Consider the following 120,202-nt stretch of genomic DNA (forward strand, 5'->3'; position numbering starts at 1 on the left):
CCAGGTCAGATTCTGTTGCCCTGTGTTTTTGCATCAGCGTGTTCAGCTAGATTCCCCCAATCATATTTCTTCACTCTTTACCCTCCTGAGTTCCTCGGCACATCCCAAAGCAACTGCATTGCTGGGTTTTCTGCTTGCTTCTTAGTGGCACTTGGCCTCTGTGCAGTCTTGGTCACATGGTCAAAGTAGCCAGACAGAGAGCCAGTCTGACTTACTGGAAAGATTTGAAAAGAACTAAGTACGTGTGGCTCGGCCAAGCAATGAGTAAGAGAGGATATGAGCCCAGTCGACAGGTATTTTAAAGGTGTAAATGTCAGGGAGGGAGGGAAATCAATTAGGGTGAACCATGGGACTGTAATTAGGGGTAATGGAAGGATAGTAAGCACAGAAAAATGCAGACTGAAGAACAAGAAATCTATTCATTTGTGGTCCTGCAAATAGAACTGGGGTACAGCCTTGGGGAGTCTCTGGTAACACAGCCCCAATGAGAGCTGGGTTTGGCGGTCACAGGTCTTCCTGCAGATCCCCGAGGTGTGGGGTGAGCCCATGGGCAGAACAAAGCCCATCCTCTGAGGGGATGAGGTGAGCTGATCTCAGCATGGGGATCCTTGTAACGTCTCTCTGCTCACCTTGTGTGTGGTTGGAGCAGAGCCCTCTTCTGTGTGAGGAGATTTTGGCTAGGCACAGCAACTGCAATATACATAGAGGAGACCAAGGGTCCTGCTGCTTTGGGAAGAGCCCACAGGGGGCATTTTAAAGCGAGGATGCTATGCACACCTTTGTGTCTCTGTGTCCATGAAGCCTTCCTGGTGAAGAGGCAATTTTACGATGCTCTGTTTATTGAGAGAGCTACGTTACATTAGAGTTAAAGGTGGGGCTAGCAATGCTCACAGCTGGGTGGAACCTGTACCCACTGTATAGGTGCAGCCAGGGGAGATTTTGGGAAGACGTATGATCCTCAGGAATCCTGATTTCTACTCCTGGTTCTGCTGGGTGACCTTGGGGCAAGTCACTGCCCTTCTTTGTGCCTCAGTTTCCCCATTCCATAAAATGGGGATAACGCTACTGACCTCCTTTTGTACAGAGCTCTAAGCCTATGGAGGAAAACACTATACAGGAGGTAGGTATTGTTACGTCCCTTTTATATTCCCAACCTTTTACTGTCCTGCTCGTTTAAACATTCACTTGCAGCCATCCTGTGATCACCACTGTCCAGAACCAAGCAGCTCAGTGGGAAAGACCTGAGATTGTTCTCTTCAACTTGATCATCACCAGCCACTAACTCCACTTCTTTTTTTCTGGAGGGATGGACGAAGTGGATGGGGCGTGGGGTCAGACGGAACTGGGACTTTCTAGTTTTATAGACAGTCTGTGTAAGGCTTGTGTACATCTCCCGATACAGTGCCCACGATGCCCTGGATACATCCACATCCTTGCTCACACTAAAAGGGAAACAAAGTAACTTGTGATGGAATTTCCAAATCAGTGAGAAACTATAAAGACCAATGATTAAAAAAATAGTTATTAAAAAAATTAGAAAGGAAAAAGCCCTGCAGTCGGCATGTCTTCCAGGATCTGTTGTAACAGATTCGTCCGAGCCAGTTAACGGTATTTGCGGTTTGCAAGCTCCTGCATGTCTGAGTAAAATGACAGACACGTTATTATCACCTCTCCACTGTGAGCTGTCCAAACCTGTCCTGGGGTGCAGCTCCACAGCTGCTTGCTAGAGAATACAAGGAAATTAGCAGCCCAAGGCAGCACTTTTCTTCTCTCTCTCCCTCTTGCCAGCCTAGGGGCTTTATTGGGATCCATTGACTGCAGTCCTGGACACGTCTTGAGTGGGACTAATGAGGAGACTGGAATGTAAGGAGGAGGAGGTGGTTGCAGGGGGAGATGGTGGGAAAAAAGTAATTGTTGGGCAAATCATTTCCTTCAAGAAAGAAAGCAGCAGCATTCGGATCCAATCCTCCCAAAGCAGGCAAGTCTAGACGCTTCTGTGTCAACAGCTGAAGATAAATAAGATTTTTATCAGTTCAGAATCTGTTGGGACACATCCGCCTAGCGGTTCTGCAGAATGGGGAGAACTGGGGGGGAAGGGATGTTTCCATTAGGCCTTTTCACACAGAATATTTAGGTTAGATTTTGGTTTTAGGATCTCAAAGCACTATGGGAAAATGCTTCTCTTTTCTCCTGTCCCCATCACAGGAAGCGGCGCCAGTAGCTATAAGCAGTGAAGTAGCTTCTTTCTTCGTGGAGTTTGGGATTCTGTTCCCCTGCTCAGGGTGCAGGGCATAAATGGTAGCACTCAGTGCAGTTTGATACTGCAGACAAGCTCAGACTTCAGTGGGTTTGCGTGGAGTATTGGAATGGGATTTTGACCACTGTCTCTGTAAAACCCTTCCTTGGACCTAAGCTATAGATGATGAACATCGGCCTCGGGATGGGTTATTAAAGAGTTATCAAAAGAGCAGATTACATCCCCAGGAGAGTTTTTATTTTCTGTCACAGGTGCGCAATGGCTGCTCTGTCTCACCCCAGAAATGGCTGTATTTCAGAAGATAGGAGAAGTGACCTCTATCCCATTACACTCTGGGTTTCTTGGGTGTGAAAGGCACTGGAAGAATGCATTGAATTTGCTCAGAGATGTGCTTGAATAGTGAAAGGCTGTCAGTGTTTCACTATTTTGGCTCCTCCAATAAGTCCTACTACTCTGGAATTTACTTAGACTTCAAGAAAGGAGGTTGCAGTAGCAGAGAAGAACCATCTAAGCAGGTTGAGGTCTGATTTTGATTGCAACAAATGAAAAAACTTTGGCATTAGAAATTGCATCAATGGGGCAAAAATTGGATAAAAAGATATTTCAGATAGAACAGACTCAATTTACATCAGATTGGTGCTACTACCATTGTTTGCTATTAATTATCACAGCAGCTCCTAGAAGCCCCAGCTAGCTGAGGCCCTGTTGTGCTCATTTCTATACAAACACAGCGTAAGACAGTCTCTGCCTTTGTTCAGTGCAGGGAATGACATTAGTAATAAAGCTAGTGGGAAGGAAGATGCTAAAGGTCTATAAATACCCAGACGGTACAATAGGAACCAAGAACATAGGGACGGAATGATACAGAGGTGACAGAACAGGGAATACATTCAAGCTCATCTGTATTAGAAACGGAACCCTAAGAGCGAGGTCTCTCTGGTGATAGACTAATCCACCTTGGGGAAGTGAGAAAAGGAGTAGAACCTAGGTGTCCTGGGAGCTAGTCCCCTGATGAAGCCACTAGATATACATGCTGAGTAAAGACAAACATCTACATGTAATTTGACTATGTTCCACCTAGACCAGGGACAGCTCCTTTGGAAGAGGTCCAAGACTTTTTTCAAAATGCTTGTTCAACAGCTCCTTTCAGGAAGCCATTGTTGTCTTTCTCTCTTTCCAGTTCTCACCTATATGGGATCAGCAAATTTTTACAAGAAAAAGCAGAGTCAGAATGTCTCCAAACAGAGACAAGAACCTTGAAAATAGGAGGTCAGACAAGATGATCACAATGGTCCCTTCTGGCTTTGGAATCAACAAATCTCTGAAAACATAGTAAAATCACTTGGACTGAAGATGTAACTGAGGGTTATTGATATATATATGGAGTTCAAGCAATGCAACCAGGAGCAAATGTCACTTTGCACTATGGGACCTTAGGTATTATATGAAGGTTGGGTTTTGTCCTCTTACCTGTGAGTGAGCTACACAATAATTCATATAACAATACAATGCAAAAAAAAATCTACATTAAGAGGCCACGTATTTCAAAATATGTAGAATATGAGGGAATACAAATGAATAACCAGAGTCTTTAATGGCAGTTGTCAAAAGTGTGCTCTTGGAAAAAGGCAAGGTGGTGGCTTTGGGCTAGTGACTAGTGTAAAGCATTGGGACTTGGGAGTCCTGGGTTCTAGCTCCAACTTTGGAATTGACTTGCTCTGAGTGAGAGCAAGTAACTTCACTAGTGTATGCCTTTGTAAACTAGGGCACACATATCCTAACGAATGCTTGTAAAGTGCTTTGATATCTTAAAGGTGCGAATTACCATGGGTCCATTTTTTTCAAAAGGCCAGAAGCCCAGGACTATGGACAGAAATGCAAGTGCAATAGATTATTAGCTCATGCAGATCACCACTTAGATGTCTAACTTTGGCATCTGAACTAGATATGAAATTTCACATGCATTATGGTGAGTGCAAAAGATTTTGGGCTTCTTCCTTTTGAAAATCAGGCTGTGTATGTGCAAAGTAGTATTTATTTTTTAAAATAGAGGGTTCTGTTGCATAGTGGCAGTGAACAGGCTCATTCAGAAAGAAATATCTACTCTTTTCAAAGGAATAACTCTAAGAGGCAAGGAACCAATCACTCCCAGCAGAATCCCACTGAAGGCAAAGGGCATGCAAATGGGAGATGCGTGAACTGAGTGGACATTGACTGGTAGGTGATAGGTCATCTGTGCTAAAAAAAAAGAGCCGTGTATTGTATGCAGTATTGAAATGGGATATAAAACAGGCTACTGCTCTCTCTGAGTTATCAGCACACAGTTCCTTAAAAGAATAGCTTGTTATTGTTGAAGGATCTTTGAAGACAATCCTGGAGCTGTTAAGACATGATAAGGTTATCAGTGGAGGCATGCCTGTGTTCGGCTGCAGCTCTTTTGCCTGCAGGGCAATCAGTTTTGCTATTTAACAGAGATTTATCCATGTCATAACATGGTATAATGAGAGCGCGTGTTACCGAAGAACTTACCATAATGCACCTCTACTCTTCCAGAAAAATGTTATTTCCCAGGCATGTTGGGGACTGCCTGGGGAATGTCAACATGAAAGGATCCTTTGACAGGAGTTGTCAGTATGTTAACACCTGGCCAGGAAGAACCCCCCAAATAACCCTTGTTCTGCCATGCTGCCTGCTGAAAATGAATGTATCAGATCACAATCACACAGAGTATGTAGGTTACGTAGGCAAAAGCAAAGGGGTCAAGCTTCTCTGTTCTGTGCTCACAAATTGCAGCTATGTACACGTTTCAGGAGAGACTATTTAAATCTAATCGAAAGTAAGTGCAAAGCTTGGTTTATATTCTAAATGGTAACATCTGAGAAACTGACTTTAGTATGTCATCAAAATGTAGTCTGAACCTGCACCCTTCATTAGCCTAAGATCTGGGTATGTCACAAAGAGGCGTGTTCATAGTGTCACACAGTTCTACTGCTTTTATAACAGGACGCTGACCTGTCCTAGCTGTAATCAGATAGGGACACATCTGAGAGACTCAGGCAGGCCAGGAGAATCCTTACTGCCAAATTCACCCTCATGTCATATATACAAATTACCACCACCCACCCCATCCCTTCTTCAAACACCTCTTCTATTTCAGGAACTAGATCAAAACTGCCCCTCTTTGTATTTAAAACAGTCCATAGATCTGATCGCAGCCAACTCCCTGGCTCTGTCTCTCTTCCCTGATACCTTCTATTACTCCCTGGCCCTTTGCACAATCTCACCCCTGCGGGTCAGAGAGCCATCTCCTCTGCAGCTCCTGCCATCTGGGACAGTGTTAAGTGCTCTCTGCATTGCTTCATGGCTCTCAGCTGAAAAGATATCTTTCATTCCTTGTTTCTCTCTCCTAACTTCTCTCCCCTTTTGCTAGTATTTCACTTGATAGCTGCTTTATCTAACTCTGTAACGCTTCTGAGATACAGTTGGCAGGAGAGAAACCAAAGTGAAGTTGCACTGGCCTGTCAGTGGAGAATAGATATTCATGGAATTTCCTCAGGCCTGGGTTCCACAGCAGAATTTCCTATCAGAATGCATCTGTACATACATGCCCCCACCACACAAAGACCCACCTAAAAGGGAGATTTTGAATGTAGCTGCTAATATTTATTGGAAGTCATATGTCGTACAAATCCATCCGTCCACCCTTCATCTGGGCTGACCAGCAATCTTGATAGGAACTGATAAGTGGAGAGCTGTAGGGCAGCAGAGACCTTGAGACAGCTGCATTCTGTGTGCAGGCACGATAAAGATAACATGCCTTGAGACAGAAACAAAAATCACGTCCAATTCACGCTGCCTTTTTATTGTACAAAACTCAAACCAAAGGGGGTGGGTTTGAGCCAGGTGTATTTGCCAGAAAGGTCAGCTGCCAGGAACTCAGCTTTAGATTCCAGGGGTTAGACTGATTTTTGTTGGATGTGTCTGTGTGATGGTGGATTGTGTTCAATCATAGCCTACACTAACACAGCATGAAAGAGCATCAAAATACTTGAAAAACTGCCATAGAATGCTGCAACCCCAGTGATATCCAGCCTGGCAGAGCAGCCCACAGCACATCACACAACAATCAGAGAAAGTGTATAATTTACACTATAAACACTGAACAAATCCTTACTCTGGGACAGTAAATGTCCATACAGGGCAGACAGGATCTCAGAATGTCAGCTGTCCTCCAAAAGCCCTACCCCATGCACAGTGAAATGCATGGAACTCAGCTAGCTGCACTGGAAGGATGAAGGGCTGAGTCAGCCCTGCCACAATTCACACCTGTGGTTCCAGGGAGGCTAGCGATTGCAACCTGGTGCTCAGGCCACTCAGCTATCCTCTGTCTCCATATGTTTTGATGTGTGCGACTGCAAATGCTTCACCACACTTTATATCACCACATACATATAGAGAGCAGCTGTGTCAGTTAGCATGCATGTGCACATGATTAACTCAGATCACGGAATAAGGAAAGCCAGTGAGCTCTGATCCGGATTCATCCAGATTGCTAAATTCTCTACAATAGTAGCATTTCTTGGGTGGTTAGCACCAGTTGCCCTTTGGCCCTCTGCCTTGGAAAGACAGGCTATAACCACCTAGAAATGCACTGGCCACGGGGTGCTGTTGTTCAGCTGACTGGAACCACAAAAGCAGAATCGCCATCTTTAAAACCCAAAGGTACTCGCAGCAATCCTCTATGGATGTAGCAGCACCTGCCTGCACACCCTGCAGCCACGTCTATTATAGGCATGAAACTGGCCTGGGAGTAAAATCCTGGGTGCACCAAGTGACTAAGGATAAAACTGACTCCAGCTATCAGGAAAATGTAAAGGCTGGCTGGAGGCATGCTGGAGTTACATGGCCAGTGCAATGGAACAAGAGCACCAGTGCTGCTAAAGCATTTCATTGCAGCCAAGGCAGCTTGTCTCCAGTCAGAACCCTCTGCTCTCATGTCCACTCATTGCCCAGGAAGCTGCAGGACTCCTGCGGTCTCACAATTTGGCTTTTCTCTATGTTTTGATGGCGCAGGACAAACTTTACCAACCCTGCAGATGGCCTGTGGGGTGGTATATTTTGGCACAAGGTGTGTGTTGTTGGGGATAAGATACCATGCTCTGAACAGGAGCATGCCCTGCCATGCAGAAACTAGGGCACCGCCCGCCCTCGGCCTGCTCTGTAGGTGTGTGCAGGAGAGGAGAGGAGGTCTCAACAAACAAACAAACAAACTCACTCTTTCTTGGCTGCAAAGCAGCTTGGATGGAGATGACATGGAAAGGGGACTCATAGATTTGCCCATCAGCACAAAAGGCGTTGATTTCCGGACAGAGCGAGGGGAGCCACATGCTTATTTGAAATGGAAGAAAAGGATGTTGCACCAGGGAAGCTCCCTCCTCCTCACTTCTCTCTCTTCCCTGGCTTTAAATGTTCCATAACATCCCATAGACTCACGCTTCTCCTGTGTATTTTGCTGTAGCTGTATGAAAACTTGTGACATGCCACCAGCTATGGGACCTCAGTATGGCTTTTTCCTACAAAGTGGCAAAACAGTGGACTGTTTCACAAGCACGCTTCCATGCCCCACCAAGGCAGGACATGTGACACTGAGACCCCATACTTTGTGCTCCACCCCAAGTGGGAAAATCCCCTTAGCCAAGCCATGCAGGGGGCTAATGTACGCCCGCATACACTATCAGGTCCAGGGGTGACCTCAGAGGCATGTCACGCAGTCACATTGTTTAGCAGTCTACAGAAAGCTGGGACGTGACTGCAACAGTATGAGAAGCCCAAATCACTTGACAGATCTTAATGAACCAAGGCTTGTAACTATAACCCTTGTGAGCTGGGTAACAATATTATCCCCACTGTTAAGAGGTGGAAACTGAGTCACAGAGAGGAGAGGTGACTTGCCCAAGGTCACACAGCAAGTCAGTGGCAGAGATGATGATGTTGCCCAGCTTTCCCAAAACCCAGTCTCATTCTGTAGAAACTAGACCTCTCTACAGCTTTCCTTAGTGCAAATCAGTCATTGGCTGGAGCATTCCCCTGGCAGCTCAGCATCTGGGCATCACTTGGGGTGAAGAATACATAACGGGATTTGCTGACCACCCTGCCCAGGTGCCACTGGGGACCCTCCATCTAGATGTATTTCCAGTGCCCCAGTCACCAGAGTAACAAAGCTCCTAGTTCTGTGCCCTACCTGTGGCACTCCCTGCCCTTGGAAAGCTCCCTCCTGGCTTTTCAGAGGAGGTTGACATCCTTTTCACCGTTTCCTTCTGCTGCCTCATTTACAGCTCTTTGCACTGTGCCCTATGCTGTCCCCACACATACCCTGCCAGTCATTGTCCCTATCTGGCTGAACCAACATACATTCCCAGGGCAGGAAAGAAAACAGCCACCTACTGATCTGGGCTGCAACTAGGCAAAGAGCTTCTCTCCCTACAGCAAGGCCTAACTACTGCATCAACTCAGCCCCTGACCATAGAGGGAAAGCTCTAGCTAGCAGATCACTCCTTTTATAAGCTCTGCTCCTGGAGCAATTCAGCCCAGCTGAGCCCACCCTGGGAATTACTGTACTGAGAGCAAGCACCTGTGGATGGTGTTAACCCCATCCCTGCCAGAGTCCATGCTCAGTTTTTCACCCACTGGGGGATGTGGTACTTTATTTGGCAGTGATTACCATATAAGTGCTTTTGAACTTGCACAGTAACTGCACAGGTCTGACTTGGTGGTGTACAATCTGTGGTAATTACATGCTTGGGCAGATTAGCTGGTAGGTCCTACACTAATTGCTGTATAACCTGCATTCTGATTTAAGCCTGGTATATACCTGACGATGAAATTGGATTTACATGAGAACGTGTGGTTAGTCCAAGGAAACTAGATATATTGTTATGATGTCTGGGGCAAATCTCTGTGACTCGGTTTCCCCTCTATAAAACATGGCTAATAGTACTTGCTCAGGCTGGTCAATGGCTTTGCAATCCTCCTATGAAAAGCACCATCTAAATGCAAAGTAGCATTACAATATTAATTAGTGATTCTCTAATGGAAGCCAATAGCACGCCCATGAAACCAGCGCATGGGAAACACCAGGGTTTGCCTGTTCACCTTTCTTATGATCAAGCACATCCTGTAAGAGCCTTGTGGAGAATATTTCAATGGTAAAAATAAAATTGTTTTCTAGATACAACCAACCACTCTGAGCACATCTCAGACGGCCTGCGGAGCTATATGACCTCTCTTTGTCTGACTGTCTCTCTCACAATTGACATTTTTTAGTACAGTGTCTTCAGTCTCTGCTACAGTAATATTGAGGTTAGACTGGCTGATCAGACTGGACCCTTCTGGCTATTCTCTGCTCTGGAGTCTGGTAGAAGGCCATACAAAACTGAACACCAGCAGCATAACAAGGCACTACACAGTTCTAAGAGAGGCTCTAGTTACATGAGACACTACAGGGGAACTGGGGCACTAAGCTGTTTGGAAAATCACTCCCACAGTGCCCCAAAGTGGGCCCAAGCATTCACGTGTGTGTGACTTACATGGGTACTGATATTCTGGTAGTGTTGTGTAATGCACATGTATTAGGTTCTATACAGATACTTCCAACTCCGGCCAGATATTGTGGCAGGACAATGCCTAATTACTTCAAAGAACAATATGTGGAAATGCATTCACCACTGATGATGTACTACAGAAACCCCATGATGTGCACACAACAGCAGCTTGTCATGTAGCCTGACATGTGAGAAAGGCAATGTAGGGAAGAAGTGATATATTAAATAACTTCAAAGGAATACCTGCATTTCTCAAGTGATGCCTTTTGCCAGCAGACAAAGAATCTTTACATTGGCACAATATCCTCAAAGTGGTTAGGACAAAAAAGGGAATAATTGGCTCTTTAACAAGTAATTATTTCAATTTTCTGCTCTCCTGTTGTGTTGGCACTTGGGTTGAAATACACAGACAGCAGAGAGTGGGAGGATCATAAAAGCCAGAGGAAAATAAATGTCCATTTTCTTCACACACTGCAGGGTGCAGGAGTGCTAAGCTTGAGCACTTTTAAACTTCTACTTGACAACAAGAGTCTTTAGCGCTCAAAGTGTCCAGAAAAGTAATTACCTTTTGGGTCCCGAACTGATGGAGAATGTCAGGCCGTGGCAACTCCTCCTGAGAATATGCCAGCAAAAAAAAAAACATTTCTTATTTCCATGTGTACATTCAATGGGCAGTGGACATGCGGCAATACTTGGCTAATAGTCAGAGTTACAAATGGAAAAGGCCAGGCCTATTAGAACAGAAGCCACAACACACATCAGCACAAGGCTGGTCCCTATTGCATTGCTTTGTGCAGTGCAGCTTTAAGTACCAAAGCAATGGGGCTTCCACAACAGCTCCTGGGGCTCTCTTCCTACATGGCTCTTGGCTACAAAGTATTTAGTGAAACTTGCTCTTAAACTTCCCTTTCTTCACTTTCGGAGAAAGGACGGCCTTGTGGGCTGGGTTCAGTTCCTAGCTCGTGGTGCCTCTCCTTTCGTGTGCAAGAGAGAGAAGGTGATCTTCCTTGGTTATTTAGATTATAACCTCTTCCAGGCAGCGCTCTGTGTGTCTGTGTGTTCATCACAGTATACTTTCGTAGCCAAGATATACAAATATGGCTCTGTTAATCAGTCCTCACCTGTCAGTCCCTGATCATCTTTGTTGCTTTCCTCTGCACTCTCTCCAAAGTGGCAATATCATTCTGGTGCCACGCTGCCCGGCGCTAAACGCTCTGTGTTAGGTGCAGGTACAGTTGGGCACTTGCCACCCTGATCCATTCTGCCATGAGCTGGGTCAGTTTAGTTCCAGCTCCCTTTTATTACAGGGAGGTCGGCTGCTCCTTGATGCCATTTAAGCGCTGAATAGTAATCCTGGTTTTTCAGAAATGCCCCTCATATACTCCACTCTTGGTCATTTTCACATTGGAATAGCAAAAGGACGTGGGTGCAGGTATTTCCTGGGGAATGGGTCGGTCACTCGGCTTCCCTCACACCCTCCATCCAAAGGATGTTAACATGCTGCATAGACACTGCTTACCACTGTGACTTGGCCAGGCTCATGCAGTGAGAATCTAGGAGACCCTGCTCCAAAGCCAACCGTAACCATGTTGTGGGGTTGTGCCTGTGATCCCTGGACCTCTCCCTTCCCTGCTGGTACAGCTGCAGGCTATAGACAAGCTACCAGAAATACACTGCAGAGTAAGCACTTATGTGTGGAGGTGCCTTCCTCTCTGGAGTTGGATTCAGAGTGCACCCCAAGGGCAGCACCCCCATACCTGTGCTAGTTTGGGCAATGCTCTATCTCAGGGCGGGTGAGGGAATATGTGAAGTGCTCGGTATGGCCTACACTAACAGTTCAACTCATCCAAGGCCATCAGGGGTTCAGAAGCTGATTTGTAGCTACCACCCTCCAATAAGAACTCTTGGCCTCTGAGGCAAGGGGTATATGCAGAATTAGCCCCAATTTCAGCCAGCTGGGTGGCAGCGCTGATGTAGCAAAGGAAAGCTAGGACCTGTACCAGTAATACTCAGCCTGGCTGCAAAAAGGGCAACCACTGGCTTCACCATCTACACCAAGGGTCTGTACTGGGGCAGATACACCCAGAAGTGAAATCGGGATGATTCCAAGAGTAGAGACAGCATTTTAAGGGGAGTTGATCAGACACTGTAAAGGGGGCTTTTTCTTCCATTCCTATCCTCTGTATCCAGTTCATCCCGGCTTGTTGCAGCACATCTGTGCAGGGAGCCAACTGGTGCAGAACAGCTCCTCAAGCTCCTGGTGAATTTTTGGGATCCCTGAGCAAACCCGCCTGTTCTAGCATGTTGGAATAAGCCTCCCTCCCCTCCTCCACCAAAAAAAAAGTCCCCAAATCTTCGCTGAGGAAAGGAGAGTCTCAGCCCAGGCTGATGAGGGTACGGCTCAGCTAGCTGATCAGGTATCCCTGCTGAGCTATGTGCGTAGGGGAGGGTCATACGGGCGTCTAGCAGATGCCAGGGATGGGAGGCAGGTGATTTTTTGTCTCCTAACTCCCTAATCCATTGTGAATGCAAGCCATGGGTTTATCGTCTAGGAATGGCACATAAAGCTCCTGTCCCACATGCAGGCACAGACCCCTGTGCAGCCAGGCTGCATTTAGTCAGGTTGGGGGGAACAGAGGATTATTAGAAAAGGACATTTTGTTGCTTTTCCCTCCGTGGAGGGGGCAGGGAGACATCAGCCAGCGGGCAGCTGTCTCTGCAGTCTCAGAAGAAAGTTCTGCCCTTGGCCTTATACCTGTGCAGCCCCAGTGTCTTGCTGGACCCAGCCCTGATGGCTGTCAGGTTGCAGGCATATAAGTTATGAAGTCAGAATATGGCTTTTGGCAGTTGCTCTCCCCAGGGTGAGTGTAGGGGGGGCTGTTACCCTTGCTCCTTTACATGCTTATCGTTTTCATTCAGTTGCCCCAAACATTTTCCCCTAGCAAACCCTGCCTCGTGTTCTGCATGAAAACCAGGTGTGCTGGCCAGAGGTACATGCCTGGCTCTCTGGCACAGCCAAGGTGCAAAAAGGCAAATGAAGATGGGGCAGTGGAGGAAGAGGGCTGCAGACCAGGTGATCTCAGCCAAGACATTTCTAAAAAGTGGACATACAGGTTACAATCTCCCTTGGTGTGGGGCAGGGAGGCACTTAGCCTGAGGGTCCCAATGCACCCCCATCCCCCTGACCTGGATAAATTACATTGCTAGCGCTTTGGGGCAGGGAGCATGTCTCACTGTATGCATACACCACCTCATTCTGAATGGGGCCTTTTGGTGCGACTGTAATATAAATAAATAAAGGAGCCAATCCTAGGTGTGGGTTTTCTAGAGCTCTAAGAGTGAGCTGGTCTGAGCAGCAGTGTGGACCCCACAGTGAGGGACACACTGGAATAGAGACATGGTGCCTGCACTGCAAAGCCCCATGAGCTCAGTCTCTCCAGCTGCTGTGACACGTCTGATACCGCTATCGATTCCGTCCCCGACCACCCTTTGCCCTGGCCACAGGATGTGCCCTTACGCCCAGCTCTCCCTCCTCTTTTCCAGTACTCACCGCTGCTGAAGAAGCTCTACTGTCAGATCGCCAAGACATGCCCCATCCAGATCAAAGTGTCCACGCCGCCCCCGCCAGGCACCATCATCCGGGCCATGCCTGTCTACAAGAAGGCAGAGCACGTGACAGAGGTGGTGAAGCGCTGCCCCAACCATGAGCTGGGACGTGACTTTAATGATGGTGAGAGCTGGTCTCCTGCCCCTCAAATAGCGGGTCAGTGTCTCCGTCATCTGCCCAGCAGGTGGGGACAATGATTCTGTTTGAACCTGTCTCATGCTGGTAACCTGCATCCCAGAGCTTCCCCATAACCAAGACTAGCACTGGACAATGAGCAGGGCCACGCGACACCTGACAGGTGGGGTTCAAGACCCTCCATTTTCACTCCTGTATACAAGAGTCTTCCCCTCCCCACCCCAGCCTGTTCCACTCTGAGAACCAAAAAGCTTCCTGTGAAGCTCAGATGAAACCAGCACGTTTTGCCTGGCATGTGCTGGGAACCATCGCTCCTGGCAGCCCCAGGACTGAACTGATGGCGAGTGAGACAGATGAGGTCTGAGCAGAGGCAGCGTTAACAAGCCCTGGAAGCACTCCTCGAGCCAAGTGCTCCATCCACTCTGTGCTAGGACAGCATCACCCTTTACCTTACCTCTCCCTGTGCTGTCTGTCCTCTTGGACCCCTCTGCCTGTGGAGACAGGACACATGCCTGCTGCAAATTATTTCAAGGACAGATCTGCTTGCCTGTTAGATATTTTTCACCTACTAGCTAAGCTACAAGTTCCTCAAGTTGCTGCTTGTGACACTCAAATAGAATTTTCAAAAGTGCCCAAGTTCCAAATCCACAAAGGTATTTAGGCACCTAATGTCCATTGATTTCTGGAAATAAGGAGCCTAAATACTTTTGAGCATCTGTACCTAAGTGACTTGGGAGCCTAAGTCCCCTGGACATCAATGGAGCAAAGCTACTTAAGTGCTTTTGAAAATGTTACCCACTGATCTCCTCTCCCTTAAAAGGCAGGGAACCTGGACTCAGTTTGGCTCCAGCTGGCTCCCTGAGCTCCTCACTAAACTCCATCTAGAGAAGACAAAAGGACAGAGCCTGAAGTGTTGCTTGTGAGATTCATGCTGTTACACATAACGTTCTGCTCCCAGCAGAACCCTTTGCCTGCTAAAAATGCAGCCCAGCCGCATCAAATGCAGAAGGAAAGAATGGGGGTAGGTGTTTTGAAAGGTGTTAGGTAGTTAGGGGGCCTCCGCCTCTCATTGCAAGGCTTGCCTGACGTGCCTCTGTTCAAGTGGGGCCCTGCTCTCCGGTCAGCAGGAATGAGCAGGTGTGAAGCAGAGACAAAGGATTCTTCAGGCAGGGCAATTGTCCGCACCTTCACCGGCACTGTCAGAACCAGACATTCAAGTCTCCCTGACTGGGGCCTGCCTAATACCCCGTTTCCACAGAGCCACGTCCAGGCAGCCCAGCCTAGAGAAGGGAAGGGAAGGGAAGGGAGTGATGCACGCAGCCACAAAATCATCCTTGAAAATGCTTCGATTAAGAAAGCATCGAAACGCCCAGACAAACATTGGCTGTGAAAGTGAACCTCCCTGTGCCCTGTGGAAGCCTGAAGCAATCTTTGCACAGGTCATTGGTGGCACTGCACCACCGAAGCGGAGCAGCAGCAGCGCCTCTGGAAATAGGCTGGCAATAGGTTGCCATTGGGAATGTTTGGAGCCCACTGGGCTGCTTCAGGATTCTCCTGTCTTGCAGTTTCCCAGGGTTTCTCAGTCTCAGAGGATGAGGGACAGCGGCCTGGTGTCTTGCTAGGTGTTTGTACTTGCCTAATGTGATGGGGCCCAGTCCTGATTTGGTTCAGGCCCACCTGGAACACCCAGTAAATTCAAAGGCAGATGAAAGTAAAAGTCAGTTGAACAAATTCTTTGGCTCCTCAGAAGAGTTTCAGGTTTAGGTTGAATGCCACGTTGGGTGGAATTTTCAGGTCAGGTTTTATGTGGCCTGACCCAAAACAGCCCCCTTTGGCCCCTTGAGAGCAGGTGGGGCTGAGGGGAAGCTGAAGAGAACAATGTCTACATGTGGAAGTTGAACTGGTTTAACTTCCATAGTTTTTTTTAAACCAATTTACCAGAACCATCCCGTACAACACTCTTTCTAGTTTAACTCATTTATTTTGGTTGCGTTTAACCCAATTCCTAATCAACTTAAGCTAAACTAAAATGCATGTGGTGTAAACCAAAGTGTGAGCATCCACACTGCCTTTTGCCCTGGCTTAAGTAAACGGATTTTATAATCACCCCGTGCAACGTTCTTGGGTCAGCAAGCCCACCGAGAAGGGTCTTGCCTCTAACTCTCCCCTCTGCAGGCCAGTCTGCTCCAGCCAGCCACTTGATCCGGGTGGAAGGCAACAATCTCTCTCAGTACGTGGATGACCCTGTCACCGGAAGGCAGAGTGTAATGGTGCCATATGAGCCACCACAGGTATCTCTTTGCTTCAAGAGGAATAGGGGTGCTGGGGCAGGGGGGAGGAAGAGGCCAGGAGGGAGAGTGAAAATAGGGTTCGTAGTTTTCTTAAATAAAGTTATAGCTCCCTCACTAGCTCTGATCCTGCAGTGACTCCACTGGCATTGAGGTGGCTAAAAGCAGCATCCGCCCTGTGGAATTTAGGAGATGAATTTCAATCCCTGACAAGGCTCCTGATGGCACTGCAGTGTCTGAAAAGTAATATCCCTCGTGCTACAGCCCTGATAGCAAATATATTGTGCCTGTACTCCTTCCCTTTCAGGATTTGCCAAAGCATCTCACTTTAAAGGGGAATCTTGCTTCAAACCCACTGGGATCACAGAGCATTGTGCAGGTTAACAGAAACTTCAGTCCAGCTAGTAACTGCTCAGGGACACATTTGGCCAATAACGAAATTAAATAAAACGGTGAGTGGAAAGCTTAGTGCGCCCCCTAGGGCACTGTTAAATTAGTGCCTTTGTGATGTTGATTTCCAGCTGCAATGTCACATGCCCAGGGTAATGAATGAAGTATCTAGCAGTAAGGTCCCACAAAACTGGCATGATATGAAAGTAACACAGGCACTCTGCAGTTATAGTGGCAACATAATCCCCATTCAAGGGGATATCTCTTTAGAGCAGTGGTTCCCAAACTTGTTCTGCTGCTTGTGCAGGGAAAGCCCCTGGTGGGCTGGGCCGGTTTGTTTACCTGCCGCGTCCACAGGTTCGGCCAACTTTGGCTCCCACTGGTGACAGGTCGCTGCTCCAGGCCGATGGGAGCTGCCGGTTCGCTGCTCCAGGCCAATGGGAGTTGCTGGAAGAGGCGCGGGCCGAGGGACATACTGGCCACCGCTTCCAGCAGCTCCCATTGGCTTGGAGCAGCGAACCGCGGCTGCTGGGAGCCGCGATTGGCCAAACCTGCGGCCACGGCAGGTAAACAAACGGGCCCAGCCCGGCCCGCCAGGGACTTTCCCTGCACAAGTGGCAGAACAAATTTGGGAACCACTGCTTTAGAGCAAGGGTCAGAAATTCATCTTCCTTGTCTTCCTCCATGAATATTCCCCCAAACACACACACACACAAACCCCCCACTGATTTGTGAGCTGAGACACGCTCTTTGCACCTGTCTGGCTGCAGCCCATTGCTGCAGTGACTGAGGTCTGCCACCATCTCCTCTGGGCTTTTAACACCCCCCTCCTACTAACCCACCCCCCCACATGATGTCATTTCCTCTCTTTTGGGCAGGTTGGGACTGAGTTCACCACCATTCTGTACAATTTCATGTGCAACAGCAGCTGTGTGGGAGGGATGAACAGGCGACCCATCCTCATCATTATAACCCTGGAGACAAGAGAGTGAGTCATTCTTATGGTACCTGTGCTGCATAGGACAGACATCTGCTCCCCTCTGCACTCCTGAGCCTGGCTCTCCTGGGGCCTCCTGGACAGATTATGAGCTGAACGGCAGCTGCGTAAATAGCTAGAGAAAGGCTCATCCAGTTCACATCTGGGGATGAACCACGCATGGCCTGGGGAGAACCTCAGCAGTGAAACAGAGGAGTTAGCAAAACCCCAGAAACTGATTTGCAAGACCCCTGGAGGAGAAGGCAGCCCATAAAGTTCTGGAAGCTGCAGCCCAAGGCAAACTCCTGGCCAAGCATCTTTGGTATGGAGAGTCCAAAGCACAGTGAAGAGGTGGGAAAGTGGCATTCCCTGACTGGGAAGTTAGTAACTATGAAGAGCCTTAGAGGGTAGGTGTGGGGGAAGATGGGAATGCACAAGGGCATGGGCTTCTCCCCTGCACACCTTTCACAGCCTGGAAAAAACCCTTCCTCCCTCCTGTCTCCCAAGGTGTAACTGTATTAGTCTTTTGCCAATCAGAGATGAAAGGTCACCAGGGGAAATTCACCCCTAGCCAAAGGGACCTGCACAAGAGCCCGTGCATCACTGTGAGACTGTACGTGGAACACAGCACCTTGTGTACTGCATCAGGCTTGGTGTATATGTACAGCAGCCATGGGCTTCTAAGATCAGCAAATTCCTGCAGAGAGCCCTTGTTAGGTGCTCACAGGAGGAGAATTCCTTTTCCTGAACTCTTCTTTATAGTATTTTCTGGAGTGTTTAAAAGCTTTTTGAATAATTGATCAACACAAAGTCAACAGACAGAAACCCAACCCCATAGGGAATGAGGTTTAGTCTGATTAGTTCCCTAAAAAAATAAATGCTTTTTGGTTTTTACTCTGCTCCCCAGTGGCCAAGTATTGGGGAGGAGATCGTTCGAAGGGCGGATCTGCGCCTGTCCCGGCCGAGATCGGAAAGCCGACGAAGATCATTACCGAGAGCAACAAGCCCTGAACGAAAATGCAGCTAAAAATGGCAACGTCAACAAGCGCAGTGAGTCCTCCTCTCAGGAAAGGGTGAATCTCGACTCCGAGTGAGACCACCGGCTTTGCACTGCCTAGCACTGCTGAGCGGGTGCCGTCCAGGGCATGGCCCATGCTTCCAGGGCAGCAGCAACGAACTTGGATGGTGACGTTTAGATGAAGAGGAATACTCTGATCCAAACGTCATCGCTCAAATCCAGCTGTCGTCAGATATAAACCTTGCAGTCAGAAAAACAGAGGGCATTATTAGTGGAGGTGCTTCATTGTCCAGATCTATTTGTTCATCATTAATTATTAATTATTATTATTATTATTATTAAAGGCAAGTGTTTGTTAGTGCTAAGATAGTTAAAAAACTAACATGCTCCATAAGCTTTAAGCTTATTTCCTGCAGGCATCAGAAAGGAATTCTTTGCCCCCTCTCTTCCCATCCAGCCATGGCCAGTTACGTACTGGAGTTTTTGCTGTATTCTGAAGCATTGCCCCTCCCAGAGATAAGTTAGCAGCAGGCAAAGCCTCTGTTGAGTGTAGGGCTGGGGGCTGAAGTGGGAGGCAGAGGGAAAGAACTTTCTGTGTAAGTTTATTATATTTCATCACTAATTCCACCGCCCCCCCCCAAATAAATTGCGCACATACTGAGCTAAGCCTTCTCAGGGCAAGTATTTAACTGTTCGCAGTAAAACCTTACAGAAGGATCCTGGCAATTTATCAGCTCGTGCACAAGAGCTTCTCACTCGCCCTCTATCACAATGGTGATAACTCATCTTTTAGGCACCTGTCAAATATTTACGCTTCTAGCAAGTGGGTAAATTTAATGATCTGTATTGATCTTCCTCAACTTTAACAAAGCAAATCACTACGAAGGGCCTAGGGACATGCAGCAATGCCCTCTTTCTCCCCTTGTGAGCTGGAGTCATAGTTAGGTTTGTGCAGTAAGGTTTGCATTGTCCAGCAATGGGCTTGGAGTTCCTCTTGTTGGTAGTCAGGGAAGCTCTGGGTTCTGGCTTTCAGTCAGTGGGGCCCTTTAGCAGCTGCCTGCCCTGCTAGGAGCTACTGCATTTACTCTGGTTTCAAAGTAGCAGCCGTGTTAGTCTGTATTCGCAAAAAAGAAAAGGAGGACTTGTGGCACTTTAGAGACTAACAAATTTATTTGAGCATAAGCTTTCGTGAGCTACAGCTCACTTCATCAGTTGCATCTGATGAAGCGAGCTGTAGCTCATGAAAGCTTATGCTCAAATAAATTTGTTAGTCTCTAAGGTGCCACAAGTACTCCTTTTCTTTTTTGCATTTACTCTAACACAGTTCCCAGTCTAACATTATAGAAGAACTAGGGAGTGGCCGCTTAGATGATCACATTTAACTTGATTTTCCCGTAATACTATTTCCCATCTCCTTCCTCAGCTTTCAAGCAGAGCCCCCAGGGGATTCCAGCACTAGGGGCTGGCATTAAGAAAAGGCGGCATGGGGAAGAGGAAATGTATTATGTCCCAGTAAGTATCAAATCTTCTGCTGCACGTAGTGTCTGAGCCCTGCTCTGGGAGTGCAGTGGCGCTGGCCCCTGGATAGGATATGGGGGAGTGGCTCCCAGAATTCAAAGGGCAATGAAGTGATATTTTACCTAGCTGAATGGATGAGGCATCCCCAGACTGGCATTCCCAGCAGTACATAGCACTGAAGCGTTTTGCTGTGGGTGGCTGGCGCTTACAGTCCTGATGAGTCCTTACAGAGGGCAGACAGGGTGCAAGGAGCAAGACCGATGAGGCTAAGAATGGGCACAGTGAAGAACAGGCTGGGAGCAAGTCTGCAACGAACACTGAGCACCAAGCAGCCGGAGCGGAGATCCAGAATCATACACTGGAATTGCTTTGTATTCCCAGGGCAAAATAGCCTGCTCCAAAACAAGGCTGCAAGTCACTTCCTCCCTGATCCCACTGTGGCAAGAGGGAATTTGGCTTTGTGTGCCTTCCACCAGGGACTCGGCTACCCCATCTTCCTGCTGCTAGGGGAGAAGACACGTTGTCGGACCCCCCCGCTCAGGAAGCGGACTAGAGGAGACCATGCGCTGCAACTGGATTTCTTGAGGATGGCTCCCTAGAAGCATAGAACCCCAGGCAGCTGCTTGCCTTGCTTGTGCTTAAGGCTATCCTCACATTGTCCCTTGAGTGGGCTGGGTAAAGGAGGGGGAAGGTGGGACTGGCTGTGAAAGAGGGTCCTCAGCAAACTGGACAAGGCAAGTCAGACTGAAGTACAGGCTTGCCTTGGTCCCTGATGCAGGTTCGTGGCCGGGAGAACTTTGAGATCCTCATGAAGATAAAGGAAAGTCTGGAGCTAGTGGAGTTAGTTCCACAGCAGCTAGTCGACTCCTATCGGCAACAGCAGCAGCAGCTCCTGCAGAGACAGTAAGTACCATGACCGTATTGTCCACTGTCGCCACAAGGGGTCTCCAGAGATGCGTCAAATTAACCGCAAGACATAACAGGGATCCCGGAAGCTGGCCTGACCCACCCTCAGGGTTCTTATGCTTTGTATAACTATGGGGTGTGGAGAGGCCTCTACCACCTTCCAGAGAGCCCCTCCCTTTGATTCCTCCTTGGTAGTCACCAATATTGGGTGGGGGTGGGGTCAGACCTTCATTCTTCCTCTTTGTTTATTAATTGTTTCCCTGACTGGACACTGATGAGCACCTTGGGAACGTATATTATGATAAAAAAAGCCAGAAACCAGATACATCTTACACTGCTACTTAACTCTTACCCAGAGCTCTTCAGCCATAGCTCCCACAATAGTTTAATGGTGGGTAGACTACAGAATAGATTCCAAGCCAGAAGGAATCACTGTGATCATCTAGTCTGACCTCCTGCATACCACGGGCCATAGCACTTCCTAAAAATAATTCCTAGAGCAGATCTTTTAGAAAAGTATCCAACCTTGATTTAAAATGGTCAGTGATGGAGACTCCACTATGACCATTGGTAAATTGATCCAATGTTAATTACTCCCACCATTAAAAATTTATGCCTTATCTCCAGTCTGAATTTGTCTAGCTTCAAATTCCAGCTATTGGATTGTTATATCTTTCTCTGCTAGATTGAAGAGCCCATTATTAAATATCTATTTCCCCATATAGATAGACTGTAATCAAGTTACTCCCTAGACTTCTCTTTTTTAAGCTATGAAATCTGATTAAGCAACAGCAGTGAAAAACGGAATGCAAAGAAAGGAAGTGACTTGTCCAAGGATGCAGAGACAGTGACTGGCAGAGTTGGGAATAGAACCCAGCTCTCCTGACTCCCAGTTGGGGACCTCTCCATGGGACCATACTGTGTGCACCTTACTTCTTCAGCGACAGGTGATAATTGCCCATCAGAAGCTTTAGCTCTGCACTGCTGGTTTAATGGGTAGGAGGTGGAGAGCGGCATCAGAGCAAAGAGTGTTGGAAAAAGACCGACACAGAAGTGAAATCGGCAAGCGGGGCTGTAGGGTATATTGCAAGTGAAGCCTCTGACAATATATCTCCATAAAGCAATGTGATCAGTGAGTTAGAATGGATGAGCAGGGACCAGGAGCTCCTGAGTTCTCATTCCATCTCTCCAACTGACCCACTGTGAGAACTTGGGGCCGTCATTTCACCTCTCTGCCTCCACTTCCCCATCTGTAAAATAGGGATAATTCTGCTCCCTTACCTTATAACGAGGTTGGGAGGGACTCAGCTAACGTTCACACAGGACAGTGGAGATGGAAGCTGTGTAAATGCTATGTATTAGGATGCCTATAAGGACCCTGCTAGGGTACCTGTACTGAGGTGAAGCCAGCTGCTCCGCATCCCATGCACATTCCAGACAGACCAGTACAGAAGTTGATTTCCCCAATAGGGGTGCAGCACGATTTGCACCAGTGCAATGTACCCAACCTTAAACCAGTGTCAGTCGCGTCTAGAGCAGGGTTTTGCACTGGTGCAGCTATGCTGCTGGCTAAAATCTCAGTATGGACAAGGCTGAGGTTGGAGTCCCTAGAGAAGTTTGATTTGCTCAGTCTCCACTAGGGTCTCACTGACCGTGCCACTCTTCCCGAGCAGGAGTCACCTGCAGTCCCCTTCTTCCTACGGGCCTGTCCTTTCGCCAATGAACAAAGTACATGGAGGAGGGATCAACAAACTGCCGTCTGTCAACCAGTTGGTGGGGCAGCCACCGCAACACAACTCCAGCTCTGGGCCCAATCTGGGCCCCATGGGTAAGGCACTCGCACTGCCACGTGACACGGGCTCTGCAATCACAAAGGCCTGACAGACAGGCAGCAGCCTCGGCTAAACAATACATAAAGCAGTGCAAAGCTCCCTACACCGAGCTCCAAATTCTTCCTCTTCCCACTCTCCCAGGCCAAGCAGAGCAGGTTACCATGGGCTTGGTCATTAGTCGCTTATGCAGCTACATTGCTCGGAACAACTCACCATGCCAAGAGATGGGAGAGCCCTGCCCAAGCCAGGCTGCCTGGATCCACGGTGTAGTCGCTGTCTGCAAAAGTTGCCCCTGAATCTGTGAATTGTGGGGGTGGAACCTGCAGCTTCTTCACCCCTCCTCCACCCAATGGGTGAATTCCCAGGGAATCCTGCCAGTTAACACTCAGGGTCTTGGGTCCCTGAGGTGGGTTATTCCTGCAGAGTGGAGAATTGGGCTCTGTGCTTAGGAAAGGACAGTTGTAGCTTCTTTGAATTAAGTTAAATCAAAAACTTTTCAGTGGTTCTCCCCTGTACGCTCTGGGCACAGTCCAGGAGATGGAAACCCTTTTGCTTTTTCTTGTGCTCAGGACCTGGAATGCTGAACAGCCACCCCATGCAATCCAATGGAGACATGAATGGAGGCCACTCCTCCCAGTCCATGGTCTCAGGTTCACACTGCACTCCTCCTCCACCTTACAACCCTGACCCCAGCCTTGTCAGGTAGGGACATCACCGGATCTGTGGTGTGTTGTCCATTGTTGTTTCATGCTCTTTTCCTTTACTCTAACCTCTAAGATATGTTTAGCAACTGGTCAACTGGTCACTAGTTCCAACTGAGAAATCACTGCTCACGAAACCAGAGAGCGTTCTCCTCACCCCTCTTCACTTCAAAAATTGTCCTCACCAGCCAATTGCTGGTGAGAAACACACATCACCTGCAAAGATTTTTGTCTTATTCATTCTCACTAAGTTCATTCAAAACTTGATCCCTTTAGTGGACTGATATGAAAAGGCACCTTGCCCTGCATGTCAAACACTGGCATATAACTTTGCAGATCTTCCTTCTTCCCCCTTTCGGACCAATGGTGACTGGAAATGGCAGTAGAGGATTTATATCCATACATTAACAGGTCTGTAGTCTGTGATTTGATGTCCTTCTTAAAGAACCGATACCTCAGATGTTTTCCCAGATGGTCTACCAGAATCCCGGAGTAGCACAATCCATGCTAGCATTGTGTAGCTACAGCCAAGCCCTGTACATAAAATATTTCAGCACCAAATGTTATAGTGCAAAGATTAATTGTTGTTGACCAAATCACTTAAGGCCAAATTCCACAACCCTTCCTCAGTCAAGTTGCTCAAAGGGGAAAATTAATCCCTAGAGTAATTCCATATAGGTCATTTAACTGAGACCATTGAAGACTGCTGAAGCCAGTGGAATTATGTTAGGATGAATTTGGTCCCATGGGCTTTACCTCTCCAACATTAATGCCAAATTAGTTCACGCTTTTCAGCCCCAAGAAAACTCTGACCAGGAGTTTTGAGGATCCCTGAAATGGGTTCTTGCTACGCTTCCAATTTCTTGCAACCCACAATACCATAGTAGCATGAGAAGAGTTGCCAAGCCTTCAGATGAAATAAATGAGTCCAGTAAAATGTCCCCATACCCTCACATGAATTCAAAAGTGCTTTGCCACAATGGTGACACTTGAGAACACAGAATATATACCTGACAAGTTAATGCCACTTTATTTTCAAATTCTTTCTGCAGTTTTTTAACAGGCTTGGGGTGTCCAAACTGCATCGACTATTTCACCTCACAAGGGTTACAGAATATTTACCACCTGCAGAATCTAACCATAGAGGTAAATGCTTTGGGAAGATCTCTTCTTATCACTTGTTTCTACCAGCTGTTGATCTTAAAACAAGGACAACCAAATAAAGGAAATAAATGTGCACCTACCTATCATACAGACTTTATAGTCCCCATGTTTTATGTTTCCCAATTATGCATTCCTTCTAGTCCTATAGATTTAGAATACTGCAATCCTTAAAAGAAACTGTAATATTCTCTACTGTTGATTTTTCCAGGCTGTAGAATGCAAGGCCTAGCAGAGATCTGAATTAAGAAAGAAATGCAAACAAAAACAAAAATGAAAAAATTCAGGTGCAATCATTCTCCTCATGTGCACATCTAAAATAAAACCAAAGATACAGAAATCAGACTTTGAATTGATTTTCACTACATATGTCTACTGAAACAAATCACAGCACTCAGGGACTGACCCTAAGCCCACTGAGCAATAGAAAGATCGCCATTTGACTCTGATGAGCTTTAGCTCAGATCCGCAGGGCCCAGCTGCTTCCCTTGCAAATCAGGAGTAACTGCACTGGCCAAATGGAGTGACATTAGCAATAAACCAGAACAAACAAGGTCAGAATCAAGCTTTTTGTATTTAGCAATTTTTTGTTTCAACCCCAGGACCTGATATTGGCTGGCTGGTCAAGAGCTGTAATTTTTTTTTTTGATACATTACACAGGAAATGCTCTAATTTGTGTTTAAACACCTTGCCTCTGGGTGTGGTGAGTTTTATTGTAACTATTTCTTGGTTGAAGAACAATCTCTTGGGAGAGGAGGAGCCAACTTTGCATGAAATTCACCTGCCTTTGGTGCTGATGAAAATTGTAAGGTCATCCAGCCAGTCTTGACATCAGTGAGGCAAGGGGCTCCCTTAGTACAGTAATGTAACCAGCATACACATAATGCATTAACACTTTCCATCTGACAAACCCAAATAAATCCCAGACTCAGTATTTTGACCAGGACAAAGCTCTTATCCTAATCCCATCTCATTCTTAAAATATTTGCTGTATGCCCTCCTAGTCTGGCAGCTAGGAACCAATCAAGAGCACAGACGGTATCATTATTAAAGACACAATGATTTTTCATTGGTAGCTGGGGCCAGTTGCATAGACTTAGATTAGTTTTGAAACATTTTAATAACTAACCCTGTAAGTGATTTTTTCTTTAATCTGCCAAAAAGCACATGTATGGCATGGTCAAAATAGATTGCTGGGTTGTGTGTCTGAGTTGACATTTTTAACCCCCTAATTACATACTTACTTCCTATGGAATTAATGCTCACGAGTGAGTCTGTGTGTTTGGAGTTAATGTGGACCTCTAGCAGCAATTCAATATGTCTGAAATACAAACCACTTGTAGTTGTTCTGATGCAGCCTCTGGCACGTATGATACAATCCTGAAGTTTTCATACTTCTGTTTAACGTTATGACCACAGCACTTAATGTCTGTGAGGAATAACATCAATTAGTGCACATGCTGGCATAGGTTAATGCACCAGAATCCTGTGACACTTCACACTGGTAGAGCACAGCAACAGCAGCCATTCAGAGCCGATCATGTCCTGCCAGCATTTGTGACCTGGGATTTTAGTTCAAGGCTTAATCCAGGTTATGAGGGGAGAGAGAAATGATTGCAGGCAAAATGGGATGATGGTTTCCTCCTTATTTCAGTAAATTGAATGACCTGACACCTCACATGGTGCTCTGCAACCTGCACAGTGAAGGCATTCAGCCTCACACCGTCCATTTTGTTAATTAGATTCATTTAAAGCAAAAGAATTCTCTTTTCCTTACAAAAGGATATGGTATACAACCCAAAGCCATGATCATCTCATGTTTTGACTATGTGGCTATACCCACACACTGATCTAGACATTTAATGGTCCATGGGTTTGCCCCTATCTTGACTGTGCTATTTAGCAAATACATTTTTGAAGAGGCCAACCTTAGTGATGTTGTTGTTCTAGGATCTCGGAGCACTGAAGATCCCAGAGCAGTACAGGATGATTATCTGGAGAGGCCTTCAGGAACTCAAACAGAGCCATGACTATGGTGCCCAGCAGCTTATCCGCTCCAGCAGTAACGCCGCCACCATTTCCATTGGCAGTTCTGGGGAGCTGCAACGGCAGCGTGTCATGGAGGCGGTGCATTTCCGAGTGCGTCACACCATCACTATCCCTAACCGCAGCGGGGCTGATGAGTGGGCGGACTTTGGCTTTGACCTCCCAGACTGCAAATCCCGCAAACAGTCCATAAAAGAAGAGTTCACAGAGGGCGAGATCAACTGAAGGTCTCCAGTAGTGCGGCAGCAAGAGACCAGACACAGAGATTTAAAGGAACAGGGAAAAATATAGAATCCCAGCATGAAAAATGGAAAAACATTTCCAGCTTTGAGTGTCTGAAGAAATATTTTTTAACGTGGCTTTACTCAAGAGATGGGAACTCAAAGCTGTGTGAGAACATGGGTCTGGGACCATCCCCTGGAGGAAAATTCCAATGGTTTTATGACAGGGGAGGAAAAAGGGCAGCTGACACAAATCTCTCAATAGGTTGTAGAGTTTTTTTAGCCTTGTGTGGCAGGGGAATATTCATTTGCCAATGTACAGTGCAACTTTACAATTTGCTGGACCATTTTTGCATCAAACTCTATTGCAATGTAAAGGCAAAATACACACATTTTTCTTTGGTTAACTCTAGCCTGCCCCACATTCCACCCTATCCTCGCTGTCTGCTAAGGGACAGCTGAATAATAAAAGACCTTTGTCTTGTGAAAAAGTGGTTTAACCCTCAACTGTTCCACTTGCTTAGGGACATCTGCCATTGACTGATACCCAAGAACAAAAGGACTAGCTTTCCTGATGGACTGCCAAAAAGTATTTCTTTTCTTTTTTGTAGAGCAGAAAAGCAACTTATTTGCCGATTCCAGGCTGCATGCATGTATCTAAATGATATTTGTGTATATAGACACATGCTGTATATACAGTATATTCACCGTGCTGTAAGGATAGAGAGATTTATTTTCATGAACCTGTATGCTATAAAAATATTGATAATTTCCCCTAAATAAGACACTACTGTGTCATAATTAAATTAACTTCATGCTCTAGCATGTAAACATGCAAAAACCTGATATATTTCAAGCCTTACTTGTAAAAAAATTAATTTTTTCCCATGTGGATTTTTAATACAATTCTGGAGAGACAAATCCATGGACCCCACTGCTACGAATTAGAGGATTCTGTATAATTAATTACAGTTATTCACCCAAAAGTTCAAAGTTCCTGATATTGCCAGAACTCAGATTTTTTGTAGCACACCATTAATTTTACCTTAACCATTAACCCGTATGTGTAAAAAAAAAATAAAATTTGGATTTCCCAGACTGTTGATAATCATCCCCATCTGGTAAAATGATTATATTTTCCACATCAATGAGTGGAAATGGTTTCTTCCTTCCCTACAGTCCCTGTGGATAGGTGTTTTGTTGATTTTCTTCAAGCCTTTTGTTTGTCTGCTGGTTGAACTTAAAAACTCAGCAGGAAACAGGCAAGCATGCAGCTGTATTCATCTCCAGGTCCTGTGCAAGTCAGCTGGAAACTCTCTGGGTGAGATTCTGAGAGACACCTCTAAGAGGCACAGCACAGTCAGAAGAGGGGCTATGGTGGCTTTAAGCCAACTTCGTACCCTCCCAGGCCTGGGCTACTATCCAGCCCCATAGTTTAGACAGCCCTGGAGATCTAAATTATGGCAGCTTGGGGCTTTCATGCTGTCTGGAATCTCCACAACACTGCAGTCCTGCCTTTGGCATACTCCCTACGCTGGGGCTTGCAAGGGGATTCCTCCCTGGCCTGGTAAGGTTTTTAAGAGTTCCTTTATGCTGCTCAGGGCCTTTTACCGGGCATAAAGGGGGTGGGGGGGAGGGCGCAGAGGTAGGATTTCACCTATGAGCAAGTACAGCGTTCACCTCTTAAGAGCTGCTTCTCCTCTCAAGCAGGATGGTCACTGTCCTCAGTCTTAGCAGAGGGAGGGCCACAGAGAAACTGAGCTGTACCTCTGCAAGTGCCAGCACAGTAGCACAAGTGTACTTGTCCCTTCCCCATTTCTACGCAGATTCCCCCTTCGCCGCTGGCAGCTCAGGAGCTTCGGAAGGCAGGAAACCACTGCTCTGCTCCTTGTGAATTACCAGCTCCATTTCCACTGGCTTTTATCCCAGCCCACCAACCCACCATATTTGAAAGCTGTACACTTGTGCACACTGTACTTTTTAGGGATTAGCACTTCAGGGTGTTGCTGAGCTGTGAACATGCGCTGTTTAAGTAGTAGTGAATTAAAGCACTTTAATGCTTTAAGATTTTTTAAATAATCATTCATGTTTTCAATGTTAACTAATGCTTTTTCCAGCAGTATTACTGGATATATTCCAACTCTATTAATTGTATTTTTTGTAATGTTATCTTTTGGAAAATGTGTTATTTTTATAGCTGTGGTTTGTTTGTTTTTTGTAACACAATAAAACACACGTCTGAAATACAGTGGCTCTGATAGAAAAGCAACTCCTGACTAGATGGCCCAGGAGATGATCTGATAGTACTAATGATCTACAACTTGGAGAGTTACCTTCTGCCTTTCAGAATTGGCCCGAAGTTTGAGCAGGAAATGGGAAGCTCGCTGTTGCAACTCAGTGAGTAGTGTGAAGATACAAACGAGCAAAAGCACAAAAGTACTTACCCAAGCCAAAGTAAAATTAAGATAGGCTTTGAGTGCACTGAGAAAATTGCTTGCAGGATCCTATCATTCAAAACAAGACATGGCCTTCATCTGTGACTGGGGAGCAGCTGTGCATGAATCTTGGTCAGTGCATACAAAAAGTCTACCTCATTTCTACAAGCTTTCAGGACACTGGTGCTACTTTCTGCAACATATGAGCAGAGACAATCTGAGGTCATACTTAAGGAAGTTACATTTAGGAAAGTGTAAGTTTTAGAAGAACTATGGCTGGATCAAATATTCACGTCAAAAAGAAAAAACCCCAACAAAAGAAAAACATTCGCTTTCATTTAATAAGTGGCTATCTTGATTTAATGGAATTTTGGGGAAGAGGGTTATATATAAACTATCTTTCAATAAATGGCCAGAAAATATACCACAAATCTGACAGTATGTCATTAAAACACAGCTTTCTTCGGGTTTCAAAAAAAAAAAAAGTGACTGTTAAAAAACCATATCCACAAGAGAACTGAGCTTAGTTATAAATATCACAGCTATTCCTAGTTTTAGTAATATATACTGTATATATATATAAGAATTGGAAATTGACAGAGTTAAGAAATATTTTCAGGAAGAGAAAATGTAACGTATAGTTGCTCACACATTCAATGCAAGAATGTTATTTTAATACAATTAAAAAAACCCTTTTTTTAAATCTTGAAAACCAGGGTATGAGAAATACAAACAAGAATACAAAAGTCAAATATATAAATTTCAATATGCTCAACATAAGAATAAAAAGTTACAAATAACCTGGTTTAAAGCAGACTTGCCTGTTAGGGAAGGCACTATCTTTTTCTGTGATGTGTAATCCAAATCTGGCAGACTGTAAAAAGCATGTATTTCATATTGCCTTCCCCCACTCAGGGAAAACAGGTATTATTTAATTTCCCTATTGAAGAAACACAAACATGAATTTGGATTCAAGCAAGGAAAACAAAACTGCTGACAGATCATACTCTCTTTGTTGCATCTAAGTGACGTTTCTTCGTAACGGATGTTGTATGGTGCTACTGTATAGAGATTCACAATTTTATTCTAAAATAAACCTTTATTTTTTAACAGTGATGCAGTGTTCATAGAGAAATGCCCAAGTGTATGGTTTGCTCTGTGAAACAGTCCAATTCATAGCATGCCTTCCAAGTTTCTTTCATTACACTCTAGAGCCAGGTTGGTAAGAAGTCTCCCTGCCTGTTCATTTTCAAAAAGTTAGATGCTCACAACTTCCCAGCAATGTTATTTCAAAACCACAGCAATGAATTAAGAACAACGTGGACAGTTCTATAGATGGGGGATTCAGAATAGGGGTATTTAGTACACAAATCACATTCCTGCATATACTAATGAGATGTACCGTATGGACCAAATGGATGCTCTCATTTTGAACACCATGGTTGCACCTCATTTTCAAGCTGCCATTAAAGATGTTCATTGCACAGTCTTCACTACAACAGCTGGTTGTCAGTACATCGTTGTCATATCATGATTAGTGTCTGGGAAATCCACTATCAGGAAACCAGTATTCCAGAACCTGAAACTAACTCCTTGAAAAAGGAAATGCCACTGCAGACAGAGCCTCCCATAATCTCCTCTCAGAATCTTGAACCATTGGTAACACCAGTACTGAACACTTTTGTAGCTCTAAAAGGCATCCGAGTTACAGGCGTTGCCAGTGAAAATGTAAAAAAAAAAATAAAAAAGGTTGTTTAGTTTTGTAGTAAGACAACAGTGGAAACCTCCCTAGATGAAGAGACCTCACTCCCGTTAGCAGAACTCGGGGAATACCCTTTACTTCAAACAGCAGCGTATGTCACATTATTTCAGTCTTGATTAGAGACACATCTATTGCTTCATTGCGTAAGTCAACAGCAGATCCGTTCCTCCAAGACTGCTCGGCAGCTGCAGCTACCTGTATCGTCCAGAGAAACTGCTCTTTGGTGATAACAGGGGGTTCTTTGCCTGAAAAGAAAGACTGTGTTACTACAGGCAATGAAGCATAGAGGCATAAGGCTTTGGACTCTCAATCAGGAGTCCTGGGTTCTATTCCTAGCTCTGCCACTGAAGTACCATGTGATCATGAGCAAGCCACTTCACCTATGTTTCCCTTTCCACCCTTTGTCTGTTTAGACTATAAATTCTCCAGGACAGGGACTACCTCTTCCTATTTGCAAGTATGGTGTCTATGCACAACGGGGTCCCAATCTCACTTGGATCCTACAAGAGCTACTGTAATACAAATAATAATGATCTTTATAAAAATATGGTTCATCAGTGTCTCTCATTATCTGGTAATAACCAAATGTTTGAAGGGCTAACAGCTCAAACAAGCAGGCCCAAGTTAAGACAAGACAAGCCTGAACAAGTAATTGCTGAAACAACTAACTATTTTGAATATGTTTATGGTAAGTAAGGGAGAAAGAAAACTAAACTAATTACTGTGGGTACTTTCATAGTAAACAAAGTAGGCAAGAACACCCTGAAGCTTGCTTTATGCAATCTGCAAAGTGATTGGTCCTTTACATGCTAGAAGTAGGCTTGTCAAGTGATTAAAAAAATTAATCGTGATTAATCGCGCTGTTAAACAATAATAGAATACCATTATTTACATATTTTTGGATGTTTTCTACATTTTCAAATATATTGATTTCAAGTACAACACAGAATACAAAGTATACAGTGCTCACTTTATATTTATTTCTGATTACAAATATTTGCGCTGTAAAAAACAAAATAAATAGTATTTTTCAATTCACCTAAAATATGTACTGTAGTACAATCTGTCATGAAAGTTGAACTTACACATGTAGAATTATGTATAAGAAATAACTGCATTCAAAAATAAAAATGTAAAATTTTAGAGCCTACAAGTCCACTCAATCCTATTTCTTGTTCAGCCAATCGCTCAGACAAACAAGTTTGTTTACATTTGCAGGAGATAATGTTGCCTGCTTCTTCTTCACGTCACCTGAAATTGAGAACAGGCATTTGCATGGCACTATTGTAGCCGGCATCCCAAGATATTTACATGCCAGATGCGCTAACAATTCATATGTCCCTTCATGCTTCAACCACCATTCCAGAGGACATGCGTCCATACTGATGACAGTTTCTGCTTGATAACAATCCAAATTAGTGTGGATTGATGCATGTTCATTTTCATCCTCTGAGTCAGAGGCCACCAGCAGAAGGCTGATTTTCTCTTTTGGTGGTTTGGGTTCTGTAGTTTCTGCATAGGAGCGTTGCTCTTTTAAGATTTCTGAAAGCATGCGCCACACCTCATCCCTCTCAAATTTTGGAAGGCATTTCAGATTCTTAAACCGTGGGTCAAGTGCTCTAGCTATCTTTAGAAATCTCACATTGGTACCTTCTTTGCGTTTTGTCAAATCTGCAGCAAAACTGTTCTTAAAACAAACAACATCTGCTGAGTCATCATCCGAGACTGCTATAACATGAAATATATGGCAGAATGCGGGTAAAACAGAGATGGAGACATAGATTCATAGATACTAAGGTCAGAAGGGACCATTCTGATCATCCAGTCCGACCTCCTGCACAGCGCAGGCCACAGAATCTCACCCACCCACTCCTAGGAAAAACCTCACCCAGGTCTGAGCTATTGAAGTCCTTAAATCATGGTTCAAAGACTTCAAGGAGCAGAGAAGCCTCCCTCAAGTCAACCATGCCCCATGCTACAGAGGAAGGCGAAAAACCTCCAGGGCCTCTCCAATCTGCCCTGGAGGAAAATTCCTTCCCGACCTCAAATATGGCAATCAGCTAAACCCTGAGCATATGGGCAAGATTCACCAGCCAGATACCCAGGAAAGAATTTTCTATAGTAACTCAGATCCCATCCATCTAATATCCCATCTCAGGGGATTTGGCCTATTTACCCTGAATATTTAAAGATCAATTACTTACCAAAAATCCCATTATCCCATCATACCATCTCCTCCATAAACTTATCGAGTAGAATCTTAAAGCCAGATAGATCTTTTGCCCCCACTGCTTCCCTTGGAAGGCTATTCCAAAACTTCACTCCTCTGATGGTTAAAAACCTTCGTCTGATTTCAAGTCTAAACTTCCTGGTGGCCAGTTTATACCCATTTGTTCTTGTGTCCACATTGGTGCTGAGCTTAAATAATTCCTCTCCCTCTCCGGTATTTATCCCTCTGATATATTTAGAGAGAGCAATCATATCTCTCCTCAACCTTCTTTTAGTTAGGCTAAACAAGCCAAGCTCCTTGAGTCTCCTTTCATAAGACAAGTTTTCCATTCCTCGGATCATCCTAGCAGCACTTCTCTGAACCTGCTCCAGTTTGAATTCATCCTTTTTAAACATGGGAGACCAGAACTGCACACAGTATTCTAGGTGAGGTCTCACCAGTGCCTTGTATAATGGTACTAAAACCTCCTTATCCCTACTGGAAATGCCTCTCCTGATGCATCCCAAAACCGCATTAGCTTTTTTCACAGACATATCACATTGGCAGCTCATAGTCATCCTATGACCAACCAATACTCCAAGGTCCTTCTCCTCTTCCGTTACTTCTAATTGATGCGTCCCCAACTTATAACTAAAATTCTTGTTATTAATCCCTAAATGCATAACCTTACACTTCTCACTATTAAATTTCATCCTATTACTATTACTCCAGTTTACAAGGTCATCCAGATCCTCCTGTATAATATCCCAATCCTTCTCCGAATTGGCAATACCTCCCAGCTTTGTATCATCTGCAAACTTTATTAGCACACTCCCACTTTTTGTGCCAAGGTCAGTAATAAAAAGATGAAATAAGATTGGTCCCAAAACCGATCCCTGAGGAACTCCACTGGTAACCTCCCTCCAACCTGACAGTTCGCCTTTCAGTAGGACCCGTTGCAGTCTCCCCTTTAACCAATTCCTTATCCACCTTTTGATGTTCATATTGATCCCCATCTTCTCCAATTTAACTAATAATTCCCCATGTGGCACGGTATCAAATGCCTTACTGAAATCTAGGTAAATTAGATCCACTGCATTTCCTTTATCTAAAAAGTCTGTTACTTTTTCAAAAAAGGAGATTAGGTTGGTTTGGCACGATCTACCTTTTGTAAAACCATGTTGTATTTTGTCCCATTTACCATTGACTTCAATGTCCTTAACTAATTTCTCCTTCAAAATTTTTTCCAGGACCTTGCATACTACAGATGTCAAACTAACTGGCCTGTAGTTACCTGGATCACTTTTTTTTCCCCTTTCTTAAAAATAGGAACTATGTTAGCAATTCTCCAATCATTCGGTACTATTCCTGAGTTTACAGATTCATTAAAAATTCTTGCTAATGGGCTTGCAATTTCAGGTGCCAATTCCTTTAATATTCTTGGATGAAGATTATCTGGACCCCCTGATTTAGTCCCATTAAGCTGTTTCAGTTTCGCTTCTACCTCTGATATGGTAATATCTACCTCTATATCCTCCTTCCCATTTGTCATGCTAATTCAATTGAATTAGACATACAATTCTGTCCCAAGGAGGTCAGTCACAAATTTAATTAACATGTTATTTTTTTTAACGTGCATCATCAGCATGGATGCACATCCCCTGGAATGGTGGCTGAAGCATGAAGGGGCATACAAATTTTTAGCATATCTGGCACGTAAATACCTTGCAATGCCAGCTACAAAAGTCCCATGCAAATAGCTGTTCTCACTTTCTGATGACACTGTAAATAAGAAGTGGGCAGCATTATCTCCCATAAATGTAAACAAACCTATCTGTCTTAGCGATTGGCTAAATAAGGAGGAGAAGGACTGAGTGGACTTGTAGGCTCTAAAGTTTTGCATTGTAGGAGGACCTTGCACCCATTTTGCTCAACACAGTATGAACATTTTGAAAGGAAAGAAGCACTTCGCTCTGGGGGGAAGATATTAGATGTATCTTAAGATTTCTTCAATTTAGCTGTTGTTTTGGATCTTGGTATTAATAGCAGCTTGTTTAAAATGTGGCATTTTATACAGTACTTATTACATGAACTTGAGAGCCATGAACAGAGGCAGCTAACAGGAGAATTTCAGAGGGAGTTTAGAGAGGGGAGTGTAGGAACCTTCCAGGTTCAGTTCTACAAGTGATTTCAAGCATAGTGGTGACATGCAACAGATGTGCCATGTTTTCTTTCCTGCCTAAAACTAGAAGCGACTTCCTGTGCATGAAGTGCAGGCTGGTGACTGTGCTGAAGGAGAAGATTCTTAGTCAGGAGGGGGAAATAGACACATTACAGAGAATAAGAGAAGCTGAGGCATTCCTAGACAGCAAGGTTCAGGAAACATCAGTACTCCAGCTTCAAGGAAGAAAGGAGATGGCCACCAAGGAGTCAGAGAGAGAGAGAGGAAGTCAGAGTGGAGGCCTGGCAGTTCATAACCACAAGAGGCAAGACATTATGTTGGCATTCTATGTGGCTATTGATAGCCAAGAGTAGGCAGGCTGTGGCTACCATAGAGAAAAGGACCTGGAGGAATTCCACACTAGACATTTCCAATCGATACCAATTCATCAGAGTGGAAACTGTGGAAGAAACCTCTTCCAGCTGGTCCAAGGGAACGGAGAGATGTATGGGATACACCTGTAGATGGCAGGCTGGCCCAATCTGTAAGAAAATCAAGCTTGCTCACAAAGTTCTACAACCATCCAAGGAAGACAGACGATCCAGAACTGAGAAGAATCGAAAGAACATTCTACAAGGGACAGGCAGACGAACACCCTCGGGTGCTGCCTTCCCTGAGCCAAGACTTGAGATGTCACTCTGAGGTTGGATAGGCTTCTGAAGTCCATGGGAAAGAATCCTATAGTCACTAATGACAGTGTTGCAGGACATACTGCAAACAGTAGATTACTTCAGGGAACTTGAAGCATGCTGTAAAAATCAGAATGTCCAAGCTATCTTATCTGAGTTCCTTCTTGCCCCACAAGCAAAGGAAGACAGAAAATTCTAGAAGTGAATTGCTGGCTAAATAAGTGGTGGTGGGTGGGTGGTGGGTTTTGCTTCTGTGTGGTGAAGGGGCTGTATAGTTTGGATGGCCTTCACCTCAGTAGATGGGAGACTAATCGTCTCAGGGCTGGCTAGAGTAGTCAAGGGCGTTAAACAAACAAACAGGGAGGATAAAAAGGGGGAAGACAGGCATACTCAGCTCAAAATAGAGATTTCGAGAACAAAATTAATCAAGGAACTGAAGGACAGGAAGAGAAGAAATTCTTTAGTTGCCTCTACAACAGTGCAGGTAACAAACTTTAATCCAAGAGTTTTCAAAGAGCTGTCTGAGGAGCTCTCTGGACTGTTAAACATAGAATCATAGAACTGGAAGGGACCTTGAGAGGTCATCCAGTCCAGTTCCCTGCACTCATGGCAGGGCTAAGTATTATCTAGACCAGGCGTTCTCAAACTGGGGGTCGGGACCCCTCAGGAGGTCGTGGTTATTACGGAGGGGATCGCGAGCTGTCAGCCACCACCCCAAACCCCTCTTTTCCTCCAGCGTTTGTAATGGTGTTAAATAATGTGTTTTTAATTTATAAGGGGGGGGGCCGCACTCACAAGCTTGCTATGTGAAAGGGGTCACCAGTGGAAAAGTTTGAGAAGCACTGATCTAGACCATAATGTTGATCTTCAGTAAATCTTGGAGAACTGGGGAAGTTCCAGAAGACTGGACGAAAGCTAATGTGCCAAATTTTCAAAAGGATAAACAGGATGACCCGGGTAATTACAGGCCTGTCAGCCTGATAATGATCCCAGGCAAGATAATGGAGCAGCTGATACAGGACTTGATTAATAAAGAATTAAAGGAAGGCAATGTAATTAATGCTATTCAACATGGGTTTACAGAAAATAGAGCCTGTCAAACTAACTTGATATCTTATTTTGATGTGACTACAAGTTTGGTTGATAAAGGTAAGACTGTTGAAGTAATATACTTAGATTTGTGTAAGATGTTTGACTTGGTATCAGATGACATTTTGATTTAAAAAACGAGAATGATATAAAGTTAATATGGCACAAATTACATGGATAAAAGCTATCTAACTAATAGGTTTCATAAATATAATGTAAACAGGGAATTATCACTGGTAATTTTAGTGGAGTCCCGCAAGGATCTGTTCTTGGCCTTATACTATTTAACATTTTTATTAATGACCTGAAAGAAAAATCGCAGATAAAGTTTTCAGATGACACAAAAACTGGGGAAGTGGCAAATAATGAAGAGGACAGGTCACTGATATAGAGTGATCCAAACCTCTTGGTAAGCAGGATGCAAGCAAATAATATGCATTTTAACATGACAAAATGTGATTGTACCCATCTAGGAACAAAGAATGTAGGTCATACTTGCACAATGGGGAACTCTATCCTGGGAAGCAGTGAATTTGAAAAAAAGATTTGCAGGTTGTGGTGGATAATCAGCTGAACATGAGTTCCCAGTGAAAAGACTAACATGATCTCTGGATGCATAAACAAGTGAATCACAAGTAGAAGTAGAGTAGTTATTTTTCCTCTATACTTGGCACTGGTGCGACCACTGCTGGAATACTGTGTCCAGTTCTGGTGCCCACAATTCAAGAAGGATGTTGATAAATTAGAGAGTTCAGAAAAGAACCACGAGAATGAGTAAAGGGTTAGAAAACATGCATTGTAGTCACAGACTCAAAGAGCTCAATCTATTTAGCATAACAAAGGGACAGTTAAGGGGTGACTTGATTATGGTGTTTGAGTACCTATCATGGGGAACTAATATTTAATAATGGGCTCTTCAATCTAGCAGAGAAAGGTATATCATGATCCAATGGCTGGAAGCTGAAGCTACACAAATTCAGACTGAAAATAAAGTGTAAATTTTTAACAGTGAACGTAATTAACCATTGGAACCACTTACCCCGGGTTGTGGTAGATTCTCCATCACTTACAGTTTTTAAATCAAGATTGGATTCCCACCTCCCAACAAAATAAAATAAAATAAAATAAAATAAATATCTCTGCTCTAGGAATTATTTTGGGAAGTTCTCTGGCCTGTGTTATACAGGAGGTCAGACTAGATGATCGCAATGATCTCTTCTGGCCTCCGAATCTATGAAAACTGTACTGTCAGCAAATTTCCAGCTCATGGATGCTGCTTTAAACCACCAGCAAACCTTAAACGAGTTAAACACTAAGCATTAAACATTGAAAATCTACATTCTTTTTCTACCATCTGACAGCTTTAGGGCCAACTTCTGTCTTCAGATATACATGTGACACAGTGAGACATCCAAGGGCAGAACTAGACCCATTCACTGCCAGTGTCATCAGTTAGCATTTTATTTGGCTGCCACCAGAAATGCCAATTCTAATTTTAAAAACAACCATCTAGATTTCAGAGTTATTTAATGGTAACAAGGTTTTACTTTGCAAACTGTTCAGACTGGCTGGTGTTTAGAGTTCATATAAACACCAGTTTCTTCATTTTATCTCCTTGTGGAGTCTGAGATTCCAAGATGAACCCCAAATTGACATCGCTTTTGGAACAATTTTCAAGACTAACGTTTGTTAAAAGCAAATCCAAAAGTGAAATTAAGATTACTCTTACAAATAAATGGACATTGCATATGTTTGCAATTTTTTCTAACCTTTGAGGGTTCTGAGAAAGTGTCTAAAGAGTTCTCTGTATGCTTCTTTGTACCGATCAGCCTGGGTTTGTGAATATATGGACACAGACGTTCCATGTTCTGTAATTCCCAAGGGATTCTGATTATCTACCCGTAATGTTCCTTGAGAACCATGAACCTAGGAGAAGAGGGGAAAAAAACAAAAATACACATAAACATGTATTAAAGACCCTTAAATTAATATGCTTTTGGCCTTAAAACAATCTATAAACCATGGGCTTGTACCACCTGAGGAGTAACTCCTCTAGCAGGTAGAATTACTTGCTCAGTCACTACAGAGGACACAAGCACACGCTGTACTAGCCTGGGTTACAGTTGCACAGTATATCCACTCTCCCTTGGTTATGAAACAAGCTGCTTTTATTTTAAGGCTTAAACATTTCCCCTCGCCAAATCCAGCTTAGAGAACTTTATGTTTTTGCCACTCTAATATAAACCAACATGAACTTAGGCAGAAAAGATTTGCTCCAATAATGAGAGATCTGTACCTTTTTTCCCCCCTTGGTACCATTTATATCTGTGATTCCGATTTACCTCTTGGCTTGCCGAGTCCACAATAAAAACATTACATAAAAAAAAAGGGGGGGGGGGAGATAGGTTGTCTACAAAGTTTAAGCCTCAAGGCACCAGCTGAGAAACTATCAGGGCCAAATTCTGCTCTTGGGTGACCATATGAAGCTCACAGTAACTCCAAAAAATGATCATGTGCACACCCAGTGGCAGAATTTGGCTAACAAAACTGGAGGTTTATTTTAAATGAAGAGCACGAGAGTCAATTAATTGTTACTTCTACTGCAGTAGTAGTGTTCTGTGTAGTGTGCGTATACCCATAGTATCATGACAGACTCATCTGAAAAAACCCACCTCTAGTCTCTGATCACAGCTTTTAGTACAGTGCTGACTGACGTCCAAAGTAACAATTGCTCCACTAGGAAATTTCATGCTGACTGCTACAGTGTCTGCATCCTTCAAGTAGGCCATATCTGAGTGACAAGAGAGGCACTAACTCAGACTAGGAAATTAAGCAAACCAGCAAGTCTCTTGTACACAAAACTGCTCTTATTTTGTAAGAGGCGTTATGGTGAAAAGAACATCTTTAAACAGTAAAACAGGAAGCACAGTAAATACTGAACATGTTTATGGCCACCTACACTAATCAGCCTACAGTCCTCCACACCACTCTTCGGCACTGCTAAACTCTGGAGAACCTTCTACTGTAGTTACTGGGGGCTGAACTCTCCAAGACAAACAGCATGGCCTACCTTAGGGAGAACCTTTTGCCTTTGAAACATACTTGCCTTTGTGGTTACAATACAGATAACATCAGGCAGCCTTCCGTATGCGGCTTACGCATTCCATTATATGGTCACTTATTGGTTTTGTTCCTGGCAATTCAGTGCCCTACCACACATTAAGATGGTCTATATTGCCGCTTGTAGCAATGGCAGCTGATTGCTGGCAGCAACCAACATTCCATTAAAAACAGTTAGAATCTGATTAATAGCTTAACAGTCTGATATAAACCAGGTCCATAAAGGGGTCTGAAGTATTAAAAAGGAAAATCATCAACTTTATCTATGTCAGGTTTAACCAAAGAACTGAAAAAGTGATATTTTTAAGCACAAAGCTTTGTTTGAAACCCCCTGGAAATGGTAATATTAGCAACCTTTTACAAATCACCAACATTCACAACAATCGGCATTACTGATATTCCTATAATAGTTTTGCAGCACTGAGAAATCCACAGAATTCAGTGAAGTGTTTGCAAATCTATTCCAACATTCTAGAAATTGTTCTGTATTTCAATTTTCAAACAGATCCATGAGAGAACAGCTACATTAGATGCCCCTTCACATATTTGCAAATTTCTAGCACTGAAATCTGCAATTACTAGGAAACTAACAACACATCCAATACAATGTCACCAATCCATGTAGTTTTACCTGCACAGAATGCATGTCCCAGTGAAAATATTGTATCGGGTGCACTTTCTCCCAGTAACAAACTGATAATATCAATATCATGTACAGCAGCATTATAGAAAATCCCACCTGGAAGTAAGAGGGAAAAAATGGGCACTGGAAGATTTAGCATTATAAAACCTATGAGCAAACCTAGATATCTATACTGCATGAAAACCAATGTAAGAGCACCAGACATATTATTTCAAAGAACATACAGATATATTCACTTGTCCACAATCAACATTAGGGTCAAAGGGAATATTCCTGGCCGTAAGGAACAGAATAATGCATTGCGGGACGGACATACACACACACACACACACACACACACACACACACACACACACACACACACACACACACACACACACACACACACACACACACATATATAAATATGTGGCAAGATAAATTGCTATCCCTTCACAGAACCAACCTCTTCTTCTATAAGAAAGCTACTCAGTACCTGACTTTTTTAGGAAGCTAAGAGATGCTGCTGGATATATGCTGCTAACTGTCGAAATCCGATGAATCCTCCCCAGTGCCTGGCTGTCATGGACTTTTTTATACAAGAACTGCAGGGCTGGATCAAAACGCCTACAGAGAGACAGCCAATGTGGAACAGTGAGTGTTCAGTACAGAACAGGTCATCTACACCACTGACATGCAGTCAGATGTTTGGTGGTGGAAAAGAGTCTGGACTTCAGACAACTTCCAACTTAGACAAGGTTCAAAGTCCAATTTTTCTGATAAGATCAATTGCCCAGCAAATTATGAGACTTTAAAAAAAAAACCTCACAAGTTCTTACAGGCAATAAGCAGAATGAGTATTGCCCTTAAAGCTCTTTACCAACAATATAAACTAAGATATTAAGCCCCTATGAATAAAGTGATGAGCAATGTCCAGGAAGTTATATATAGCTAAAAAAGATACCTTTATGGTTTTATATTCAATTAGGTCTTAACAAAAAAAACCTCCACTCTAGAGAAGTTCACATCCAACCTTGTGGCTTGGGCTCAACTGTCTCTGAAGCACTCAAACCAAAATGCAATATCACACTATATATTGTGTTGGAATATATTTCCATCTATATATAATTTGCATACAGACAATTTTTGCTTAAAATGAACAATTTTCAACAAAAAAAACAGTAAGTGGTCAAGGCTGGGGGGAAGGCAAGGAGGGAAATAATCCACACAGTTACTAAACACATTGGGTCAAATTCTGAGTGTAAACTCAGAGCCACTTTCCTTGACTTCAGTGGAGTTACTGAATTTACAGAACTGTAAAAAGCAGAAGTACATTAGAATTAACCTACTTTCCCCATATTTACAGTGATTTATGTTTTAGGGTTAGTCTACACTAGAAGCACTACAGCAGCGCTTTAATGCAGTGTGTCTGGTGAAGACACTCTATGCCAATGAGAGACAGCCTTATTGTTGGCATAATAAATCACCTCTGTGAGAGGCAATAGCTATGTCAGTGGCAGAAGCTCTCCTGCCAACAGCACTGTCCACACCAGCACTTAGGTCAGTGTAACTTATGTCACCAATAAGTGGCTTATTGACACTCCTGAGACACAAAAATTATGCCGACAAAACCTGTAGTGTAGACAAACCCCAAGATCTATATATACAATCACAAGGAGAAAACACTTTTTAATATTTACTACGTGTACTCCTATTTAAATGGATCAACCATTCTGAAAACAAGCAGGACTTTCATTTTGATGTCCATTATGCAACCCTAGAATGTACAAATACTACTTCTTCCAAAAGGTGTTAAAAGGAATAATGAGCTACATTCACCTGTATACAGAAGGTCAGCCTAAGGTATTCAAAACTTTACATTTAAATAATACATATGTACTATACTGTCTACATGCAAAGAGGTGAATTTCACCAAATTACAGTGGCATAATTACATCAGTAGTAGCTCAGAAAGAGTTTGTGTTAAATACATTCTTTACAAAAAAGATTACTACTTCAAAGCCTACTCTATTATTTACACCCTATAATTATGTCTGGTCCACTGAAGAAGGGCTGGCATATTTCAGTCAGTACAAGATTTAGGATACAGCTAGCAAGTCAGTAACAAATATTTAAGACCATCAAAATAAAGGTAAATTTTAAAAATATATAAAATCTCTTCTGCATGATTTTTATAGAAAATTATGCTGTGATATTTTAAAAAACAGAACCTATTTACTTCTTTCTTCTCATTTTGTTTTTCGATTGCTGCAACAGAATTGTCAGTGTTGTTATTAAAAAAAACAAAAACAGACAAACAAATAAGCTCTTCACATTCCTAGGGTTTGAAAGAAAACAAGTGCAAGACACAAGCAGAAATTGTCACAAAGTACAATTCCTCCTCACAGACAAGGCTTAATATTGTAATGTTTTTTACTGGACTCAACATTTTTGCAAAGTATTTAGTTTTGCAGCTGAGAACAGCCAAATGCAGATCTCAAGTAGTCTAACTTTTACCAAAACCCATGTCTGCTGAATTAGATGACTGTATATACATACAAAAAAATTCCCACTTTGTTTTTTTTTTTTCTGAAACCACAGACTAACAAAGTTGATCCATAGTATGGCTCAGTAATTCTAGTTACCAGTACATTTTCCTCACCTCCAAAAAAGATCTGGCATAACATTTTCAAGAACACCTAAGTGATTTAGGAGCCTAAGTCACTTCTGAACATGCTTAGATGCTTTTGAAAATCTTACCCTAGGTACCTGTAATGCAAATTCTGTTAGCACCCAATCCAGTGTAGATGAATAAATTAATTTTAATCCTATGCCAATTATAAAAAGATTCGATTGTTGTCTCTATGAAGCGTGAACAATGAATTTTGAAGCAGCAAGTCCACCATGCTCTCTGTTTAGCTACCTTCTAAGCAAAATTTCTCTAAAACAATTATTAAGTAGCTATAAAAATTTAGGAAGGTTTCATTAGATAGAAACATTACTTTACATTTATGCTTCTTGTTGAAAACAAAAAAAATGCTGGTCTTACTTGTAGAATCCACAGACCAATGGTCTTCCACATCTGTCAGCTTCATCAAAACAAGCCTCTGCTGTCTGCCTATCTAAACTGGGTAGCTTCTCGCAAAACACGCCTTTCCCTATGTAAATGTCATAGAATACAAAATTGAAGGCAGGACATAATCCACACTGAACATTATATATTCTGCAGTGTTCTATACATGTCAACACATTCCAGAGACAAGGTTTCAGAAAACTGAAAAAATTGTTTTTGCCGAATGATTTTTCTATACCTACAGCAGCTACCATTTACTATTTACAAACCTCAAGAAGTGATTGTTTTTAGAGATAATGAAACTCTGATCTTCTTGGATTTTCTTTTATTCCTAGCTGTGTTTCTCTGAACAGACATATCTGTTACCTGTAGTCAGAACAACATCACAATACAAGCTCCGCTGACATTATAAGTCATTAGGGTCATTGTCTTCAGTGGACTAAGTTCTTCCTAATTATGCAATTAGACACTCAGTGTATCCCTCAAGGGAAGCTGCAAGGTACAAAGAGGCAGAATGCAAGTGATTTTAATCACTGGAGAGGAAGAATAACCCCTGATATAAATGCTGATGGGAGCGCCTTATTGAATTAAGACAAGGAATTTACAAATAAAACTGAAGTCAGTCCTGTTCGGAGGGCATTAACACAGATGCATCCTCACTAACCAGGAAGCTCAATTTGTGTCTAGAGAGGTACAGTTTATAGGCCACTAGAGAAAAACGATTTCCACTTATAAAAATGTTGAGACATTTTAGCATAAAGATAAAAGAGGCAACTTGTTTTGAGCACCACTGCACTAAACCATGGTCTATGGACCACCACTGACCAACTGAGCAATTGGTGGTAGTCCCCAGAGAGCTGGCCTGTTACATGGTGCTGGCTCTCTTCTCCATTTACAGTTGATTAAATGCAATAATACTTTCCTAATGTTACTTTTCCATGTATGTCCCGATGTACTTGCCACAACTATGCCATGAGACAGCAAATGGGAACAGAGGTGTCCACAAGACAATTACCCCACTAAGATGGATTGATACTATAAAGAATTGTGGATCCCTGCTCTAGTGGACTGAGTGTAGGGCTGAGATTGAGAATGGGATCCAGAAATTCCTCAATTCCAGCTCTGACATGGACTTCCCAGACAAAGGGATCATAAGTGCAAAGTTTTGTTGGGGCAGATGTTCTTTAATCATCATATGTAAAAGCCACAAAAGGATTTCATTCTTGGAACAATTTTCATTTAAACAAGCATTCAGAACAAATATATGACTGATCTTTAGCTGGAGAAATATACGAAAACCAGAAAATTAGCAGTTTGGGGTGTTTTTAATATTACAATTTTTTTTTTAAATAGCCAATTTAGTACTTAAACTGGGCCTGATCCTGCTTTCATGAAGTCATTAGTTTTGCCACCAACTTCAGGAGCACAAGATTGGGCCTCCAATAGCATGTCTTAGCTCAATTATCCAATAAGGAGATCCAGGAGATTTCAAAAGCCAATCATTTTTTAGTAGACTGTCAGTTTTTGAGTTTACTGAGTCTCTACCCAAATGGTGTTTCCTCTGGAGCAAACAAGTAAGGACGTAGCTTTATAAACATAGTTGGCCCAATTCAATGAGGCAACATGTTATATATGAAAGAAGAATTTGCTGCAGATCTACTTCAGTTCCCCTTACCTGCTCGTAAAGCATCTATCACAATTTCAGAGGCTGCTTCAGGTGGTGAACAGACAATGGCTCCAGAGACACTGCAGAAATTAAGAGAAAAATACTTAGAAGGAGACAAAATTTCTGCTGAAACAAACAGTGGTCAAAATTAAGGAGAGAAAAAGATTCTTGAACATTACAAAAGCTCCTCACATCAGGAAGAGGGTGGGGAAAGAAACCAGCAACTCCCAGGAGACAATACTATTATGAGCAGGGAAAGTTATTTTTTTAAGAACAGCAAGGACATAAGATCTGTGGCAACAATACCAAGAACAGATTGGGTTACAACATTTAGTAGAGTTTTTTAAATGGAATGCTGACTTAATTCATGGTCCGTAGCCTCCTAGATACTTTTTTAAATGGTACAGTTATAAAGAGCATGTGTTCACAGCTTGATAGAAAAACCTTTAGAATGGTTTCTTTCAAAACCTGTTTGAACCCTCTATTTTATCAAAACATATGGGGAAAGGCTTAAAACACAAATGTACACAGCAAATTGCAGAAAAATGTACAGTGAGTACAATTTAACCCATTTTTACCTTTGAATTTCTACTGTGAAGTAACATCTTTCAGAGTCACTGTTCCCTTTTTAAGATGTGTGAAATCTGAAATATTGCTTTCATTTCAAAGTTGACAGGAACTCTATTTAGCCAACGTGTTTTTAGCAATCTAGATCAGCATTCCAGAATGTTTAGTAAAGCGATATAAACACAACATAATATTGCACGTTTACACTGTACCCTTCATCTTGAAGGATCCCAGAGTGCTTTGAGCTTTACACATGCACCTCCACTGAAATAAGCCAAGCACTGTGCGGTGGAAGGGTGGCAGCCAGCAGGGAAACTGACAGGCAACATGCTACATGACAGCACGAGGAAGGGAATTTGGCCAAAGGCATCATCCCTTACAAAACTATCCGCAGAGATGAGACAGATCGTTTGTTTGTACAGCTCCATCCAGAAGCCCTATATACGTAAGTTAAACTACGCTTCCCAGCGAGATCCTAGAATGTGTGCGAGCCTCAGGATGTCTAGTAAATAGTAAAGTAATTCAACTAGACCAATAGCTGCCACCTGCTGGAGAAAGGAATACAGCGTTCCAATCTCACAATGTAATATTGAGGGTACTGAGGTCAGAGGAGCAGGATTCCCCAAGTGTGTCCTAACTCCAGGAAAATTTTCCAAAGACAAAGTAAGAACACTGATTGATAGTGCTACTTATCTCTTAGAGCCTTAATTACTTAATAAGGAAACATGCATGGAAGTTATTGACCGACTATACCGTTGATCATTGAGCACTATGTCGGCATCCTGCTGCCGTAGCACCCTGGTGTTGGCCAGGAATTCTGTACTGAAGGCACGTTCCACATCTGGCAGCTGATCCTCCACAATGTAAAGCAAACAGCAGCCATTTTCTTCCATTAAACTTTGAAATAATGCTTTGTTACCAAGCCCCACGCCAAAGAGGGCAAGACCAATATTGCTTCCTGAAGTCCCACTACTGCTATACCGTCCCACTGACCCTCCAGAAGCCACACTGTTGGATGCCTCAGAAATAACAAGTCTTTGGATGCTCTGTTTTGAGGGAACAGGCGCATTTCTCATATGGAGGGCAGCGAAAGCTGACGGGTGACTGGTGGAGGTAGAGGGTGTTTGGTCTTCTCTGGCAGACATGACACTGGTTGTGGAGCTGATGGCGCTGGGGTGAACAGGGATCAAGGACTTGTGGTAGGAAGGTGGAGATGGTACCATGCTATAGGTGGTGCCGGTGCTGGTGATGCAGGGATTGGTTGAGAGAATAAATGAAGGCTGAGAAAGCAGGGAAGGAGTGTCAAGTTGCATGGAAAGGCTGGTACCAAGGTCTGAACCTGCAGATCTAGATAAAAAGGGACAAAAGTCTTAAGGAAGCTGCTGTAATTCAGGATTATTCAAATACAAAGATTTTGTTCCAACAAGAGAAAGCTGAGGAAGTTTTACTGAGCTTCAGATGTCTCTAGGTGTGTGATCATAACTGTATTAAAAAAAAAAAAAAAAAAAAAGAGGAGTACTTGTGGCACCTTAGAGACTAACAAATTTATTTGAGCATAAGCTTTCGTGAGCTACAGCTCACTTCATCGGATGATGAAGTGAGCTGTAGCTCACGAAAAGCTTATGCTCAAATAAATTTGTTAGTCTCTAAGGTGCCACAAGTCCTCCTCTTTTTTTTTGCGAATACAGACTAACACGGCTGCTACTCTGAAAACTGTATTAAAGTTTTATTCCATCATTTGACTGACATGCTATCTGGCAATTAAATTTAGTTAGCTATACAGAATGAAAATAGTATCTCCCATCTTCTTAACAAGATTTAATAGCAAGATTTAATAGCATCTTCATGGTGAGCTATTAGCTACACTTTCACAAAATATATCAAGTGCACTTTTTAGTATTCTGTGAAGTAACCTAAGTCATGCTATTCAAACAAGTTATCAGAATAAACGGATGACGTTCATTTGACGACTTACACTTGCTTTTGCTTTACTTTCTTTTTAATCCATAAAAATCAAGAAATTTGCAATATGTTTCCCAGTCAGTGTACTTTAAGTAAAACAGGCAACATACACATCTTAAAATACACATTACCAACTCTGAAAAATTCCTCACCTGTTACCACACTACTTTGAATTAACAACAGTGTGGTTGGTTTTTTTTTTTTTTTTTTTTAAAAAACAGTTTACTTCTGAGTGTATTTTTGTACTATTCCGCTTTGATCATGAAAATCAATTAAGTCATTTTCACTTCCAAGTTCTTAGTACTGCAATGTTTGGGTTTCAAAGGCTGCAAGGGGAGGTTTAAAAAAAACAATTACCTTCTTAGCAGTAAAAACATTTCTATAAGTGTTAGGAGGCTTTACAAAACCCAGGGGATTTGTTTGTTTGTTTGGAGTTCGTTTCTGTTTTAAACAAACTGAGCCGAATCATAGATGCTAAGGTCAGAAGGGACCATTCTGATCATCTAGTGGACAATCGAAGCGGACAAATACAAAAGCTACCCCTACTGCCCTTGCTTCCTGGAAATCAGAGACACTTTGCCCTCTGTTTAGGCGCAGGAGGGGTGTGTGATGCGCAGGAAGGACTCAGAGGAAGTTTTAGCACCAGTCGGGGGGGAAAAGAAAGGTCAGCTTTTTTTTTTTTTTTTTTAGGATGAAGAATAACCTCTCGCTGAAAGAGAGCTCGACGCTGAAACACGTGGAGCATGACAAGCCCCCCGGGTAACCGTCCGGGGAAGAGAACAAACGGCTCAACCCCGAGGCGAGGCGAGGCGAGGCGGGACGCGGCAGCGAGGGGCGCTCCCGGGAGGCCCCGTTTTGAGCGGGCCGCTCCGCCCGGGGGGGGGGGGGGCTTTCCCTGGGGGGGGCCCGGGCTGGCGGGGGGGACTCACAGGAGCAGGGGCGCGCGGAGGCCGTGCTGCTTGACCAGCCGGCGGTTGCGGTAGTGCCGGCCCGAGGAGAGGTGCTCCAGGATGCGGTCCCGCCGCACCCGCATGGGCAGCTCGCAGGATTTGCAGTAGAGGGTCTCCACCACCGAGCTCTCCCCGGGCCCGCCGGGCTCCAGCAGGTGCCGCTTGACGCCCAGGTCGGTGAACTCGGCCGCGTAGTCGTGCAGCGTCTTCTTCTTGCGCCCCATGGCCGGGCCGCGGCCCCTCGGGCCTCGGGCGCCTGCGGCAGCCGGGCGCTCCCCCTTCCGCGGCCGGCGCAGGGGGCCGCCTCTCATGCCAGGCGGGCGGGGCCCTGGGCGCCCCCCCCCCAGCAGCGACGGGGCTCGCGGGCGCGGGGCCCGCCCGGCCGCGGCAGGAGGAGGCGCCTCCGGGCCGCTCCCCTTCCCGCTCCCCGGGGCCGCGGCCCCGCTCGCCTCCGCCGCAGCGCCCGGCCCCCGCCCCCGCCGGAAGCGGAAGCCCCGACCTGCCCTCGGAGGCGGGAGGAGCCCGAGGCCGGCCGCGGTGGGGGCGGGGCAGAGAGCCCCCCCTCCCCCCCAATAGCCCCGACTGGCACCTCATTGAGATCCCGGGACCCCCCCCCGGCCACTGCTGCCCCCCCGACACCCCCTCAGTGCTGCGTCACCCCCGCCCCTGCTCCCCCAGTCCCCTGGACACCCCCCGCCGGCACAGCCCCCCGCTCCCCCCCAGCTACTGCTGCCCCCCGACACCCCCTCAGTGCTGCGTCACCCCCGCCCCTGCTCCCCCAGTCCCCTGGACACCCCCCGCCGGCACAGCCCCCCGCTCCCCCCCAGCTACTGCTGCCCCCCCGGCACCCCCTCAGTGCTGCGTCACCCCCGCCCCTGCTCCCCCAGTCCCCTGGACACCCCCCGCCGGCACAGCCCCCCGCTCCCCCCCAGCTACTGCTGCCCCCCCGACACCCCCTCAGTGCTGCGTCACCCCCGCCCCTGCTCCCCCAGTCCCCTGGACACCCCCCGCCGGCACAGCCCCCCGCTCCCCCCCAGCTACTGCTGCCCCCCCGACACCCCCTCAGTGCTGTGTCACCCCCGCCCCTGCTCCCCCAGTCCCCTGGACACCCCCCGCCGGCACAGCCCCCCGATGCCCCCGGCGACTGCTGCCCCCCCGACACCCCCTCAGTGCTGTCACCCCCGCCCCTGCTCCCCAGTCCCCTGGACACCCCCCGCCGGCACAGCCCCCCGCTCCCCCCCATCTACTGCTGCCCCCCCGACACCCCTCAGTGCTGCTTCTCCCCAGTCATCCCCTCCCCCAGTCCCCTGGACACCCCCCCGCTGGCACAGCCCCCCGATGCCCCCGGCGACTGCTGCCCCCCCGACCCCCCCTCAGTGCTGTCACCCCCGCCCCTGCTCCCCAGTCCCCTGGACACCCCCCGCCGGCACAGCCCCCCGCTCCCCCCCATCTACTGCTGCCCCCCCCGACACCCCTCAGTGCTGCTTCTCCCCAGTCATCCCCTCCCCAGTCCCCTGGACACCCCCGCTGGCACAGCCCCCCGATGCCCCCGGCCACTGCTGCCCCCCCGACACCCCCTCAGTGCTGCGTCACCCCCGCCCCTGCTCCCCCAGTCCCCTGGACACCCCCCGCCGGCACAGCCCCCCGATCCCCCCGGCGACTGCTGCCCCCCCGACACCCCCTCAGTGCTGTGTCACCCCCGCCCCTGCTCCCCAGTCCCCTGGACACCCCCCGCCGGCACAGCCCCCCGCTCCCCCCCATCTACTGCTGCCCCCCCACCCCCTCAGTGCTGTGTCACCCCCCCCCCTCCCCCAGTCCCCTGGACACCCCCCGCCGGCACAGCCCCCCGCTCCCCCCCATCTACTGCTGCCCCCCCGACACCCCTCAGTGCTGCTTCTCCCCAGTCATCCCCTCCCCCCGTCCCCTGGACACCCCCCCGCTGGCACAGCCCCCGATGCCCCCGGCGACTGCTGCCCCCCCGACACCCCTCAGTGCTGTCACCCCCGCCCCTGCTCCCCAGTCCCCTGGACACCCCCCGCCGGCACAGCCCCCCGATCCCCCCGGCGACTGCTGCCCCCCCGACACCCCCTCAGTGCTGCTTCTCCCCAGTCATCCCCTCCCCCAGTCCCCTGGACACCCCCCCACTGGCACAGCCCCCCGATGCCCCCGGCGACTGCTGCCCCCCCGGCACCCCCTCAGTGCTGCGTCACCCCCGCCCCTGCTCCCCTGGACACCCCCCCGCTGGCACAGCCCCCCGATCCCCCCCGACACCCCCTCAGTGCTGCGTCACCCCCGCCCCTGCTCCCCTGGACACCCCCCCGCTGGCACAGCCCCCCGATCCCCCCCGGACACCCCCTCAGTGCTGCTTGCCCCTAGTCATCCCCCTCCCATGTGCTGCTGCCCCCCCCAACACTGCTCCTCTGGATGCCCCCCTAGCACAGCTCCCCGGGATCTCCCCCAACTACTGCTGTCCCCCCAATCCCCCTCAATTACTGCAGCTCTCCCCCGATACCCCCTCAGTACTGCTTCCCCCAGTCACCCCATTGATGTGCTGCTCCCCCCCTGCCACTACTGCTCCTCTGACCTCCATCCGGTATTGTCCCTCTTCCCAGCCATGCACACCCCTCGGCACTGTTCCCCTTTACACCCTCCCCCCAGGCACAACTGCCCTGGGGGCCCCCTTGACACTGTTCCCCTGACCTTTCTCAGGTATTGCCCTACCCCTCAGGGGCTGCTCTCCCTGGACATACACACTCCTCCTCCCTATGATTTATAACCAGGGCTGGTCTACAGCCTGATTTTGTACTGAGGGCTCTGTGAGAGAGGGTGGGTGGCAGAGGGTGTTACACTGATACTGGTGCAGCCTGCTAGCCTGGCCCCACTCATGCTGGTCTGAAGGTGCCTGTCAGGGAGCACATTACAGTGCATTTGCCCAAATGAACTAATATAAACACCTTTGGTACCAGTATCAGAGGGGTAGCTGTGTTAGTCTAGGTCTGTAAAAGCGGCAAAGGGTCCTGTGGCACCTTCACTACATACACCCTAGGGGATTGTTTCAGTTTAACTGTACCTGTTTCTGTATTAAAGCCATACAGAAGTTGTACAAACCCAAAAACCTGAGCTACGAACATTAGAGGATCGAAGCTACAGCTCTTGACCCGTGCCCCAAGAGAGACTAAGGGGATCCAGGGTAGAAGAGTACTGTCTTCAGTGTTCAGAGTAGCAGCCGTGTTAGTCTGTATTCGCAAAAAGAAAAGGAGGACTTGTGGCACCTTAGAGACTAACAAATTTATTAGAGCATAAGCTTTCGTGAGCTACAGCTCACTTCATCGGATGCATTGGAAAGCTTATGCTCTAATAAATTTGTTAGTCTCTAAGGTGCCACAAGTCCTCCTTTTCTTTTTGCGAATACAGACTAACACGGCTGCTACTCTGAAACTTGTGGCACCTTAGAGACTAACAAATTTATTTGAGCATAAGTGTCATGCTACCTGGTGCCAGATGAATCACCCACCAAAAGTAAATTAAACATAAGAACAGCCCTACTAGAATCATAGACTATCAGGGTTGGAAGGGACCTCAGGAGGTTATCTAGTCCAACCCCCTGCTCAAAGCAGGACCAATCCCCAATTTTTCCCCAGACCCCTAAATAGCCCCCTCAAGGATTGAACTCCCAACCCTGGGTTTAGTATGCCAATGCTCAAACCACTGAGCTAGACCAAAAATCCATCTAGCCCAGTATCCTGTCTTCTGCCAGTGGCTCATTCCAGGTTCTTCAGAGGGAATGAACAGAACAGGTAATCAAAATGATCCATCCCCTGTCACCATTCCCAGCTTCTGGCAAACACCATCCCTGCCCATGAAGCAGTACCATAAATACAGTGTTAGCGACAGGGGTGTTTTATCATATCTGTAAATTCTGCAGATAGTACAGTGCTTTATGTCCCACTTCTCAAAAGGATGCTTCTGGTTTCTCTGTCTGTCTTGGACCCTGGCATCCTTCCCCCATCCTTGGCTACACCGTTTTTGCTTACTGGGGTTTAGTTTCTTATTCAATGGCATAGTACAAGTTTTCCTCTGCCTCACAGCAAAAAAAGGTAATTATGCAAGTCTTCATTTTGTGCCCAGCTTTTATTCTTCTCTATTAAAGTCATGAACACCATAGGTCTTAGCATTCAGTACACTACACTGGTTCCAACTCCAATACTGTGCGTTTTCCAGTAAGTACTATGACTATAAGTTTTCTATTGAGGCAGGTTTCTTCTGGAACTTTTCAGTACAGCTGGACTTTTCAAAGGCATGTAAGTGAGTTAGAGGCCACTGAATTTCAATAGTTTTTCAGCACACTAACTTCCTTAGACTGATTACTGAATCAGTTTCCCTGGTATAATGGATTCAGATGGTCGCTTCAGGTATTTGCAAAAGTCCTCCTAGAAATAAAACAGATAAGAGAGACTATGTGGCAAGGATTGAATTTCTAATGCAGTATTCTTAGCATGCTACAAAAGAAACATTAAGAAAAACTTCATCAGGTCAAAAAGAAAAAAGGAGTACTTGTGGCACCTTAGAGAGACCAACAAATTTATTTGGGCATAAGCTTTCGTGAGCTACAGCTCACTTCATCGGATGTATTCCATGAGTTTTTTCATGAAGTTGATAGATTTCCACTCCATATGGCTAAATTCAGTGCCTTGCATAATGACAGGTTTCAGAGATGAAGTGAGCTGTAGCTCATGAAAGCTTATGCTCAAATTTATTAGTGTCTAAGGTGCCACAAGTACTCCTCTTCTTTTTGCGAATAGAGATTAACATGGCTGCTACTCTGAAATTTATCAGGTCAGATTCTTCTTTAATATATGCAGTTGGTCATCTTGAAATTTCTACATCTGAAACTTTAACTGACATCAATGGAATTTCCACTATCAAAACAAGCATAGTATAGAGAACCAAGATCTGTACTCTGAGTAATTCTGCCCTTTATGAGTGACTGAAGTAAAATTTAATAGAAATTAGATGTTAGTCATTTTTTAAAAACGTGAAGTTGAATAAACAGAAAAATATAACATGCATATAGAGTTCTACTGAACAGCATTATAAAGCAGACATTCTAGAAATGTAATTATCTTGGTTTGTTTACATTAAGACCTAACAGTTAAAAAAACAAAAACAAACCACAACCCCTTATAAAAAAGGCCTATTTCTGAGCGATGCTAAACAGCAGCAATTCCTTTTGGCTTCAAAAACAGAAGAGTATCTCAGGATCAGATTGATAGTGAGCTGCTAGGCTACAGTCAGAACAACCTTTTTTTGGGTGGGAGGGGGGACTTCTCCCTTCATTCCTATTGATTGTTTGAGGAACTCTCCCATTCTTCTAATTCAAACCCATTTTGTCCATTTCAATGAGCATCTGAACTCTGGATGCTCCTCTGAACCTACTTAAAGTTCTACCAACAGTGATAATAGATCTCCGTTTTCTTTCTGACAGGAATATTCTAAAATCCATTATCCGACAGATCTATGTCTTACTGGAAATCCACAAGAACCTTCCTCATATCCATGTCCAGTGCAATTCTTTCCCCCGTGCTCTGGGGCAGGATTATTGCATCGTCGAGATCGGCTCACCACGCCAAGGCCGCAAGAGATGGGGCAGGGAGTCCAGGATGCCCACAGAGACCACATCCCATCAACTGAGACAAAGAAAAGACAAGCATCATGACCAGTGCGCTTCTCTGCTTCATTTCTTTTTAATTTCTACATGTTTCAGGCATTTATATTGAGGAAAGATAACTTCAGTGGCGTGCGTGAAAAGACCAATTTGCAACAGCCCATCTGGCCACTTTTTCATCTGGCAGCATCATTATTATTCATGAAGTACTGGGAGGGTACATCACAGTTTATAAAACATGAAAAATGCAGTAGCCATGCCCTGAAGAACTTACAGTCCACTCTGAATAAAAACCATGGACCAGCAGTTAGCATGCAAGAAGCCACAGAGACTTTAACAGTGAGGGGAAAATGAACTAAAGTCTTCACAGAAAAGAGCTTTTAATGAGGGACTTGAAGAAGGAAATGGAGAGTTGGTAAGCAGGAAAAGATGGTTGTTCAAAGCATCAAGGCATAAGGAAGATGTACACCTACTGATGGGAGGAGGCGGCAAAGGGAGTAGATAGGAGTGAGAGGCAGTGTAGGGTAAAATGGGAGCAGAGATGCAGTGGGAAGCAGAGCTCTGGGGACACTCCAATCTGGTACTGAAGCACCTTTGACATTACTTATGCAACAGAATCTCTCAGTCTCGCCTGCATCTCATATTTTGGTGAAATGTTACAGAATTCAAAATAAACTACTGTACCTGGGCATTTGTTGTTGCTGCACACAGTGACTTCCTCCTTTAACCCAGCACAGGGCAAACCTCCTCTGGAAGGAGCAGGACTATTGCAAATCCGAACTCTTTTCTTGATTCCCAAACAGGTGTGAGAACACACTGACCAGGGTGACCATTCTGACCACTGGCCATTCACTAGAGAAATGAAACAGAAGCATTCTCACCTCTCTGAGCAAGGTGGCAGATCTGTATTGATTCAGACTATTAGCAGCTATTTGTGTTGAATCTTGTCATATTCCATGAGGATACACTTCACTGAAAAGGATTCACATCATTGAGGATAATGGAAACTAATCATTAGGACAAGGATGTTGTCACAGAATAAATAGCTCTCTCTCTCGATATATTTTTAGTGAAGCCCTGAACTCAGCTTTTACATTTACATTGTTCTAGAAGCAATGGGGCCACTGGGTATGCTCTGAGATAGACTCACAGGATGTTTTAAAAAAAAAAAAAAAAAAAAAAAAAAACAAAAACAAAAAAAAAACCACACACACCACACAACCAAAAATATCACCACCATCACATGTTGTTACATGTCGTGGCTCAGGACAGCTTATTTTGCTGGGCAAATGATAGTCCTAATTGTGACAATCCATGCTGTCCTGTGACCACCTTCTACTCCACTGACATGATCTCTTCCTTCAAATGCAGGAGATGACATGTTGTTTGATAGGTGCTGTCACAGGCGTGGTCCTTTAAGGTCCAGCCAGTGACCTAACAACTAGCCCCCACTTGATGGTGATGTGAAAATAATTAATGATAATTAGTGACCCCCTGCTGTGAAAAGCTTAGGGCAGGAAGGTCTGGGAGAGAGAAGCAAAGAAGTCAGGCTGGAAGGCCCACACAAAGCAGGGTAGGCTCCTGTGGGGGAAGCCCTGAGCTAGGGTCCACAAGGGGCAGAGAGATCCCTAAGGGACGCTACCAGAGTCCCCAGGGAGAGGAGGCGGCAGTGGGGGGCGATCCTGTGACAAAGCAGCAGCAGATGATGAACTGTGCAGGAGTAGAGTTGAGTTACTAGTTTATAGATTTAATTGGACTTTCATTTGGACCCCAGGCACCAAGGGGTGCTATCAATGATACGTGTACCCCATTACAGGTGCCGACTAAGGGCCCAATTCACAGTTTTCCTGAACTTTGGGTAGCTGTTTTCCCCAATGCAAACTGCTACTACCATTCTCGCTTGGTAATATTTTATGCCGACTTTGCATTAATAGAAATGATTACACCAAAGCAGGTCATCAGCAGATCAAGCCCTAAGAATTCCTCTAACTTGTGGTCCACTAAAGCAGCATATAACACAAGGGATTGTCAGTGAGAAAGCTTCTGTTACAGCCTGTCTTTTTATGGCTCCACTGCTGGAGAGAATGGCGAACCAGCTTTGAACAGGTTGAGTCCCTACCCCCATCCTCAACACAGCAAGCAGTTCCTGAGTTAGTATCCAAGCACTCCCTTCCTGGGCTTGGCTTTAGTGGAAATTCGAAAGCAATAACATAACCTCAATCTAAAAACTTTCCAAGCTTAGATGTTCTTTGGGCTTCCTTCCTCTGTACTAGTCCTCTATGGCCAGAGACTCCCTGTGAACCCCTTTATACACTGGTTGGAGTTTACTGCACCCACCTGCCAGTATGACTTAAGATTCAAGGTAATTACTATTAAGACAGGGTTTTTATGAGCTGCACCTAAGGGAACTCAAGGAGTCCTACATTCCTGTACGAGGTCTTAGTCAGCCATCCTGTTATACCAACACAACTGATCATCATTTTGTGAGAACTCATGCTCTAGGGGATAGAAAACTGAAAAGCAGAGCTGCTGAAAGCAAATGAGATTCTCATTTAGTCTGTTTTGGAGCAGGACATTCCAATTTCTGGTTCCCATGCCGAACTGGCACAGTTTAGCTGACAAGTATTGCATAGGGAATCGAAATCATACAGCAATCTGTATGAGTTTGGATAAATGAATGAGTTTGGACTCACTTGGGCATGGTTCTAGATTGGGACAAAGCTTGAGATCAGCAGAAGGTCCCTCACAACGCATCCCACTCTCTGGATGGGTGCACAAGCGGATCCGCATCTGGTTCTGGTATCCACATGTGACCGTACAGACCGACCACGGAGACCATGGGGACCATATGCTTTTTGCTGCCATAAAGGAAGACAAAGACGAAAACATTAGGATGAGAAACACATCCACGCCTCACCTCTTCCCAGTCACATGTAAGTAACCAACCGGTAATCTAGTCTCCTTACCTTTACAGTGAATGCCATTGCCAATGAACCCTCTCTGACACACACAGAAATAGGAGCCAAGAGCATTCAGACAAATAGCATCCTGATTACAGTTATGGATACCTCTTGCACACTCATCTATATCTAGAATGGAAATAAAAAATTTTTCCATTTAAAATGCAGTTATACAGGATTGATGTAAAATTACAGGTTTCTACAGCACAACAGTGTCTTTATTCAGGACCATCAACATGAGGAAACAACCACAGATGTTGTTTTGCATCTGTCTTGACCAAGACTCCTTGGTAGGAATAGGACAATTGCTCTAGGCCTCCATCATTCCAAGCCATCTTAATAGGGCTCATTGCCTGGCCCTTTTTTGGCCTATCAAAAAAGCAATTTCTGCACATTTCTTTGGTACCTGTAAATCACAACCATAGTCTTCTCTTTACCTGTTTAATTATACAGGCTTTGAAAAATGGACTTACATTCTGAACAGTAAGTTTAGAAGCATTAGCTGACAAGCTAACTCGGTTTAAAAAAAAAAAAAAAAAAAAAAAAAAAAAAAAAAACCCTCAAGTCTCAGAGCTCACATTTCCTTTACCTACACAGCTGTACAATCCATCACCTTCAAATCCGTGTGGGCAACGACAAAAGTATGATCCATATCTATTGATGCATTCAGCCTCGGGCAGGCACTTCATGGGCATTCCTTCCACACACTCATCTATATCTTCAAGCAGAAAGAAGTGTCAGAAGATGCCCAGAAGCATGGACTTGATTAATTCTCTATCTTAGGCTGTATAATTGAAAATAGTATTATTGGACCAAAATGTGTCTTGTCCTTTTAAAAACTTCAGCCACTACCATTAGCAGCATGGCAGAGAGGTGCTTTCTCATAGTGAATCTCACTATTGCACTGTAATCCTTTTTTGCATCTGCAATGTTTGCATATCAGACACTTAAAAAAAATAAATCACAATAAAACAGAATTCAAGCCAGCCATGGAAGGGAATGTTGAGTAAACCCATCCTTTCTGGAATTAACCTTGAATTTCCTTCACAAGCTGCATAGCACAGCATGAAGATGTTTTTAACAAAACTCATTGTTATATCTAATGAGTGATTAATCTTATTCTGGTCCTCACCTTGAGACAACCCTTTAGAAAGGGAATAGTTGTGGCACCTTAGAGACTAACAAATTTGGCTACACTATTTTTGCAACAGCAGCTTAAAACACTAGCAAAAATCATTAAAATGTGTGATTTTAGTGTCATTACTGAAGAATTCTATGATCTTTTTGCAAAAAGAAAAGGAGTACTTGTGGCACCTTAGAGACTAACAAATTTATTAGAGCATAAGCTTTCGTGAGCTACAGCTCACTTCATCGGATGCATTTGGTGGAAAAAACAGAGGAGAGATTTATATACACACACACAGAGAACATGATGGCTTATCTTAAGTGATCACTCTCCTTACAGTGTGTATGATAAACCCATTGTTTCATGTTCTCTCTCTGTGTGTGTGTGTGTGTGTGTGTGTGTGTGTGTGTGTGTGTGTATATAAATCTCTCCTCTGTTTTTTCCACCAAATGCATCCGATGAAGTGAGCTGTAGCTCACGAAAGCTTATGCTCTAATAAACTTGTTAGTCTCTAAGGTGCCACAAGTACTCCTCTTTTTTTTTGCGAATACAGACTAACACGGCTACTACTCTGAAACCTATGATCTTTTTATAATACATTCTGAAATCGATGCCTGGGACTTGACACCCTCCTCCCCTGTCTTTTATTCTTTTCAATGAGGCAAGCAGCATTTTGATGTCACATGTGAAGCCTTTACATGGACATGTGTTGATCATAAGGCATTGAACAGCTGCAGCAGTAGTATCACAAACGCTTCAGTCTCTTCTATGTTAAGTTATGCTTACATTATGCTCCAGGAAGCAAAGTGTATGAATATTTACCAATACAGTGTACGCCATTTCCCTCAAATCCCGGGTTACAGTGGCAATTCTTTTCATTCCGAGTTCCATTGCACATTTTGCTAATATCTGGGAGGGAAAAATGCACATGTGACACAAATAAACAGGAGCCTGGCCAAAGTAAAGTAATTGATCCATTTAATCATTTCATTTTATTCAAGTCAAAAAGACATAGTTGCCCTTTATAGTAAACATGATAGGTGTTGGTTCATTCACAGACTCAGATTTTTAAGGCCAGAAGGGATGATTAGATCATCTAGACTGACTTCTCGTCTAGCACAGGTCATAGAATTTTACCCAGTTACACTTGCAATGAGCTCAATAACTTGTGCTTGACGAAAGTCTAAAGCAAATCTCCCAGAAAGGGCATCTGGTCTTGAGGTAAGTCATTAAGAAATAGAGAATTCACCACTTTTGTTGGTAGTTTGTGCCAATGGTTAAATCACCCTCACTGGTAAAATGTGTGCCTTGTTTCTAATTTCAATTTATCATGGCTTTAATTTCCAGTCATTGGCTTTTCTCTGCTAGGTTAAAGAGCTGGTATATTTTCCTTGTAAAGGTATGTGTATACTGCAGCGAAGTCACCTCTCTGTCTTCTTGATGACAAACTAAACAGATCATATTCTTAACTTAATTGTAAGGAATCTACTCCAGCCCTCAAATTATTTTTGCAACTCTTTTTCTGCACCCTCTCCAATTTTTCAGCATCCTTTAAAAAAAAAAAGGGAAAACCCTCATTCATTAAAAGCTTTGGTGACAGTTAATTGAACTCATGTTAAAGGGTACTGTCAAGCAGAAGTGACCTATATATGTATTTGCATATAAAGTAATAATTTAAATAAAAGTGGTCTTACCAAGCTAATGTTAATAGAATATTTTAATGATTTTTTTAAAAAAAATATTGCATTGGCTGATTTGGTTGTACTGAATATCCAAGTAAAAAGGTAGAGATGACATGGAAGTCAAATCCTGATGAAAGCATAGTAAGGATAATGCACCACAAATTTAAAAAACACTCAGTACCCTTCTTTATGAAGAAGAGCCTCTGGGCTACCATAACCCTTCCAGGAACATCAGGGGTGAAATCATAGACAAGAGCTCGGATGTAACCAAATTCACTATTCCTGAGAGAAGGTAAAAGAGAAAGGAAATGAGAATCCTCGATTTCCCACTCGGGTTTTCTACTGAAGGTTGCTTTATAGTACTCAGACTTCACTCTGGGGACAGGTTTCCTACTGGATGAACAGGGAAGGAGATTAGAATTCAGACATTTTGTTGATTTTGTCTCCCCTCAGACCACAGGCAACTGGAGGCTAGCTTAGGAAGAGAAGGGGAGAGTACTCAAGAGGGAAGAAATAGAAGGAACGGGGAAGTAGAGGTGATAGGAGATGAGGGGATTAAAATGCAGAGATCCACGCTGTTTTATGACAGCTACAGAACCCCCGGATGGCTATTTTTCTTAAGGACTCAGTTCACAGTTGCTTTGTATTTCTTCTCCCTCTCTAAATCTATTTCTACTCCTAATCATTTAAGATATAATATTTTTACAGCAAAGTATTAAGAGCACCACTAAGTGATGATAATCCCAACAGTCCATGTGCCTTATTCTCTGCTCTTTGTGGATGCTTATCTCATATTGGTATGCACATGGGGGGGGAGGGGGGAATATAATAGAGGTTATGAAATCAGGAATGGTGTAGAGAAAGTGAATAAGGTAGTGTTATTTATCCTTTCATAAAAACACACAAACCAAGGATCATGCAATGAAATCAAATAGGCATAAGGTTTAACACAAACCTAAGGAAGTACTTCTTCACACAATGCACACAGTCAACCTGTGGAACTCCTTGCCAGGGGATGTTACGAAGGCCAAAATATAGGTGATTCAAAAGAAAATTAGATAAATTCAGGGAGGATAGGTCCATCAATGGCTGTTCGCCAAGATGATCAGGTATGCAATCCCATGCTCTGGATGGGCCTGACCTCTGACTGTCAGAAGCTGGGAATGGAATGGATCACTCAGATTGCCCTGTTCTGTTCATTCCCTCTGAAGCATCTGGCATGGGGCCACTGTCAAAAAAATAGGATACTGGACTAGATGCATCATTGGTCTGACCCAGGATGGTCATTCTTATGAAGATGCATTACTTCTGAGCACTGAGAAGGAAACAGAAGTTTACAGGCTGAAAGTACAGCAGATTACAAGCATACTTTACTCCTTTGATCTCAATCCCCTCAGTCCCGTTGGCCAGCACAACAGCATTGGTATCAAACAGTGTCATGAGCGAAGGTTCCTTGGTCCACTTTACAAAGCTGGAGGGAGACACCTGAAGATCCTGAGGCAGCTGTATGGTAACAGTGTCTCCTTCTAAAAACTGTCCAAGCCCTAAGAGACAAATGCAAAACCAGAGAACAAGATCAATAAACATTTACGATGACTCCTAAAAAAAAACCCCAAACTTTCATTGGTTCTAAAAGCAAAGCATTCTAACCAATAAATCATGCCAAGTATGCCTCAAGGAAAGTAACAATCAACTGAATGAAATGTCTTAGATTTATGCTCTAGTCAAAGTGCGATAAATATCTCTATGAGGTTGGAGATAAATATATGCAAAGATCCTGGAGACAGTATTTTGTCAATGTTCATTGGCAGATTCTGTGTGTGCCAGCTGTACTTTGATCTTTAATGATCCGTACCATACAAGCATCTAATTAGAGTGTTATGGAGGAAGCCAATTTTTTTTTTTTTTTTAAATATAACGTGTGTCCTTCCACAAGCACTCAGGGGGCTGTAGAGAGAATTAGAAAATAATCATATTAATAAGCAGCATGAAATTAACATCATATAATGCAATATAAAAGCAAAACCACATTTTGTAAATGTAAATCTGATTTCAACTCCTCCCTCCAATATCAGGATCTCTCTGGATATGAAGGTCTAAAATCAACATTGAATGAAGAATACAACAGAATAAATGGGCATGGCTATAAATAGGGTGCTACCTTCACAGAAAGAGGTACAGTTTACTATTTCTTTATAGGTGAGAAACAGTCCTACAGACATCCTCTGAAGGTGATTACAGAAGAAAAAAGGGTCTGTTCGTTTACTAAGAAAAGGAAGTCTCATGAAATGTAGGATGGCTGGTGATCCCAAACACAAAAGGCTTAGCTCGAGAGCATTCCACCCTTTATGATTTATCGGCTGGTGTTAGTACAGGTCAGCCGTTTCTGATAAAATGGGCCCCGATATGGATGAACGCCCATGGGCCAGTCCATTCTCATTTAAGGGGATGTTTACAGATGTAATGGTCACTGCAAAGCACCAGGCATGTTTCTGGTTTTACAAAAAATGATAACCAGCTTTGGTCTTATTTGACAAAGATTTCCACACTGACCCTTACAGCATGGCAAAGTTTTCTAATGTTAACAGTGGTAGCAGTTTCCATTTCTTACCTATTGGCATTCTTTCTAGGACGAAAAAGTATCTCAAGTGGGAAGGGTTTAACATCTGAAAGTCCGTGAAATCATAGGCTTCAATGTTTTCCTGTTTATCAGGCAAGGCTTTTGCTTGAATTTCAGCCCAGAACATATTTGGGTAAAAGTCATCCTCATCAATGGAAAACAGCTTCAGAGACAGACTGCTGTTGGCCAGAGCCATCTTTGGGGACAGGTTAGCAGCTGGTGTCAATCTCCTTCGATAACTGCAAAGAAACAGTCCTTGTAACCAAATGGGATTTTTTTGGCTAAAATCAATTGTAGGATCAGTGTAATACTGGACACACTCTATATTTGAGGGCGACTATCCCAGGCTGAGGGGAATAGAAATGGTGACTGGTCTTTTCCAGATCTTTGCCAAGCCATATGCTACCCTCAGTGTTTGGCAGTTCTCATTGACACCAATGGAAGTCCCTCACATAGAATGCAAGGAATGCATGTGGGTTAGATCCTCTGTACTATATGATAGAGGGCAGACCAGGTGTAACTGGGGATAGGCCAGGGCCACATCAGGAACATGGGGGAAATGAAGAACAACAACATGCTCTGGTGAACCTGGCCAGCACAGTGGCTTCTTAGGGACACTCTTCACTGATGTAACTTAACTATCTAACTTGTGCTGGAGGCCAGTTGCCCCTCTCCCCAATATCATTGGAGGGTAAAGGTAGTATGAAACTATCTGTGTGTTTCTCCCTCACCCCCCCCCCCCATGCAAAAAAGTCCTATTCCACCAAGCCTGGGGACCTGGCCATGTATATATAAAAAAGTGTACTAATAATAAGTCCTCCCACAAACACATTTCTACAGCAATCAGTAATGGTGCTCTGAACAAATGGCTGGCCACCCTAAATGATAACAGACTCTGTTAGTCTCTAAGGTGCCACAAGTACTCCTTTTCTTTTTGTGAATACAGACCAATACGGCTGCTATTCTGATGGCTGCAGATAAACACTCTAAAAAAAAAACAAAAAACAAAAAAACCTCTAAACTTATACTTAGGAACTTCAAATACAGGATTGTTATGTACTAGCTGTTCTCAGCCTCACTCACTACATAAAAAGAAAAAGGAGTACTTGTGGCACCTTAGAGACTAACTACTCACACCAATGACTGATAGCAATTTAAGTGAGACAAGGGTGGGTGACAGGTTTCAGAGTAGCAGCTGTGTTAGTCTGTATTCGCAAAAAGAAAAGGAGTACTTGTGGCACCTTAGAGACTAACAAGTTTATTTGAGCATAAGCTTTCGTGAGCTACAGCTCACTTCATCGGATGCATTTGGTGGGGGGGGGGGAAGGGGGAAAAGAAAAAGAAAGTGGTATTGCAATGAGATTAAAAATCCATCAGAATTCAAGGTGAAATTCTCTCCAATACAAAGAGCCAACCCAAGGCCTAGGCACTATCTAAATCCCACAAACTCAATTTGGAGGATTTATAGGGGACTTAAGAGGCTGATAGATTTTGTGGCTGTCTTCTATGCAGGTGTTAATTTCCCCATGTGTTATCAAGAAGCAGTTCAGTTCAAGCTTTGCCAAGGTTCAGGCAAGTGGTTACAAAAAATTGCTAAACTCAGTGTCCTGAATCTGCTTGTTAAGCAATCCACAGTGCAATACTGCAGCCTCCAGCTAACAGGGCGAGAACGGTGGTATAGCTAATGGGGACTGAGGAAGAAACAAAATGTTATAAGGCCCTTCCTCCGCCCCCCCCAAAAAAAAAATATGTTCCAGAGGGTTCCCCTAATTATTATGTCATTTGCCACATACATGCAATGCTTCCAGGCTTCTGTGTAGAAACCTTCCTCTTAGGGAAGATGCTAGTTCTATGAGGAGAAGAATTCAAGGTGTTGGAGAGCAGAAGCTCACTAATTCTGAAATGAACCAGGTGCAAGCAGACTCACCAATTCAGTTTTCCTTCCTACTTATAAACTTTTTTTTTTTTTTTTTTTTTTTTTTTAAATCTAGTGCTCAAAAGAGGAAAATATATATTCTTTGGGTCATTTGTGACCCAAGATTTTGAAAGTCCTGCTCAGCAACTTCTGCCATGGTCTGGAGCATGGAACTAACTATAAGCTAAGTTAAGATCTGAAATAGGTTTCCAAGGGAGGTTGTGGAATCCCTATCATTGAAGGTTTTAACAACAAGTTAGACAAACCTTTGCCAGGGATCACAGCTGCCGACTTTCCCAAGCACCGGGGTGGGTGTGTGCGCGCTCAACCCCTGGCTCTGTTCCAGGCTCTGCCCCCACTCCACCCCTTTCCCCAAGGCCCTACCCTTGCCCCACCTCTTCCTGCCCACTCCCCCAAGAGCACGTATCCTCCCTCCGAGCCTCCAGCACACTGCAAAACAGCTGTTCACCGCGGGTGGGAGGCACTGATCTGTAGGACCTGCCAGCAGGCAGCAGGCACTGGGGCCTTGAAGGGGAGCTGATGGGGGCTGCTGGTGGATGCTCAGCACCCACCATTTCCCCCCCCCATGGGTAATCCAGCTCCAGAGCACCCATAGAGTTGGCACCTATGCCAGGGATGGTCTAGGTTTACTTGGTCTTGCCATGGCACTGGGGGCCGAATTAAATAATCTCTCAAAGTCCCTTCCAGCTATACATTGCTGTGTTTGTTTCTTATTTTAATCCAGACTGGTCCCCAGCAAACCTAACAATGACATGACCACCTGTAAAAATAGATAATTTCCTGTAAGAAGCACTATTACACATATTATAGGCTTGTAACATCCATAATGGTGTGGAATCTGCACTATTCTAAACATACCTGTGGAACTGGGGTCCTTGGGCAGAGTAGAATTTGTACCATTTTATCATAGATGGCTGGTGGTTCCCAGCAAGAGAGACTTTGAAAGTGACTTTTCTTCTAGTCACTACTTTGATAAGACAAACCTGCTCTCCAAAGCCGTCACAAGCAGATTTATTGAAAACAGTTATGCTGTCAGCAGGCTCTAGAAAAGGATAAACAAAGATCTTGGTCTGTCTTTAGAATCATGGCAAGCAGCACTAACCTGCTCTTGTTTATTACTGTTATCTTAGTGAATCAATACTGGTAGAAGATGTCAAAAATTTCAGCCATATTGTCGGGTAATTCCACTGCTGCTGCTCTCTGGACACAGAAAATTACACACACACAGGAAGCTCCACAAAGGTCTGACCAATTTCCCTCTTACAATAGCAGCATAAGCAGTTACCTTCAGGCACAGGTAGCCCATAGGGGGCAGTTATTCATATTTGGATGGACATGGACTGGTCTGTCCTTGTTAAGGCTTGTCCTATTCTACATTTTACAGTACAGCACTTTACTTACCTACAATACTTTGTGCACCTTTAGTCCTTTCCATGGAAGGATCTCAATGCATTTAATAAGCTCTAATTAATTGCTATAGGACCCTTGTAAGATAAATAGGCATTATAATACTGGTATATAGATAAGTCAACTGAGGCACATGGAGGTAATGTAACTCGCTCAAGGTGAGTCACTGGCAAAGCAGAGAAAAGAATCCAAGAGACCCGACTCCTGAGCCACACTCCTTCCTTCTGAAAGGAAGTCCCCTAAACATGCTGTCAGAATTAGCCTAAAATGTCACTTGCCTTGACAGTAATTAGTGCCATCACCCTCATATCCTGGCAGACATTGACAATAGAAATAGGTTGTCACTTCATCCAGCTGACAAATTGCCTTTGGATGACACTGAATTCCCCTGGTACTGCATTCCTGCTTGTACGGATCTGGAAAGAGAGACTGTTTACAACACATAGACTCATAAAAATTGTAGGGCTGGATGGGACCTCAAGAAGTCATCTGGTCCACCTTTCCCCTCCCCCAACCCACCCCTGTTCATCAATAGTGTGCAAAGCTGATAGAACGATATAATCAAGAAGTCCCAGAAGGCGTGATCCATTGACATTAATGGCGAAACTCCAAGTGCCTTCAGTGGGCTTTGGATGAGGTCAATAATGCTTGGGAGATCCACAGATGCAAGTCTGGAAACAGAATCTCCAGCACAAATTGATAATTTAATTGTCTTTTAAATAAATAGAGTTAATCCAGAAATATATTTTTGTTTCTTTGCAAAAAAATTAATGTAATTTGAAACTGAACAAAAATCTAGATTTCATCTAGATTCCTGATGAAAGACAAATTGCATTTGAATTAATATGATCAGCATTTTCCATTTGTGTGCGAAATCTTCATATAAGGCTGTGTTATCAGGGGACACATTTTAACAGCCTTTGGACAAAGATTTTTGCCCTCTGGAAATCTAGCAGTTCAGCAAGAGCTTAGTAGTAAAATGCCACCATCCGATTCTAGTCTAGCATTCATGGCATAGCAATAGTCGCTGAAATAGAACAGATTTTTAAGCAAGGTTTAAAATATACTTTTGACTCTAGGCTTCTAGATTCACCCAGGATCATGATTTAAGTCGGAGTAGGAAAGACCCTGAACTTTATCCAGGGTGGGAGCTGAGAATTCATGTTTAATTTCCACGGCCAAGTAATAACTCACCCTGGGTTTTGCTCCGAAGCTGGGTCGTTAATAATGGCAGGAGGAGGATCCACTTGTCCAGCATTTTCAGTTCACTCTCTGCTGGGTCCAAATCTCACATCTCGCCGCTTCTGGCGGAATTAGAGGGTCCCCAGGGCGAGCCTCGAGGGCCGTGGCGGGCCGGCCGAGGGTCGGTTTCCGTTCAAAAGGGCCCGAGGGTTCTGGTTCCAAGGGGCCGTAGCCGGGGCGGGGCAGAGCCGAGCCGAGCCGAGCCCCGCCAAGAGCCGTCCTGGCGCTCGGCCCCGGCGCATCCCAAACGCGCCGCGGCCCTCGGCGTGCCCTGGCCCGGGCGAGCTCGCAGCCGCTGCCCCGGCGCCTGGCTTCTGACAAGCGACGAGTCCCGCTGGCCCGTGGAAGGCGGGGGATGGGTCACAGGTGGCCTCAGGGAGCCGCTTGCGGGGGGGGCCCAGGGTCAGTTTCCCACCCCCTCTGCCCCGGGGGCGGGGCAATGGGGCTCCCCCCTCTCTCAGCGGAGGGCGGTCACCACGGGGCACCCTGGGGCTGCGCCCGGTTTCGCCCCCCCCCCCCCACGCCCTCAGCCAGTTGCTCAGCAACAGCCGTCCACAAGCCGGGCGCCGCCCCCGCCCCGCCCCGCGGCTCGCCGTTCCCTCCGCTCATTGGTCAGCTCCCGTGTCCGTCCCGCCTCGGGGTGAGTCAGGCTCCCCCGGGCCAAGCGGCGGGTTGAGAGGCCACCGCTGGGTGCAGGAGCCGCAGCGGGTGAGGAGCCCGGCCCCCAGCCCCCGAGTCAGCCCTCCTCCCTGCCCCCCAGCCAGCCCCCCCAATCAGCCCTCCCTCCACTCCCTGCCCCCCAGCCCCCGAGTCAGCCCTCCTCCCTGCCCCCCCACTCCCTGAGTCAGCCCCCTGCTCCCCCACTCAGCCCTCCCCCCACTCCCTGCCCCCCAGCCCCCGAGTCAGCCCTCCTCCCTGCCCCCCCACTCCCTGAGTCAGCCCCCTGCTCCCCCAATCAGCCCTCCCCCCCACTCCCTGCCCCCCAGCCCCCGAGTCAGCCCTCCTCCTGCCCCCCCACTCCCTGAGTCAGCCCCCTGCTCCCCCAATCAGCCCTCCCCCCACTCCCTGCCCCCCAGCCCCCGAGTCAGCCCTCCTCCCTGCCCCCCCACTCCCTGAGTCAGCCCCCTGCTCCCCCAATCAGCCCTCCCCCCACTCCCTGCCCCCCCACTCCCTGCCCCCCCAGCCCCCGAGTCAGCCCTCCTCCCTGCCCCCCCAGCCAGCCCCCCCACTCCCTGAGTCAGCCCCCTGCTCCCCCAATCAGCCCTCCCCCCACTCCCTGCCCCCCACTCCCTGCCCCCCAGCCCCCGAGTCAGCCCTCCTCCCTGCCCCCCAGCCAGCCCCCCACTCCCTGAGTCAGCCCCCTGCTCCCCCAATCAGCCCTCCCCCCACTCCCTGCCCCCCAGCCCCCGAGTCAGCCCTCCTCCCTGCCCCCCAGCCCGCCCCCCAATCCCTGAGTCAGCCCCCTGCTCCCCCCAATCAGCCCTCCCTCCACTCCCTGCCCCCCAGCCCCCGAGTCAGCCCTCCTCCCTGCCCCCCCACTCCCTGAGTCAGCCCCCTGCTCCCCCAATCAGCCCTCCCCCCACTCCCTGCCCCCCCCACTCCCTGCCCCCCAGCCCCCGAGTCAGCCCTCCTCCCTGCCCCCCAGCCAGCCCCCCAATCTCTGAGTCAGCCCCCTGCTCCCCCAATCAGCCCTCCCCCCACTCCCTGCCCCCCAGCCCCCGAGTCAGCCCTCCTCCCTGCCCCCCAGCCAGCCCCCCAATCCCTGAGTCAGCCCCCTGCTCCCCCAATCAGCCCTCCCTCCACTCCCTGCCCCCCCACTCCCTGCCCCCCAGCCCCCGAGTCAGCCCTCCTCCCTGCCCCCCAGCCAGCCCCCCAATCCCTGAGTCAGCCCCCAATCAGCCCTCCCTCCACTCCCTGCCCCCCACTCCCTGAGTCAGCCCCCTGCTCCCCCAATCAGCCCTCCCTCCACTCCCTGCCCCCCAGCCCCCGAGTCAGCCCTCCTCCCTGCCCCCCAGCCAGCCCCCCCAATCAGCCCTCCCTCCACTCCCTGCCCCCCCACTCCCTGAGTCAGCCCCCTGCTCCCCCAATCAGCCCTCCCCCCACTCCCTGCCCCCCAGCCCCCGAGTCAGCCCTCCTCCCTGCCCCCCAGCCAGCCCCCCCAATCCCTGAGTCAGCCCTCCTCCCTGCCCCCCCAATCAGCCCTCCCTCCACTCCCTGCCCCCCACTCCCTGCCCCCCAGCCCCCGAGTCAGCCCTCCTCCCTGCCCCCCATCCCCCCCCAATCCCTGAGTCAGCCCCCAATCAGCCCTCCCTCCACTCCCTGCCCCCCACTCCCTGAGTCAGCCCCCTGCTCCCCCAATCAGCCCTCCTCCACTCCCTGCCCCCCAGCCCCCGAGTCAGCCCTCCTCCCTGCCCCCCAGCCAGCCCCCCCAATCAGCCCTCCCTCCACTCCCTGCCCCCCACTCCCTGAGTCAGCCCCCTGCTCCCCCCAATCAGCCCTCCCTCCACTCCCTGCCCCCCAGCCCCCGAGTCAGCCCTCCTCCCTGCCCCCCAGCCAGCCCCCCCAATCCCTGAGTCAGCCCTCCTCCCTGCCCCCCCAATCAGCCCTCCCTCCACTCCCTGCCCCCCCACTCCCTGCCCCCCAGCCCCCGAGTCAGCCCTCCTCCCTGCCCCCCAGCCAGCCCCCCAATCCCTGAGTCAGCCCCAATCAGCCCTCCCTCCACTCCCTGCCCCCCACTCCCTGAGTCAGCCCCCTGCTCCCCCAATCAGCCCTCCCTCCACTCCCTGCCCCCCAGCCCCCGAGTCAGCCCTCCTCCCTGCCCCCCAGCCAGCCCCCCCAATCAGCCCTCCCTCCACTCCCTGCCCCCCCACTCCCTGAGTCAGCCCCCTGCTCCCCCAATCAGCCCTCCCTCCACTCCCTGCCCCCCCAGCCCCCGAGTCAGCCCTCCTCCCTGCCCCCCAGCCAGCCCCCCCAATCCCTGAGTCAGCCCCCAATCAGCCCTCCCTCCACTCCCTGCCCCCCAATCCCTGAGTCAGCCCCCTGCTCCCCCAATCAGCCCTCCCTCCACTCCCTGCCCCCCCACTCCCTGCCCCCCAGCCCCCGAGTCAGCCCTCCTCCCTGCCCCCCAGCCAGCCCCCCCAATCCCTGAGTCAGCCCCCAATCAGCCCTCCCTCCACTCCCTGCCCCCCAATCCCTGAGTCAGCCCCCTGCTCCCCCAATCAGCCCTCCCTCCACTCCCTGCCCCCCCACTCCCTGCCCCCCAGCCCCCGAGTCAGCCCTCCTCCCTGCCCCCCAGCCAGCCCCCCCAATCCCTGAGTCAGCCCTCCTCCCTGCCCCCCCAATCAGCCCTCCCTCCACTCCCTGCCCCCCCACTCCCTGCCCCCCAGCCCCCGAGTCAGCCCTCCCTCCACTCCCTGCCCCCCAGCCCCCGAGTCAGCCCTCCTCCCTGCCCCCCAGCCAGCCCCCCAATCCCTGAGTCAGCCCCCAATCAGCCCTCCCTCCACTCCCTGCCCCCCAGCCCCCGAGTCAGCCCTCCTCCCTGCCCCCCAGCCAGCCCCCCCACTCCCTGAGTCAGCCCCCTGCTCCCCCAATCAGCCCTCCCTCCACTCCCTGCCCCCCCACTCCCTGCCCCCCAATCCCTGAGTCAGCCCCCTGCTCCCCCAATCAGCCCTCCCTCCACTCCCTGCCCCCCCACTCCCTGCCCCCCAGCCCCCGAGTCAGCCCCCCCCAATCCCTGAGTCAGCCCCCAATCAGCCCTCCCTCCACTCCCTGCCCCCCAATCCCTGCCAGCCCCCTCAGGCCCCCAGCCCCCTCCACTCCCTGCCCCCCAATCCCTGAGTCAGCCCCCTGCTCCCCCAATCAGCCCTCCCTCCACTCCCTGCCCCCCCACTCCCTGCCCCCCAATCCCTGAGTCAGCCCTCCTCCCTGCCCCCCAGCCAGCCCCCCCAATCCCTGAGTCAGCCCCCTGCTCCCCCAATCAGCCCTCCCTCCACTCCCTGAGTCAGCCCTCCTCCCTGCCCCCCAGCCAGCCCCCCCCAATCCCTGAGTCAGCCCCCAATCAGCCCTCCCTCCACTCCCTGCCCCCCACTCCCTGAGTCAGCCCCCTGCTCCCCCAATCAGCCCTCCCTCCACTCCCTGCCCCCCCACTCCCTGCCCCCCAGCCCCCGAGTCAGCCCTCCTCCCTGCCCCCCAGCCAGCCCCCCAATCCCTGAGTCAGCCCCCAATCAGCCCTCCCTCCACTCCCTGCCCCCCACTCCCTGCCCCCCAATCCCTGAGTCAGCCCCCTGCTCTCCCTGCCCCCCAATCCCTGAGTCAGCCCCCTGCTCCCCCAATCAGCCCTCCCTCCACTCCCTGCCCCCCCACTCCCTGCCCCCCAGCCCCCGAGTCAGCCCTCCTCCCTGCCCCCCAGCCAGCCCCCCCAATCCCTGAGTCAGCCCCCAATCAGCCCTCCCTCCACTCCCTGCCCCCCAATCCCTGCCAGCCCCCTCAGGCCCCCAGCCCCCTCCACTCCCTGCCCCCCAATCCCTGAGTCAGCCCCCTGCTCCCCCAATCAGCCCTCCCTCCACTCCCTGCCCCCCACTCCCTGCCCCCCAATCCCTGAGTCAGCCCTCCTCCCTGCCCCCCAGCCAGCCCCCCCAATCCCTGAGTCAGCCCCCAATCAGCCCTCCCTCCACTCCCTGCCCCCCCACTCCCTGCCAGCCCCCTCAGGCCCCCAGCCCCCTCCACTCCCTGCCCCCCAATCCCTGAGTCAGCCCCCTGCTCCCCCAATCAGCCCTCCCTCCACTCCCTGCCCCCCAATCCCCGAGTCAGCCCTCCTCCCTGCCCCCCAGCCAGCCCCCCCAATCCCTGAGGCAGCCCCCTGCTCCCCCAATCAGCCCTCCCTCCACTCCCTGCCCCCCAATCCCTGAGTCAGCCCTCCTCCCTGCCCCCCAGCCAGCCCCCCCCATCCCTGAGTCAGCCCCCAATCAGCCCTCCCTCCACTCCCTGCCCCCCAATCCCTGAGTCAGCCCTCCTCCCTGCCCCCCCACTCCCTGCCAGCCCCCTCAGGCCCCCAGCCCCCTCCACTCCCTGCCCCCCAATCCCTGAGTCAGCCCTCCTCCCTGCCCCCCCACTCCCTGCCAGCCCCCTCCACTCCCTGCGTCAGCTCTCCTCCCTGCCCCCCCACTCCCTGCCAGCCCCCTCCACTCCCTGCGTCAGCTCTCCTCCCTGCCCCCCAATCCCTGAGTCAGCTCTCCTCCCTGCCCCCCCACTCCCTGCCAGCCCCCTCCACTCCCTGCCCCCCAATCCCTGAGTCAGCCCTCCTCCCTGCCCCCCCCAGCCCCCCCACTCCCTGCCAGCCCCCTCAGGCCCCCAGCCCCCTCCACTCCCTGAGTCAGCCCTCCTCCCTGCCCCCAGCCAGCCCCCCCAATCCGTAAGCCAGGCCCCTGCTCCCCCAATCCCTGAGTCAGCCCTCCACTCCCTGCCCCCCCAGCTAGCCCCCCCAATCCCTAAGCCAGCCCGGTGCTCCCCCAATCCCTGAGTCAGCCCTCCACTCCCTGCCCCCCCAGCTAGCCCCCCCCCAATCCCTAAGCCAGCCCGGTGCTCCCCCAATCCCTGAGTCAGCCCTCCACGCTCTGCCCCTCCACTCCCTGCCAGCCCCCTCAGGCCCTAAGCCAGCCCCCTGCTCCCCCAATCCCTGGGTCAGCCCTCCTCTCTGCCCCCCCCAGCCTCTAAACCAGCCCCTGGCCCCCCCAATCCCTAAACCAGCCCCCTGCTCCCCTAATCCCTGAGTCAGCCCCCCTGCCCCCAGCCCCCCCTGCCCTGAGCCAGCCCGCCCCCTGCTCCCCAAATCCCCAAGTCAGCCCTCCTCCCCCCAGCCCCTAAACCAGCTCCCTGCTTCCCCCAGCCTCCCTCCAGTCCCTGGCCCCACTCTCCTGCTTCCCCTGGACTCTCAACCCCTAAGCCAGCCTTCCTCCCTCCTGCTCCCAGCCCCCTCCAGTCCCTGGCCCCCCAGCCCCTAAACCAGCCCCCTGCTCCTCAATCCCTGAGTCAGCCCTCCTCCCAACCCCTAAACCAGCTCCATGCTCCCCCCATCCCCCCTCCAGTCCCTGGCCCCACTCTCCTGCTTCCCCTGCACCCCCCCCCCCAACCCCTAAGCCAGCCCTCCTTCCTCCTGCTCCCCACAGCCCAGACCCTCAAACCACATAGGGCTGGTGTTGCCCTGAAAGTCCCTCTCTGCCCCCCACCCCGGGGGCGACGACAGGCTCCCAGTTTGAAAACCTTGGATTGAAGTTTATCAGGAATACAAATGAGGAAATGTGATCTGTAAAATTATAGGCCTTTTAACCCAGTAGGCTCCCATTAAATTCTCCCTGTCTCCATTTTGTGAAAGGCTGAGATTGGTGAAACACCATTAGAGAGATGAACTTGATGACAAAGGGTTTCAGTGAGCTCCAGGAATTAAGCAGCCGAAGGCAACAGATACCAGTATGGAAGCTTCCCAGCGGTAGATCCACGCTGAGTAAATCGGCTCAAGCAGTCAGACGCTACTATGAGAACCAAGTATTTAATATGCTGCTATTTTAATCACATTTTAGACATGATAAAATGGGATTTGATTTGGGAAGCAAAGGGTTATAAAGGGCTGCCTTGCTAGCACTATACACCTTCTGGGAAGTATTCAGCACCTTGCAGGCTGGCATTTTGGGCAGCAGCTTCTTTCAGGCTTAAACTCCAAAGAAAGGAAAATCCCATTAAGTAGAATGGATTCTGCACACCACAGGAGCCAATCATATGCCATTTGCTTATCCACAAAATATTGGGGCCTCTCAAGGCAAGTGCAGCAAAGGCCAGCTGTAATATGCAGGTAATGGCAAGAAGTGGATTTTCATCCCTCCTATGCAATTTCAATGCTTTGTTTATCAGCAAAATCATAGTCCCACCCCCAGGATTAATGCTGACAGTTCCAAAAGGGGTTAGGCACATAGTTTCAAGGGGATTTGGGCATTTAATTCCCTTGAAAATCTTAGCTGAAAGAAAGTAGGAGAAAGGAATTTAAGCATTTGATGAAGGCTTTCTTTGTGAGGGTCTGATCCTGCAGTGAACTCAGTGCCTCTTGTGACATGTTGAGCCCCCTCTATTCCCACCAACTTCAACATAGAAGTGAGGATACTTTGCAGATCAGGCTCTGACCTTGAGCTGCCCATCATTGCTGGTTGTCACATCATAGAATGGATTTACACCTACGTTTCTGCCAACCTACAGTTAAAAAGACACATCCAGTTAATGGTCTAACTTCCTCCTATTTGCCAGGCTGATATCAAACCTGCTGGCTTCTCCGAGTCAGAGTATGAGCCTCAGGTGGAGGAATTACAGAGATCTTTTCTAATGCGCCCTGGATGTCCTAGATTTAGTAACAGAGCAACTTCAACATCCCAGCTTGGTAAGGCTCACAAGGGAGATCAGCAAACTCCTCAATACCCTTTCTTGTAATACATTAAGCTGTTTCTCCCACACAATAGCCCTTATTTCCGCAGTACTCCTGTTTAAGTCCTACAAATGGTTTCCCCATTCATTCATCAAATTGCAGGTAGCTAGAGTACTGATGATTCCCTCAGCACGACTTTAACATGTAATATGGATCTTGCACTTGACGAGTATGTATTTGCTAGTAGGGGCTTTTGACAGCATCATTTATTTAGCATTGCCTCAATGCTACCACAGAGTTAAAAAAGAAAAGCCTAGCTGGTAGTAAGTGAAAAACCCAAAGGCAAGCAGACATGATCCGAGAAGGAGGAGGCCAAGACCACCCAAACAAAAAATCATCCTGCCATTCAGAGGGCCTCCAGACCACCAGCTACCTAGAGTTCCAGCTTCTCTTATTCTCTTCTCTCTTATCTAGGAGGCAGGCAAGTTGGCTCCCTTTCCCTTAGACAGCAGGTCAGGGAAGAAACAATTTAACCAAGTTCATAAGGCCCTTACCTTAGAGGGTTGAGTCAAAGCAAATAATCAGAACACAAAGCCTCTGAGGCCTAGGTCAGGCTGGTGACCAGTGGGACAGTTGAACCACTATCACCAGCACCACTTCTGGTTCCTTTCTCTCTTACTCAGCTGTCTTTCCCTGTTTATAAATAGCCCCAGGGCGGGGCAGGGTGCTTCTTGATTGCACCTGGGCTGTTTAGGCTGTAAACTCCACATTGTCTCTTGAAGGGGTGGTTTCAGAATACGGTAGTCCTACTGAAAGGAGTTTTTCCCCTATGTCCTGAACACCAGCCCCATTTTTCAGGCTAAGGAACCTTTGTGCTTATGCTGGGCTATGACAGTTTTATGCTGAACAGAGTTTCAGAACTAGTTTCTGGATGCTCTGGTGGTCCTTTTTAGTCTTAACCTCTGTGACTGAAGACAGATTTTTCCTTATTCAGAAGGACGAGGTGACTCAGATCTCAGCCCCTTTCATTCTATCATAAGTTTGTGTTACCATGACCATGTAAATCTACCTGGATATTAAAAGTGATAGGTTCCTCACATGCCTGAACTAGGAATTCAGTATAAATGTTTAATATTTAAATCAGTCTATCTTATTTTGCATAAAACCCACATTCTCTTCACTTCTCTGAAACTGGTAAGAGTTTCAACACTTTGGCTTATACCCTCTGTCAAGTTAAAGTGCTGACAATCTGGAATGCCTCAAATGGATATTTTTCCTTGCTAAAAACAAAAAAGAAACCACTTAGCAGTAACCAGAATTTTTTTTTTTTAAACACAGAAAGTACTTTAGCAGACATTCCTGATTTGCGCTATAATTTCAGTACCATCAGTTTGTCCTCCCAACTCAGCTTGGAAGAGTGGAGTGCTGCCTTTCAGAACACACATTCATTAGAATCAGTCACCAAAGGTAAGGGTAAGGATATGACTGTGAAGAGTGTGCATGTGTGTTTTCCCAGGAGGGTAAAAATCAGCTGTGAAATTGGTGTGTTTGTAAGTTAGCGCATTACACTGCTCTAGGAAACACCACTGGGCTTGTCTTGGTTGCTCTTTTTAACCAGTTAGTGGCATGACATGATCTCCAAGCTATATACTCCATAAAGCAACCTGCACCATGTAGTAGAAGTGCTGCCTATAGTTCTTCAGGGTCCCTGTTCCAGTCTAGGTGTGGTTATATGCAGGGCACAGGGCACATACAAATCCAGCCATAAGTTGGAGAATTTTGCTGATTAAGGTTGTAGCCAGCAGTTTGAACAAGACAACTCCCTTTTGAAGCCTGTCCATTGCAGGCTGGGTCACTGCTTTTAATTCAATATGGTAAATAATCATTTCTGAGGAGTTTTTTGAATGGTACAGTCAGTGGAACCCAAAGCGCTGAGGTTAGTAATTGAGATTTGTTGCCAGAAGAAATAAGTTTGACAGAATAAATATGTTTTTCCAAGTCTCTGGTTGCTATTTAGATAAATGCTCTTTCCACTATTTCCCTCTCCCTCACCCACCAGAAGCTGGCCAGTTCCCACACAGTAGAAGTCTCACTGGTCTCTCTAAGTGGAAGAGTTTCACAGAAGGAATAGTTCCACCTGAACAACAAAGAGGACCTAGAGAGAGTAAAATCCCATGGTACATTAATGTAATCCGTGAGAAGGTAAGAAAATGTTGCTATAATACTTCAAAAAGAAGAAGAGACCACACACGTAGTTAATTGCAAAGTGATCCAGCTAGAAAATTAACTTTCTAAGGGTGTGATGTAAATTAAGTTAATAATATAATTGTATTTGGATAAATGGATTCATCAAAGGATCTCAAAGTTCTTTTTCAAAACAACGTGAAGTGCAGGAAAGAAGGGAAAGCAAATAGAGGAAAATGGCAGCAAGTCCACGTAAAATAAGAAAGAACCTAGGAGTTCTGGGTCCTAGTCCCTTAGACTAGATGCCATTAAATTCCCTACAGATGGGCAGATATTGAAATACAGTACATCATCCCCTCGCATGCCATTCATCCATCTTTTTCTTGCTCACCAGTATCCCATCAAACCTAAGATACATTGTTTGAGTGAACAGTATGCCTGTTTCTATTCCCAGGAACGATGCTTGTTGATGATGGGAGAAGAGATTATTCGTCTTTCAAGATGTGTGGAGGAATGTGCAAGGAAGGATGATGTAATCTCTATCCTTAGAGATGAGATGGAGAATCTGAAGAAGCATCTGGAGCTGCTCAGGAGGGAAAGTGTCATCACAAATGAGGTGACTTGCACTCATTTTCTCTGTATGAAATGAAGCACACATTTAAGATAGCCATTTTGTCTCTCACTACGAGGTCTATCAGCAGTGGCCATCACTAGAGGAAAAGCTGATGGTGATAACCCTTGTGGTCCCTTCCGATCCTATGATGTAAGCAGATAGGAGATTTCCTCAAACAGGCGTGTGCGCACACACATGCACACACACACATACACCAGACTGAGGAATGAGGTTCAAAATAAAAGCTATTTAAGGCCCTCCTTGTGCTCTGAATTCACTAGTAGCACAGTGAGAGGGAAGAGCATTCTGGGTAATTATATGCAAATGAGACACACCCATTTTGATTATGAGCTTCATAAGGGATATAATAAAGCTACTGACTGTCACTGTGCCAGTCGGTGGCAATCTGAAGCAGAATGGAACGCTGGGAGTGCTCATTTGTGCATAATTTTCTAAACACATTATGAACTTCCCCAGAGCCATTGTGGAGGCCTAGCACTAAGAATTCACTGACAAGGTGAGGTATATTTGTGGTTACTGCACCAAGCTCTTTCCTTTATGTGCTGCAAGCTAGGAGTGTGGAAAGCAGCTTCCTACTTTTAGCTTCCTAGGTAGTTTTCCTTATACTAAATATTTTCCCTTGCAGAAAGATGCAGCCTCAGAACCTGTAACTGACGACAGCAAGACAAAGATGGCTAGGCTAAGCAGCTCAGTGCAGGATGGCTTAGGACAAAGCAGCACTAGAGAAGATTTGAGAGAGGAGGTGGCATGTTTAAAATTAAAACTAAGCTACTCTGATAAAATGCTGGACTCCAAAATTGCTAGCCTGTCTGAGTCCTTGATGAAAGACCAGGAGGAACTATGGCAACTGGAAAAGGAGGTGAAAGAGGATCTGCACTAGTCCAGACATGGCAAAAGAAACTGACAGTAGAATGAGAGGAGTCTCTGCTATTATGTGCTTTTCACACTGCTGCTAAATGTGTCCTTTAGTGACTGCATCCCCTAGATCAGTGCTACTCAAAGTGGTGGTCCGTGGACCGGTGCCGGTCTGCAAGCCATCAGCTGCCAGTCTGAGCGCACATTGGGAAAAAAAATTGCTGGTCCCCCACATCAAATAGCTTGAGAAGCACTGTTCTAGATCAGCATTTCTCAAATGCAACCACTGTGGTTGCATGCGACCACCAGGGGCTTTTCCTGTGGCCACAGCCTCTTGGGCAGTGATTCAGAGGGATGGGGCAGCAAAGAGAGGTTGGGTCCTGCCCCCCTCTTGAGCCACAAATGTCGGAGCAGCAGACAACCGGTGTAAGTTCCCCACCTTCCCGGGGGTGGTGGGGCTCAGGCTTCCGGCTTTAGCTCTGGTGTGGTGGGCAGCAGGCTCTGGCCTCATGGTGGTGGGCTCTGACCATGGGGCTTTGGGCTCTGGCTGCATAGTGGCGGGCTCAGTTCTCTGGCTGCTGGGCTTCAGGTTCCAGTGGCTGGGCTTCAGACTAACCCCCCTCTTATCACCCCTGAACCCTCACCCATCCACCCCCATCTCCCTGGCCCCCACTGCATCTCTACCCACCTCCCCATCCAAGGCTTAATTTGTCCCCCCAGCTTGCCAGGGCTGCATAAGTCTGCTCTGAAAAGTGATATTTGCATGTTTGTTAATATCACTTTTCACTGCCTCCCAGCTAGATAACAAGTCTCTTGTGAAAAAGTGATCTTAAGAAACATACAAATATCACTTTTCACAGAAGGTTTTAGACTAGTTAGCAAGTCTAAAACCAAACAAACCTGCAACCAAAAAAGCAAAAGAAACAACAACAAAGACAGGAACATGCAAAGCATCTTATTTGTGTTTTTATTCTGTTAGGTCCAGTAAAGAATAGAGACAACTGTGTGTTGTTATTATTGAGTCTGCAAAAATACCCCTACATAAATAAATTACACTGATTGGACCTGTATATGTGCATATGCATTTGTTTTTCCTAAAGTTAATTAAGTATTTTAGGAAAAATTGTCAAAGCGGCCATCAGCATGAGACTCCACTCTCTGAGGCCACCCAAAAATTTGTTGCGAGAACCAATGCTCTAGCTTTCCCTTTCTCCCCCAACCCCTTTGGGTCTCTGATTTGCAGACATGGGAAAGTGTATACAGAAAACCAAAGAATTTAGAAACATCATTATAAAGAAAAACTTAGGTTAACATTTCTGGGCCAAATTCTGCTTTCAGTTACATCAGTGTAAATTAAGGAACATCTACAACAAGATAAATTCATATAATTTAATCCCCCTTCCCTGATCCATTGCTGTGAAGATTCCACGGAAATTGTCTAACCACAGGAGCCAAAGAGATCAATGTGGATAGATCCTAAAATAAATCCTCCTAATTGTGCAGAGGGGGTCTATAAACAAACAAACAAACATCTAACTGCATTAGGCAGGAGGGCAGCCCAATAATGAACTTCCGGAAATCTTGCTCCAGGTCTGCGTGGGTTTATGGGTTGTGCCTCCAGGAGCATATTTTTTTTAATATCTAGACATTGTGAGGTCCCCAGATGCTCCAGTGCTGGACCCAATAGACACTTTTAGATAAAGAAGAAGAACAGGAAGCAGAGTTGTCCAAAAGTTGAAAAGGGAACTAGTAATTAAGCTGCAGCAGTTACTGAGTCATTTTCTTAAGCCGGTGTCAATGGTTCACCATACATTATATTATTCCATTTGTAAGGTGTCTGGCTCAGGGTTAGAGGTGCCCTAAATGCAACTCCTGAACTAGGCTCTCGTCCCTCCAATGTTCAGCTCTAGAAATGGAGCCTGATAGGACTAAAGTCAGTCTCTACTGAAGGCTGCATTTTGCTACAACTTTCAAAATTCTTCCTGTCCTTTTGTCCTTACAGTATTCAGAAATGCAGCAAAAGGGCTTGAGAGAAGAGGACATGGAAAAAGAGCTTCTCAGTGGTACAGAGATTGAAATGGCTTCTGAAGAGGAGGAGGAGAATGAGGCAGAGGTGGAAGAGAAAGCATCCCTGATCAAGCTCAGAGAATTCCAGCAAATGAACCAAGAACTCTGTAAAGAACTAGAGAAAGCAAAGATGGACTATGACATGGCCACAGGTACCAGGACTGGCATACGGGGAACACAAAAGGGCTAAAGACCAGAGAGTATCTGAAATTTTAGTGGCTCGATCCCAAACTCTTCCCCTGTTCTGTGAACAGTTTGTATGCTGGTTAAGGGGAGCAAGAGGAAGTCATAATTGTGGCTCAGTTCCCTCTGTCTAGGAAGGATCTACATTAGATCTTCACTGAGAGTCTGCAGCTTCTATTCCCTCTGCAGTTTTAAAGGTAGCTTCCCCACAACAGCAGCTACTTTTGAATTATTTTTCCTTACAGCTTGCCTGGTAAAGATGCCTATTACCAACCAAGGGCAGATTCTACTTAAAAGTGCTTGGTAAAGTTTGGACCACTAAACAATGCGGGTGCTAATCAAGAGCAACTTTTGAACAAAGAGGAGCAGCCCTGTATAGCTAGCAGCACTTTGGCAACTGTGACGTGTCCAGCTTCTGTCGCTAACCTGGAGGGAGCTTATGCGTATCAGACCATTTCTAAGTCTTTGGACTCTTGCACAAGATGAATGTGGCTGGCATTAAGAAATGGACACTTCAATTCAGTGATGCGATAAAGTATCATTCAGCTGAAGTGTTAACCCTCACTGTACTTCTGTAGTGACTGTAGTTCTAAGAACTTATGTCCACAACCAGATGACTTTTGGATTATGGAATAAAATGACTGGCCCCTTTTTCATCACTTGGGGGAGGTTTCCTGAGGGCTTTAGTAGGGATTCAGTTGGTTCAGAACTCTACTCTGATTATACAGGTACCATCACTTCCTTGCAAAGGCAGCTGGCTTTCCAGGAGTCACAGCTGCGGAGAACTGAGTCTGAAAAGGAAATGCTACAGAAGGAGCTTAGAGAGCGGGGAAATCAACTACAAGCCATGTCTGCCAAGGTACAATCACTAAGAGCACAACACAGTCCTTTGGCCACCATTGTGTAGTGTGGGAAACTGGGAATTCTTTGTGAGACTTGTTTTTATTCTTTTTTTAACAGTCAGGAAATCATGATTATGTGACCTGTAGTAATGGGGAAGATGTGTTAACTGGAGCTTTTTCTCTCAGTTTTCCAGTCTTCGAGAAGAACGGAAGCATGAAGAAATGATGGGAATAATAGAGAGAGAAAATTACAAACTCCGACAGGTGACTCATTGGTGCAAAATCCTGTGCTCAGTTACAGCAGCCAACACCCTAATTCTCCCTGCTGTGCACCTCTTAGGCCTGGGCCTGTATAAATTAAAGAGAACAATACCATTTTGTGAGCATCTTGTGCTCCTTTAGGTCCTTTCCTGCTCTCTCTCCAAATCCTGCATTGATGTCCTGTGTCTTTCAGTCTAGTTATTCACAACCCTAAACCCATCCATGTCCTCCCTAGTTTTGCAGGGGAGTCAGTCCCATGAAAATCAGAGATAGGATAGCCCTGGCATATTTTGTTTCTCAATACACTTTATTGCTCAGTTTAATTTTTCTAACGAGCCTGAATTGATGAAAAAGGGAACAAACCTGTTTTAATGGCTCTTGGAAGGATAGCTCAGTGGGGGGAAGGAGCTCAGTGGTTTGAGCATTGGCCTGCTAAACCCAGGGTTGTGAGTTCAATCCTTGAGGGGGCCATTTAGAGATCTGGGGCAAAAAAATTGGGGATTGTGCCTGCTTTCAGCAGGAGGTTGGACTAGATGATCTCCTTAGGTCCCTTCCAACCCTGATATTCTATGAGTCTATGAAAACAAAGTAGAATAATTATTAAATACTATAGGTAAACCTGGCAGGGGGACAAAGTCCCAAACCAGTAACGTTACTGGGCACTGACATATGCCGATGTTTGAGTAAGGCAGCTTTCTCCTTCATTCCTCCTGAACTGCATTTCTCCTCAGGACATTGTGGAACAAGAATCCAAACTGGATGAGAAAAACAAACTGATTGATGATTTGCAGAGCAAGATCAACCAGCTCCAGACAGAGGTTATGGTAGCCCAGCACCATGTGCAGAAGCAGCTGTGTGACCAAAGTGAGATGCAGAGCCAAGTTGAGACCTTGAAGCATACTGAGCAGCAGGCCAAAGTTGCACTGGAGTGCATCAGTGCCAGGGTAAAGGCGGCCTCCTTCACTTCGGGCCTCTCCCCTGAGGGAGGGACTCCAGCTAACGAGAACAAAGGCCCCAGTTTAGTCAGGGCCGTCCTTAGACACAATCACTGGGTGGACTTCATGGGATTCCCTTTGGCTCCTCAGTTCCAGCAGCTGGAATGGAGGGTCTGGCAGTTAACAGTCCACTTGCTTCCCAACCTTTCCTGGACGGCTTGGGCTCCTGCGCTTGCCAAGGGCCTTTGTTTCAGTTTGGGTCTTATGGGATACCAAGAAAAAAAAGACCCCAAGGTTTCAGAGCAGAATAGTTACAATGCCAAACTTCTCTCTGAATTTTATCCCACAGTCTCCCAACCCTTCTGGGATTCCCCCTCTCTCAAATACAGCAATAAGCTAAACAGCCATCATGGGAAGACATTTCTCCATATTTATTCTTAAAGGGCCATATTCAGACCTGCTGCAAGCAGGTGCAACTCCATGCAACCTCAGGTCAGATTTGCTTACATTACTAATTCAGAGACACACGTTGCCACTAGGTGTCTGTGTGAGGCTTCTGGTGAAGCCATCTGGAATTGCACATACTTAGCCCAGGGCAGAATTTCACAGAATTTCAGTCCTGCCCTTTGCTGGTGTCCTGGGGACATTCAGAGACATGAGAACCTGTCAGAAATGCCAGCTGTCATACCAACCCTCTTGTTGGCATATCTTAAAAGCAAGCGTTGCTTGAAATTCTCCCTCTAGTGAGAGAAGGTCTTTGCTTATGTCAAACAGTATCCCTCTTTAATTGGAGGAAACCTGGTTAACTCTTCAGCCTAAACTAAGGTAGTTTTTTTTTTTCCTTTTTAAAATCAAAGTTTGAAAGATTTCGAAGCAAAATAATTCAGGCCACATACAGCACTGCTGGCGTCAAATCCCCCCAAGCTGAAATTAGTGATGAGGAGGCACTAGAGGCTATGCAGGTATGTGATTCAGTGTGGAATGATGCTTCTGCTTGGACCCCTGAGCTGTGGACCAGCAGAGAGGTGAGGGGAGAAGGAAAAGTTTAATGATCCTATCACCTCCATGGCTAATGCTGGATTCTCCTGTGAATGTGTCTGATTTCCAGAGAATAATTAGCGAGCGGCTGGATTTTTATCAGATGCTGAAACAGAAGGGTGTGAAGGTCCCATCTCTCTTCAGCACTGAGCCAGCAAATTTGTCCTCTCCTAATTCTAAGACCAACAAAAAGAGTCCTGTGAAATAGGGTCTTGTACGCTGAGAGCTGATTCCTGCAGCTGAGTCACAGAGTCAGAAAGGCGCTTTTTCCTGAGGTTCTTTCCTGGTTGCATTTTGGTTTGTTCTCTGGTGTTTTGTTTTTTATTGACAAATTAAACTATTAAATCAGACTTCAACTGCATTCTGTTAAGCCAGCTGATCTCTAATTAGTCTACACTGTTGTCTCATAATTGGAGTTGGGGACTGAAATCAGCGCTCAATTTGCCATAAATCACTTATTCTCTCGCATTTTCCATCTGTAGAACAATCTCCGCCTCACACGGGAGGTGTGAGAGTTAATGTGACTTTGCAAAGTGCTTTGGGGGTCCTTGGATAAGAGGAGCTAGAAAATGAAAATGATTCCCTTTGTCGACACACCACCTGCTTTGGCCAGGTTATCCTATTGCTGCTCATCGTGCTCCTTTTAAACACAGGGTGCAGGCATAATCACTGGATCACCAAGCTTCTCTGGCCTGAAACAAGCACGCCTGCCAAACTTTCCAGATTCTAGCAATCACATCCAGGTCATCTCTGAGCATATTCTACAACAGGATGGTTCCCACCCACTGCTAGATATCACTAGTGCTGGCAATCTAAGCTTTAGTAATCAGTCTCCCCTTTCCCAACCTTAATGATATGCCACTATGCCAGGCTCTCATACAGTGTCACTGCCAGCCTCCCATTCAGCTGTGCACCCTCTAACCCACCATGGAGTTTGGACTGCTGCAAAGCCAGTTTTTATTTCAGGTTAGCTGAAACCTGTTCCTTATCGACTTAAACTGAACCAGAATAAGCCACTCTTTTTTCCGAAATAAGTGTCCACACAGGAGTTTGCATTGACTCAACTAAACTGGTCTAAATTCACATCTTTAGTTAAACCAGTGCAACCCGCCATGTAGACAAGCCTAAAATGTCTTTACAAACCTAAATATCCCAGTGAGGTTTTAGGGCCAGATTCTGAGACTGGTCTCCGTTTTAGTGGACACAAGTTGCGGATAATAGATTTATGGGTATAACTGGGAACTTAGACATCTAGAGGGCCTAAAATGCCAACACAAATAATTGCAGATGAAAAATTGTCCTTGCAGTTTGGTTCTTGCAAGACTGTGACTCAGGGCTGGGCTGAAAATCTGGCCCTTAAAATGTTAGTGTTCAGTTTTCCTCTGCAATAAACACAGTAGATGGTGTGTGTTCCTGGGTCCCCATTTCAAATGTCATGGCCAAATGACTAACCCTCTAGCGGTAAAGTAATCACCTTAGTAAGGCCTGGTCTAGAGTCTCTTATCTCTGGTATGAAATTAAAGTATCAGCTCAAGATATGGAACATGGACCAAGCTGTGCATTTTAAAGTGTGGTTCTTAAAATGATGCCTCCTTACTCGGCTAATCTGCCTGTTCTTATTCAATCATGTCTGCTGACTTCACGGGCTAAAATTAGGTTGCACTTTTTAGCTCTGTAGCACTCATACAGCTTTGAGAGCGGGACCTGGATTCTATTCTGGCTCATGCTCCCTTAGCAGAATTATTAATTGAGTTCCCATTGCAAAATCTTTTTTGTCAGCGATGTGTGAGCCATAGAAAACCAGCTTGATTTTCAGATACCAAGACAAGTTTGCAGGGCTGGCGATTAGAAAAATAAAATCTTTTGGATTGCAAAGTGAGCATAACTGAGCGACAAACAAGGAACACCACTCTGTCATTTCTACAGAGTCACTTTTCAACTGTACCTTATTGCCATTGATAACAGCAAGCTAGAAACCTGCCTTTGTGGCCAAAATTTTAAGCCAGTTCCATAATCAATGTGATGATCACCTCCTTGACATGCACATGGTTATTCCTTCTAACTAACAGAACAGGTCAAATACCCTAATATCTACTTCCCAGAAGACTTCCCCGTGTGCATCATGCCAATTCTGTGCTGTCAGCAGGTAGCTCCAAAGCCAGTTACAAATCGAAATTGCATGTTTGTGTTTTACCCCAACCAAGAGCCACACTTATGAATTTCCCACTGGACAAAGTTATTCCAAATGCATAAAACAGCCTCGTCCTCTGTATGAGATTTCTGGCTGAATTATGTCACAGTAAATAAAAGGTCTGGTTCTCCAGGGCCTGGACCTTGTGACCTCATCTACACCAGTGTAAAGTGGTGATGAAACGCTGCCAAATTAGGATTCTCCACTTACTTGTACCATTTCACTCCTACTTTGCAAAAGGGCACAGGGTGACAAGAGATTCAAATCCAAAGCTCTTAGGAAGGCTAAGGATACAAACCTTCTCTGCTACAGAACAGAACAATAAATTCACAACTCAGATGGTTGCCTCACAGTTATTTAGAAATGAAATCCATCCCCATGTGGCAGGAGTTCTACAATACTTGCATCCAGAGGTCTATTGCAAAGGTCAACCAGCCTAAAGTACATTTTCCTCATCAGCTTAGCACAAGGCTGAATCTCCATGACTAATGTCTGCCACTCCCCTCTTCATCTGATCTTTGCATTTCTCTAGGTGGTGTCTTCACACAGCTGAATGTCTCTTGGAAAACACCATTGCCGATGGTAGTGAGGGATGTGCCATTGCTTGTCTCGTCAGTTTTAATATTTCTAATACAACCAAACACAAAATCAACTTCCTTTTTGCATTTCTCTGTGAACTGACTACTGCTGAGAAATGCTGGACTAAGGCTCCTACATGGGCAAGCTCCGTAGAACCCTGACATTAGGCCTCCATTCCAGGCTGGAGTGGACTATCTCTGGGGGCAAGACAGGAGTTAATTTCTTAGGCCCCTTCAAGCTGTGTCCTCTCTGCTGAGATGGATGATCTAGCTGCCAGTTGTAAAGGTGATTTTGGGATACTGACATCTGCCCACTCAGTACTGAACTAGGACTACTGCCTGATTTCAGACAGGGCACCAGACAGCCTTCAGTTGGAAACAACAGACCAGAGCTGCATTGCAGCAAGCAATCTGGCTGTGTGAAAGGCTCCATATCCCATCAGCAACCTTCCCCCGAGCTGTCCAGTTCCCTAATCTGCACCATTAAAGAGAGAAGTAGAAGTGAAGGATTTTGCTTCAGACTGATAGTGCTGACTAGATCTCTGGTGTACTGTACCTATTCTGATCTCACCACTCTGATGTAAATCTGGAATAACTACCTTATGTCAATGGAGGACAGAATGAGAAGCTCTGGATCTAGCCCAGGAGGAGTAAGGGCTGCGGGTAGGATTTCAGGGATTACAGAATATTCAAGAGTCTCCCCTGCTTGCTGTCCAGCTTCTTCCAGGGCTGTGTGCACCTTTCACTGGAATCCCAATGCTGTGATGGCACTGAGGTCAGAATGCGGAAATAAAGGAAGGGCCAGGTCCAGTGGTCAATGTTTCTGGTGGTAACCCTTATACTCCTTCAAATCAAGTCTTTGGCATGCATTCTCCACTGCATGCACCTCATTTGCCTTCAGATGGAGTGGGGTTAAAGAATTTGCATGTGGGAACTGTGGAAGTTTTGCCCCAGCAATTTTGCTGGTTAGGTCAGAATGTATGGAGTCAGCCAGCTGTAGCTGGCACCTGTGTTTTTGTGCTGAAAGGCTCTGAACTGAAGGACTCCGCCTCCTTCCCTGCTCCTCCTCTAATCTTGGTTTAACACAACAGCACACGCAGGAAACACCGAGGCTCAAAAGCTCACAATCAACCCAGCAAGGAAAGACCTAAAGGCAAAGGGTTATTTTTCTCCAAGAAACAGCGCAGAGCAGAGTCAGAGAAGTACTTTGATCCTCAGGTGAGCGCACGCTGCAGCTTTAAACACAGTCTCTGGCAAACTCGCTTTTCTTTTCTTACTTTTTTTCACTTTTCCACCCAATTTTCAGGGGTAGACTTGCTGAAGCCCAGCTCTGCGCAGACGTTAGGAGGAGAGGAGGAGTATAAAATCCAAGCCCATTCCAGTGGTAAACTACTTTTTACTGGTTGGTTTGGGGGAAATGAAGAGAGGCAATATGGCTTCATTTTAAAAAGCTCTCAGCCAGAAGTAATGTGTCTGCTCTAGCCAACTGGTCAATATGTTATTTGAATATACTGATCACTGGAGAGGATGTGAGACCTTTGGATCTGGAAATCATACAGAAGGCAGCTAGGGAGACACCTGAAAGGAGCAGCTCCTCAACATCCCAAAGTGCAAGGACTGACATTGTGCTGGGTCATTCCCTGGGACTTTAAAGGAGAGCAGGCTCCTTGTGTCACCCCTATACAGGGACAATGGCTTTTATTAGTGAAAAAAACACCATCAGATTGAAAACCAGGGGCCAGATTCCCAGCTGGGCTGCAGCTGCAGAGTGTTGCTCCACCAGCACAACGCAGCCATATAACCCAGCAAAGTCAGGCAGTGGAGAGTCCCCTGACATGGAGGAATCCTCTTGTGGCACAGGGTGCCTCCTGCCCTGCACAGCTTCTCCTTCCCCAGCACAGGAGGTGCAACCTAGCAAAGAGGAGGCTTGGCCAGGACACTGTTGTGTCTGGCTGTTAGTCTGGGATAATCCTGTGTGGCCTCTGGAGATGGGTGTAAATTAGAATAGCATACAGGCTGCTCTAACCCACTTTCCAGCAGTGCCAAGATTGGACAAATGCTAAAGTGGATTAAAGCCACCTCTGACCCAATCTGATCCAGCACCACGCTGGTCAAAAAGGGGCATCTTTAAAAATGTAAAAATATTTTGAAAAATTCCTCACAATATGCCAGGCTCATGCCAAGTTGCAGATAATAGTAAATGTTTCTAAAACCTTGCAATATGCTACAGGGATATGCACAAAGAGGCATTTAGATTGCAGAGCCAGAACTCTGAACGGAGCTGCTGGGTCTAATCTCTAACATGGTTAACATGTTAGCAAACACCAGTGTGATTGCTGGCACTAGCAGGCTTAGAATTTAGACCTTAATCAGGGACATTGTTATGTCTGCAATGCCAAGAATGTAAAGTCCTCTATTTACAAAACATAGGGTAGGATCCAAGTGAAAATAATCACAGTTAAAAGGGCAAATTGAAAATACCCCCCAGGCAGCATAATTCCTCTCGGTCCTGCCCCATCTTCTCCTTCCCAGTTCTGCCCCATCTCTGTTCCAGGTCCCCTTTCTTTCCCAGACACACGACAATTAGCTGCATTTCTAGTTTTCTTTGTGCTGCTTCCGATAGGGCCACCCTTTCTCCTAGCTCCCTTCTGCCAGGCATGGCTGTCTCACAGCACTGGGTGCTGTGCACCGCCGTGTCTCAGGAGCGGGAGGGCTGGGTCATAAAGGAGGTGGCAACAACAGGAGAATTTTAAAATTACTGCAAATTAGCTGTTGTAAAGCATTATTTGTTAAGTGCCGATGGCGTGTTCACTACAAGGCACAAATATCTGGTACTGCCAGTCTGGAAGAGCTTATGACACGAGAAACAGACAACCTGCATTGCAAGACTGAGAGTAAGGAGTAACTTTAGATAACTCAGTCTTGGCGAGAATTTTAGGTAGGCTTCATAAAATAAAATTTTATATTTCTGTAGGGGGACCTTTCACCGTGAGAATCCCAATATGCTTCAAAAACCATGGGACATACATACATTTCCTTACTGAAGTGCAGACACCTCTGGGGTGTGGAGGGCAGCAGCTAGGCAGTCCTTACTCTGCAGGGAGAGGGGGCTCTTAAGCCTTCCAAAGATTTGTGGGTGTTTGGAATCTGGACCCAAATCAAATGCATATAAAAGATTGGATGACTCAATGGAGCCTTTCACCCCAGATTGTAGGTTAATTTATTTGGGTGAATTGGTTTGATAGTCTCAGTCTAATTCCCAGTGAACAGGTGTTTACACGTCAAGTTATCATAAGCCCAATTGATTTATGTACTTAGATCAATAAATGGAATCTCAGGAGTGGTTTCACAATCACTCATCCACTTTTTTTTAGGCTTGATCAAAGTTCCTGTTCAAAATCCTGTCAGACTTTTCAGGGAGATTCTGTTTTAACCCTGATAGTAATTGGTACGTATAGCTGTCTAACTACTTTATGCCTGTATTTCTCATTAGTCTTGACAGCTATTGATCTGGAGTCAGTAAGAGAGAGTATAACCCCACATGGTCATGCCCAGTGTCACAACATTGACTGTAATTGTCACTTTCATAAGGAATAAAGGAGAATAAACAAAAGTTAGGAAACTGCATTAAGTTTTTCCTCTTGTCAAGGCATCAGCTTAACTTGTATCTGCCTTTGCCTCCTTCCTAGAGTCTTTTTCCTTCAACCTTTTCCTTGGAAGGATGCAGCCTCAAGACACAGGCGTTCAGTACAGCAGGTGGAATGACAGTAGTCGTGATGAAGTCAGTGTGAACACATCCACTGCTGAGGTGTCAGGATGCAAAAGGTGAGACCCCTGTGGCTCAGTTGCCTAACAGGTGTAGACTCAGCAATGCACACAAGAGGAACAGCTGTCCAGAACCTGTTCCTCTTGCCAAGGTGTTCCTCCTGAGCCATGGAGGCTTCGTGCAAGCCCTCCTGTCCTTCTCCTTAGCCTTAGCGAGTCTGTCAACCTTTTATCCCTCTGTGCTGCAATTAAAGAAACCCACATGGTCTGACTGCCAATGATCAGTCAGCAGAGTAGTCCTACATCCACCATACATGGTCCTAGAACCAGACAACCTGTTCCCCAGGATCTACCAACTGCATTTCTGCAAGGCCAACATAGATCACCTTCTGGAAGATAACTGAGTCAAATCTTCCAGGATTGTCTTTGTCTTTCAGTTTAACTAGCAGCACAGAAATGCACAAAGGTTCCAATCGTACAGTGCCACTGATGTCAGTGAGATTAGTGCCTAAGTATTGATTTCAGAATGGGAACCAAACTTGGAGTTTTTAAAGCAGAGAAATTGAGCTCTATTCACAATCTAGCTGAAGTTACAGATATAGCTGGCTGCCATGTTACTATTTTAAAAGCTAAGCTGTCTGTACACAATTCTAAATAATTCCTTTTTTCTAGAAAATTGCAAACAAACAGTGACTGAGTGGCTTAGAGCATCGTGATTCTTTCCTCCACTCACCCTAACTCATGGAAAGAAGAGAAATAAGATCTTTCTCTCCCCCCATGTAGACTCTGTAACAATAATAGTAACATTTATTTCTCTAACACCTTTCACCCTAACGTGTTTTACAATAAACTAGAATCATTTCACTTGCCACTAAAACCAGCCACCTCTGGCTGGAACACAGCCACGCTACACAACAGTTCAGGAAGTGCAGTGAAGAATGTTGTGTTGAACAGAAGCTTCAGGGAAGGTTGAGGGGGACAAAGTTTAATTACTCCAGGTGGACTTTGCACTGAATTAGGGCTAAGATTTCTACTCTGAGGAGAGATGCTGTAAAATCTTCAGTGATCACAGGCAGTCAGGCTCTGGGTTTTATATTTCATCCAGGAGATGGCACAGCCCTCACAGCCCCTTTCACAGGGCAGCTGATCACTAGTGACTGGGTGCCACCTCCTGAATCACCAGCACCACTTCCAGTACCAACCTGGAGTTTGACAGCAGGTCTCCCAGCCAAATAGCAAACCCAGTCAGCTCTACTTAGCCTGTTAATGCAGCCAGGATGTCCACTGACTACAGCTGTTCCTTATTCCTGTTTATCTCCCCAGAATCTACACTAAGCTGTGCACTGGGAAAATCGGCATTGCAGTTAAAGTGATTGGAGGAAACATCCTCTTTTGGACGGTTTTTGTCATTGGCTACGTGACAGGTTACTATGTGCACAAGTGCAAGTAGAAGTAACACTGAAATTCACCGGCAGGACCCCAGGCCTGGATTTCTCTGGTGAGGTAATCCCAAACCTCCCTGTCCAGTTCCCACCCCAATCAGGCAAGTCACCAAGCATGCATGCAAGATGCAGGATCTTCACTATGTGTCATATGAGCATGCAAAAAGAACCATCAGCATCAGGGAGGCGCACAAAACCAGTGCTGGATGCAGCACTTCTTGCTGCCTACGAGAGAACCAATTGTACAATCTCAGCTGAAGGCAAAGGAGGAACTAGAAATGGACGTGCTCTCCCTCCTGAATCAGCAAAATGTGCTGTTTCCAAAACCTATCACTGCTGCCAAAATGCCCTGTATTGCAATGAGAACTCCTCCCTGGTCCTGCGGTTTCCATCCCTACCCCTTAGGACACCCCCATCAGCAGGGGATCTGGCTACTGGTTTTGCATGGGCATGTTTTCTATGAGCTTCTTAATGGCATCTGCATACCTCCTGGCACATCCATATGCATGTGAAAACACCTCCGTTTTGTGAGCACGTAATGGGTAGCTGTGGGAGCAAACCTGTCACTGGGCACCCAACCCGTTTGTGCACCTGATTGCACGTGCAGGAGACTTTAATCCAAATTCCTTAGCAGTCACTGGAGCCCTTTGTTGATCGCTGGGTCGACACACACACAGTTCTATTTGACTATGACTTTTCCAGGAGCAAGGTGCTACTCCTTTACATTTGGGATCTTTCTCTTTTCAAGCCCTTATTTCTACCCTACACTTTACTAGAGGCTGCAAGTGCAGTGCCTGGATTCACAGGATTTGCTGAACCAACCTTTGAAACTTCTTTATGCTCTATCAGTCACGTCAGCCAGGAAGATTAAAGGCTTTTGCACACAACCCCTCTACTAACTCTTCAGGAAGGCTGCATGCCAGCTCCGAGCATAGCTGGGTTCATTATAAACCAGTGTGATGGGAACCTTTATTTTAATCATAACCTCACTGGCTTCCCCCGGCAAAGGAACTGGTTGCTCTTTATAATCATAAAAAGAAAAGGAGTACTTGTGGTACCTTAGAGACTAACAAATTTATTTGAGCATAAGCTTTCGTGAGCTACAGCTCACTTCATTGGAAGCTCACGAAACCTTATGCTCAAATAAATTTGTTAGTCTCTAAGGTGCCACAAGTACTCCTTTTCTTTTTGCGAATACAGACTAACACGGCTGCTACTCTGAAACCTGTCTTTATAATCATGTTAATGTTTCCTTTAGAAAACTCTCTTCCAGGCTAGGGCTCTCCCACAGCCTGTTTTATAGGATTTTCAAACTGTGCAGCAGGCATGTAAAGCTCTGCATATTTCTGCAACAAAGTCAAATTGTTTTAAGCAATAAAAAGGAGATTTAAAGCCAACAGGCTGCCTATGTCTCTGGTCAGTGCTGGAATATATGTCTCAATGGAAAGGCATATACAGGGGAGACTACTGAAGTGTATCTTCTTGTCTTAGACTAATTTCCTGAGACTGCAGCTTGAATAGGAAAGGTCAGGGAACTCTACTCTTGGAGCTCCCTGGGACTGTACATTATGTATTTGGGGTTCAACTAATTGAAGGTCAAGGGCTCCCCCCAAAGAGTCTGGGTGGGATCCAGATTCCAACCCCACCCCACCCAAGACAGAAAGATTTGAGCTCATGCCTCTTCTAAACAATCCTGACAAGAATAATTCATCCCATCTGAGCACAACCCCAATTCCGATCCTCCAGGCAGGCCCTGCTGGTAGGTCTCATCTAAGATGTGCATTCACACTTTCCCAGGCACGAGGTACTGTTGCCATGTGCACACATGCAGCCTGGCCTGCCACAACCAAGCAAAGAGGAGAGACTGATGCAATTATTTCAGGGATTTAGTACACAAGCCTGGTGCATTAGCCAAAGTTATGCAGATTCTGTTTTTTTCCCCCACTCAAAGCTGTTTGCAAACAAAATGGTGGTAGGCAGTTGTTCTCTTCATGTCATTTTCATCAGCATATCCCTCTCTTCTTCCCCCAGGAGGCAGGGTTCCCTCAGGCACATGCTGCCTTTCCTAACTTCTGCTTCCTTCCCTCATTCCCCACTGGACCACAGCCCATGCAATGGAGCCTTTCGACAGGATGCTTTTAAGAGCAAAGATACTGAGTCAACCCAGGTCTGTGCTGTGGAAGGTCACACAAGGGAGAGGAAAAGCATTTGAGCAACACTGTCAGCAGTATGTTTGCAGCAGTATCTATTGCTCTGGATGGACTGGCCCAGGATGCGTCTGTGGAAGAGACAGGCCAGCCCCCACATCGAACAGTCAGAGAAGCCACATTAGATAGTACAAACTGTAAACTAAAGCAGCACTGAGTATTTTATTTACCAAGGGCTCTGTTTGGTTTTTTTAAGTCACTGGTAAAGAATGAAACCTGGTCAGCAGCCTTGGGGGCAGTAGGGCAACACAGAATGGGGCACTGGGTGAAGCAGGTGCTCTGGAGACTTCAGGGTAACAACAGGATGAGACAAGGGAGCACTTTGGGTTTGATATTCATTGTACTCATTTCTCAACTTCCCCTGCTGCTGTTGCCCACAATTCCATGTATTGTCCTGAAATAGCTTCTGCATCTGCTCACTAGTGTCATTGATCTCTAGTTTCAGAGTAGCAGCCATGTTAGTCTGTATTCGCAAAAAGAAAAGGAGGACTTGTGGCACCTTAGAGACTAACAAATTTATTTGAGCACAAGCTTTCGAGAGCTACAGCTTACTTCACTGGATGCAACTTGATCCCTAGGCCACTCTTATGTAGGGCTCAGAATCCTGATTATTGTGGGGCTATCCGGGAGTTTTGGAGGCTAAAAGCTGTTGAATAGGTATATTAAGCTCTCAGAGTGCTTTTCAGCCATGGATCTCCAAGCAGCTCATTCACAGGACTGCTTATCAGAGGAGAGTGATTCATCCCAGCTGGGCTGTCTGGCAATCCCTACAATGACGGTAAATATCTGTGGGGTAGGTCTAACTTGGCAGCGTTGCCTCCTCTCCTGTTTACAATGGCATTGCTTAACTTTTCATAAGAGGAGAGATCTTGGCTTTCAAAATAACTTTTCACCAGCTGTCTCATGAGCAAAATACATTCCTGACCTGATCATCTGACCAGAATGAAAGAAGCAAGCACAATTAAACCTGTCAGCCAGAAGAAAGCAACAGAGCAGAAAGACTATACAAACCCAGAGATTTCTCCTCTGGCAATAGCCTTTACTAACCTGAGTTAATGCTGGTTTCATTTGCCTTAAAACATGGTGCTGCTAGATGGGAGCTGGCTCTTTCCAAACACACTGTCTGACGCAGTTACTGTGGCCCTGAGTCGATGCTTGTCCAAAGTGCTATCCCGAAGGGGCAGGAGCCTAGTGTCCTCTGAGCACAGGCAGCAACAGTGCCAACTTCCCCATGCTGCGCAGCTGACACCCATCAGTCAGGGCTACTTTTAGGTCTAAGCAGAGAGTTCAGCCTCAATGTCAATCCTGTGCTCCTTCCAACAGACCACAAAGAAGGATACTAATGGGTGCTGGATGCAATGATAGTTTTGTGATGTGATCACCTGTCCCTCCAGAAACTGGGCTCAGACCCACCCAATTAATTTCACACAGGCTACCACATGGTGGTAACTTTGGTTGCTGTTGACCTGGCTGAGATTTGAACCAAGCAATCTCGAGAAAAAAGTTATCAGTAGAGGAGTGAGTGGATTTTAAAACACTATATGAGAGCACACAATCTTTGGCGTTGGAGATCATTGTTAGAATTGATGTGTGGCAAATTGAGCCAGTTTCTGATCTTACACCTACATAAACCCAGAGTAATTCCACTCCAGTATCTAGCTAAGGTATTTTATGTGCTGACCTCTGTTGTATCTCATGCCTGACAGTAATAATGTATGGAAGCAATTGTGAGATACAGTTATTACATAGCACACACAGGTCTCACTGACGTAACTTGTGCCAGTTTCTGGCATGTTGCTAGGGGCTGAAGCAGTTTTGCAGAGGAGGGAATATCACAAGCCAAGGTTCTGATGCAACCGTAACACTTACCTGCCGGTACAGCACTTGCGGCTGTTTCTTGATAACTGGTCTATTGCATATTTAGTCCTTTCCCCAAATATTAAAGTGGCATGTTCCCAAGGAACAAGACAGACTGCTCAGGAGCTTTATTGCTTAAACATACGAGTCAGCAGTTTGGCCAAACTGGACTCTGATACCCTCATCCCACTTCTACCACAGCTTCTGAATGCTACGGCTTGTAGTTCTTGTTTGTTTTAAAAGGACACTTGTCAACCTGTTTTCTTGGTCCAGAAACTTGCTGTAACCTTTTAGGAAACATGTTTCCTACATGTCAAACATTGATTTAAACAAAGAAAAAAATAAAAAATCCCATCTGTGCACCATTAAGTAAATGATGCTAATAACGATGGTTTCTATTGTGTGACAGGCTCATTCTTGGTAATGTCACACTGTCCTGGTGAAAGATCATCTTCAACCTTGATTTCCACTTACAGCAAGACATTTCCATCTAGATGCATATTTCTAGTGCACCAATAACTATAGCATGCTGGTCCCATTTCTGGAGCCCACTACAATATTATGTTATGTATTTCATTGTGTACACATTAGGCCAGCTCCTCAACTGGTAGAGATCAGAATAACTTTACTGACCTGAACAAAGCAATGCTGATTTACACCACATGAAGATAATATTTTATTGTTCCCAAATCCTCCAGATAGTGCTGAAGGGAATTATTTGTAATAAAATAACTGATAACCGAGTCTGCCTCAGCTTCTCTTTGTGAATTGTCTGCAAAGAAATGGTGAAATGTGGTATATTTCATATTTGAAATTACTTATAAACTTTTGGGACTGTACATTATTGAACAGGTGCAGGTAGCTGTTTGCAGACTTTCACTGGGCTGGGGTAGTCACATGGTGTTGATTCTGTTTCCTGATAGGATAATTTATTTAACCAACATCACTATGCTGCTAGCACCTTGGAGTGGAAAATTCACCAGTGGAAAATCTGCAGGCTGGTCACTCTCACTGTTCAGAGCATGAGCCTGGCGAGTATCTAAGGTTCCAGTGCACTGGGCTGGAGTATTTTTGCACTGGGTATGTAGCAGATTCCCAGCAAAGCTCCCACACCAGTGCATGATCAGGATGGTGGTGTTCTGCTCCAGCGTGGGGCTCCCCAGGACATAGCAGCTCTGGTTGTCCTGCAGGAGCCAGTCCCAGACGTGCCACATGCTGTCAGGGTCCAGCTGGGGGCTAGGCCGATCTGGCTCCCCTGGGACAGCCCGGCTTGTCTGCTTCCCTGGCTGGCAGGTGCAGGCAGTGCCCATGCTCTTCCTTCAGGCAAGGCTCCACTGGCTCAACCCCCACACGCCCAAGGCCCTTCTCCTGGCTGGCTGCCCCCACTCCCTGCCGAGCCCTTCAGGGGAGCATCTGCCATGGGGGACCAGCCCCAGCTGGCTCTGGGAATCCCAGTTGCTTAGCAGGGACCTTCCTCCGCTGTTGCTGGGCCAGCCTGCCAGGACAGTCATGCTTTCACTTACTGTGGCGGAGCCGCTCCCAGCTGCATGGGGATGGGGTCGGGGGAGGGCCAGAGTTTATAGTGGGGGTGCTGAAAGTGAGCTAATGAAACCGTAAACTACATGTGTTCAAAAACAAAATTCCTGCTCACAGCACAGCTCTGGAATTCTCAACAATTGCGAAATAATGCTCGGCTCGTTCTGACAGCACCAGCCAACTTTTCAGTGGAACCCGGGCTGCTGCAGCACCTTCCCGGCCCTAGTTCCCGCACCCACGTGCTCTGCTCCTTCACTCAGCTCCCAGACATGAGGGAACATCTGCATTGGTCTTAAAGGAAACCATACACCCAGCTGCAGTTAGCCTAGGCTGTGAGGGGCCACAAGAGTCAGCCCTCAGGGCACAGAAAGCAAACAGCAGAAATCCTGGCTCACTTTACAAGTGACCTACACAAGCTTGTTTTCCAAGCAGCAACATAGCCCTGCAGCAGTGCTTAATTTGTGCCCCGACACCTCGAGGCATGGCCTTTCATATTGCCGTCAGTTATGAAAGTAAAAAGATTGTTTGAGTCCTAGCACCTCTTTCCTTATCTATTAAAGTACTGCCCTCCAGGGTCTGCAAGCTCCCCTGGAGCAGGCCCTGAGTGGCTGCCAGGCTCAGCTTACAAGCGAGGGAGAGAGGAATGAGGGGTGATCAGACTGCACTGGCTTGGTCATTGCTACTTCAGTTTAGGCATGAAAAGGGCTTTGAGCAGTAGGAAAGTGCATGATCCATTTCCTGGTTTAGAAGATAGTATTTTGTGAGATGGGCGGGTGGAACACCAAACTGTCTTCCCTAGAAGACCACTACATCCCACATTCCCTATTAAACTAGACACTTGCCCACTCCCAGCCACAGCTTCTGGAGGGGAGAGGTTAGAGGCCTGCATGGATACAAATTTTGTATCTGCATCCAATCCACAATCTGCAGAAATGACCCATGGATATCCACACCAATGGATTTAAAGTGGGTAGGCACAGATTTGCAGGGCTTTAGATATAAAATTTGGATCCACATCCACCTGTGATCTACAGGTATTTGTAGACTTGCAGGGCTCTAGTAGAGGTGCTTCTACAGTAAGGAAAAGGCAGAACTTGCCTGTATGCCCATCTCTTCTCCCTTCCCTCCCACCCCAGCAATACTTGCTGCAGTGGAAGTAAGCATTTCTGAATTGCAGAAAGTGTTTCCTTAAGAACAGGACAGGTTATAGTAGGGCTCAAGTATGACACAATAGCTCCTCAAATACAAGCAGAATACAGAGAGCCAGTATAGCACTAGCCTTAATGGAAAGAAAGTGGTTTTAGTAGTACGGCTGTTCTCTTATATTGGACTGTGATTGGAGAGAGTACTGAGGTCCCTGAACTACATGTTCAAGTAATGGAGAAAACTGTACTGTAAATACACAGAGTTTTGTAAAGAACTGCCATAGCCTAGGACGTATTTAATAGCACAATGCAGGAGTTCCTTCATGCTCTAGCAGGAACACTCAAAGCTATTTCAGATAACGTAGACCACTTCTTTGCAAAGCTTTTAGTGTATTTTCATGGGGTGTATACATGTAAAGAAAAAAAACTCGTAAGTAAACTGAAGGTAAGTTCAAACTGCTCTCAAAACAATGCAGAAACCCTTTTTTAACTAGAGGCTGACTTACTGGAAATATCTCCTCGATCCAGCTGTTTACTACACAGGTGTACCTCTGGCAGGTTACATGACTTTAAACACAGAAACGCTAAGGACAACACTGACAGTAATTACAGGCACCATCACTTTAGTTTTTCCATCCATTAGGAAGATCTCAGCAAAATTCAATTTTGTTTTATATAACAGTGAGTAGTTCAACTACGTAGACAGAGCCAGTCTCCAAGAGAAAAAACAGTTTACATGTCATCCAACAGTATGGAACCATTAGCATGTATGCCATTACCAAGTTAGTAGCTGGGATGTAAGACCATCCCACACACAAAGACTGCAAGGAAGTTATTTATTTCTCCATTAAAGTTACCCGACTATTTCAAAAAAAGCTTTTAGTTATTTCACCCAATGCATTCCATCAATATTGAGTGTGCTGATGAGACATTCCACCCCATGAGTCACCTTTGGGAAGCAGCTCTCTCTGTGCTGCAGGATTAAGGGAGAGTTTGCACAGCACCAGGGGGAACATCAATGCTTTTGCAAACAATAGACCTCAAATGCAGGACTGTAGCATAAATTCTGAGCAAACTCAATAGGCAGCTAATGTAATGGTTATGGGACGGTTCAATGGTGGCTAATACTTCAGTGTGAATGGATTATAGCTTCAAAATGCAGCATGACAGATAAACACCTCCTGAAGTGGCTTGCTGGTACTTTCATGAGCAAGAGAAGCAGCATCACACCTATAGCAATATGGTGGCGTAACTATCACATAAAAGATTCAAAGCTGAAATTTTAAAAAATGTTTGGCTGCACTTAGTCTGACTAGTTTAAAAAACCACAAGAGGTTACGGGGTTTGCAGTAATTCAGGTTTAGTCCCATATAAACACATTACAAAGCGGAGTTGCATCAAGAAAAATAAAGACTCAAATCATGATAATCAGCATTAGCTTTAACTCATAACATCATCTTTTTATGGTATATTAGAGAGCTGATGTGCAGTTTTTGCACAAGGTCTTTAGTACCAGTAGATGGGATATATCCTTGTTGGTCAGTTTTTGTGTTATTTATTAATTTACTCAGCAAGTCACAAAATAGGTTTCCACATAATTCACATGAACAAAACAAAAAACAGGCTTATAAAAGATTGATTTTTGGGGAGCGGGCAGTTTCATAAACTGGTATTTTGCTTCAAAGCTTCTTAGAACAGCTCAACGTTATTTCAATTTCCAAGGTCACCATATCTATATATTACGACTAGATGGAATGATCCTGAGCACAAAATATGTGAAATACTCAAATCCCAAGTTTAGCATTTAAAGACTGATTCACATCTCTAACCAGTTATAACATTGGGACTTTATTACTAAGACAGGAAAGAATGTAGTATTCCTTGCCATGGTAGGATCAAATTATCAGAGTTATGCACCCAAAAGGAGGGCACTTTACATATTTCTTAAAGACAGAGGAGTCTAAATAATTTAATTTTACCATATACAAACTCTGTATTTGTAAAATACTCAAAATCAAAGCATTTTACAAGAACCTTGATGGCTGTTAACGAATTATGGTTAAAAGAGATGAGACCAGAATTAGGTCAGTTTTAGATGGATACAGTACTTTTAAGTTCCCATCCATGTCCACAACGCGAACCTGCTCCACTGTTAATGGAGAATTCTCTTGCTCTGCATTTTGGCTGGGATTTGAATTCACTGGTTCAGAAATCATATCCGATTCAGCATCAGACACAGATTCTTCCTCATTCTCTAAAGTGAATTTGTTGAGTTCTGCCATTTTCTGATTAGGAAACAAAAAGGAATCAAAGATTTCAATGTACATGGTGAACGCAGTGGATGGGCTATGAATTGCTTAAAGAATTTCCAATAAGAAGGCCTGAGCTTTACATACTACTGAGGGACTGATATCATAAATGGAAGCCTTCAGTAATCATTTAAGCAATTTTTAAAAAAGAAACTTACAGCTCGATATATAGCTTAGTGAATTCTATCTGAAATCCTTCTTATTTCCTCCTGCTATTCTTGTCCCAAATTCTAGACAAGCAGGTTTACAAATCAGGCTTTGCAACCCAGCACTTCGATTCTAAATGAAAAGAATCTGCTCCAGTGTCACTACTAAAGACTCTGCTTTCAACATTTTAAATTGTCCTCATTCCTGCCCTATATCAACTATCCAAGTGTCACTGAACTTGGACTTCAGAACATGCTAATGATAGTATATAATAATAATAATTAATGAAGTGTAGGAGGAGAGGAACTAGGGGGTAAAGCATCCATCAGACACCCTGGACTGCGGGACCTGCATATGAACAAAACTGCAACTTGTCACAACAAAGTGTCAAAGAGGTTGAAGTGTGGAATCCCCTTGTCTTGAAAAATTAGGCTAACTATATCTGGCCGAAGAGACCATTTGTGATGACTGGTGAAAGATCTGCTCAATCTGCCAGCCTATTCTGGAGACCTGGATGGTGGGAGGCTTTGAAGTGAATTGTGTTGGCAATGCAAAACTCCCAAAGCAGTATTGCTTCTTGGCACAGAAGAGTCAACCTAGCCCATCCTTGTCTGTTCATGTAGAACATCACTTCTGTGTTGTCCGTGAGAACTAATAAACGTGTTTTTTCCCCTATAAATATCAGTTTATGGAAGATAGATCTTGTCAGCCTAACTTCACTTTTTTTTAGGATGAGGTTTCAAGTTTGGTTGATCAAGATAATGTGTTGATGTGATATAATTAGACTTCTGTGAGGTGTCTGACTTGGTACCGCATGACTTTTGATTAAAAAATTAGAGGGATATAAAATTATCATAGCACACATTAAATGGATTAAACACAAGGCTAACTGATAAATCTCAAAATGTAACTGTAAATGGGGAATAATCATCGAGTGGGTCTGTTTCCAGGAGGGTATCGCAGCGATCAGTTCTTGGCCTTAAGCTAGTCAACATTTTTATCAATGACCCAGAAGAAACTGTAAAATCATCACTGATAACATTTGCAGAGGACACAAAGTTTGGGGGAGTGGTAAACAAAGAGGAGGATTCAGAGTGATCTAGATTGCTTGGTAAACTGGGCACAAGCAAGCACGATGCATTTTGACAGAGCTAACTGTAAATGTATTCATGTACAAAATCAAAGTAGGCCAAACTTGTAGAATGTGAAACTATATTCTAGGAAGCAGGGACTCCGAAAAAGATTTGGGGGTCACGGTGGATAATCAACTGAACATGAGCTCCCAGTCTAACTCTGTGGCCAAAAGAGCAAATGCGATCATGGGATGCATAAAGAAGAGTATCTCGAGTAGGAGTAAAAAGTTATTTTACCTCTCTATTTGGCAGTGGTGCAACCACTGTAGGAATACTGTGTTCAGTTCTAGTGAGGGTTCAGAGAAGGGCCATAAGAACAATTAAAGGATCAGAAAACATGGGTTATAGTGAGACTCAAAGAGCTCAATCTGTTTATCTTAAAGAGATGGTTGGGGGCGGGGGGAGCTAATTACAGTTTAAGTACCTAAATGGGAACAAATATTTAACAATGGGCTCTTCAACCTAGCAGAAAAAGGGTAATATGATCCAGTGGCTGGAAGTTGAATCTAGACCCATTCAGACTGGAAATAAGGTGTACATTTTTAACAGTGAGAGTAATTAACCACTGGAACAGCTTACCAAGGGTTGTGGTAGATTCTCCATTACTGACAATCTTAAAATCAAGATTGGATGTTTTTCTAAAAAGCTCTGCTCTATGGATTATTTTGGGGGAAGTTCTCTGGCCCGTGTTATACAGGAGGTCAGATTAGATGACCACAATGGCTCCTTCTAGCCTTGGAGCCTATGAATCTATACAGAGATGGACATGTCCAGCAGGCAGTAATGCATCTGAAATCCACTGACGCTTCCTAATTAAGTGGCATAGTCACATGCAATAAAGTCACCAATAAATGTTCATAGTAACATGCAATAAAGAAAAAATTATAAACAATAAAGGGAGAAATTAAGCTCCATGTATCTCTCCATTCCAACTTGGTTCTCTTATTCAGGGAACACACAAAGAACAAGCTATACATTTAGCTTACTGGAATACTTACTAGAATGAGGGTGTCCATGACATCTTTGCATATCTGGAGGCTGGTGCCGCTTGTCACTTCCAGAAATAGATCACAAGTGGTTTTTCTAATCTAAAAAGTATTCCAGAGGGACTCAGAAAAGGGAAGGCTGAATTGTAATACAATGAAATAGAAACTAGTGTGCACAGCTCCATAATCACATTGGTGCATTTGTTTCTCAAAGAATATTTCGGCTATTATTTGAAAAGCATCCAAGTGCACAAGTAACGACATGTGAATCCTGCTAACTTCATGAAGGAAGAACTGTAGGTTTGCACGTCTCTGGCCAAAACATCGTAACTTTGGAACGGCTTGCTACAAAGTACGGTTTCTCAGCCTGTGGATTGCCATCCAAGTATCAGGTGGCCAGGATTTGTCAAAGGCTATGTCTGCACTATGAGCTAAGGGCATGATGCCCTTGTTTGTGAACACATACTCGTGCTAGCTGTATACATAGCAGACCACCCACTACAGCATGGGGAGTGACAGTGGCGGCACGGCTCAGCCATGCGGAGTACATACTTACTGAGTTCAGGGGGTACATACTCAGCATGGCTTAGCTGGGTCTCTGCTGCCACTACCTGTGCGATGAGGGCTACACTCTTATTTATACTCAGCTAGTTCGATGACACCTAGTGCAAGTCTATGTACATGACCAGGGAAAAGCACATCCCTAGCTCATGGTGTAGATGTAGCCAAACAGTAGAGTGGGAGGCCTGGGAGGGGAGGTGAAGGGAGGGGTGGCCAAATCCTGCCCCTGGGGAGATGGAAGGCCCTGGGTGGGACAGGAAAGGGAGGCTGCAGAGCCTCCCCAACACTCATCCCACAGCAGTGACTCCTACAACTCCAGTCCTGCAGGGCTGGCTGGGCTCGTGTTACTACCTGCTGCATGGGAGGGTCACAGCACCACTCAGGTTTGGCTCAGCCACTCCTCCATCATGATAACAGGCTGCCAGCCAGGCCAAATGTGAGCGAGTAACCTTACAACCCCAAAGGTTACCACATCCAGAGCGAGAAGCCAAGCATAGCCAGCCCTACAGGACAGGAGCCACTGCTATGGTATGCAGAGTGTTTTTTTTAGTACTTAGTACAGTAACATGCATTATATAATCTAGGTAAAAAAATATTTAGTAAGGCAGATTTTTCTTCTCTCCAGGAAAGTTATTCACTGGGTTGCTACAGGCCATCAAGGTTAACAAATGGCTCCTGAGCCCACAAAGGTTAAGCAGCACTGCTAAATAGCTTAATGTAATTTTGACATTCAGCATTAGAAATGCAGAGTTTGACTTCAAATTCATTTTTAAAAATCTAGTGCTTTTAATATATAAACTTTAGACCTTAAAAGTTCAGATTCTAAACTCACTCATGAATTTCAATGGAGACTTGAAGATATGGTAATATCAGGAGCATTTATTCCACAACACCTCTGAGTATCTCCTGACAAGGAGAGGATTGAAGTGATTTAGTTTTGAAGACTGGCCCATTTCCACTATCACTGAGACTTGGATATAAGTGGATTGAAACTTTTGTACCTTTGTTCTCTCACTGTTAGTGATTGGTGGGAAAGAAATCACAACACCCTCAGCATCTACTAGACAAGGATAGTTCTCTTTCCCATCCAGTAATTGAAGGTACCTGTCAAGGAAAAAAAAAGTGAAGATAATGGAAAGAGATCAGGCAACAATAAATAAGACAGTTAGAAGAGTGGGAAAATGGAGGTTATGCGTTTCTGATCCAACACACAGGAAAACAACAACTACTGCATCTTGACATCAACAACTGCATGGCCTGCACTAAATGTGAGTAATGAAGCAATAATCATGAAGCACTTTAAAGTTAAAGTAATATTCCGATTGCCAAAGTGAGCAAACACATTCTTAATGCTTTTACTGCGCCCAGTGCTCAAAATATAGCAACACTTTAGAGCTTTTTACTGATGCTACAAGCTCATATGCTTAAATTTAAGTCTCAACTCCTATCTCCATCACTTACAGAAATATGCAATCCCCACTTTGTTTACCTGGTCAGTTTCCCCAAAACAGGCATGATGGACATGTGAGATGATCCCAGTACAAATGGGATGGGAAGGGTGATGTGTTGTTTTCCTTCAAATTGGATGTAGTCACTTAAAGGTTTCAGCTCCTTACAAGCTGTTCCATTGACAGAATTTTGGACATTTCACATAAGCAAACTTATTGTGCTTACATTTATATTCAGCTCCCCTCCACTTTCCCTCCTCTCAAACATCCACTGTCTTCCAGCACAATTTATATTGTAGTAATGGTGACAACTTCCAAATTAACTCTTGGTATAATTGGAGGCACAACAACGTCACTCAACCACATTTTACTCAGTATTGTTATTTGTAAATTTCCCCCCAACCCTTCTTCCGCCCCCTCCTCCCCTCTAGATTTTCAGGAGCTCATGTTAAGTGCATATGCACTCTGTTACCATTAGATTTTGCCTTTCATAACTAAGCACAAAGGGAAAATCTGATGTTCTTTGCAGTTACAATACTGTTGCTTTTCATGTGATCTTAAATTGGCCAAAATATGTCTGATCAATTTGAAAAAAGATGTGCATTAATACACTGACTTGTGCAGTCCAGAAACATTCTGACGCTTCTTCTGTTTTCTTTGTTCCTCAGCCTCTAACTGCAACTGACGGACAAGATCCTTTGCCTTGATCTCCTTCCGACCCAGTGGCATTATCTGTATCAGAGAGAAAGGAAATACTTAAAGCTAAGAGTCATTCATTGACGTCAGGACTATCTGAGCTACTTCATAAGAGCTAAAGCGATAAAAAATGGGGAGATAATATTTAACCGAAAGTTCTGCATAACTAATTCTTCTGCTTGGAACATGGACAACGGGGGATTTTATGAAACATTTGTGACATTTCATTCTTTAAAAACATCCTAGATATTCAGGCATGTTTAAACTCCCTGCCCAGACTCTTGTTTGTGTTATCACACCAAAGGGACATTCCTATTAATTATGGTATGTTCTTGAGTTTTGAACATCATGTTTATTTTAGAGTTGAGTGAATAGGAGACATTCAAGAATAAAAAGCTTAACCCAAGATACACATCTTAGAACCATGGCTCACCCAAGGACTTTTCAGTGCTTTGGACTATTTTAGAAGAAAAAACTGAATAGTTTTAGTATTAACTCTTATGCCCTAGAGGCATAATTTGTGATGTGTATATCTCAGATTTTACTTTACTATAGATTAAGCTCTACAGCTCTTTATTCTGCAGAGTTTAGAAAACCCCCCGCCCCAATTAGTGCTGCTGAAATCTCTTCTAGTTGTTCTAGGTTTTATCAAGGATGGCTGGTGCTACATGCTCAAGCAGTGACTATGGTTCCTCACTATTTGATCAACTCTGCAGTCCATGTTCTCATTGGTGCTACGAACAGACTGGAGCAAAGCAAGACTCGGAGGGAGCAGCAGGATGGAAAACAGGGGTAGAAAAATCATCATTTAAAAAACAAAAACTTTTTTTTTTTGTTATTTAACTTTACATGTTGCTAGTTCTTTGCCTTCTTTAGCCTTTGTTTTGTACTTCTCTTTAGTTTATTAATTGCTTGCAGAACTTCAGATTTTACATAGAGATTTCTTTCCAAGAACCATCACACTTAAAATGCTCATCTGTGCAGAAAAACCAGTCTAGAACCTCCTAACATCCACAAACTCAAACAGAAAATGGCTATGGAAATAGCTATTGCTATATTTACAACCCAACACCTTTGGATAGATTGTACTTCCACAAGTCAAGAAAGCTGAAATGCTTCAAACAGGCTATACTCCTACATCAGGGTTCAGTTTAAAGTCAATGGGACTTGCATTCCCAAGTCATTTTAGTGATTTTGAAAATTCCACCCAGAGGTACTTACACAGGGGCTTTGGAGCCTAAATTTAGGCTCCTATATTTTAGCTTGTACATATAAAATTCACAATCATTTTGGTATTGTATTGAAAATCTAAACTTCTTGTGGTTAACACTGAAGCAAGCTGTTTAAAATGACAAAGATGATTATTCTACTCAGAGAAAAATATTTAACAATACAATTTTAGCACCAGATTCTGCAAATACTTGATTTTAAGCTCACTGAAATCAATGGGACTATTAGTGAGTGAAGTTATGTACCACTTAAGTGTTTGCAGGATCAAGACCTTAGTTCTCAATGTTTTATTTTGCCTATAGCAGTTACATAGAACTGAAATAAGATACTGAACCATCCTCATTTATAATCCAGCACAAATGTTTTTCAATCCAAAATTGCAACGGACAAAATCTAAAATTCATTTTACAAAGTCTCAATGTGATTTAAAACAGTTATTTGTATTTGTTTTAGATCAAGTAATTTAAATTATGACAATGATTTAGATGCCTTTATTTTAATCACTCCATGCTGGAAATATTCCTGAACAGCTGGGAGGAGACGGTATGGAGCAGAGCTGTGTCAAACTGGAGAACACACACTATGGTTTATTTCTAATGAGCAAATAACTCCTGCTTCCCCACTTTGCCTCCCCCCACCACCTTTAAAAAAAAGTCAGTCAACTGCTCTCCTATTGTATTAATGGAATTAGAAGGACACTTTTTTAGCTGCATCTCGAAGGCTATTCCCATAGCTTGGTTAGCAATTAGTGATAACTGCAGAAAAAAATATAGCACTGGCTCATACTATGAAGAACTACCCCACAATTTGGATTCTGGTCCCTTTAGAATCATGATGCTGTGGACAACTGAATTTGAAGATCCAACAAAATCTTTCACCTGTGATCCAAGGAAATAATTGGACCAAAGTCTCCAGAAGTGAAAGAAGTGTGCATTAGCCTACTGTATTTTGTGACTACTTCCACAAAATAACTTGCAGTAAACATGTCTGTCCAACTAACAAGCAGAATCAGGTAGTCAGATTCCACATTCTAGTATTTGCACCTGCAATTAAGGCCACAAGAGGGGCAATTTTTCAACATCAGGTGGTGAACATGAAGTTCAGGATTTATTTGTGATCTCTTGGCCAAAGTCCACACCTGCAACATTTTTTTCTAATTTCAATTATATATGAAAGACTGGCTCCTGGATTCTACTTCTGGCTGGTATTGTTTGCTAGGAGTTAAATATATCCTTTGGAGTGGGTTCTCAGAAAGCCTTGTTTGATCAGGGATTACTTTGTGGGCTGCATGGTTTAAATCAGAGATGCTTTCCCATCTGGAATATTAAAAGTAAACAAAGAACCAAAGATTAGTAACATTTCATCAGGAAGTATAGTTAAAAGTGTTTTTGCCTTGGGCAACAGGTAGGTAAGTTTACTACAGCCTGTCAGTTCCTTTGTAGCAAGAGACAAGTACTGGGCTTGTTCCAAGTAATTTCTAGCTTCAAATGGCCTCAGTCCATAAGAGGGCAACTGTTGGAGGCCTGAACCTCATCAGTATATGATTAAATGCTTTAGACAAAATGCATTAACTACTAACATTTGCCTGCACTCCTATAGAGCTTGAGAAATGAACAGAAATGCCTTGATTGCATTATTAGTGATGAAAAGTAAGGCAGTCTGCATCTAAGGCCTGGTCTACACTATGAGTTTATGTCGGATTTAGCAGCATTAAATCCAAATTAACCCTGCACCCATCCACACAATGAAGCCATTTTTTCGACATAAAGGGCTCTTAAAACCGATTTCTGTACTCCTCCCCAACGAGGGGATAAGCGCTGAAATCGACATCGCCGTTTCGAATTAGGGTTAGTGTGGACGCAATTCGAAGGTATTGGCCTCCGGGAGCTATCCCACAGTGCACCATTGTGACCGCTCTGGACAGCGCTCTGAACTCACATGCACTGGCCAGGTGTACAGGAAAAGCCCCAGGAACTTTTGAATCTCATTTCCTGTTTGGCCAGGTGAGCTCATCAGCACAGGTGACCATGCGTCCCAGAATTGAAAAAGCTCCAGCATGGACTGAACAGGAGGTACTGGATCTGATCACTGTACAGGGAGAGGAATCCGTGCTATCAGAACTACGTTCCAAAAGATGAAATGCCAAAACATTTCAAATAATCTCAGAGGCCATGAGGGACAGAGGCTACATCAGGGACGCAACACAGTGCCACGTGAAACTTAAGGAGCTCAGACAAGCGTACCAAAAAACCAAAAGAATCAAATGGACACTCCGGGACAGAGCCCCAGACATGCCACTTTTACACTGAGCTGCATGCAATTCTAAGGGGGGCCGCCACCACTACCCCAACCCGTCCATGGACTCCAAGGATGGGATACTCTCCGCCATGGCTGAGGATTTTGCAGATGGGGAAGATGAAGAGGAGAACAAGCTTGTGGAGAGCACACAGCACACTGTTTTCCCCGACTGAAATATCCTCCCAACCCAATGAAGCCGGAGAAGGGATCTCTGGTGAGTGTACCTTTTAAAATATAATACACATTATAAAAGCAAGCGTTTTTTTAATGATTAAGTAGCCCTGAGGACTTGGGATGCATTCATGGCCAGTACTGCTACTGGAAAAGTCTGTTAACGTGTCTGGGGATGGAGCGAAAATCTTCCAGGGACATCTCCATGAAGCTCTCCTGGATGTACTCTAGAAGCCTTTGCAGAAGGTTTCTGGGGAGACCAGCCTTATCCCATCCTCCATGGTAGGACACTTTACCATGCCATGCTAGTAGCAAGTAATCTGGTATCATTGCATGACAAAGCCTGGCAGCGTATGGTCCCGGTGTTTGCTGGCATTCAAGCAACATCCGTTCTTTATCTCTGTTATTCTCAGGAGAGTGATATCGTTCATGGTAACCTGGTTGAAATAGGGGAATTTGATTAAGGGGCCATTCAGAGGTGCCCGTTCCTACTGGGCTGTTTGCCTGTGGCTGAAAAGAAATCCTCACTGCAGTTAGCCACGCGGTGGGAGGGGGGGCCATTGGCGCTGTGCTGTTCGCGTTTGGCTAGCAGGGATCTTCCTTTCCTGGCCATCCCATCTTGATGTTAGTGAAATGTTCCTTGTGATCCACCAGTGCTTGCAGCACCATTGAAAAGTACCCTTTGAGGTTTATGTACTGGATGCCCTGGTGGTCCGGGGGAATATGCGTTCCGTCTATAGCCCCACCACAGTTAGGGAATCCATTGCAGCAAAGCCATCCACTATGACCTGCATATTTCCCAGAGTCACTACCCTTGATATCAGCAGATCTTTGATTGAGTTGGCTACTTGCATCACAGCAACTCCCGCAGTAGATTTGCCCACTCCAAATTGATTCCTGACTGACCGGTAGCTGTCTGGAGTTGCAAGCTTCCACCGGGCTATTGCCACTCGCTTGTGAACTGTGAGGGCTGCTCTCATCTTGGTATTCTTGCACTTCAGGGCAGGGGAAAGCAAGTCACAAAGTTCCATGAAAGTGCTCTTACGCATGCAAAAGTTTTGGAGCCCCTGGGAATCATCCCAGACCTGCAACACTATGCCGTCCCACTACCCTGTGCTTGTTTCCTGGGCCCAGAATCGGCATTCCACAGCATGAGCCTGCCCCATTAACACCATGATCTCCAAATTGCGGGGGAACGTGGTTTTAGAGAAAAGTGCGTTCAGGACCTCATCACCGCGCTGCCATCGCCTCCTCGCCTGGTTTTTCAGGTGCTGGTTCTGCATACACTGCACGATAATGCGCAAGGTGTTTACAATGGTCATAACTGCTAGGGCGAGCTGAACGGGCTCCATGCTTGCTGTGCTATGGCGTCTGCTCCTGCTTGGGCAATCCAGGGAAAAGGGTGTGAAACGATTGTTTGCCGTTGCTCTGGCGGAGGGAGGGGCAACTGACAACATGGTTTACAGGGTTGGCTTACAGGGAATTAAAATCAACAAAGGGGGTGGCTTTGCGAGAAACAAAATGGCTCCCTCAAGGATAGAACTCAAAACTAGCAGCAGACTGTGCAGTACGACCGCTAGCCATCGTCATCAACTGGGTGCTCGGCAGAAGACGGTGCAGTATGACTGCTGGCCATCATCTTCTGCTGGCTGCAGATTATCATGAGGTCGGTTAAAAGAGCTCCCTGGACTACGTTGATGACAGCTACCAGTCATACTGCACTGTCTGCTGCCAAAAGGCAATAAGCTGTTGCTGTGTAGCAATGCAGTACCGCGTCTGTCAGCACCCAGGAGGCATACAGTGACAGTGAGCTGAGCGGGTTCCATGCTTGCCGTGGTATGGCATCTGCAACAGGTAACTCAAGAAAAAACGTGCAAAAAGATTGTCTGCCCTTGCTTTCATGTAGGGAGGAAGGGAAGGCGGTCCTGACGATAATTACCCAGAACCACCCACGACCATGTTTTAACCCCATCAGGCACAGGGATTTCTACCCAGAATTCAAATGGGCAGTGGAGACTGCAGGAACTGTGGGATAGCTACCCACAGTGCAACGCTCCAGAAGTCGACGGTTGCCTCGGTACTGTGGACACACTGCCAACTACATGCACTTAGAGCATTTGTGTGGGGACACACACAATCGAGTGTATAAAAACGCTTTCTACAAAACCGACTTCTATAAATTTGACCTAATTTCGTAGTGCAGACAAGGCCAAAGATCTAGCCAGCCAAAGTGAGGTCATGGACCATGTTTCAGGACTCTATCTCCTGAACCTTAAGCACCCCTGCCTGGTTTGCAATCACAGCATCTAGAATTAAAAAAGCTTTAGTGCCATTGAAAATTTCTTCTGGCTCCCACTGTGCGGATGTGATGATATAAGAGACCTACTCTTTTCATGACAACACATTGCCTACTAGCAATAACAAGAGATGCACAAACGCTGACAGAATTGTGTGTTCGAAGAGTGCAGCTATTTCTGATAGAATATTCAAGTTTAATATTGTTATGTTTTACATAACCTTCTTTCCAATGTTTACCTGAATTTCCTGTCTGGATGCTAGCATGCCCATGATTAATAAGAAGGAACTAAGAACTGGAGAGACAGACAATCTAGTTTTTAGCACTGCAAATGAACCGGAACACTGGAGCGCACATCTCTGTTTGAACACAAATTGATGTGGACCAGACTGACTTCTACTCTAAGCATGCAGTGTTACTGTTTGAAATGGCTCATTACAAATGAATTACTGCAGGAGCACCCAGATCTTAGTTTTACATCCAAACTCTGGTAAGAACCTGCAGATTCATTAACTGGACACCATACCATCTTGGAGAAGAAACATTACCTTTAGCCATGTAACAAAATACACAATATTCTGAGAGAGCTTTTCAAGTGTAGGACCTCTAACATAGAATGGTTTTCTGCTACTTGTTACTGTAGAAAAATCAATTTTGCCAGATTTATTCAGCCCTGAAACCTAATTTCTTTCAAACATGAATTACTACCCTCAGTGGTAAAAGCTGCCTTTGAAAAGACTGGCACAGATGACATCTAATTAATTTGAAAGCAACAAGCCCATTAACCATCACAAAGACTGGCATAATCATCTTGCTATTATCATACACTGAATGAGGATAACTATAGTATCACAGCAGAAGCCATACTTGGGCAATCCCTGGATAAACTGCAGACCTGGAAATGAAGTACATAGCCCTGCTGATTAGACTGTGTGCAGAATGAAGAAATGAACAATACGGAGTCGCTCTCAAAATCCACACCATTCAGACTTCCCTGTTTAATTAGAACAATTAAGTTAATGAGTTCACTGACTTCCTCTTACAATGGCAATTCACAAAGGAGTTTCCTGATCAGCATGGTAAAATAACATTTTGTAATGCGGGTTTAAGTTTCATATCAAGTTTAGCTTAAGAGGTTGGTATACTAATGGCTTGTAAATGATTACATTATCTGGGAGTGTGGCAATAAAAACTGCCAAAGAGAAAGAACCGGTGAACAGAGCCTGAATTTGGTTCAGCTGATTACCTTATAGATTGCTGCCAATCACTCCCAGTACATTCATATGAATGAACACCTGCTACGTTGCACAACACTCCAAGTATATCCTAACGTTTTATGGACTTCCACTGAACATTAACTTAGCAACAGCTCAACACAAATGAGAGGACCAGCAGTGAAACTTAACAGGGAAACACCAAGACCTCTATCACCCTAAGCAAAGTGCATAACATGCAAGATCAAAATGCTCTTTATGGAGAAAAACATTTTGGACTGCTTTACCTGTTTGAATTTTTAAGGTATTCAATTAATACTAGGGGTTCTGTAACTATTAGTAAATCAGATACTTTGATAAACGTTCACATTCTGAAGGATATTTGAACAGTGAGGAGTTTTCTGAGCCCGATTTAGATAGGGATGGTACAATGTTGGCACACTTTCTGAACTTAACCTCCTGGTTCCAGTTACATTTTCTTATTTCTTTAGCGTGCAAAATAGCATCTTCCCATTTCTGTACCACTCCAAAATTTGATAAAGCAACAGGAAAAAGGTTATTTATCCTACCTTTAATTCATTAGGTGGCTGAGCATCATACAGCAGGGGCCCTTTGATCAGCTGCAGGTCATGCGTGGCAATGGTTGCTGCTGTTCGTTTCTCACAGATGTCATCATGAAGTTTGATCTAACAAAATGTGCAGGACACAGAAATATGAAGTTACCAGCCAATATCCTTCAGCATTCCCATACCATTACCATCTTCAATCTTACTCTAAGTTGTCTTATTAAACTAGTCCCTTAGTGTCAAAACATTCCCCCCCCATCAATTTTGTCTTTTTCCATTTGACAAGCCTTTGCTTCCCCCTCTGTTGAATGGGGCTGAAAGCAATAGTTCTCTTTACTTGTTCGCAAAAGAGTAATTCACCACTGTCCACATGGCACTGGAAAGAATGCTTAATTTCCTGATTATAATTACGCTCTGTAGCATTCGATTTAAATGGATAGATGTTGGTAAACTATTTCAACTGACATAATGAAATTGACGGGAAAAAAATATTAACAGTTAACGGAAGCGCAGCCTCCCTGCCTTACACCTACAAGGCCTGGGTGTCACCAGCCATGTGGCAGTGCAGGGAGCCCTCTGCAGCCCGCTGTCAGGCCCTGCTCTCACCAACTGGGAGTGCTGGGGGTCCCTGCTCTGCCATACCAGGACAAGAGCATTTCTCGCCCCTTTTGCCTGCAGGGATCCAATGTCACCAGCCCAGAGAGCCCTCTGCAGCTCTGTCATCACAGCCCCACCCACTCACCAGCCAGGCATGTGGAAGCCATCCCTGTACAGGAACTGTTCAGCAACAACCTGGGGTCAGTGGCCCTGCTCTGCCAGGCCAGGCCCACAGCCTTCCCAGCATCTTGCACCTTTGGTCCCTTCGGCCATACAGGGAGTCCCCTGTATTCCCCTACTGTCAGTGCTGCCCTAACCCCAAATCTAACCCCTGCTTAATTTCCAGCAACTGTAAAAATTAAGGATACATTTATACTGCAAAAAAGCCTTACAGCAGCAAGCCTCAAAGCCCATGTCAATGACTTGGGCTCATTCTATAGGATTATAAATAGCAGCGTAGACATTCCGTTTGGGTTGGAGCCTGGGCTTTGAAACCTGGTGAGTGGGGTGAATTTCAAAGACAGGGCTCCAGCCCGAGGAAGAACATTTACACTGCTATTTTTATTCCCATACGAGAGCCTGGGTGAACTCAGACATGCTGTTATGGGTGGGGTTTTTTGTATTTTTTTTTTTCCCCTTAAAAATACCAAACAAACGCACTGTTGAAATTAGAGAAAAAAACATCAATTTCTGCCAAGCCTAATTATAATGCAGAGACAGAAGAGAGGAGTTCAGATTGTTTTGCTGGTTCCATAAAAATGGAACAAAACAACACAATAAAACAAAAACAACACAATACAATTAGGGAGCAGATAAAATGCTTCTATTTAGACATTTAGCATATCAGTTACACACAGAAGCAAGAGGAAACTTCCCTCCAGCTTACAACACTAAGGTAAGTCAAATTTTGCCGCGCACCACTTGTTTTTCTTCCAGAATAATCCCCATCCTCCACTCTCTCCTCCCCATCCCTAAATCCCACACTTATTTACTATACAAGTAAAGAAACTGAGTATTCAAAGATGCTTATTACCACGTATATGGCAAAGCTAGCAAACCCATGAAAAGTAACTGATCCAATTTCAACAAAGTGTTTTGGGGAAAACACTCCACTGCAGCCTGCAACTTTAAATGCAATTGTTATACATAATATTTTTAAAGACTGTGCATTTTTAAGCATCAATTACCATATGGGACCAAAGTTGTGCTTTTTGGGTGATCTATCCCACTAAATCTCCATTTTCCATTAGGAAATGTGTAGCAGAGCACAAGTCAACCAAGGTAGAAAAAACTACAGATGCACAAGGACCTGCACATTTGAGAAAAGCTATCATTTGCCATCTAGCGGACAAGGTGACTAATGTACCAGTTAGGAAATATTTTCAAACATATCACCTTCAAGTCTGAAAACTAGAGTACAAACATGTGCTATTAGTATGGCTTAATACAATTTTAAAGCCACACATGACATTTAAAACAAGACTGGACAAAGCACTGAAGAACAGTTAAACGAAACTACCAGTCCAGCACCAGAGAAAAAACACACTATGATCTAACTCAGTGATACTCAGACTGAAGCTCGTAAGCTGCAAGTGGCTCTTTAGTGTGTATCCTGTGGTTATTTGCAGCACATATTAAAACACTGAGGGATTTAATTATTAATCAGTCTAAGTTCTTAACCGATAAGGATGCTTGCATTATGTTATTAACCAATTGTAGTTGATAAAATAATATAATCTATATATTAGATATTCTCACAGCAATATATAAACTAAATATTTCCTGTCATACTATTGAAATATGACTATATAGTACTATAGTGAATGAAACAATGAATTCACACTACTGTGACTCTTTTGGGTAATGTTGATCATTGATTTGGCTCCTGAACCACTGAGGTCTGACTATCACTGATGGAAACAATCTTTGCCGACTCTGATTTTAACATGGATTCACAGTTATCCTTCATTCCCAGAACATAATGTAAAGCTACAAGGATCTTTTAAACTGGTAGAGGAAACCTGTGTGCTTATGTGGCACCCTACACAATAGTATCTCAGCTTCCAACACCTTTTTCATAAAGAAAGCTTTGAAATTTGCAGTAGATCACGCAATTTAGTGCAAATTAGGGCAGAAGTCTGAAAGTAAAGCAAATTGCACATAAAGGAATAGATGCAAGTTGTTTTGTACTGTTATATTGCAGTGAATCTAAGAGTTGCCCAGAATTTAAAAACATCAATGTTCATCATAACAACTGATCAGTTACTTCCTTGGTTGGGAAAAGCACGCTCTCTCAAAAAACTAAACTCATGTACTTACAGAGAAGCTGTGCTCGAGGTTTATGCCTATATGCAACAGCTTCGTTAGTCGCTCTATTTTCTCTTTAATAGAGTCTATACCCAGGAACAGACTGTTCCTAACTCTGTTCATTTGGCATGGGAGTAAAATGATAACATTGAAAACACATTCATAAAAGTTCTAGCCTAATCGTTCAATAATTACCTGTGCAGAAAGAAATCTCTTCAAGGCATTTCCTTGCTTCAAATTCATTCCCTTCACCACACAGCCAACAATGTATGGCCGAACTTCTTTCATAATTGGACTAACTTTAACTACCACTGGAGCTGGATTTTCTGCAATGTGCAGAATCTTGATCATCAGTTTATTCACCTCTTCCAGCTTGTCTTGTTCCCCATCTCCGCTATCCTTTTTCTGGCGTTTATCCCTCTTTTTTTTTTTACTTTCCTCTTTATCAAAGTTGTCTGGTTTCCCTTTTCCTTTGCCACCTCCTCGGCCTCCAACCCGCAAGTACTCCAGGATGGATTTTGTCTGGCAGCTATTGACCATTTTCTCCAGCCGCTTGTCTTTCAGTTTGTTCCCTCTGAAGTTGACCTCCTTTAACTTAGGGCAGTCAGCAAGCTCAACAGGGATTTCTGATAACTCATTATTGGAAACATCCAGGATCTGAGAGAGGAAAAGCATTTACAAAGTTAGACTGGCTGCTTCTAAAAAGCTTGAGTCTCACTCAGCCTTGACATGCTGTTTGCTCAGAAGGCAGCTAGATGCCACAAGGTAAGGATTGGCATAAAATATCTACATGAGGAGATTTAGTAACACCAGGTTGAAAATGCTTGAATTTAAATCAGTTATTCCCCCCCCCCCCCAAAAAAAGGTCATTTGTTTTCGCTAACACTAGAGCCAGGATATGCCATTCTATCAATGCACCGTTACATAGTTCATGAACTCTGCTAGTTCCTCTATATAACACCCACTACTTTTAGAACTTGTAACTTAGCCGAATCCAACACATCAACCTTTTCCCATAAAGGTCTAATCGCCACCCATGCTGACAACTTTCAAGTCATGCCATATTTGTGACTTTCTTAAAGCCCCAGTATCCAGGATCAATTAAGCGAGAATCTCATCTTCCATTAAAAAAGTTTCTAGCCCTCTTGGTTGTGGAGAAAAGCTTGATAACCTGAACCAAATGAAATCTAAAGACTCAGAAAATAGAAAGCAAATAAAATGAAGCCCAAATGGGTTGTCTGTTAAAATCACAGTTTTTTTTTTTTTTTTTGTAAAGTGCCTAACTTATACTATTTGTACACTGGGGTTGGCAAAACAGCATCCCTCCCTCCCCACAGGGCTCCAGCATCACCCCCATTCCAACCTACAGGAAACTACCTGCAATTTCCTGTGGAGTCCCAGCCCCTCAACCCCTTCTCCACCCGCCCAACCTCACACCCCCAGGGGTAGCCAGTCTCTTTGCCCAGCCCCTTCTCTTCACCCGCCCCCCTGACCTTGAGGGCCGGCAGGCTGGCGATGGCAGAGCCCAGCTCCTGCAGCCCGTTGTCGGCTGCCTCCAGCTGGCTGAGCAGCGGGAGAAGGCTGGAGGCGCCCGGGGGCAGGAGGCCGCCGGGCAGGGCGCTCAGGCGGTTCCCGGAGAGCAGCAGGGTCTGGAGCTGGGGGGCGGCCCGGGCCAAGCCCGGCCCCAGCTCCCGGAGCCGGTTCCCGGTGAGGTTCAAGCTCCGCAGCTGGGGGAAGGCGGGGGCCCCCCCCGGAGCGCAGGGCCCGGCCGGGTCCAGGGCTCCCCCCAGCGCCGCGGGCAGCGTCTCCAGCCCGTTGCCGGACAAGTCCAGCAGCCGCAGGGCCGGCAGGGGGCCTCCCAGCCCCGGGCCCTCCACAGCGCCCAGCCCCGCCGGGCCCAGCCCGTTGCCGCGCAGCACCAGGGTGTGCAGGGCCGGCAGCGCCGCCGCCAGCCCCGGGCCCAGCTCCCGCAGCGCCCCGCAGCCGCTCAACTCCAGCGCCTGCAGCAGCGGCAGGGCCAGGAGCCGCGGAGGCAGGCGGCCGCCCCCCGCCCGGATGCGGGCCTCCACCGCCGCGCCGGGCAGAACCAGCTCCCGGCGCCGCTCCCGCTCCGCGGCCTCCAGCTCCGGCCAAGCGGCCGGGTCCGCCATGCTGCCCGCCGACCCCGCACTTCCGGGTCACGGCACTGCTTCCGGGGGCGGCGCTCGCCTGGGCTTGGGCGTCTCACCATAGAGAGCGGCTCGGAGGGCGGGCTAGAGTGCACCGCGCCACACCCGGCACTGCCATAGAGTGGGGGGCGGCTAGAGGGTCCCGTCCCCCTGTCAAAGGGAGGGGCGTGGGCTTGGCTGCCATAGAGAGCAGCACAAAGGGAGGCTAGAGTGTCCCGCCAGCCTTCCCCTTAGTGCCAACCTGCCTGGAGGCCGCCTGCTGGGTGGGGGGTCTCAGCGCAGCTCTGGGACAGCTGGTGCCTGTGCCCCCAGCTGAGGCAGCCGTGCCCCTGTAGCACTGGGGTCGCCCATTCCGGTGGGGTCAATCCCGGGAGGCTTCGCCCCATGACCCAGTCTTTAATGCAAGAGTAAACTTGAGCTCCTGGGGGCTCCAGGACGATCCTGGAGGCCTGGCAACCCCAGGTCACAGCACCCTAGCGCAGAGCCCGCGTCCAGGCTTCTCCATTGATGTTGACCTCCCAGCCGCTCACCCCCCTCTCCCCGAGGCCCTACAGGCGGCAGCTAGGTCAACTGGGGGTTGAACTGGTCTAGCTGCGGCGCGCAGGGCATGCAAAGGTGCACAATCCTGAGCGGTGGAGCTAGGTCAATCTGATTTTTAAGTGTAGACCGGGCCTAACCCTGCGTGCAAAGCTGAGGGCAGATTTTAGGCTGCGGATGATGCCTGGCTGCACCATTTTGTCGCAAGGTGGCAGTGCTTATAAGGGCCTGTTTTTTCACCTCAAAGGAGGGGAAGTACCTTCTTTCACAGACATAAAGGGGACTAAATTTACATGAAATTAGTGTGGTTGAAGGACATTGAAAGGAGAGGAAGCACTCACGACCCCAGTCTAGGCAGGGAGATGTGGGGGGCAATCATTCTCCTTTTCCCCACCTCTATTCTCTCAAAGGTATAGCAAAGAAACTTTAAAAAAAATTACGGTAAAAGACCATTAAGGTTCAGAGTCAATCACTCAGAAGTTAGGTAATACCTATTCAGCCTTAATTCATCTCCTTTCTGCATATGAATTATGATACGATCTTTAATTACATAAGCACATACTATTTTTTCCAAAGGAATTTGTCCCTTTAAATCCACACACATATTAGACCTTTATTATACAACATGTCACCTTTAGATGTGAAATAAAATATGTAAAAAATAAAATAGGAACTGTTTAATATCCCAAATAATTTAGAAAATGGTTTTTGGATACTTTGTGGACTTCCTGAATTAGAGCAAGAAAATATTATAAAGGGGTGTTATAGCAAGGAATATTAATACTCTCCGCACAGAGGATCCCAGGCTTGGG

The 120,202-nt window shown here is 45.8% G+C and overlaps 6 protein-coding genes and 2 long non-coding RNA genes across 17 annotated transcripts; 3 read left to right on the top strand and 5 right to left on the bottom strand.

Moving 5' to 3' along the window:
- The first annotated feature begins 13,403 nt into the window (after window positions 1-13,403).
- Window positions 13,404-30,688, top strand: TP73 (tumor protein p73). Of its 2 annotated transcripts, XM_038376622.2 has the most exons (10): window positions 13,404-13,588; window positions 15,776-15,891; window positions 17,157-17,266; window positions 18,162-18,304; window positions 19,696-19,784; window positions 20,569-20,693; window positions 22,370-22,524; window positions 23,098-23,230; window positions 24,282-24,375; window positions 26,342-30,688. In XM_038376622.2, exons 1-10 carry the CDS (start codon window positions 13,504-13,506, stop codon window positions 26,660-26,662), a joined length of 1,371 nt encoding a protein of 456 aa, XP_038232550.1. In that variant the 5' UTR covers window positions 13,404-13,503; the 3' UTR covers window positions 26,663-30,688. The 2 variants fall into 2 exon arrangements, with proteins under 2 accessions (XP_038232550.1, XP_043355865.1); XM_043499930.1 differs by lacking the exon at window positions 24,282-24,375 and having other exon boundaries at window positions 13,407-13,588.
- LOC122457058 lies at window positions 15,612-23,109 on the bottom strand. Its single transcript, XR_006276342.1, has 3 exons — window positions 22,742-23,109; window positions 17,287-17,450; window positions 15,612-15,844 (listed from the first exon to the last, which is right to left on the bottom strand). It is a non-coding gene; the product is annotated as an uncharacterized LOC122457058 (long non-coding RNA).
- LOC119844991 lies at window positions 29,751-49,452 on the bottom strand. The gene is made up of 9 exons (XM_038376621.2): window positions 48,943-49,452; window positions 46,805-47,398; window positions 45,494-45,564; window positions 43,795-43,903; window positions 41,242-41,372; window positions 40,755-40,862; window positions 39,676-39,794; window positions 38,773-38,929; window positions 29,751-31,100 (listed from the first exon to the last, which is right to left on the bottom strand). Exons 1-9 carry the CDS (start codon window positions 49,272-49,274, stop codon window positions 30,952-30,954), a joined length of 1,770 nt encoding a protein of 589 aa, XP_038232549.1. The 5' UTR covers window positions 49,275-49,452; the 3' UTR covers window positions 29,751-30,951.
- Window positions 49,453-52,838: 3,386 nt separating this feature from the next.
- On the bottom strand, window positions 52,839-68,174 carry LOC119845160. Of its 3 annotated transcripts, none has more exons than XM_038377046.2 (13): window positions 67,554-68,104; window positions 66,638-66,775; window positions 65,811-65,994; window positions 63,008-63,255; window positions 61,766-61,940; window positions 60,578-60,678; window positions 59,537-59,623; window positions 58,202-58,306; window positions 57,595-57,717; window positions 57,322-57,486; window positions 55,313-55,480; window positions 54,490-54,650; window positions 52,839-53,393 (listed from the first exon to the last, which is right to left on the bottom strand). In XM_038377046.2, the coding sequence occupies exons 1-13, from the start codon at window positions 67,615-67,617 to the stop codon at window positions 53,328-53,330; spliced, it is 1,785 nt and encodes a 594-aa protein (XP_038232974.1). In that variant the 5' UTR covers window positions 67,618-68,104; the 3' UTR covers window positions 52,839-53,327. The 3 variants fall into 3 exon arrangements, with proteins under 3 accessions (XP_038232974.1, XP_038232973.1, XP_038232975.1); XM_038377045.2 differs by having other exon boundaries at window positions 52,844-53,393; window positions 58,178-58,306; window positions 67,554-68,174; XM_038377047.2 differs by lacking the exons at window positions 52,839-53,393; window positions 54,490-54,650 and having other exon boundaries at window positions 55,471-55,600; window positions 58,178-58,306.
- Window positions 68,175-68,227: 53 nt separating this feature from the next.
- CCDC27 (coiled-coil domain containing 27) lies at window positions 68,228-85,601 on the top strand. Of its 5 annotated transcripts, none has more exons than XM_043499928.1 (12): window positions 68,228-68,309; window positions 73,972-74,141; window positions 74,892-75,021; window positions 76,345-76,473; window positions 77,066-77,208; window positions 77,645-77,806; window positions 80,682-80,898; window positions 81,658-81,788; window positions 81,958-82,035; window positions 82,764-82,976; window positions 83,825-83,929; window positions 84,076-85,601. In XM_043499928.1, exons 2-12 carry the CDS (start codon window positions 74,001-74,003, stop codon window positions 84,211-84,213), a joined length of 1,587 nt encoding a protein of 528 aa, XP_043355863.1. In that variant the 5' UTR covers window positions 68,228-68,309; window positions 73,972-74,000; the 3' UTR covers window positions 84,214-85,601. The 5 variants fall into 5 exon arrangements, with proteins under 5 accessions (XP_043355863.1, XP_043355861.1, XP_038232976.1 ...); XM_038377048.2 differs by lacking the exon at window positions 68,228-68,309 and adding an exon at window positions 78,450-78,683 and having other exon boundaries at window positions 73,681-74,141; XM_043499926.1 differs by having other exon boundaries at window positions 82,764-85,601.
- LOC119845162 lies at window positions 74,137-76,350 on the bottom strand. The gene is made up of 2 exons (XR_005289526.2): window positions 75,561-76,350; window positions 74,137-74,837 (listed from the first exon to the last, which is right to left on the bottom strand). It is a non-coding gene; the product is annotated as an uncharacterized LOC119845162 (long non-coding RNA).
- Window positions 85,602-86,587: 986 nt separating the features above from the next.
- SMIM1 (small integral membrane protein 1 (Vel blood group)) lies at window positions 86,588-92,447 on the top strand. 3 transcript variants are annotated; one of them, XM_043499931.1, is made up of 5 exons: window positions 86,588-87,992; window positions 88,081-88,158; window positions 90,149-90,222; window positions 90,464-90,599; window positions 91,863-92,447. In XM_043499931.1, the coding sequence occupies exons 4-5, from the start codon at window positions 90,496-90,498 to the stop codon at window positions 91,987-91,989; spliced, it is 231 nt and encodes a 76-aa protein (XP_043355866.1). In that variant the 5' UTR covers window positions 86,588-87,992; window positions 88,081-88,158; window positions 90,149-90,222; window positions 90,464-90,495; the 3' UTR covers window positions 91,990-92,447. The 3 variants fall into 3 exon arrangements, with proteins under 3 accessions (XP_043355866.1, XP_043355867.1, XP_038232277.1); XM_038376349.2 differs by lacking the exon at window positions 90,149-90,222 and having other exon boundaries at window positions 86,593-87,992; XM_043499932.1 differs by lacking the exons at window positions 88,081-88,158; window positions 90,149-90,222 and having other exon boundaries at window positions 86,589-87,992.
- A 7,618-nt stretch (window positions 92,448-100,065) lies between these two features.
- Window positions 100,066-118,872, bottom strand: LRRC47 (leucine rich repeat containing 47). Its single transcript, XM_038377025.2, has 7 exons — window positions 118,179-118,872; window positions 116,881-117,342; window positions 113,785-113,901; window positions 105,927-106,042; window positions 104,864-104,966; window positions 103,314-103,403; window positions 100,066-101,011 (listed from the first exon to the last, which is right to left on the bottom strand). The coding sequence occupies exons 1-7, from the start codon at window positions 118,833-118,835 to the stop codon at window positions 100,772-100,774; spliced, it is 1,785 nt and encodes a 594-aa protein (XP_038232953.1). The 5' UTR covers window positions 118,836-118,872; the 3' UTR covers window positions 100,066-100,771.
- Window positions 118,873-120,202: the final 1,330 nt, after the last annotated feature.

Source organism: Dermochelys coriacea, chromosome 18 (genome assembly GCF_009764565.3).
Source record: "Dermochelys coriacea isolate rDerCor1 chromosome 18, rDerCor1.pri.v4, whole genome shotgun sequence".
NCBI lineage: Eukaryota > Metazoa > Chordata > Testudines > Dermochelyidae > Dermochelys > Dermochelys coriacea.

What these genes read in the sequence shown, in the direction of transcription:
- LOC119844991 (XM_038376621.2), bottom strand. Translation starts at nt 49,274, where the DNA reads ATGAGAGGCGGCCCCCTGCGCCGGCCGCGGAAGGGGGAGCGCCCGGCT. An exon ending in CTCCGCGCGCCCCTGCTCCT is followed by an intron (nt 47,399 to 48,942) that starts GTGAGTCCCCCC and finishes CTTTTTATCTAG; the next exon opens with ATCTGCAGGTTCAGACCTTG. An exon ending in TTGGTCTGTGGATTCTACAA is followed by an intron (nt 41,373 to 43,794) that starts GTAAGACCAGCA and finishes GTCTCTCTGTAG; the next exon opens with GCGTTTTGATCCAGCCCTGC.
- LRRC47 (XM_038377025.2), bottom strand. Translation starts at nt 118,835, where the DNA reads ATGGCGGACCCGGCCGCTTGGCCGGAGCTGGAGGCCGCGGAGCGGGAG. An exon ending in AATGTTTCTGGACTGCACAA is followed by an intron (nt 104,967 to 105,926) that starts GTCAGTGTATTA and finishes TTTCCTTGACAG; the next exon opens with GTACCTTCAATTACTGGATG. An exon ending in TCATGGACACCCTCATTCTA is followed by an intron (nt 101,012 to 103,313) that starts GTAAGTATTCCA and finishes TTTCCTAATCAG; the next exon opens with AAAATGGCAGAACTCAACAA.
- SMIM1 (XM_043499931.1), top strand. Translation starts at nt 90,496, where the DNA reads ATGCAGCCTCAAGACACAGGCGTTCAGTACAGCAGGTGGAATGACAGT. An exon ending in GAGGTGTCAGGATGCAAAAG is followed by an intron (nt 90,600 to 91,862) that starts GTGAGACCCCTG and finishes TTATCTCCCCAG; the next exon opens with AATCTACACTAAGCTGTGCA.
- CCDC27 (XM_038377048.2), top strand. Translation starts at nt 74,001, where the DNA reads ATGAACTTGATGACAAAGGGTTTCAGTGAGCTCCAGGAATTAAGCAGC. An exon ending in GACGCTACTATGAGAACCAA is followed by an intron (nt 74,142 to 74,891) that starts GTATTTAATATG and finishes CCTATTTGCCAG; the next exon opens with GCTGATATCAAACCTGCTGG. An exon ending in TACAAGCCATGTCTGCCAAG is followed by an intron (nt 81,789 to 81,957) that starts GTACAATCACTA and finishes TTTTTCTCTCAG; the next exon opens with TTTTCCAGTCTTCGAGAAGA.
- TP73 (XM_038376622.2), top strand. Translation starts at nt 13,504, where the DNA reads ATGCCTGTCTACAAGAAGGCAGAGCACGTGACAGAGGTGGTGAAGCGC. An exon ending in TGGCAACGTCAACAAGCGCA is followed by an intron (nt 18,305 to 19,695) that starts GTGAGTCCTCCT and finishes CTCCTTCCTCAG; the next exon opens with CTTTCAAGCAGAGCCCCCAG. An exon ending in CAGCAGCTCCTGCAGAGACA is followed by an intron (nt 20,694 to 22,369) that starts GTAAGTACCATG and finishes CTTCCCGAGCAG; the next exon opens with GAGTCACCTGCAGTCCCCTT.
- LOC119845160 (XM_038377045.2), bottom strand. Translation starts at nt 67,617, where the DNA reads ATGCTGGACAAGTGGATCCTCCTCCTGCCATTATTAACGACCCAGCTT. An exon ending in GCTTCGGAGCAAAACCCAGG is followed by an intron (nt 66,776 to 67,553) that starts GTGAGTTATTAC and finishes CTCTCTTTCCAG; the next exon opens with ATCCGTACAAGCAGGAATGC. An exon ending in GCTCTTCTTCATAAAGAAGG is followed by an intron (nt 59,624 to 60,577) that starts GTACTGAGTGTT and finishes TTTCCCTCCCAG; the next exon opens with ATATTAGCAAAATGTGCAAT.